Consider the following 123,787-nt stretch of genomic DNA (forward strand, 5'->3'; position numbering starts at 1 on the left):
AAAAAAAGACAGGGTCTCTCTGTCATCTCAGTGCAGTGGTGAGAACATGGCTCACTGCAGCTTCAACCTCCCCAAGCTCAAGCAATCCTCCCACTTCAGCCTCCGGAGCAGCTGTGACTACAGGTGTGCACTACCACTTAATTTTTGTACCTTTTTTTTTTGATACAGATGGGGTTTTACCATGTTGCTCAGGCTGGTCTCAAACTCCTAGGCTCAAGCGATCTGCCTGTCTCAGCCTCCCAAATTGTTGGGATTACAGGCATAAGCCACCACTGTGATATGTTACTGTTAACTATAGTCACCCTACTCTGCTATTAAACATAAGAACTATTCCTTCTATATAACCGTATATTTGTTAGACCTCTTCATTCCCCACCTACCCACCCATGCACCCTTCTAGGGCTCTGATAACTATTATTCTACTCTCAGCCTCCGTGAGATCATAGTCCATGATCTCTGTATGCCTTTATGTATCCATAGCTTAGCTCCCACTTAAAAGTGAGAACATAATGGCATTTGATTTTTCATTCCTGAGTTATTTCACTTAGAAAAATGGCCTCCAGCTCCGTCCAAGTTGCTGCAAAAGATATTATTTCATTTTTTTTATGGCTAATATTCCATGACAATGGTATAGACACCGCTGCCTAGACCAGTGTCCTGAAGAGTTTTTCCTAGGTTATCTTCTAGAATTTTTTGGTTTCAGGACTTAGATTTAAGTCTTTGATCCACATTGAGTTGAATTTTGAGACGGAGTCTCACTCTGTCGCCCAGGCTAGAATGCAGTGGCATGACCTCGGCTCACTGCAACCTCCACCTGCCAGGTTCAAGCAATTCTCCTGCCTCAGCCTCCCGAGTAGCTGGGACTACAGGCGCACGCCACCATGTCCGGCTTGTTTTTTGTATTTTCAGTAGAGATGGGGTTTCACCATGCTGGTCAGGCTGGTCTTGAACTCCTGACCTTGTGATCCTCCTGCCCTGGCCTCCCAAAGTGTTGGGATTACAGGCGTGAGCCACTGCGCCCAGCCTACTTTTTGTATTTTTAATACAGATGGGTTTTCACCATGTTGGCCAGGCTGGTCTGGAACTCCTTACCTCAAGTGATCCACCTGCCTTGGCCTCCCAAAGTGCTGGGATTACAGGCATGAGCCACTGCGCCTGGCCAAGGATGTGATTTTAATTTTTTTTTTTTTTTTTTTTTTTGAGACAGAGTCTTGCATCTTGCTCTTTCGTCCAGGCTGGAGTGCAGTGGCACGATCTCGGCTCACTGCAACCTCTGCTTCCCGGGTAGCTGGGATTACAGATGTGTGCCACCAGGCCTGGCTAATTTTTGTATTTTTAGTAGAGAAGGGGTTTTACCATGTTGGCCAGGCTCGTCTCGGACTCCTGACCTTAAGTAATCTGCCCACCTCGACCTTCCAAAGTGCTGGGATTACAGGCGTGAGCCACCACATCCAGCCTGATTTTAATGTTTATAGTTTATTGGAGCTTAATTCAGGTCTTGGTGCTTTCAGGGATGAAGGTTCTGTATGAGTTCCTTGGTTGTAGAGAGTCTTTGTGCGCTGGCTTCTCAGTTGCTGGCTGCAGCGGCAATGTGCTCAGTAAGACGGTGATCAAGTTCACCATCTCCTGTGGGGTTGGAATGGCAGAGGTCTTTTGAAGCTTACCTCGTTCCACTGTCGTGTGCACTTTTAAATTAATTTATTTTTTTCCCCAGTATTTTATTCACTGGGTTGAATCATTAAGGCTTCAGGTTAGTGGGGACGTGTCCCTGGGTAGAAAACAGTTGTGGCTGGCCGGTGCGGTGGCTTACGCCTGTAATCGCAGCACTTCGGGAGGCTGAGGCAGGTGGATCACGAGGTCAGGAGATCAAGACCATCCTGGCTAACACAGTGAAACCCCGTCTCTACTAAAAATACAAAAAAACTAGCCAGGCGTGGCGGCGGGCGCCTGTAATCCCAGCTACTCGGGAGGCTGAGGCAGGAGAATGGCGTGAACCCGGGAGGCGGAGCTTGCAGTGAGCCGAGATCACGCCACTGCACTCCAGCCTGGGAGACAGAGCGAGACTCCCTTTCAGAAAAAAGAAAAAAAAAAAAAAAAAAAAAAGAAAAGAGTTGCGGCTAAAGCACTGGGTAAATGCAGTACCCAATGGTGAGCCGAGGCCCCTGCCTTGACAGAGGTGGCTGGGGGAGCTCTTAGTGACATGCGCTGAGGTTTGCTTTTGCTTTTGTTTTTGTTTTTGACAGGATTTCAGTCTATCACCCAGGGTGGAGTACAGTGGTGTGATCACAGATTGCTGCAGACTTGACTTCCCTGGCTCAAGTGCTCCTCTTGCCTCAGTCTCCCAAGTAACTGGGACCACAGGCACATGCCACTGTGCCTGGTAATTTTTATTTTTGTAGAGTTGGGGTTTCCCTATGTTGCCCAGGCTAGTCTCTAACTCCTGGTCTCAAGCGATTCTCCAACCTTGGCCTCTCAAAATGCTGAGATGACAGCTGCAAGCCACCATGCCTGGCCATTTCCTTCCTTGTACTAATTTTAGTTTATTCTTGCTTTTTTGGTTCCTTATTCCTTGGGGTCCTTTTTGTTTTTCGGAGATGCAGTTTCACTTTGTTGCCCAGGCTGGAGTGCAGTGGCACACTTTCAGCTCACTGCAACCTCCACCTCCCGGGTTCAAGCGATTCTCCTGCCTTAGCCTCCTGAGTAGCTGGGATTACAGGTGCGCCACCATACCCAGCTAATTTTTGTATTTTTAGTAGAGATGGGGTTTCATCATGTTGGCCAGGCTGGTCTTGAACCCCTGACCTCAGGTGATCCACCCACCTCGGCCTCCCAAAGTGCCAGGATTACAGGCGTGAGCCACCACGCCTGGCCAGGGGTCCATTGTTATGTCGTGTATTTGAATTCTTCTATTTTTTTTTTTGAAAGAGGCATTTGTTGTTATAAACTTCACTCCCAGCACAGCTTTTGCTGTATCTCACAGGTTTTGGTAGGTTGTATTTCCATCTTCATTTCAATAATTTTTTTTTTTTTTTAGATAGAGTCTCGCTCTTGTCATCCAGGCTAGATTGCAATGGCACCATCTCAGCTCACTGCAACCTCCGCCTCCCAGGTTAAAGTGGTTCTCCTGCCTCAGCCTCTCGAGTAGCTGGGATTACAGATACACGCCACCATGCCCGGCAATTTTTTTTTTTTTTGTATTTTTAGTAGAGACAGGTTTCACCATGTTGGCTAGGCTGGTCTCGAACTCCTGACCTCAGGTGATCTACCCGCCTCAGCCTCCCAAAGTGCTGGGATTACAGGCATGAGCCACTGCGTCTGGCCTACTTTCATCATTTTAAAGTGCACAATTAGCTGGGCATGGTGATGCATGCCTGTAATCCCTGCTACTCAGGAGGCTGAGGCATGAGAACTGCTTGAAACTGGGAGGCAGAGGTTGCAGTGAGCTGAGATCGTGCTACTGCACTCAGCCTGGGTGACAAAGTGAGACTCAAAAAAAAGAAAAAGTGTACATTTCATTGGCACTAAGTACATTCACATTCTTGTGCAACCATCAGCTCCATCTAGTTGCAGAACTTCTCCATCATTGAAAAAAGAAACCAAGTACCCATTAAACAGTCACTTCCCATTCTTCCCTCCCCCCAGGCCCCCAAAATGACAAATCTACTTCCTGTCTCTACATGTGCCTCTTCTGGACATATCAGATGAACAGAATCACGCAATATTGTTTGGTTTCTTTCACTTAGTATAATGTTTTCAGGACCATCTATGCTGTGGCAGGTGTCAGAATGTAATTCTTTTTTAGGGGTGAATAATACTCCATTAAATGAATAAACCACATTTTGTTCATGGAGTTTTAAATTTGCTAGTTAACGTCCAAATCCTCAGCCTTGGGGAATTGGGAGGTGCTGGGGCCCGTGCCCTTGAGTCTGCACAACCCAGACCCCCCTCTATGCCCAGGTGGTAATTGGGGCTGGGCTGAGCCACAAACTACTCTGGGCATCAGGGTGGGGAGGTGATGGAGCTGTGACCCTGTGATGCAAGGTCCAAGTTCCCCAGTGGGGGCTCCATGAACCAATTAGACCTCATTTACAAAACACAGATCAAAAGATAAATTATTAAGAATGTCCAGGGGGCAACCTCAGAGCACTAAACCCCAAGCATGAGGCCCCCTGAGCTCACTGGGGTCTTATGTAATCGCCCCCGTCTCACTGTGGAGCTGGGAGCCTGGTGTAAGCTGCACAGACGTCCCCACGACAGGCAGGGGAGCTCAGTGCCTTTGGGGAGCCCGGGGACCCTGAGTTGACATAAGTGGAGGTGAGGATCCTGTGGGCAGGGATTGGTTGGTCATGTCTTCTTTGCCTCCCCTCACTGCATGGAGTAGATTTTGCCTGGAGAATAAATGAATGAATGAATGAATGAATGAATGAATGAATGGGAATCTGCATCCATCACCTCACCTGCAGCCATGACTCACCTGTGTCCCCTGACAGTCCCCTCCTAGCACTGCCCACCTCCAAGGCTGGCCAGGGTGGCTCCTTCCTGATTTGGGGCTGGTCCTCACGCCCTCTGCCCTGCTGCTTCCCCTGTGAAAGGAGAAGTTGGGAGGGGAGCTTTCAGGACATTGCGGTTCCCGAGGCTCCACCTCTGCAGATGGTCACTGCCCCTCCGCCAGGCTTCCTGCTGGAGGAGTTTCCTTCCCAGCCAGGCCGGCCCAGAAGCCAGATGGTCCCAGGACAGGCCCAGCCCCAGAGCCCAGAGATATTGCTGCTGCCCCTGCTGCTGCCTGTGCTGGGGGCGGGTGAGTGGGTCGGTGGCTGGGGGTCCCAGGCAGGGGCTGGGGCTGCCGCTGAGCCTCTGCATCTCCCCAGGGTCCCTGAACAAGGATCCCAGTTACAGTCTTCAAGTGCAGAGGCAGGTGACGGTGCAGGAAGCCCTGTGTGTCATCGTGCCTTGCAACCTCTCCTACCCCCGGGATGGCTGGGACGAGTCTGCTGCTGCTTATGGCTACTGGTTCAAAGGACGGACCAACCCAAAGACGGGTGCTCCTGTGGCCACAAACAACCAGAGTCGAGAGGTGGAAATGAGCACCCGGGACCGATTCCAGCTCACTGGGGATCCCGGCAAGGGGAGCTGCTCCTTGGTGATCAGAGATGTGCAGAGGGAGGATGAGGCATGGTACTTCTTTCGGGTGGAGAGAGGAAGCCGTGTGAGACATAGTTTCACGAACAATGGGTTCTTTCTAAAAGTAACAGGTATGGAATGGGGTGGGAACCCCTGCCTCTCACACTGGGGAGGGACCCTGGGGACAGGCTATGGGCTGAGCAGAGAGGGCTCTCAGGGACCCCTGCAGCACTAGAACCCTCCCACTCCGGTCTCTGTCCCAGCCCTGACTCAGAAGCCTGATGTCTACATCCCCGAGACCCTGGAGTCCGGGCAGCCGGTGACGGTCATCTGTGTGTTTAACTGGGCTTTCAAGAAATGTCCAACCCCTTCTTTCTCCTGGACGGGGGCTGCCCTCTCCCCCAGAAGAACCAGACCAAGCACCTCCCACTTCTCAGTGCTCAGCTTCACACCCAGCCTCCAGGACCACAACACCGACCTCACCTGCCACGTGGACTTCTCCAGAAAGGGTGTGAGCGCACAGAGGACCGTCCGACTCCGCGTGGCCTGTGAGTGTGGCCTGGGAGGGTGGGGCGTGCAGACAGACCCGGTGGGTGGGGAGGTGGAGGAGCCCAGCGGGGCAGTGAGCGGCTCCCAGCTCAGGAGCATCCAGGGAGAGGAAGCTGTGGGGTCCCAGGATGCCGGCTCAGCCCTGGGAGGGGGATGGGAGTGGCTTCTGATCCTCTGTCCACATGTGTGAGCCCCGGCGCTGGTTGTCACTTGTCCATCCTGGGATGTTCCCACTTTCTTTTCCCTGAGGGAGTTTTTTCCAGGTGTGAGGAACAAATTACCCCTCCCTGACGCCAACTCACAATCTTGTTGCAGACGCCCCCAAAGACCTTATTATCAGCATTTCACGTGACAACACGTCAGGTACTGAGGGCCTTTGGGCTGGGGCTGGGCCAGTCCTCTTTAGGGATGAAAAGGCTTCAGGGGGGTGAGGGGATGTGGTCCTCTTTGCAGCCCCCCCCACCCCCACTCATTCTCTCTCTCCACCCCCACCCTCTCTCTCTCCCTGTCTTCAGCCATGGAACTCCAGGGAAACATCATATATCTGGAACTTCAGAAAGGCCAGTTCCTGCGACTCCTCTGTGCTGCTGACAGCCAGCCCCCTGCCACACTGAGCTGGGTCCTGCAGGACAGAGTCCTCTCCTCGTCCCACCCCTGGGGCCCCAGAACCCTGGGGCTGGAGCTGCCTGGGGTAAAGGCCGGGGATTCAGGGCGCTACACCTGCAGAGCGAACAGGCTTGGCTCCCAGCAGCGAGCCCTGGACCTCTCTGTGCAGTGTGAGTGTGCCCAGCAGGGGCCTGGAGTCCATTGGGAGGGCAGAGGGATACAGGGGCTGGGCTCAGGGTCCCAGAGCTGAGGGGACCTAAAGCCCCAGGTCTCAGGGACTGATATTCCTACCTGTGTAGACCTTCATGCAGTTTGTGTCTGGGACTCAGTGGGTGATTCTGCACTGCCCTTCTATCCCACCCACTTCCCCCACCTCAGTCTCCAGGATGCTTCCCTTTACCCAGAGGGAAGCCCCTGGTCCGTCTAGAGCCGGTCCCGTCTCCATTTCAGATCCTCCAGAGAACCTGAGAGTGATGGTTTCCCAAGCAAACAGGACAGGTAGAACGGAGACAGAGGAGCCAGGGCCTCTTGGTGCCAAATTGGGGGCCCAGGTGTCTGGAGGGTCCCCACGCAGGAGGGTCCCTGAGCCCTGAGCTGCACATCAATTCTGCCTCTTCCTTCCCTAGTCCTGGAAAACCTTAGGAACGGCACATCCCTCCGGGTCCTGGAGGGCCAAAGCCTGCGCCTGGTCTGTGTCACCCACAGCAGCCCCCCAGCCAGGCTGAGCTGGACCGGGGGGGGAGGATTGTGGGCCCCTCTCAGCCCTCAGACCCCGGGGTCCTGGAGCTGCCACGCATTCAAATGGAGCATGAAGGAGAGCTCACCTGCCAGGCTCGGCACCCGCTGGGCTCCCAGCACGTCTGTCTCAGCCTCTCCGTGCACTGTGAGTGGGGAAATGGGACACCTAGGTCCCAGGAAGGGGCCCCTGCTGAGTCCTGTCCTCCTTTCCCTCAGACCCCCCACAGCTGCTGGGCCCCTCCTGCACCTGGGAGGCTGAGGGTCTGCACTGCAGTTGCTCCTCCCAAAGCAGCCCGGCTGTGTCTCTGCGCTGGTGGATTGGTGGGGAGCTGCGGAGGGGAACAGCAGCCAGAACTACTTCAAGGTCACCCCCAGCTCAGCCAGGCCCTGGTCCAACAGCTCCCTGAGCCTCCAAGGTGGGGCTTGGCTCCAACCTCAGGCTCACCTTCGAGGCCCAGAACATCCATGGGGCCCAGAGACGTTTCCTCTGGACAGTCAGGGCTAGGGTGGGGAGGCCTGGGCTCACCAGGTCCTGCATCCATGGATGTAGGAAGGGCCTGGAGAACCCAGATTGAAGTTGCAACAAGAGAGGAAGGACTCGGGACTGGTTTAGCAGGTGAATGGGCCTCATCCCACTTTTCCAGGCAAATCAGGGCCCATGACAGGGGTGGTTCTGGTAGCTGTCGGGGAGGTGGCTATGAAGATCCTGCTTCTCTGCCTCTGTGTCATCCTCCTCAGGTGAGCCCTGCCCCAGGGACCAAGGGGAGGGGCGGAGAGGGTAGAGGATACATCACTGAATCCCAGAATCTCAATCCTGGGGGTACTTGGACAGTTTAAGAGGCCTGCGGCCAGGCAGAGGCTGAGTTGATCTTGATGATTCCACATGGGCCAGTGTTGTCAGTCCTCAACTTGGGACCAATGTCCAGGCTGGGGAGGTTCCTGCTGTTATCAGGGAGGTCCTGGGGGCTGGGCCTGCTCTCTCTGCCTCAGTCCCCTCCAGCCCCTTAGCAGGGCACAGGGAGGTGAGTCTGCTGCCCTCTTCACCCCGATCCAGCCACACTCACAGGCCCTGGTCTCTTCACCCAGAGTGAGGTCCTGCAGGAGGAAGGCAGCAAGGGCAGCACCAGGCATGGAGGCGGCAGACGCTGTCACTGACTAATCTCCAGGTGAGTGTCGTGGGCCTCTTACCCTCCAACATCTCGCTGGACACCTCCCCCTCGATGGCCCCAAGGATTGCTCCCCTCAACTTGGCCATAACTGACTTGTCACCTCCCTTTCCAAGCCCACTTCTCCTGTTGAGAGCCCCATCCCTCTGATGACATTGTAGCCCCATCTCTAACGTCAGAACCCGGGTGTGGGTGTCCACCTTGACCTCCCTCCCTCCTCCAGACCCCATAAATCACTAGCGCTTGTCCCTCCTCCTAAGTACAGGTCACCTTGGAGCCCTTTTCTCCATCCTGGCCCTGGTCATGCCTGGGCCTCACCTCTTCCCTGGTCGCTGAACCCTCCTCACCTCTTGCCTCCATCTCTCCCAACAGACTCCAGACTGCTTCCAGACGCCTCCTCATCCAGTTCCTCCACAGTCTGAGCGGCCGTGTTTCCTCTGCAGGCCTTGCATGGTCTGTCCCCTGCTGGACTCTCCTGATCCCTCCTCTCCCTGCAACACCCAACATCTCCCCAAACCCTCCGGGCCAAGGACTCTGTGGCTCTGACACTTTGCATGTGTAGTTTCTTCTCCTGAAACACCCTTCCCTCCTGCCAAACCATGTCCGGATCCTCCTTCAGGTTCACTTTTTTTTTTTTTTTTTTTTTTTTGAGACACAGTCTCACTTTGTCACCCAGGCTGGAGTGCAGTGGCACGATCTTGGCTCACTGCAACCTCTGCCTCCCAGGTTCAAACGATTCTCATGTCTCAGCCTCCTAAGTAGCTGGGATTATAGGCGCCCACCACCACGCCTGACTAATTTTTGTATTTTTGGTAGAGACAGGGTTTCACCATGTCGGCCAGGCTGGTCTTGAACTCCCGACTTCAGGTGATCCGCCAGCCTTGGCCTCTCAAAGTGGTGGGGTTACATGCGTGAGCCACCATGCCCGGCCAGCTGTGTCTTCTTTTTGCAGGATTCACTTATAAAATTCCTTGCAGCTGTAGTCTGCGTTCCACTCACATCCTAATATGGTGTTTGCGGTGGTCACATCCAACTTCTTTCCTCCTCCTTCCACGGAACATGCATTAGGGAGGAACCACAGGCACCACATGCAAGATGAGCCAGTTCCCTGAACGGCCGGCCACGGCGTTAACCGCACTGCTCTGGGCTCTGCGCGTCTCATCTGCTGAGGTGCATTACTGCATCTTTCACGCAGAACTTGCTTTCCATGCCTCACATCCCCATGTGTGGGGATATGTCCTGAGAAATGCATGGTTAGGTGATTCTGTCGTGTGAGCATCCTTGAATGTGCTTACACAGTCGTAAACGGTACAGCCTACCACACGCTGAGGCTATACGGTATAGCCCATTGCTCCTAGGCTATACACCTGCACAGCATGTTCCTGTAGTGAAAGCTGTAGGCAATTATAACGCAATGAATAGTTAAAAATAGAGTTTTAGTAAAAATATGGCATAATAGGTCAGGCGTGGTGGCTCATGCCTGTAATTCCAGCACTTTGGGAGGCCAAGGCAGGCGGATTACAAGGTCAGGAGTTTGAGACCAGCCTGACCAATATGGTGAAACCCAGTCTCTACTAAAAATACAAAAATTAGCTGGGCGTGGTGGTGGGCGCCTGTAATCCCAGCTACTCGGGAGGCTGAGGCAGAAGAATCGCTTGAACCAGGAGGTGGAGGTTGCAGTGAGCCGAGATCGCACCAATGCACTCCAGCCTGGGCGACAGAGCGAGACTGTCTCAAAAACTAAAACAAAAAAACACCACCACCACCAATGTCTGATTAAATCTAAGCCAGGGTTCCATTTTGGGGCAAGGGGCAGGGTGTGGGTGTGGTGGACAGAGAACGGGCTCCAGCCACCACCAGCTGCATGTCCTGGTAGCACCTGAGCCATTCTGTCTCCTGTGCTGGGGGATCATCATCTAATCCTGATGACAACGCCCTCCTCTCAGAGCTCGGGGGATGAGCTGCCAAAACCCACGGAGGTTCAAAACCTGGGCTCTGGAGACAGAAGACACTGGGCTCAGAGACATGGGGCCACTGTCCAGGCTTTCCCTGGGCCTGGACCTGGGCTCCTTCCATTGTCTGAACAGGGTCAGCCTGGGCTGGCTGTGCCGGTTCAAGAGATGAGGGAGGAGGACACAGGGGTTGCCAGGACCCTGAGGCACTGGACTGGGCACTGCCCCAAGGGGCAGAGGATGGAGCCCGGTGTTGATATTGTGATGCTGATCCGTCTGCTCACCTGATTTGGGTGCTGAAGGGCAACTGACCCCCCTAATCTTTTATAGACTTGTGAAACGAAAATAAATAAAAGTCAAGCTGGGAACAGCTTAGGGCAAACCTGCCTCCCATTCTATTCAAAGCCACCCCTCTGCTCACTGAGATAGATGCATGTCTGATCGCCTCAGTTTGGAAAGGCTAATCAGAAACTCCAAAGAATGCATCTGTTCATCTCTCACCCATCTGTGACCTGGAAGTCCCCTCCCCACTTCGAGTCTTCCTGCCTTTGCTTCAAGTTGTCCCCCTTCCCAAATGGAACCAAAGTACTTCTTACATACAGTGACTCATGTCTCAAGTCTCCCTAAAATGTATAAAACTAAGCTGTGCCCCAACCATGCTGACCACGTTATCAGCACCTCCTGAGGCTGTGTCACAGCCTGTGTCCTCAACCTTGGCAAAGTAAACTTTCTAAATTAACTGGACCTGTCTCAAATTTTCGGGGTTCACAGACTCATGTGCAACAAGGGGTCTAAGCAGGACAGGTTCGGGGGGGTTTCCTGTTGTTAGCAGATGTCCCCTTCTGGAAAGGGGTGCAAACACCCACTTTCAGCCAGGAGATGGTAAGCGGTTCCCTGATCCCACCCGCTTCTCCTGAGCAGGGTTTATCAGTACAGGAGAGTCAGGGCATCTGAGAGCACTTCCTTCCTTACCTGGCCTCGGATTCTCCACACTCCAAAGTATGATGCATGATCTGAGTTACTGAAGACAAAATTCAGGGAGGCGGGTTTAGCTTCTCTCTTCCTTTTTTTTCTTGAGACAGGGTCTTACTCTGTCGCCCAGGCTAGAGTGCAGTGGTGCAATCATGGCTCACTGCAGCCTCGACCTGCTGGGCTCAAGTAATCCTCCTGCTTTAGCCTCCCAAGTAGCTGGGACTACAGGCGTCCACCACCACGCCTAGCTGATTTTTGTATTTTTTGTAGAGATGGGTTTCACCCTGTTGCCCAGGCTGGTCTCAAACTCATGGGCTTAAGTGATCCTCCTGTCTTGGCCTCCCAAAGTGCTGGGATTACAGGCATGAGCCACAGCACCTAGGCCCCAAAAGAACTTTTGCAGATACACTGACTCCTCAAGCTCTGGTAAAACAATTTATTACCAAAGCACAGAGGTGTCAAGGGTAGGAGGTGTCCCCCCTGCGGGCCGGCCAACCCCATCCAGCTTTGCTAGGACACTGGCTGAAGGGCAGGCCACCGAGATGGGGTACTTCACATTCACTGGAGGGAAACTGGGGCCCTCCGGGAGGCTAATCAGGACTGATGAGTATCCTGAAACCAGTGGCAGGAATGCACATTCCAGGGCTTATTCTAGAAGCTTATCTGTGATTAAACAGCAGGCCTTGAGTCACATTGCTTCATTTTTTTTTTCTGTTGCACACTGCAAATGGAAAGTTCTGGAAGACAATAAAAATGCTGTTAGTGTCTCATTCATTCAAGGAACACCCTCTAAGCCTTCACTTCATGCCAGGCACCTTCTAGGTTCTGGGGATGTCATCTTCTAGGTACTGGGGATGTCATCATGACCATATGGGATGAGGAGCCCCTGCTGGGCTTAGGATGAGGAGGAGTGGGGTGGAGACTACACTAAACACACGCTTCCCTCCAGATGGGAACAAGGGCTGTGTGGAAAACAGGTGACATGATGAGCAAGTGGGTAGGGAGGCAGTGAGGATGCCTCATGGAGGATGGGGAAGGCCTCGGGTCTTGAGAAGCAGCAGGTACATAAAACCAGGATGAGGGGAGCTTTCCAGAACTCAGGATGGCAAGTGCAAAGGCTCCAGGGTGGGGTCCAGCTTGGCCTGGTCTAGAATCGGAGGGGCGGGGGTGTGGCTGGTGCATCGTGCATGGGGGAGGAAGGGAGCTCGGCCTCGGGCCAAGGCAAGGAGCTGCTGTGGAGCAGAGGTAAGATGACCAAGGTGCTCGAAGATCACCGGGCTCCTTAAATGCCATCTCCTCGTTATGTTCCCAACCAAGGGGCTGAGCGAGTGGCCTCCAGGGAGTGCGTGGGTGTGAGACGGTGGAGACCCTGGGAGGCTGTCAGGTGTCGGGTTCTAAATGTCCTTTGCCCTGGGTGAGGAAGGCACTGTGAGACACGGTGGCACTGATGACGGCAAGCCTGGGCTCGCTCCATTGATAAACAGGATGAAGCCTCTGCCCCATGCCATGCCAGAAAAGCAGAGATGACAGAGTCAGACGTGACCCTGCCCTGGAGGAACTGGCTGCCAGCAGGAGACTGTGACAAGTGACCCCGTGGTCAGTCTCACCCGGGACCGAAGGTTTGGAGGAGGCTGCTGAGGGAGCAAGGGTGTTGGGGAGGACCCCGAGCTCTCTGGCCTGGATAACTGGGTGCATGGAGGAGGAGCTGTGTATTGAGCTGGAAAGGTGGGGGAAAGTGGGAGATTGGCACAGGTCATGACTTTACTCTCGGCACCTCTGGTTGAGGCAGAGAGCCTGCTACTCCACCAGAGAAAAGAGCCCCCACCCCTCACCACTGGCCCACTCTGTGCGCAGGTGCTCCGCGAATCGCTTGACACACACGTGTCAGCTCATGCTTCAGCCTCAGATGTAAGGAAAGGTTGTGGGAATGTAGAAGCACTTGTAATCCAAGCGCCAAGAAGAACGTCGCTGCACAGGGAGACAGGCCGCCAAAAGGAGATGCTGTTCAAGATGCCCCGCGACTAGGATCTCACAATCGCGGTGCTGCTGACCATTGGGGCCAGGGGATTCTTTGTGGGGTGGGGGGGTAGAGGTGGGGACCGTGTTGCATGTTGCAGGATGTCAGGCAGCATCCCGGCCTCCACCGTCCCGCATCCTGACAACCAAGTGTCTCCAGACACTGCCAAATGCCCCCAGGGTGGTGCCGAGTTAGACAAAGCACTGAGCTTTGGTTCCAGCCAACCCCGATGAGAGAAATGACTACTCTGAGGAGAGAAAAGGAGCCTGGAGAAGCTCCTCTTCTGCATACATCTCTGCACCCTTGCCAAAATTTACTGTGTAGTCTGTCTTCGACCTTGCAAAAATTCCTGCACATTTACACAAAGTGCTGATGGAAGTAAAGCCATCTTGTCAGCACTGTCAAGTTGATACCTCCATCCACAGACAGCGTGTGCCAGCAGCCGGGCTGTGCACACAGGCAGCACTGTTTGTAAAATAAAAATCTGGGAAACTAAGCAAACGCCCAGCTGCTGGCTGTGAGGAGTGTCCGTCATCCACAGGAAGGGGTAGTGCGCACTATGAACAAGACCCGAAGGCATGCAGCAGCTACCTTTTGTGTATGGAGGTGCCAAGGAGGCCAGACCAAAGGAAAGTAGAGACTATAGGTGGCCGGGTGGAAGGACACAGGGAGGCATGGATGCAAGAAGGGACAGAAGATGGTGAGAGACAGACAACGTCCTGATGCTATTTTTGAGGCCCTGAATCCCGTTGTGCCTGAAGCTCCACCTTATAATTTTCTAGCTACAACAGCCAATCAACCCCCCTTTTCTTAAAGCCAAGTTGAGCCGGGTTTCTGCTACTTGCCATTCCTGGAGGTTGGGAAGTTCAAGGACCCTGTGGAAAAACCCAGCGTCTCCCTGGGAAGCTGGGCCCTGGTATGAACGTGGAACAGCCTCTGGGAAGCGTCTCCTGGAGCCTGGGGCAGGGCTGGGGCGAGGGCAAGGGGTGAGAGGGCTTAAGACTCACAAGCTCTTCCCACCTGGATTCCACCTAGGGCACCATCGGGAGGCCAATGGGGTCATATGGAGACACACGCAGATCCTGCAGCAGAGCTTCTAGGTTGTTCCTCAGCATGGCGTACGGCGGCTTCTCCTCATACTTGAGGGCCATCACCACCTTCAGGTACCTCTGCAGGGTCTCTGTGGTCAAGACAACCCCCAGTAAGGGAGAACCTGAGAGGTGTCCCCCAACCCCGATCCTGGGGGTCTGCGCCCAAGGGTGGAGGAGTGGGGGACTGAGGGGCACGAAGGTCTCAGCAAAAGTGCCCATTTTCTTGTTGCCTGGCATTGCCAGAGGACTTCAATTGTTTTTCAGTTTTGGAAAATGTCATACACAGGCACCAGTAGAAGGGCATGAACACCCAAGTACCCATCACTCAGTTTCAACAAGGATCACCTCACAGCCAATCTCGTTTCATCAAGACCTCTCCCCTGGCCTGCAGTGTTTTAAAGCAAATCCCAGCTAGCAATGCAGTCTACCTGCATATAAATATTTAGCATGTATCTTTAAAGAGGGTGGGCCCTGCCTCACCTCCACCTCCAACCTCTGGTTGACCAGCTTAAAATCCTCGAGGCCCAAGGTTCACAGAGGTAGAACTGGAGGGGAATGTCACTTGGGCAGCTGAGCCATGATCTGAACCCAGGGATTTAAAGTAACTCAAAAATGAGCCTTAGAGAGCCAGAGGGGACAAGCTATCCGTTTCTGTCTGTCCATTTCTGCCTCCAGCTTGGAGAAAAGCATCAAAGCTCTTCAGGAGGGACACAAAGACAACAGGAACAACAAACACCCCCGACACCCAAACAAGACAGTGCAAATGCCCAGTAACAAGGATTGGCTTTACAAGTTACAGTGCGGACAAACCATGACCATTGTGCAGCTGTCAATAAAAGCTGTGGTGCATCTATAAGGAAGGGCATGAAGGACGGCCCCAGGGTTAAGTGAAAAAAGCAAGAAGTAGAACGAGATGTATGTAGGGTGAGCCTATTTTTTGTTCATAAAAATGGCCGAGCATGGTGGCTCTTGCCTGTAATCCCAGCACTTTGGGAGGCCGAGGTGGGTAGACCAGTTGAGGCCAGGGGTTTGAGACCAGCCTGGGCAACATGGTGAAACCCCGTCTCTACTAAAAATACAAAAAACTAGCCAGGTATGGTGATGCACGCCTGTAATCCCAGCTACTTGGGAGGCTGAGGCACGAGAATCGCTTGAACCTGGAAGGCAGAGATTGCAGTGAGCTGAGATCATACCACCGCACTCCAGCCTGGGTGACAGAGCTAGACCCTGTCTTAAAAAAAAAAAAAAAAAAAAGGCCAGGCGCGGTGGCTCACGCTTGTAATCCCAGCACTTTGGGAGGCCGAGGCGGGTGGATCACGAGGTCAGGAGATCGAGACCACGGTGAAACTCCGTCTCTACTAAAAATACAAAAAATTAGCTGGGCATGGTGGCAGGCGCCTGTAGTCCCAGCTACTCGGGAGGCTGAGGCAGGAGAATGGCGTGAACCCGGGAGGCGGAGCTTGCAGTGAGCCGAGATCGTGCCACTGCACTCCAGCGTGGGCGACAGAGCGAGACTCTGTCTCAAAAAAAAAAAAAAAAAATTACCCTGTCTTCAAAAAAGAGTTGTGTGTTTTTGTTTTGTTGTTTTTCAGAGGCACTTGTGAATTTTTTGACAATTTTGTCTTTCTGCAATGGGTACATATTACAAAAGCAAATTGGAAAACTAAAAAAACTGAAGAGGTGTAAGGAGAAGCCACCCCAAGATGGATCTGAGCCACCAGGTCCCGCCCAGGTCCCCACCTGTTCCTGCTCCCTTCAGGACGTACCTGAGGGCCTGATCCAGTGACCGCAGGGTACCACAAAGGGCCCCGGCTTATCAACAAACCTGAAGGGACAGAAACACATGTGAAAGGTCTTTTAGGGAAAGGAGAGCAACTTTTTAAAGCAGAATGCCTAAGATGTATACACGGTCCCCTCTGCCATCCAGGGAAGTTACGTTCTTAAAGTCGCTGTGAACACTGAATCAACCAATCCACTACCACTGCTCCAAGGGAAACAGCACTGGCTTCCTGCAAGCCTCTGGCCACATGATTTTCCCCGATCAATACACCTTGTTTTGGCCGGGCACAGTGGCTCACGCCTGTAATCCCAGCACTTTGGGAGGCCGAGGGGGGTGGATCACGAGGTCAGGAGATCGAGACCATCCTGGCTAACACGGTGAAACCCCGTCCCTACTAAAAATACAAAAAACTAGCCGGGTGTGGTGACGGGCGTCTGTGGTCCCAACTACTCAGGAGGCTGAGGCAGGAGAATGGCGTGAATCTGGGAGGCAGAGCTTGCAGTGAGCCTAGATCGCGCCACTGCACTCCAGCCTGGGCGACAGAGCGAGACTCCGTCTCAAAAACAAAAAACAAAACAAAACAAAACAAAACAATACACCTTGTTTTATGTATGTTTCTGTTGAAAGACATCTTATGTAATAAGCATTGTTGATTCATTAGCGTTGAACTCTTCTAATCTGGGATCCTTAAGACGGAGAGGATCCCTTCGATGATGAGGAAAGATCCAAGATGGAAATAAAGATTTTATTACTTACAGGTCCTGGGGGCACACGGCACACGGCACACCCAAAGGTGACCTCCCCACCTGCCCCATGCACACACACAGACACACACACATACGCACACTGGTCAGGGAGTTCGTGGCTGTGTGAGGGGCCAATGGGCCAGTATCCAAACATTTTGAGGGGATTTTAACTGGTGGGTTCAAAGCAAGCAGGCTCGACTTCCAGGAGGTCATGCTCTGCCTGAGAGGGGGTCACTGTGGCATCCTCACAGTTCAGTGGGATGTGGGGGCCAGCGGGGTCGTCAAGTAGGCTGTCTGTGGCTGACCCATAGGGAGGGAGGTGCTCCCCCGGAGGCGGCTGCGTAAGGGAGGTATCTGGGTCAACCACACGGAGGAACTGGGAGGAGGTGGAAAACTGGAAACTGTGCTGAGAGTGACCGAGCCTTGTTTCTGGCATGACAAAGTCCAACTTACATTCAAATGAATCCCAAGGCAACCTGAAATGATAAGAATTCCCCACAAACTCATGGCCAACAGCACTGTAGCTCATGCCTGAACAAAGCTGATAAAACACACGAATTATTAACCATCTCAGGCTTCGGGACATCAGACAGCACTTCAGCATTATGCTAGGTGGCTGTTTGATTTTTTATGGAGATGTTGCCCAGGCTGGTCTGATCCTCCTGTCTCGGCCTCCCAAAGTGCTGGGATTACAGATGCGAGCCACCACTCCTGGCTGAGGGCATTTTAAATGGCATAACCACTGACAAAAAAGCATAAAAACAGGAAAAAATGTAGCATTAACTAAACAGTGAAAAGGACACCAGTGTATATAGTGTGGGGGCTGAAATAGGGAGGCAGAATGCTGTCTGGCTCCACCCTAGGCTGGGAACATGTGTGTCAGATGATTAAAATTTTTCTCCACACTGTGTCTGTAAGTGGCCATGAAAGGACAGCAAGAATTGATTTGGGGTTACAACTACTTTTAGTAAGAGAATTCACACATATGGACTCTGAATAATCAGGACTGACTGTATATGTACATACACACACACACATATATGTAAAACACACACACGTGCATGCACGTGCACCCCTCTTTGGCTGTTCAGGAAAAATCCTGATTCGCCCACTGCCTTTGCTCCATCCTCCAGGCCCAGCCCCTCCACTTCTCTGCCTGGCCCATTGGGCCACCTCCCACCATCTGCCCAGTCACTGGTCTCTGACCCTGCCTTCGCCATCCCCCAGCCCCACCCTCCTGCTTCTCAACCCTCTCTGCCCCGTGGATCTGGGCCCAGCTCAGCCCTCATCCTTTCTCCCTGGACCTCAACTCCTCCCTGGCCTCCTGTGTATCCCCATGTGGCCCCAGAGGGTCTCTTTACACCTGTCCCTGACCCTCCCTGCTCACAGCCCACCCTCCCTCCCGTGACTTCCCAGCACACACTGGCCACCCTCTGGCTCCGTCTCCCTACTCCTTCCTCCCATTGCATGCCCCAGCCACACCAAAGGACTCATAGTCCCACCAGGCCACACATCCACGCACATCTGCCTCTGCACATATCACTCTTGCTGCCTGGGCGGTCTTCCCCACCCTGAGCTCTGGCAGGTGGCTGTTCTCCCTTTGAGACACAGCTCGAGGGCTTGGCCTCCTAGGAAGTCTTCCCCAGACCCCTCCAGGCAGAGGAACTCCATCCCTCCTGGGCCTGTGCGTAGGTCCGTGGATGTCCCACGGCGGCCATCGACATACATGCGCAGGAAGGCCCGGTTGTGCCATCAACAGGACATTATACGCTGCACAGCAACGCCACTGCCACCGCCTGCCATGGGCTCTCCCTGACCAGCTGGGCAGCCCTAACAGTGGGTCCAAAGCTGGCTCTCATTTGTGCTTTGCCCAGCAAGCGGCCTTGAATGCCAGAAAGCCTCGGGGACTTAAATGGCCTCTCCTTCTTTTACTCATTCTGTCTGTCGTGAACTATAATGTGCAAAAAATGAGTATCTGTTGAATGAATGGAAAAAGGCCATGTATACCAGTAAACCGTCCTAGCGCAGGGCACCTTAGGGTGCCAGGAAATGAGCATGTAGCAATATTGCCCCCTTGTGGTCCCCTTGGTTATTGTCTGGGCTAACAGACGATGGGCTGGGGGTGAGGAGGCGCGTCTGGGGGACAGTGTCAACATCGCCAGCTACTCTCTAGAGAACGTTTTTGTGCGCCTGGTCCTCTATGGTGGTGGTCTGGAGCTGGGGCTGTGGAATTACTGTTATCCATGCTGCTATCATTGATAGGAGATGATTACCATGACCTGTCTTACTCACCCTCCACCATGTTGGCAAGTGCAGACCCTCTCTGTGAACCAGTCACATTCATCAAGTCTCTTTCGGTGGGGGGATGTGAAAAGGGCGATATGACCGCTCTTAGGAGTTAGTAAGTGAAGTGGGGAGAAGACTCAACCCAGGGGAGCCTCGGGGACCAGTTTCCCTGACAAGATCGGAGTGCAGAGGCACCGTGGGCTGATTCTAACCTGGGTGGCCAGCACAGCCACTGGCCTCAGGAACCTGGCACTGAATGCATGAGTGGAGAGGGTTCAGAGCTGTGCCGTCCTGTCTGCCTAGGAATCTTGCCTCCCCCTTGCCCACCTGGAAGGCTCTTGTGTTCTCTACAGACCAGGTCAGGCATCTCCCAGGTGAGGGTTTCCAGGAGCCGGTGGCGGGGTCCTGTGCCTCCCCTCTGCTCCCACAGCGCCGGGCTACCTCCACCCTCACCTGCAGCTCCTGCTTCCTGTCCGTGTCTCCTCCCAGCCCCGGAACCCCCGACACTGGGGCTGCATCTGCCCGACCTCTGTATCCACACTGAAGCCTGGGCGGGCTCAGCATTCACTCCTTAGTTGTTCTTCATTCCACTACGATTTTTCTTTCCTTTTTTTTTTTTTTGAGACAGGGTCTCACTCTGTTGCCCAGGCTGGAGTGCAGTGACACAATCACAGCTCACTGCAGCCTCCACCTCCTTGGACTCAAGTGATCCTTCCACCTCAGCCTCCTGAGTAGCTGAGTACAGGCACGTGCCACCACACCTGGCTACTTTTTTTGTAGAGATGGGGTCTCATCATGTTGCCCAGGCTGGTCTCAAACTCCTGGGCTCAAGCAATCTGCCCACCTAAGCTTCCAAACTGCTGGGATTACAGGCGTGAGTCACCGTGCCAGATCTGCTTCTATTTCTTGGGCAACAACAATGTGTGCTCTCTGTTGTATCCAGAGAAGGATGTGTGTGTGTGTCACAGGGAATTGAGGCCCCCCTACTGCCCTCAATCTCCCGCGTTGGGACTGTTAGGGAGAGAAATGAACCCTCCCTCATGGAAGCTGCAGTGTTTTGGGGTCTCCTTGTGAGAGCAGCTCAGCCTTGTCCTGAACTCACCCATCAGAGTGTGTGAGGGAGCATTTCACTACCTTCACTCACACAGGGGCTCCAGCGGGCCGCTCATTCTCTGACTCATCGTTTTCACCTGCCTTCATTTCAACAGAAACCTGTCTCACTACTGTGAGCAGAAAACCCCAGCACCATCTGTTAAAGCTAGAGAGTAAGTGTAAAAATAAGCTCCAAGAAAATGGGGCAATGGACTTGTGGTCTAGCGAGTTCTGAGGCTGGCTTCCCATGCAGAGGTTGCCTGCGGAAGTCTGGGGGCTGAAGGCCTGTCTGTCTCTCCCTCTTTCTGCAGGGATGTTGGGGCAAATTAGCATCAAACTGTGACATCCTTCTTGCCAGTTTAAAGTTTCATGGTCCTTCAGGGGGCATTTTACCTGTTACCACTGCTGTGAGACCTGCCCCTGACATTAGACCTACAAGTGTGCTGCACACCCCCACCAACAGTCCCACCAGTGGACACCCAGGACCTGGCCTCATGACCCTCATCAGTCTGACCTCTGACACACCGTGTGTTTCACCCTTTAGCTCCTGTCTCCCGCAATAGGATGTGAGCTCCCTGAGGGCAGGGACTTTTGTCTTACTCATTCCTGTATCCCCAGGGCCTAGAACAGAGTCTAGCACATGGCAAGGGTTCAGTATTTGTTGAGTGAAGGTAGGCTGGGTCCAGGCACCACCAGTTCACCTCACAAGCCTCCTCCACTTGGGAAGCAGCACGTAGGTGACACGGGCTGTCTCTGGAGTTGAATGGCCCAGGTTTGAGCCCAGGAGCCCCTGCTTAGTAGCTGTGTGGCCTGCACTGATTACCTAAGCTCTCTGTGCCACAGAGCATGAGAGCACGCAGCTCAGAGCAGTTGTGAGGATGCAGGGGAAGCACCAGGGGCAGTGCCTGGCACAGATAAGTGTATAATAAATGTTAGCTTTGAACAGTTAGTAAAAGGAAGTCAAAATGACGACACACATCCCCTCGTCTGAAGGAGGATGAAATTCTGGGCATGGTGCCACTTATGCCAATTAAACACACACTCAAGAATGTCATAGAGTTTTTAAGGACACAGATGCATCTAAACTAACACATTTAGGAGTATTCAGAAGTAGTGAACTAGGTGTGTAGTTAAAGTTAAAAACATAACATTGAGAGAAAGAAGGCAAGAAACAGCATGAGGTTTAGAGCATAGTACCATTTATACAAGTTAACACACAGTACCACCATATATAGTTTAAGGACACAGACATGTCCATAGAAAACTGATTTAGAAGCAGGAGTCAGAAGCAGTGAACTCAGTCCACACGTAGGGATAGGGTTAAAGCTGAAGAGAGCCAGAGACAGATGAGATGCAGAGTGGAACATCACTTATGCAAATCACACACAGCACCACGACCAGCATGTGATTTTGAGGGTACAAATACATCTAAGTGAACATATCAGCAGAACACATGTTAAGTGTGCTTGAGCAGCTGTCTATGGTTGAGAGAAGGAAGTTGGGAGACACGAAGGGAGTAAAATAGAACGAGAAAGCCTTCATGTGAGGGAAGGACTGGGAAGGACTTCACGACACACTAAGGACAGGGAAGCATGAGGGACTCAATGCCATTTACTGGAGGGTTCACCCTCTTCCCACTCTATATGTTTTCTCAGATAATCTCATCCTCTCCTGGGGCTTCAGCTGATGGCTCCGGAGATATTCCCAGGGTCTGAGTCTCCCTTTAGACTTCACTCCTACACTTCAGACATAGATGGCCAGCTGCCTCCCAGGTGGCTTGGGCAACAAGTCTGAGACAGAGTCTTGCTTTGTCACCCAGGCTGGAATGCAGCAGTGTGAGCTCGGCTCACTGCAACCTCCACCTCCCGGGTTCAAGCAATTCTCCTGCCTCAGCTGGGATTACAGGTGCCCACCACTGCGTTGGCTAATTTTTGTTATTTTCACTAGAGACAGAGTTTCACTATGTTGGCCAGGCTGGTCTTGAACTGCTGACCTCGCGATCCACCCGCTTTGGCCCCCCAAAGTGCTGGGATTAAGGCGTGAACCACTGTGCCCGGCCTGGGCAACTGATATTCATGTCTGAAGTGCATGCCTAGCATGCCCGCTAGGATCAGCTGCCCACTGTCCTTGGTGCTGAATCCATACTCCTGGCGCTTCCAGTTTGTGCTCCGCTGTCCCTGGTGCTGAACCCACATCCCTAGCATTTCCCTTTTGTGTCCCGCTGCCTGCTGTCCTTGGTGCTGAACACACACCTTAGTGCCTCCCTTTTGTGCCCAGCTGCCTGCTGTCCCTAGTGCTGAACCCATACCCCCAGTGCTCCCCCTTTGTGTCCAGCTGCTCAATGCCTTTAGTGTTCAATCTCACCCCAGAACTTCCTCATATGTTCCGCTGTCCACTGGCTTTGGTGCCGAATGTTTAAACCAGCACTGGTAAGACTGGTGGTTTATACACAGAGGTGAAGGCACTGATCTGGCAGTGTGGACACTGGATGGGTGGTGCTACCAGTGCTGAGGCAGGGCCTGGGCCTATCCTGCTCAGGTTGCCTGCATGTTTGTGATGAATGAGTTATAGTTTCCCACACACAATGAACTTTTTTTTTTTTTTTGAGATGGAGTCTCGCTCTGTCGCCCAGGCTGGAGTGCAGTGGCACAATCTCGGCTCACTGCAAGCTCCGCCTCCCGGGTTCATGCCATTCTCCTGCCTCAGCCTCCCGAGTAGCTGGGACTACAGGCACCTGCCACCATGCCCGGCTAATTTTTTGTATTTTTAGTAGAGACAGGGTTTCACCATGTTAGCCAGGATGGTCTTGATCTCCTGACCTCATGATCTGCCTGCCTCTGTCTCCCAAAGTGCTGGGATTACAGGCATGAGCCACCGCGCCCGGCCACAATGAGCATTTTCTATGAGCCAGGCCCTGTGCTAAGTGCTGTGTGTACCCGACTTCCCTGAACGCTTTGCAGTCCCATAAGGTGGGAGCTAGTAGGAGACCAACTCATGGAGCAGGACACTGAGGCTCGCAGACGTTAACACCCCACAGTGGTGGTGCCAGAGTCTGAGCCCAAGGAGTGTGGCTCCGGAACCCCTGCCTCGCCTGCTGTGTGGACATTGCAGCACATGTCTGTGCGGCTCAGAGGACTTGGGCTCTGCTGGATGCCACTTCCCCTTCCCTCCTGCTCCCAGTTGGGCTCTGGGCTTCTGACCACCTGCAGGGGTTCTGCTGACCCCCAGACTCACTTCTGTTTTTGCTTCATGATGTCCTCAGTGTTGGGAAGGCAATTTGTCCATGGCAGAAACCCGTAGAGCCACTTCAGCATGCAGTAGCCCAGGCTCTGGAGGTCGCTGCGGCGGGAGGGCCCTGGGGAGGGAGGGGTAGAGGTGGCAGCTCAAGTCTGGATGCTCCACTCACTGGTGGGTCCACCCCCCTTCCTTCCCTTCTCTCTCTCACTGACTCAATCACACACTCATGCAGTCAGCCTTCCAGCCATATGGGCTGTCTCTTCCGCTCATTCACTTTCATGAGTAGGCAGAAGCTGACTCCTTCTCTCACTTACTCTCACTCAACCATTCTCTCAGCCCCTTTTACCAGGTCACCCTCATCCACTTTTCTTTCATTCATGCACTCATTCAAGGCTCAGCACCCGTGTGCCAGGCCCAGCTCACTTCTGAAAACCCAGACCAGGATCTTGTCAGGTCCCAGCCCGTGACAGCCTAGTGGGGAGACAGCTATAGCATGGGACTACCTGAGTGACAAAGGACACAGAACACACGGGAGCCCAGAAGGATGGGTACTAAACCCAGCCTCAGTGGGGGAGGGCAGGGGAGGCTCTGACGGTTTATTTTTCTTATGCTTCCTGACCATAAGACAACGCTTAATTTAGACAACGCTTTGTGTAAGCACTTGACAAGCACTACTTGTCCGTGCTGGCCTTCCACCACCCGATGCTGGGGGCAGGGGTGCCATCCCTGCCCTGGGGGAGCTCAGTCTGGTGGGAGGATGTGGCAGGCATGTGGATAGCCATGATATAAAGGGATGTGAGAAAGAGGGGCTCAAGAAACCTGCCCTGGGCCCTCTTTCCAGTCTGTACACTTTCCCTGGATGATCCCATCCTCTCCCAGGGCTTTGGCTGATAACTTCTGAGATACTGCAGAGCCTCTGCCCAGATTTCCCTCCCACACTCCAGACGTGGTGGCCAACTACCTCCTCAACAGCCCCTCCTGGATGACTCCTAGGCAATTACCATCTTCCAAGTCTACACCAGATCCTGAATCCCAACCTCTGGAACTCAGGCTCCCCATTGCCCAGCCTCCCACTATCCTTAGTGCTGAACCGCTACCCCACCCATCTCCCTTGCAGTCGCGACGCTGTCTGTGGTTCCAATCCCTGTCCTGGTGCCCTTAATGCCTCTCCTGTCTGGCCACCTGCTGTCTCTGGCTGTGAACTCCTAGAGCTGCCCTTGTATAAGAAGCATGTCTCTATGGTCCCAAACCCATCCCTGGCCTCGTACCGCATCCCTTGTGCAGGTCCATGCTAATGAACTCAAGGTCCCCCTCGTGAGGGCTCCTGCTGCCTTCCACGTAGGCCACGTGTTTGCCACTTGGGCAATAGCGGAAGGCGAAGCCATAGCCTGCCAAAGTCACCTGTGGACACAGGGAAAAGCCATACAGATGGGAGGTTAGGAGCGCAGTAAGTCAGAGATTTCCACCGTGGGTGCAAGTGAAAACAAACATTCCACCAAAGATGACATTTTTCACTTACAAAACTAAGCCACGCCCACAGTAAAAATGATGTGAAGTAAAAAGAACCCAAACCAGCCATCCATATTTCCTCCCAGCCCCTAAAACCCACCACCCAGAAATAACCACTAGTAACAGTTTCTTATGCATCATTCCAAATTGTTTTTTTTATTTTTATTTTTTTTAAATAACCAGGTAAACATATGTGGATGGGGAGGGGGCTCTTGTTTTCCACAGAAGCCTCAAACCAGACCTCCTGTTGGGCACCAGCACTTTACACTTTAATATGGTTCTGGGCATTAACTCTGGGGCCAGATGGCCTGGGTTCAAATGCCAGCTCAGTCCACTGGTGGCAGTACAACCTTGGGCAAGCTATACCAGTTCTCTCGGCTATGATTTCTCCATTTGCAAAATGATGATGATAATAGTCCCCACCTCAAAGGGTTCTTATGAGGCTTAACTGAGTTTAAAACAAAAGTTAAATGCTTTCTGCCTGATACATAAAGTTAACCAAATCTTCTTTCAAAAATATTTACTTATTTATTTTGAGATGGGGTTTCACTCTGTCACCCAGGCTGGAGTGCAGTGGCGCGATCACGGCTCACTGCAGCCTCCTAGGCTCCAGTGATCCTCCCACCTCAGCCTCCTGAGTAGCTGGGACTACAGGCACGCACCACCATGCCCAGCTGATTTTTTGTAAATATGGAGTTTTGCCCTGTTGCCCAGGCTGGTCTTGAACCCCTGGGCTCAAGTGATCCTCCTGCCTTGGCCTCCCAAAGCGCTGGGATTACAGGTGTGAGCCACTGTGCCCAGTCCATGTCTTCTTTTCAATGGCTGCATCTTATTCCATCATATGCATAGTGGACAACTGTTGGTTTTGTCTATGTAAGACCTATACACTTCCCCTGCTCCCTGTTTTTCTGTTCAGTTTGTGGTGTTCATTAAAAAAATAATTTTTTTTTAAAGTTTTGAGACAGGGTCTCACTTGGTCACGCAGGTTGGAGTGCAGTGGCATGATCATGGCTCACTGCAGCCTCAATCTCCTGGGCTCAGGTGATCCTTCTACCTCAGCCTCCCGAGTAGCTGGAACCACATGTGTATGCCACTACACCTAGACAGGTTATTATTTTTTATTTTGTAGAGACGAGGTTCCCTGTGTTTCCCAGGCTGGTCTCGAACTCCTGGGCTCAAGCGATCCGATCCTTCCACTTTGGCCTCCCAAAGTGCTGGAATTACAGGCATGAGCCACTGGGCCCGGCCAAGATGGTCATTTTTATGTGGCAACTTGACTGGGCCAAGGGGTGCCCAGACATTTGGCCAAACCCTATTCTGGGAGTGTCTATGAGGGTGTTCTGGATGAGATGAACATTGGGGTTTGTAGACTGAGTAAGGCAGATTATTCTCCTTAATGTGGGTGGGTCTCATTCAATCAACTCAAGATGTGAACAGAATAAAAAGCTAAGTAACCAGAAGCTCCTCCTCCCTGACTGCTTGAGCTAGAACATTGGTCTTTTCCTGCCTTTGGACTCGAACTGAAACAATCCCTCTTCTTGGGTCTCAGGCCTGCTGGCCTTTGGACTGGAACTTACATCATTGGCTCTCCTAGGTCTCCAGATTGCAAACTGAAGAATCTCAGGACTGCTTAGTTTCCATTATCAATAAGCCAATTCCTTATAATAAATCTCTACACACACACACACACACACACACACACACACACACACACACACACACTTACATCATTGGCTCTCCTAGGTCTCCAGATTGCAAACTGAAGAATCTCAGGACTGCTTAGTTTCCATTATCAATAAGCCAATTCCTTATAATAAATCTCTACACACACACACACACACACACACACACACACACACACACACACACACACACACACTTACATCATTGGCTCTCCTAGGTCTCCAGATTGCAAACTGAAGAATCTCAGGACTGCTTAGTTTCCATTATCAATAAGCCAATTCCTTATAATAAATCTCTACACACACACACACACACACACACACACACACACACACACACACACACACACACACACACACACACACACACACACACACACACACACACACACACACACACACACACACACACACACACACACACACACACACACACACACATCCCCTGCCAGTTCTGTTTCTCTGAAGATTCCTAATGCTTAGTTCCAGCATTTTCATCTGGGATTGCCTTTCCCCAGTTCTCAGTCCATGCAGTTCAGGTCTGTTTCTGCCAGGGCTGCTAAGCTTTGGGGATTTAAGCCTAATTTGCTGGTGGCAATTTTGTCACCATGAGGAACAAGTCTGCCTGACAATGAGCAGTGCAGAAGCATGAGGAGTCCAGAGATGGGAGAGCCGGCTTCCCAATGACAGGGCTTGAGCTCCTGGATCCTGCCATGCCCAAGACAGTGCAGTCCTGGATTGCTCCATTCCGTGGACTAATACACTGCACACACTCCCTTTTGGTTTTTGGCTTAAGGCATGTAAAGTTGGGTTTCTGTCATTTGTAATTGTAAGGGCAATTAGAAGTTACTTTAAAATACTATTTAGTCAGTATCCTGTTTAAGGTGTTTCCCATTTCACTATTACAATCAATGTTGCCCAGAACATCTTGTACACTTATCTTTGAACAATCCTATGAATATATAGATAGGACACCTTCCTAAGACAGAAACTTGTGGATCAAAAAACGAGTGCATTTTGGCCAGGCGCGGTGGCTCAGGCCTGTAATCCCAGCACTTTGGGAGGCAAAGGCAGGTGGATCACCTGAGGTCAGGAGTTCGAGGCCAGCCTGACCAACATGGAGAAACCCCATCTCTACTAAAAATTCAAAATTACCCAGGCGTGGTGGCGCATGCCTGTGATCCCAGCTACTCAGGAGACTGATACAGGAGAATCGCTTGAACCCAGGAGGTGGAGGTTGCGATGAGCCAAGATCGTGCCATTGCACTCCAGCCTGGGCAACAAGAGTGAAACTCCATCTCAAAACAAAAACAAAAACGAAAAACAGGTGCATTTAAAATTGTGACTGTTATTGCCAAACTGCCTTCCAAAAGGGTTTCCCAATTCATGCTTCCAACAGTATATGAAGAATTCCTACTTCCTTATATCCTTATCAGCAATGAATATTATTATCATTCTTAATTTTGTTCAAAGGGTGAAAATAGCATCTTGTTTTAAGTTACATCTCTATAGTTACTAAGGAGGTTGAATATCTTTCCATATTATTTAGCTAGCCTGTGGATTTCTTTTTTTAAGAATTGCTTTTCTTATCCTTTGTCCATTTTCCTACTAAGTTGCTTATCTTTTCTTATTTATTTGAAGGAGCTCTTTATATACGATGGACAGCAATCCTTTGTCTGTAATAAGCACTGTGAAATAAATAGAGATTTGGAGACAGATGGGAACCTGAGCCCAGAGATCTTCCAGAGTGGGCAGGGGCTGGCTCTTACCTGACTCCGGTCCTCTGGATCCACAAAGATATTTTCAGCTGTCACATTTCCATGAACATACTCATTCTCATGGAGGAACTCCAGGGCATCCAGCTGGGGGAAGAAGCAAGTCAGTGTCTGCATGAGCAGTACGACTAACACAGAGAGGCTCTGGTGCAGACCAGGACGGGGAGCCCCACTATTAAGGCCTGGGGTCATCCGACACTGTGACTGGGGGTTAAACCTGACTAAATCTGGGGCAGCATGAGGAGCCCGCTGTGACAGCACACTGAGCACGCCTCTAATCAGGCTCTCAGGGAGCTCACCAGTTGAGCTAAAGCATGGCTTCCCATCTACTCCTGTATTTCTCTCTTAGCTGATGACAAACTCAGGAGAGGGAAAAGGGGTTAATGTCTCTCTGCAAAAATGACTTAGCACCTGTGGATATCAGAGAGCTCTTCTCACCTGTCCTAGAGAGCAGAAATAAATCTTGTTAAGCAATTTATATCTTGATCTCCAGCTCCAGCTGCCCCTCTGAGTTCCAGACTCTTTTTCTGCTGTGTGTATATATATATATTTTGAGACAGGGTCTCACTCCTGTTGCCCAGGCTGGAGTGCAGTGGTACAATCACTGCTCACTGTAGCCTTGATTTCCCCAGCTCAGGTGATCCTCCCACCTCAGCCTCACAAGTAGCTGGGACTACAGGTGCACACCACCACACCCGGCTAATTTTTTGTATTTTTATTAGAGAGGGCATTTTGCCATGTTGCCCAGGCTGGTCTTGAACTCCTGAGCTCAAGTGATCCACCTGCCTCGTCCTCCCAAAGTGCTGGGATTACCGGCATGAGCTGCTGCGCCTGGCCAATTCTTTGACTGTGTCTGCTGCCCGAGTGTCAGCTACATTCTGATCATATCCCCAACCCTCTTTGACCCCAGGGCTCAACCGTCCACCAAGTGCTGCTCGTTCTCCTTCTATAGATTCTCCACCCCCGGGGCCCGGGACCCTCCTCAGCCTTGTCCTCTCCCGCATGGACCCTCACTCAGATTCTTCTCCCCATTCCAGTCCCTCCCCATATGGCCCCTGAGGGCCTTTCTGTACCCAGAGCTGACGCTGCCCTCCCCTAATCCCAGCACTCTTGTGGCTCTCCAGTGCCCTCAAGACATATCCCACCCCCTCAGCCTGCTGTGCGAGGCCCTGTGTGATGTGGTCACCGCTGACCTCTCCAGACCAACTCCATCTCTTCCCACTGCAGTGCCATACTGCAGATACTGAACATAAAGACCTTAGGACTCAGCATGTCGCTCCCTTGGTATGTCCATCCCTCCAGCGATGCAAACTGGGCCCTCTTAACTCTCCATCACAGCAGGGGCCGCTTCTATTCAGAGCACTTGTCATAGTTTGTGCAACTGTTTGATTTACTATTGGCGTCTCCCACTAGACTGTGAGCTCCAAGACACAGAAACCATGTTTGTGCTGCTCCCTGCTCTGCACCCAGCCCCAGGGACAGCGTCTGGCACCCAGCAAGTGCCTGATGAATATTTAATGAGGATGAATGAATGAATTAATGAACAAATGCCATATGCTCTCCCTTCCACACAAGCCTTGCCCCAGCTGTATCCTTGGCCGGACCATCCTCTCCTCATCTATCCTCTGCCTCTTCCACCCAGCACCTTGCTATTTCCACTCATCCTGAGAGTCTTGGCTTAGAAACATCCTCCACCAGGAAGCCTAATCTAAGCCTTCAGTTTGAGGCTGGGGCTCCTTCCTCCAATGCTCATGGCCCCCCAAGGGCCCTCCACAGGACTGACCACCCATCATCCCGGCTCTAACCGCCTGCCACGGCAGTCAGTGAGCCAACCCCCAGTGTGCAGTGGAGGGAGGTGGGGGCCAGATGTGTCAATGACTAAAGAGCCTGCTTAACTAGGATGTGATGCGCCCCGCCCACCGACGCAGCAGCTGAGCAACTTCTGGGTACGCACCAGCCGGCAGGCCACCTGCAGCACAGACCTCTCTGACAGCACATGCTTTGGACTGACATCCAGGGCTGACTGAAGGCTCCTCCCCAGGCTGGGTAACACCAAGAACCTGGAAGACACAAGCACCCCAGGAGGTGGGAGATGAGCAGGGAAGAGAGGAGTACCGGCCACCAAGGCTGGGTAACACCAAGAACCTGGAAGACACAAGCACCCCAGGAGGTGGGAGATGAGCAGGGGAGAGAGGAGTACCGGCCGCCAAGGCTGGGTAACACCAAGAACCTGGAAGACACAAGTACCCCAGGAGGTGGGAGATGAGCAGGGGAGAGAGGAGTACCAGCCACCAAAGATGCACTGTTGCGTGGGCTGTGAAGTCATGGTCCCAGGTGAGATGAAAGGTTCTGACTGGCTGGGCAGCAAACTAGGTCAAAACTATGAGAAGGCAGGAAGCAAAGACCTGGCCCACGGCTTCGGGGTCCCAGCCATGCCTGGAATCACAACAGGAAGAGGAGGAAAGAGGCCGGTGAGGCAAGCAGAGAGCAGAGCAGCTCACCTGTATTTGTCCTGGTGAACGCCAAAACCCATGCAGGTAGGGATGGCCAGTAGCGGGGTCGAGTACAGCTTCTTCCACTTGTTGACTGTGGAAAGCAGGGGCTTGAGGTTAGAACCCACCCAGTCTCAAGCCCATGGCAGTAAGAGCTAGTTCTCAGAGCAGAAGCACAGAGTGCCCAGACCGCCTCTAAGTCTCCTCGTTGGAGGTGACAACATTGTGGGTGGGTGATGGTGGGAAGGGGCTGGTGATGGGGCAGGCATGGGTGACCATGAAAGTCTGTGATCCAGGTCTGCAGGTGATGGGGTGGCCATGGTGGCTCTGGAGGAAGCATATACAAGGCTGGAGTGCAGAGATGGGATGATGACAGGGTTACTTCTGAATTCACACATACAGCTAACAAGACCAACACGTGTCTAACCTAGCCATGGCATCACCGGAATGTGCCTCTGCCTGTCTTCCAGATCTCAGTGGGGTGGACCAGAACCAATGGCAAGCTGATGCTAGTTTAACAGCTGGCTGTCCAGGGAAGGCAGTCCTGATGGGTAGCATTTGCCAATTTCTTTTTTCCTTTTTTTTGAGATGAAGTTTTGCTCTGTCGCCCTGGCTAGAGTAAAATGGCGCGATCTTGGCTCACTGCAACCTCCGCCTCCTGGTTTTAAGCAATTCTCCTGCCTCAGCCTCCCGAGTAGCTGGGACTGCAGGCGTCTGCCATCAGGCCCAGCTAATTTTTTAAAATTTTTTATTTTTTTTGAGACGGAGTCTTCGTCTGTCACCAGGCTGGAGTGCAGTGGCATGATCTCGGCTCACTGCAACCTCCACCTCCCAGGTTCAAGTGATTCTCCTGCCTCAGCTTCCCGAGTAGCTAGGATCACAGGAACGTGCCACCACATCCAACTAATTCTTGTATTTTTAGTAGAGATGGAGTTTCACCATGTTGGCCAGGATGGTCTCGATCTCCTGACCTCACGATCTGCCCGCCTCGGCCTCCCAAAGTGCTGGGATTACAGTTGTCAGCCACCATGCCCGGACTTTTTTTTTTTTTTTTTGTATTTTCAGTAGAGATGGGTTTTGCCATGTTGGCCAGGCTGGTCTCGAACTCTTGACCTCAGGTGATCCACCGGCCTCCCCCTCCAAAAGTGTGGGAATTACAGGCATGAGCCACTGCGCCTGACTGCATTTGCTAATTTCTGCAGTGTAAATAAATACTCCTGCTATGGCCAACTCCAAGCTACCAACATGACATGACTGGAGGTGGGGTGGGAGAGATGTACAGGGGAGGCCATCATGCAGCATTCTCACCACACAGAGACAACAGTGCACACAACCTCACTGGTGGAGATCACAGGACATGTAGAAAATAATTAGGAAGTGATGAATTTCTGAGGGTTCATTATCTTTGTTTTGAATATAATTTATTTGTAAAATTATATAACTTATTTATTTTATCTATTTTTTGAGACTAAGTCTCACTGTATCGCCCAGACTGGAGTGCAGTGGCATGATCTCGGCTCACTGCAACCTCCACCTTCCAGGTTTGAGTGATTCTCCTGCCTCAGCCTCCCACGTAGCTGAGATTACAGGCACACGCCACCACGCCTGGCTAATTTTTGTATTTTTAGTAGAGATGGGGTTTCACCATGTTGGCCAGGCTACTCTCGAACTCCTGACCTCAGATGATCCACCCACCTCGGCCTCCCAAAGTGCTAGGATTACAGGCATGAGCCACCACGCCTGGCCTATATAATTTAATTGCTAATACTGGCTGTGTGTAACAACCAGCTTGCCATCTTCCTGAAAATTTAATTGTTTTTTTTTGGAGACAGGGTCTGGCTCTGTTGCTCAGGCTGGAGTGCGGTGGCACAATCACAGCTCACTGCAACCTTTGCCTCCTGGGCTCAAGCAATCCTCCCAGCTCAGCCTCTTGAGTAGCTGGGATCACAGGCGCATGCCATTACACCCGGCTAATTTTTGTATTTTCAGTAGAGATAAGGTTTTGTCACATTGCCCAGGCTGGTCTCAAACTCCTGGCCTCAATTGATCTGCCCGCCTCAGCCTCCCAAAGTGCTGGGAGTATAGGCGTCAACCCACGCCCAGCCTGAAAATTTAATACTTGGCTTCCAAGAGCCGGTGTGAGCCAGCCACAACACACACTGAGGCCTGAGGGGTGACAGGAGTCAGGTTATGGGCACAGATGGAAGAAAACCTGGGCCTTTAATCTAAACCCACCCTTCTCACGCCTGCAGGTAGAAGTCAGGTGCTGTGACCAAGTCGGCGCCCCCCTCACTCTCCTCTCCCTGCCCAGTTCCCTGTTAGGTACCTTGCAGAGGCTTGGCGGCCCGCTGGAAGAAGTTCTGCTCATTGAACAAGCGCCCATCCTTGGCATCCTGGTGGGGGACACGAGGGGCAGAAAGCTGTCACACTGAAGTCTCAGATAAGGGCCCCCAGTCCCCACTGGCAATTTATTACTCCCTCGATGACCAGGCTCCTCAAGTCCCCACATCGGAGCCAAATTCCTCAGGTACTGCACACAAACACACATCAGAGACTGTGAGCTACCTCCCCGTACCCAGGTTCCTTTTCTTTCTTTCATGATAAGAGCCAAAGTGTTCCCTAGAATGTTGCCTTCAGCTTAAAAACTACGTTTCCCAGCCTTCTTTGCAGTGAGGAATGACCACATGACCAAGTTCTGGCCAATGAGGATGTGAGAAGAAATGTAGGCAACTTCCATGTTATGCCCTTAGAGGGCTGGGACAGGCTCTACCTTTCCTCTTCTGTTCCAGCTGGCTGCAATGCAGATGTGATGGTGGAAGCTAAAGCAGCCACTATAGCCCAAGAGAAGCAGGTTATGCATTGAAAATGTTGGTGCAAAAAGAGAGAAGGAAACAGGGCCCCTTGTTTATAAAACCATCATATCAGCTCTGGAAAACTGCCCCTGACTTTTAAATGAAAAAGCAATAAAATATCATCTTGGTTAAGCCACTATTAATATTGGGTATTTGTTAAAATAACACTAAATGGCCAGGTGTGGTGGCTCACGCCTGTAATCCCAGCACTTTGGGAGGCCAAGGCAGGTGGATCACTTGAGGTTAGGAGTTCTAGACTAGCCTCGCCAACATGGTGAAACCCCCCCTCTACTAAAAATACAAAAATTAGCCAGGCGTGGTGGTGTGTGCCTGTAATCCCAGCTACTCGGGAGGCTGAGGCAGGAGAATTGCTTGAACCTGGGAGGCAGAGGTTGCAGTGAGCCAAGACTGCACCTCCAGCCTGGGTGACAGAGCGAGACTTTGTCGCCAAAAAAAAAAAAAAAAAAAAAAAAGCACCAAATATTTTAATTAAACACGACTCATGCAGCTGAGTTCTTAAGAGTATAGCGTCAAACAGATCTAGGTTCAAACCCCAGCTCTGCCATTCATTCATTCATTCTTCCTACAAAGCCTCCATTATATGCTGAGTATTATTCTGGGCATTGGGGATATAGCTGTGAACAAAGCAACCTGCATGCTGGGTGCACCTGGGCAAGCGACTGAGTCTCCATTTCCTCACCTGTTAAACAGGAACATGGAAGCCATCCCAGAGGCTTGTTGAAAGAATTCAATGACATAGTAAACACACATACACACACACGCACACGCACACACAAAACCCCAAAGAAAACCAAAAGGCTGGGTGCAGTGGCTCATGCCTATAATCCCAGCACTTTGGGAGGTGAAGGTGGGAGGATCGCTTGAGCCCAGGAGTTCCAGACCAACCTGGGCAACATAGGAAGACCCCATCTCTACCAGAAAAAAAAGAAAAAAAAATAGCTGGACATGGTGGTACATGATTGTGGTCCCAGCTGCTTGGGAGGCTGAAGTGGAAGGATCACTTGAACCTAGGAGGCCGAGGCTGCAGTGAGCCTTGATTGCACCACTGCACTCCAGCCTGGGTGACAGAGAGAGACCCTGTCTCAAAACAAACAAAAACCCAAAAGAATTAAATGACATAATGCTTGTGACACTCAGCCCAGGGACTGTCACATAATAGGTTCTCAATAAGCAGGTGCTGCTACTGGTCATTAGTGAGCCTGGCTCCCTGCCCCAGCTTCTCTTCTTCTTGTCCTTCCTTTTCCCTTTTTGCGTCCTGGAGTCCTCCCCACGATGCTGGTGAAGACCATAGTGACTGACGCGAGCAACGTGGGCACAGCCATGTAGGCCCTGAGCAATCTCACGTGGGGTATTCACGCCCGCCTCACTCCCCCAAGGAGGCAGCTCCTTCAGGGCAGGAATTGGGTCTGACCCATCTCTGCAGATGTCCCCAGCACTCAGTTCACAGGAGGCTGCAGGAAAGGCTTGGTGAACGAATGAATAAATGGATGGATGAACACCACTGGGCATTCAGCCCCTGACCTTTTGAATGCTTCAGAACAGAGCTGCCTTCCCAGTGGATGGCGAGGGTGAATGTCTTCTGGTTGGCCTGATGCCCTGTGCTCCCCTCCCAGCCCATCCCTCTTCCTGATGAGACTGGGACATGGCATGGCCCCTGCCAGACTGGGAGCTTCTCCAGGGCTGGGCCTGGGGCCAACTCATCGTCAGTGAGTTTTGAGCCTCAGGAAATGTTGATGAGGTCAGATGCACGAACAGAGAGCAAGGCTGTATTTCTAGGATGATGAGCGTAATTACAGTAGTAATAACAGGAACAGCTCAGGTTGATGGGGTGCCTACTGTGCCAGACACACCTGAACCATGCAGAGAAGCGTTAAATGGGACACGGTAGCTGCCCCACTGGGAGGATTCAATGAAGCAGTGCTTGTGAAACACAGCCCGGCTCAGGCAATGCCAGGCTCTCAAAGCAGGTGCTACCCACCACTAATGAGCCCCGCTCCACAGCCACGCTCTGACCCACTCTCATGGCCTCCAACTAGCGCGGAGGTAGGGCAACCGACCCAGCCGTCCCCGGTTTTCTGGGGTGTGAGACAATTCTGATAAAAAGAAAATAAGGGTCACCCGTAATCCCAGCACCCAGGGATGATGGCGGGGTTATGAACCACAATGATGCCCTTTTGTTAGGCTCCTCCTCTGTGTGGAAGGCGTGATTCACCCTTGTGGCCACTCTCCCTTTCTCTGTTTGTTTCCTTTTAGCCCCACCCTCGAGTGCACACGTCTTGTCTGCTGAAACCCATGTTCAGCACCCGATGTGTGATTTCACTGAATCCTCAGCACGGGGACCCCATCTGCTGGGTTCTCTGTTGGACCCCACACCCAGCACGGTGATACACAGTAGGTGCTCGATACGAGCACGCTGCGAGGCTGGCGGTAGGGGGCAGATGGGCCACACCCTGTGGGTATTAGTGGCTCCATTTCACAGAGGAAACTGAGCTCTGAGGGGGATGGGCTTGCCCAGGTCACACAGCCAGGAAGCATCAGAACCAGACTTGGGTGGATCCAACTGTGGGTTTCCAACACCCTGGGATGATGGAGAACTGGGCGCCTGCCCCGCCCACGGTCTTATTGCTCCTTGCAGGTGGGGACCCTGGCTCCCGGCCGAGCTCTCCCAGCTGACAGAGGGGCTCAGAAGTCAAGGATGTGTTTGTGAAAGTCCCTCCCCTCCGAACTGCCCCCCACCTGCAGGGTTAGTTACCAGTTTGAGCGAGAACTTTTGCTTCTGGGGTCCTGAGTCACAGGCGAGGGCGGAGGTGGGTGCAGCTGTGGGGAACAAACAAGGAAGCGAGGTTATAACCACAGGGAAAGTCAGGGTCATCATCCCCAAACTTCCCAGCAATGAGAAGCGGCTCTGGCGCCCTGGTTCCAACAAGGTCAAGCGCACTCTTGGCTCTCACGACCTGCGGCTTCCTAGTTTTAAATAAGCTTCTTCTCTCTCTTTCTCTCTGTCACTATCCAGCCATGCAGGAAGGGCTAATGCAGCAGGCCTGAGACGGCTCTCCTGGCAAGGTCTGGGACCCTGGATTCCGGGAGGGCTCCCAGAATCCCCTAAGTGAGTGGGGCTCGCTGAGCCTAAACTGCTTGTGCAATCACTGTGGTTTCTGTGCAACACCTGCTTTCCTCTGGGGAACCTGGGATGCGGATACATGTCAGACAGAGGGGGCCACATGACTGCTCCCCAATAACAGCCCCGGGTACTGAGCCTCTGAGGAGCTTCCTGGTGGACAGTTCCCATGTACTGTCACAGCCTGTGGCTGGGGAATTAGGTGCGTCCTAGGCAGAGTGACTTCATCCAAGGCCACATCCCAGGGTGACCCAGGTCCAATGACTGATTGAGGTGGACATAAAGGCCCAGCCTCTCCTGGCCCAACACGGACCCACGATGAAGGACCACTTTTGCTCCAGAGCCCTGCAGGGTCGGCTGAGGCCATCACTGGGCTGCATCACAGCCCCACCTCCCGCTCCTTACCCGCTTCCTGGGTTCTGATCCCTGAGGCAGCTCCCCATAAGCACCCTGCATGCTTGTCCCCCAACAGAGCCTGCTCCAGGAGCCCTTACTGTTCATTTACAGACCTCACCACGTCTCTGGCCCTGTGCTGAGTGTGGGCTTCACATGCATTGTCCCATCTGACAGATGAGAAGAGAGAGGCTAAGAAATGCCAGGCTGACCAGGGTTCAAATCCCAGCTCCTCCATTCGCTCTGTGTGACTCTGGGCCTCCATTTGCATGTCTGTAAGATGGGAGCAATAAGGTCTACCCCAAGACTGGCTGCAAGGACTCAACAGGCTGGCAGGAGTAACAGCAGCACCAGCGATGTGTGCAGTAAAAGTCTGCGTCCCCCTTCACGCACACTGCTCAGTGAACCTACTCAGCCCAGAGCCCAGCATGGAGCCTGGCACATCAGGATTGCTCCACAGGTGGCAGCCTTAAAATATCCCCATAACACCAGGGCTCCGCAGCTGGGGAGTGGCAGAGCTGGCTCAACCTGGGTCTAGCTAATCCCAAAGCCCATGAGTTGAGCTCTTGTCGCCCGCGCACCTGACTCACGCTGGTGTCCCTCCTTCCTCTGCTCTCATCGTTCCCACCCTCCCTTCATCATCGAGGCTGGTATCGTCTAAGACACTGAGCTGAGGGATGGGGGGTGACAAAGTCACCCAGAAGCCATCCTTGCCCTCAAGAAGCTCCAGCTGGAACAGGGTTGGGAGCCAGCTCTACACGTTCAAGGCCAAGGGTGCTCTGAGCCCAGGGGAAGAGAGGGAGATGTATGCAGGACCTGCATCTCGGGGAAAGAAAAATCCTTTCCAGCTGTGGGGACAGCACTGGGGGGATCATGCTGGAGCGGGCTGTGACATCATGAGCAAGCATCCGCCCCTCTCTGGAACCCAGGCATAGTAACAGTGCCTGTCTCTCAGAGGCACCATGAGGTTAATGACAATGTGTACGTGCCCGGTACTCAGAGGCAGGCAGGAAAAGCTGGCAGTTTGATACAATTTTATAATCTGCTTTGCGGATTATAAAAAGCTTTTCTCTTTCACTTTTCTAACTGGCCCTGCAGCCAACAGCCTGGAAAGCTAGCTGGGCAATTTTCATTGTAGAGGGAGCCAAGGGAGGCCAGAAGGGAAAAGGGGCTTGGCCAAGGGCCCCAGCAGAGACAGGCCACAAGCCCAGGGCTCTAGACTCTGTGATCTAGGGTGGCAGATCCAGGTTTCTGCTTGCCAGAAACCTGACACATGGAAAATCTCTACGTGTGCCAAATGAAGACCAGAGCGTGGCAGGCAGGCAGGCGAGCGCCTCCCCTTGCCAAAGGCCAGCAGGTCCTGAACTTGGAGCAGGTGCACTGTTCTGGGACCCATCCTGACCCTAACACCAGGAAGCACATACATGGCGCTGGCTGTTTTCCCGGCATCACTCTACTCATTTCACTCTCCTGACTGCAGCCCTGAGGGCAGTAGCATTACCATCTCCCCTCTGCAGATGAGGAAACTGAGGCACAGGGTCATGCTGTCATTTGAAAGGTCAAGCGACAAGTGGCCAGCAGAGGCAGCCCAGCCCACCGCTGAGCTCCAGGGTGCCCCGTGCCTTCCACGTCCCCAGGCCCCGCTGGGGACCCTGACTGACTTCTCCCCTCCGGCCTCCAGAAGGAACCAGCAGAGCCAACACCTAAACTTCATACCCAGTGATTTTGGACTTCTGGCCTCCAGAGCTGTAGGAGAATAAGCATGTGCTGTGTTAAACCACTCACTGTGGTAACTTGTTACAGCGGCCACAGGAAACTAACACAAGCCCCACCTTCCATCGGCAAAGGCAGAAGCTGCGGAGGGCAGCGTGGGCCTGACCCTGAGCTGCTGCTCACGGGCAGCTCTCCCAAGTGCACCGCAGTGAGCAGCCGCAGGGATTCATGTGACTGATGACGGATGGTGGCTCTCCCATATAGCTCAGGAGGCCCGGGATATATGACATTATCATTCAGTACTGGACAGAGAGACAAGAGTTAATAAAGTGCTTAGAGCATGGCGCAGAGAGTGGGGTAAAAGTGTCCACTGCTTGAATAACCATAACGATTCAGCTTGTTCTTGTTGTTTTACTGTTATTGCTTTAAATTACGGGACATACAACTCCACCATCTCTTCTCGACTGGTGCAAACTGGCAGAAGAAAAGGGCGATTTGCTCTGGGGTGATGCCACCCAATGGTGGTGTGTCCCCAAATGCAAGCTCTGCATCAGCAGGGCCTTCGCCAGCCCTGCTCCCCTGCACTGTCTGTGCCGGCACTGCGGCCAGGCACATGAAATGGTAGGTGCTGCTTAAGGATCCGCTGAGCAGCCGGGTGCAGTGCTCACGCCTATAATCCCAACACTTTGGGAGGCCAAGGCAGGAGGATGGCTTGAGGCCAGGAGTTTGAGACCAGCCTGGCCAACATAGTGAGATCGTCTCTACTTTAAAAAATAAATAAGGACTGCTGAAGGAATGGATGGCTCAGGCAGGCTGGGCGCTGGGGTTTGCTATTTTTATCAAACAACCTGAGTCATAAAAGGCAAAACCAAAACCACACTGGCCCAGAGTAGCTCCTTCCTGTGCTTCCACTGTGGGTTTCTGGGGAGGGCAAGTGTGGTTTCTTCTCTCAGGAGCTCCTGGCCCTGTGTGTTTTCCTCTCCTTCTCCTTCTTCCTTCCCCGCCCTCCTGCCCTCTCCTCATCCTGCTCTCTCAACTCAATCTCTTTCTCACTGTTGGTTTTCATCCCTCTCCCCTTCTCCTCCCTCTGTGCTCCTCGGCCTCTCATTCCTTCTCATCATGATTCCTACTCACTCTTTCTCCCCGCCCTCTCCTTCTCCTTTCTCTCCCTTTCTTGGGAGAAGCCAGAGTGCCTGCGTTCAAATCCCAGCTCTACTACTTCCAGGCTGTGTGCCCTTGGGCAAGTAGCTTCCCCTCTCTGTACCCCAGTTGCAGGATGGGGTAATATTGGGGCCTATCTCACAGTGTGGCTGACAGCATTATGTGGGTAAGACACAGAGAGTTCCCAAAGTGTCTGGCATGGGATCCTGCCTGTAACCCCAGCACTTTAGGAGGCTGAGGCGGGAGGATCGCTTGAGCCCAGGAGTTTGGGACCAGCCTGGGCAACACAGCAAGACTGTCTCTATTTAAAAAAAATTAAAAAAATTAGCCCAGTGTGGTGGCACATGCCTGCAGTCCAAGCTACTCGGGAGGCTGAGAGGGGAGAATCACTTGAGCCTGGGAGATTGAGGCTGCAGTGAGCCGTGATTGCACAACCGCACTCCAGCCTGGGTGATGGAGCAAGACTCCATCTCTTAAAAATAAAAGTGCTGGCACAGGTGAGTGCTCCCTCAGTGTCAGCCATGGCCCTCTTTCTCTTGCTCCTGCTTGGTCTTGGTCACACTCTTTCCCCTCTCTCACCTTTCCTGGCCCTGCCTATCTGTCCCCGTTAGTAACACTGCCTATCTCTGCCTGGGAAGGACCCTGTACAGTTTTCCAAGCGCTTGGCCTCCACCTCCTATCATCATTTGAGCCAACAGCCCCAGGAGACAGGGGGCAAGGCGTCATCTCACTTTTCCAGTGGAGGACATCAAGGCACAGAGTGCCTGGGCTGTTTGCTGGGGCTCCCTCAGCGTGTCGGAGCCAAGTCAGGACTCAGATTTGGGGCTGTCTGAAACACCAGCTGTCCTGCCTGCCTGCCCAGACTTCAAGGCAGGGATGGCCAATGGAATGCTCAAAATTGCCCACATGCTTGTCTGGCCAGCAGGCACTTCCAATTCAAAGATTTCCTATTGAAATCTAGGTTTCAAGCTTTTCCTGGAAAACGTGGAAGATTCTGGAGCCCAGAGCCTAATAGTTCACACCTCTGGGATCCATGTTCCTCATGTATAAAATGGGAATAGGGATAGTACTGACATCCTAAGGCTGTGGTGAGAAGTTAGCAAACCTCTGTCCATCACATAACTTGTAAGCAAATATTCACGGCAGTGTTACTCATAACAGCCCAAAGTGGAAACAACCCAAATGCCCATCAGCTGCTAAGTGGCTAAGCCACACGGGGTGTTCCCATTCAGCAGAGTATCACGCAGCCGAAAAAGGAGCGCGGCAGTGATGCTAAACGGCACGGATGCACCTTGAGCACACGCTGCTGAGTGAGGGATGCCAGACGCAAGAGGCTACACAGCGCAGGACTCCGCTTCTGTGAACACCCAGAAGGGGCAAATCCACACAGGGAGAAAGGCGGTTAGTGGCTGCCAGTGGATTGGGAGAAGAATGGGAGTGATGGCTCAAAACTACTGGGTTTCTTTTTGGGGTGACAGAAACGTCCTGGAATTAGATAGCGATGATGGTTGCACAACACTGTGAATATCCTGAAGGCCACTCAGTTACACCCTTTAAAAGAATGAATTTTTGTGGTGGCTCACGCCTGTAATCCCAGCACTTTGGGAGGCTGAGGTAGGTGGATCACTTGAGGTCAGCAGTTTGAGACCAGCCTGGCCAACATGGTAACACCCTGTCTCTACTAAAAATACAACAACAACAAAAAATTTAGCCGGGTGTGGTGGCACGCGCTTGTTATCTCAGCTACTTGAGAGGCTGAGGCAGGAGAATCGCTTGAACCTAGGAGGTGGAGATTGTAATAAGCCAAGATCGTGCCACTGCACTCCAGCCTGGGCAACAGAGCAAGACTCCCTCTCAAAAAAATAAAAAATAAAAAATAATAATAATAAAAGAATAACTTTTTTTTTTAGATGGAGTCTCACTGAATAACTTTTTTTTTTTGAGACGGAGTCTTGCTCTGTCACCCAGGCTGGAGTGCAGTGGCGCAACCTTGGCTCACTGCAAGCTCCGCCTCCCTCGTTCACGCCATTCTCCTGCCTCAGCCTCCTGAGTAGCTAGGACTACAGGCGCCCGCCACCACGCCCAGCTAATTTTTTGTATTTTTAGTAGAGATGGGGTTTCACAGCATTAGCCAGGATGGTCTCAACCTCCTGACCTCGTGATCTGCCTGTCTCGGCCTCCCAAAGTGCTGGGATTACAGGCGTGAGCCACCGCGCCTGGCCAATAAAAAAATAACTTTTATGTGTTTTATCTCAATTAAAAAGCTCCAAAAAGAAAAGAAAGGAAAAGAAAAACCCATGTAAAGTGCTTAGAACAGGCCTGGCTTTGCAGAAGCACTCCATATTTATTACAGTTAATACTAATACTACTGCCATAATTATTTTCCTCATTGTAACAGAGTCTGAGCTTTTCAGCCTTGTGCCTCCCTCCTCCCCTTCCATCCCACACCTGGGTGAGCAGATGAGCAAGCCTGGGTGCTCCCTCCTTTGGGGTCTGCATCCACAAGACTCAAACCATGCGTGTTGTTGGCCCCTGTGCAGAAACCCTGAGCCCAGCCCCACCCCCCAAGCATGATGAAACACCTGGCCAGTCTCCTTTCCTCACTCTCGAGGCATCTCAGATCTGTGTGGGAGGCCTGCCTGCTCTCCGCAGAGCCCCCCATTATGTAAGCAATAAACCTCTCACATCCTCTTGGTGTGTGTGTGACATCATTAGTCTTGATGTTTGAACCAAATTTTAGGTGGGGATCCATCCTCTCTCTGCACACTGGCCAGAACAATCAGCCCTAACATGCAGCCCCTGGGCCTGCACTCCCACACGACAACAGCAGGTGCGGTGAGGAGGGGCACACTTCACACAGGGCACATGCCTTCCAACTGGCCACAGTCCCCACCACTCCCAACTGCCTTACTCCAGCCTGCTGCACTCGTTCCCACTATTGCCCGGCCCTGCAGATGGGTAGGCGCAGAGTCCTAGGTATAAGAGAAAGTTGCCTAGTGACAGGTCTGCAGCTAGGGATGTGGCTTCCATTCCCATTCTCAGAAAGGGGTCCCCTCCCACTGCCCTGGTGCTGAGACGACCCAGTCCCTGGCTGCCCATAGACAGAGTGTACCTTCATAGAGAATGCCCTGGTTGTCCCTGGTCTGGAGGGACTTCAGCTTCCACTGTCGCCCACTCTTGTCTGTCAGCACTGTCCCTGTGGGCAAAGCTTCAAGTGAGGTGGTCATTCGGCTCCGCTTCAGTGTCTGAGGGCTCTGCCTGGTCTTCTGAGGGCTGCAGCTGGTCTTCTGAGGACTGCCCCTGGTCACCTGAGGGCTCCTGCTGGTCTTCTGAGGGCTGCAGCTGGTCTTCTGAGGGCTCTGCCTGGTCTTCTGAGGGCTGCAGCTGGTCTTCTGAGGACTGCCCCTGGTCACCTGAGGGCTCTTGCTGGTCTTCTGAGGGCTGCTTTTGGGGGTTGGGGGTCTGCTCCCGGCACCTGCAGGAGGATGGAAAGAATAAAGCAAAAGCACCATTCAGGAGAGAAAAGTTAGATGGGGAGTGAATCAGCACGTAAAATACTGTTCCTTTATGAATTTGTTCATTCAACAAACATTTCCTGGGACCTTCTATGAGTCAGGCCTTTGTGTGATGACGCTGGGGCACCAGATAGGAGTCGGACCTGCATCCTTCCCTCAGGAGTGCCCAGTTTGGTGGGCAAGTCAGCTCTAGACACAGCTAGTCAGATGCAGGTCTGAAACAGGGCAGTACAGACAGATACTAGGGCCCAAAAGAGAAAGAGATCCTTCCTGGAGAAGTCAGGGTAGGCTTCCTGGAGGAAGGGATGTTAGAGTTGGGTCTTCTTGGATGAGTAGAAGTTTGACAGGGAAAAAAGGACATTCTAGACATTTACCCAAAAACATCCTGAAAAAGGACTCAGTCCTGAGATAGAAAAGGGCCAAAAAATTTGTTAGATCAAAGCCCTGCCCTAGAAGGGCTCCTAGCCTGGCAAGAGAATGGAGCGGGTGTGGTGGGAGACACACTTGGACACAGGAAAAGACATCACTTACTCTGTTCCTCCCACCCACCATCCCCTAAAGGCAAGTGATGGCAAGAGGCCTCTGGACCCAGAGGATAATGAGGAGCAAAGGGGACGCCTCACACTGCCACTGTGGGTGTGGCTTCAGATCCAGGGGCTCAGTGAACAGAAGGAACATAGTCTTCAGGCCTCCCGTGTCCTGGGCACTGGCTGGGCACAGGGTATATACACAAGTTGTGCTGGGTCCCTACCTGCAAAGGGCCCCCAGCACAGGAAGTGAGGCCGAAAGGGATGTGGAGCCTAGAGTGACATGTGCTCCAATGAAGGCCGCAGCAGGCACAGGGGGCGCCAAAGAGACTGGAAAGAGGCTCTGGCGGACGATGAAGAGGTCTGGATGCGAGCCTGTGGCACTCAAGAGAAGCTTCCTAGAGACCAGACCGGCTGAGTGGCAGTACACAAGGCCAAGAAGGAAGGTGAGAGTGCCCTGGGCTGAGGGAACAGGCTTAGCAAAGACCAAGGTTAATCCCCAAAAGTGTTTTCTGGGCAAAGACTGTGTTGAGCGCTAAAGCAGGAACCAGGCCACACAAATGCCAGACTGAAGAGCTTGGTCTGAGGGTGCCAGGCACAGTAGGGGTCTGTGTGCAGGGAGGGGCCGGGGCAGCTCTGGGTGCTGAAAGACCCATCTGGGGCCATATAGAGGCAGACTGGAGGGGGAGATGGGAGGCTGGGGAAGGTGCTGGAGTCAGAGTCCAGGCAGGGATGGATGATGTTTGAGCCGGGGCTGTGGCAGTTTTGTCCCAAAGATCATCAGATGACCCAACTTTGCTCCACTTGGAGTCAGGCCAGATGGACCTTAACTCTTACCTTTGGATCTCTCAGAGGAACTCAGAGTATCTTCAGACTCAGAACTGTCACCATCTGAGAAGAGGGATAACTGGGGAGAGGTGACGGTGCTGGACCATCTCACTTTCTTAGGAGAGGTTTCAAAACTGGAGTTCAGCCCTCTCTTTGAGCCTAAAGAAAGGCAGACAAAATGCAGACTAGAGTTACAAAGGCCCCTTTGCAGGCACCATTGGACTGCGAGCCCTGAGGTTATACTCAGCTATGCTGTTCTCTTTGGCCCTCAACACCAATTCTTGCTTCTTCTATTATGTAAATATCTAAGCAAACTGTTCCTTTTAGTTGTTCTCTCCTTCTTAGGTCTTTGCTTCTCTTGTATCTTCCAGCACTTTGCCACTCTGTGTCCTTTCCACATAATTTCTTTATATGTAGGTATATTTGAGATGGAGTTTCACTCTGTTGCCCAGGCTGGAGTGCAGTGGTGCGATCTTGGCTCACTACAACCTCTGCCTCCTGGGTTCAAGCAATTCTCCTGCCTCAGCCTCCCAAGTAGCTGGGATTACAGGCACGCACCAACATGCCTGTAATGTTGCTAATTTTTATAGTTTTAGTAGAGACAGGGTTTCACCATGTTGGCCAGACTGGTCTTGAACTCCTGACCTCAAGCGATCCGCCAGCCTCAGCCTTCCAAAGTGCTGGGATTACAGGCATGAGCCACCATGCCCGGCCTCTTCCATGTAATTTCTTAAAATCTATCTTCCAGTTAACTAATTCTCCCAGCTATGTCTAGTCTGCTGTTTAAACCACCCACTGAGTTTCTGATTACAATGATTATTATATATATATATACACACACACACACATATATACACACAATGATTGTGTGTGTATATATATATACACATACATATATATACATATATAGACACACATATATACATATATACACATACAATCATTAGAGTTTTTATTTGGTTCCTTCTCTTATTTGCCTGTGTAACTTTAACCTATTCCTTCATTGTACTTTCAATTTGTTATTTTATTTATTTAAATGTATTAAGCATGCTTTGTAAACATTCTCATCTGTTAATTCTAAGGTCTGTGGTCTTGGCAGGTCTGATTCTATAGTTTGTTGTTTCTGCTGACTCTCAGGCTAGCTTATTTCCTGGTGTCTTTGTAAATCAACAGAGACTGATCCTTGGACGTTGACCTGTGGTAATTCCCTGAGGTTTGTCTTTAAAGGATGTTTTCCAAGAGAAGATTTGTTTATATCAGGCACGGAGTGGTACCCACATCTCACCACTTTAAGTTAAATGTTCAGCTTGCATTTTGGGGGACCACACAGATCAGTGTGAATTCTGGCCCCAAACTGGTGAGAATGTGAATTCTTGGTTAGGAATTCTCAAAGAAGGCTGGGCGTGGTGGCTTATGCCTGTAATCCCAGCACTTTGGGAGGCCAGGGCAGGTGGATCGCCTGAGGTCAGGAGTTTGAGGCCAGCCTGTCCAACATGGTGAAACCCTGTCTCTATTAAAAATATAAAAATTAGCTGGGTGTGATGGCAGGTGCCTGTAAACCCAGCTACTTGAGAAGCTGAGGCAGGAGAATTGCTTGAACATGGGAGGTGGAGGTTGCAGTGGGCCAAGATTACACCATTGCACTCTAGCCTGGATGACATAGTGAGACTATGTCTCAAAAAAAAAAAAAGGAATTCTCAAAGAAGACTTTCCTGCTTTATTTACCCACCATCAAGGCTGACAAATGTCTCCACCAATTTTCTCTGGGGAACAATTACTTTTGCTGTAGTTCACCCACTGAGGAGCCCCAGATTTAAGAGGAGGTTTCCAATTGCAACTCCTGTACTGCTAAGGCCCTAAGCTTTGTCTCCTGCACTCCGATAAAACACAGGCTCAAGGCCATCAGCAAACAGCCCCAGGACAAATAACACCTATGTGACACTTGCTTAGCCCTGTGGTCTCTGTTTTCCTGCTGTTTCTTATCTCCATGGTCTCCCCTTACTTTCCTACCACTTAGCTCTATATTTTAAAAGGACATTTTAATGTTTTATTCCACATATTTGGGCACACTGAACTATAAGGAGTTTTTATTATCATCTGGTCTGCCATATTGCTAAAAACAAATGTCCTTTCTTTTTAGTTGACACTGACTAACTCAGCCAGCATAGTTGCTCCCTGGGCTACTGGAATGGCCTCCTAACTGGTTTCCATGGCTTGAATCCATTTTCCACACAGAGAAGCCACAGAAATCTTTCCAAAATGCAAAGCCTATTGTGTTGCCTACTTGGTAGAAGCTCTTCCGCAGCTCTCCACGTCACCAACAGTTAAAACCCAACTCCTTCAAGTGGCCCTGCCTCTCTTTCCCCAGGCGGAAATGTTCCTTACTCCTCCAGTGTGCCTGGCTCCCCTCACCTCACATCTGCTCCCCATACCATGTCCCAGTGCCTGGAACATATGTGCTAACTCCCACCTTGTTCATTCCTTTTTTTTTTTTTTGAGACGGAGTTTTGCTCTTGTTGCCCAGGCTGGAGTGCAATGGCGCAATCTTGGCTCACCGCAACCTCTCCCTCCGGGGTTCAAGTGATTCTCCGGCCTCAGCCTCCCGAGTAGCTGGCATTACAGGCATGCGCCACCACGCCCGGCTAATTTTTTATTTTTAGTAGAGATAGGGTTTCTCCATGTTGATTAGGCTGGTCTCAAAACTCCTGACCTCAGGTGATCAGGCTGCCTCAGCCTCCCAAAGCGCTGGGATTACAGGCGTGAGCCACTGTGCCCGGCCCATTCTTCTTCATCCCTAGCTCAACTCAAACTTTACCCACTTAGGGAGGTTTTCCCTGATTCCCCGAAAAACATGTTCCCTTATATGTGTTCCAGGGTCCATTCAGTTCCCCTCTGTTATCATGCAACCTGCTGATAATCATTTATTCAATGTCTGTTGCCTTACTGAGCTGTAAAAACTCTGAGAGACCAGAAACCAGGGCTGTCTCATTTCTTACTATAATCCTCAGGACAAATACAGCTCCTCAGGACAAATACAGCACCTCAGCACATGGTAGGTTACCCATACATATTTGCCATCTGATGACTGAGGGAGTGAATAATGAACTGGACTCTAGGTTAGCATTAGGAAAGGCAGGGGTTGGGTTAAGAACTGACTCTGGCCGGGTGCAGTGGCTCATGCCTGTAATCCCAACACTTTGGGAGGCCAGGAGTTTAAGACCAGCCTGGCCAACATGGGGAAAGCTGGTCTCTACTAAAAATACAAAAATTAGCCAGGTGTGGCGTTGTGCGGCTGTAATACCAGCTACTAGGGAGGCTGAGGCAGGAGAATTGCTTGAACCTGGGAGGCAGAGGTTGCAGTGAGCCGAGACCGTGCCACTGCACTCCAGCCTGGGCGACAGAACAAGACTCTGTCTTAAAAAAACAAAGGATGGGCGCGGTGGCTCACGCCTATAATCCCAGCACTTTGGGAGGCCAAGGCGGGCGGATCACGAGGTCAGGAGATGGAGACCATCCTGGCTAACACGGTGAAATCCCGTCTCTACTAAAAATACAAAAAAAATTGCCAGGCGTGGTGGTGAGCGCCTCTAGTCCCAGGTACTCGGGAGGCTGAGGCAGGAGAATGGAGAGAACTTGGGAGGTGGAGCTTGCAGTGAGCCGAGATCGCACCACTGCACTCCAGCCTGGGCTACAGAGCAAGACTCCATCTCAAAAACAAAACAAAACAAAACAAAAACCACTCTGACTCTCAAGTTGGGCCAAGGCAAACGCTGTTCACATTTGCCTGGAACTGCGGAGATGAAGAAGTCAACTTGAGACCTCAAGGCAGTAAGCATGGGAACAAAAGCCATATGCTAAGGATGGCTCAGTGCAAAGACAGAGGAGCCTGGGTCCCTTAGGGCATCATGGGGACACCATCCCAATACTCACTGTCCCTTTTTAGTAAGAAAAATATTGCTCTACATACTTGCCAGTGAAAGAAAAGAAAAAATAAACCTAATCATTTGTTTAAACCCTTGTCATAGCGTTTTCTGTTATCTGCAGCTAAACACACTCCCAAATGATAAAATGAATGTCACTCAACTCCCCGCCATGTATGCTGACTGCCTTCTGCACAACTGTCCGATGGATAAACCTTCTTTGATTTACCAATATAGTATCTGAGCTTGGGCCTTCCAGTGAGCAAGATCTACTACTGATATTTAATTAATTCATTCAACCAGTCAGTAAGATTTCTCAGCACCCAATACCATGCCAGGCACAGACCCAGGTCCTGTGCAAGCAGCAGGTTACAAAACCACAATCAACACAGGTTACAGAAACACAAAAAGTTTCTGTCCTTATGGAACTTACAGAAGAAGCAATATAAGCAAAATAATGTATTTAATAGGGTTGAGACAAGTACCAAAAAGAAATACACAGCAAGGAAGGGGGACAGGATCATTGCATAGAGGGAAGATGCAACTTTAATTAGTAGTGGCAGGGAAAGTGTCTCTGAGAAAGTAACAATTGAATAAATATCTGAAGGCATGACTGGGTGCAGTGGCTCATGACTGTAATCCCAACACTTTGGGGAGCTGAGGCTGGTAGATCACTTGAGGCCAGGAGTTCAAGACCAGCCTGGCCAACGTGGTGAAACCCCATCTCTACTGAAAATATAAAAATCAGCCAGGCGTGGTGGTACATACCTGTAATCCCAACTACTCGGGAGACTGAGGCACAAGAATCACTTGAACTCAGGAGGCGGAGATTGCAGTGAGCTGAGATTGGGGCCACTGCACTCCAGCCTGGGTGACAGAGTGAGACTCTGTTTAAAAAAAAACAAGGCTGGGCGTGGTGGCTCATGTCTGTAATCCCAGTACTTTGGGAGGCCGAGGCGGGTGGATCATTTGAGGTCAGGAATTTGAGACCAGCCAGCCAACATGGTGTAACCCTGTCTCTACTAAAAATACAAAAATTAACTGGGCATGGTGGCAGGCGCCTGTAATCCCAGCTACTTGGGAGGCTGAGGCAGGAGAATTGCTTGAACCTGGGAGACGGAGGTTGCAGTGAGCCAAGATGTTGCAGTGAGCCAAGATTGCGCCACTGCACCCCAGCCTGGGCGACAGAGCAAGACTCAGTCTCAAAAACAAAAACAAGAACAACAAAAAACAAAACCTGAAGGCAGTGAAAGAGGGGGCATGCAGGCCCATAAGGGAAGAGGCGTTCAGGAGGGAGCGGCAAGCGCACAGGCTGAGGCCCAGGCATGCTGAGGCGTGGAGGGGCAGCCAGGAGGCCAGTGTGGCTGGAATAGCAGAGGCAACAGCAGGAGGGTCGGGAGGTGGGGTCTGAGGGGAAACGGGGATCTGGTCCCATCGCCTCACGTGGGAAAGTATGAGCAGAGGAATGATGGGCTCTGACGGCATTCACAGGATCTCTCGGGCGGCCGCATGAAGACGACTACAGGGACAAGAGAGGGGAGCAGAGGGCAAGAATGCTTCTGCATAAGAGAGGTGAGGACCAGGGATGTGGGAGGTGCGGAGAAGGAAGTGGGCTGATACTGCACTGATTGTAAAGGGGGAGCCAACAAAATTTGCTGAAAGGGTGGGTGTGTCACGGGGTGCGAGACAAAGAGAACTCAAGGATGATCCCCAGGGTCCGGCCTGGGAAAGTGGATGAATGGAGTGCTATTCACGGCAATGGGGAAGTCTATGGCAGGGCAGGCGGCAGGAACACCAGGAGCTCAGGTGAAGGCATGTTCAGACTGAGATGTGACCAGGACATCCAACACAGGCTGAGCATCCCAAATCCGGAAATCTGAAATGCAAAATGCTCCAAAATCTGAAACTTTGAGTGCCAACAGGATGCTCAAGGGAAATTTCACTGGACTACTGTGGATTTCAGATTTTTTTTTTTTTTTTTTTGACATCGAGTCTCACTCTGTTGCCCAGGCTGCAGTGCAGTGGCACAATCTCGGCTCACTGCGACCTCTGCCTCCTGGGTTCAAGCAATTCTCCTGCTTCAGACTCCCAAGTAGGTGGGATTACAGGCATGCGCCACTATGCCCAGCTAATTTTTGTATTTTTAGTAGAGATGGGATTTCAGGATGTTGGCCAGGCTGGTCTTGAACTCCTGACCTCAAGTGCTCTGCCTGCCTCAGCCTCCCAAAGTGCTAGGATTACAGGCATGAGCCACTGTGCCCAGTCAGATTTCAGATTTTTGAATCAGGATGCTCAACCAGTAAGTATAATGCAAATATTCCAAATCTGAAAAAATCCAAAATCAGAACACTTCCGGTCCTCATTATTTCGGATAAGGGATACTCAACCTGCAGGTGCCAAGCTGGCAGGCTGCACATCTATCTCCTCCAAGCAGGGGAGTCCAGGCTGGCTGGAGATAGAAATGAAGGAGTTGTTAACATGGAGACAGTGTTCAAAGCCATGAGGCCAATAAGAGGCCAAGGGACTGAGGGTAGACAGAGGGGTCCAGTCCTGGGGCCTGGGCTTCTCCAGTGTCAGGACAGGGTCAGACAGGCTGCAAAGGCATCCTCCCTCCGCAGACACACATGTGCATGCACCTCATCCCCACCGCAGAAATAGGCTCAATGCTCTGGTTCTTACCTTGGAAGGATAACACATGTGGATTGACAAAGGTCTGGGACCCTGCATGCTCCTCTATAGGCAAAGAATTTCCACAGTAGGGGCAGAATTTGAATGCTGCTTGGATACTTTTGCCACAGTCTGGACAGAAGGAGATCATGCTACAAAACAGAATGAACAAACACAAAGTGAAACGGGCCAGCTGAAGGTCAGTGGAAGTATTGTTGGAGAACTGCTCTTAATCACAGGGTGAGTGGCAGGAGGCACAACCAGGGTCTTCAACTATGTTTGTGATGTTCACTTCTTAAAACACGCAATGGGAATGGGAGTGACAGTCAATGTTCCCCAAATATCGATATGCTCCCCTATACTTCCCAGGTTCCCCTGCAGCAAGGTAGAGGCCACATGACTAATTCTGGCCAATGGGGTGTGAGTAGAGTCATCTCATGGCCGAGGCAGTTAGGAGTCTGAATACCTCCTCTGCCTCCCCCTCCACCTGCAGGGATGGCCCTGGAGGCCATGGCTCCCAACTGACATAGCAACAAGATGAAGGAGGGCTGCCTGGTCCACACTGGAATCTCATGATCAACAAATACACTTCTGCTGTATTGAGCCACCAAGATTTCAGGGTTTACTTGTCACGGCAGCACAGCCTATTCTATCCTGACTAATTTAGTAGAATGATGAGTGTTCACTAAATTACTCTCTATGCTTTGCATCTCTCTGAGCTAACTCCTGATACTTTTTAAAAGTCCAAATTACATACTGAGCCTATGACAAATGAGGATATAGAAGAGTTTTAAGTCAGTTAAGTGAAGAAGGGAAATTAACAAGGATGAAGTACAACAGGCAGTTTGTATTGCCCTTCATTATGGCAGTGCTATTTGTAATGAGCATCTAACAAAGAGCAGCAATAGGCCGGGCACGGTGGCTCAAGCCTGTAACCTCAGCACTTTGGGAGGCCATCACAGGCAGATCACCTGAGGTCGGGAGTTTGAGACCAGTCTGTCCAACATGGTGAAACCCTGTCTGTACTAAAAATACAAAAAAAATTAGCCAGGTGTGGCGGTGTGCACCTGTAATCCCAGCTACTCAGGAGGCTGAGGCAGGAAAGTCGCTTGAACCCGGGAGGTGGAGGTTGCAGTGAACCAAGATCATGCCATTGCACTCCAGCCTGGACAACAAGAGTGAAAACTCCGTCTCAAACAAACAAACAAAACAAACAGCAGCAACAAAAAAGGGCCATTTATTTGTTCTTATAGTCTCAGGCTTAGTGTACATTAGCAATTAAAAGTGAAACTATTGGCCGGGCACGGTGGCTCATGCCTGTAATCCCAGCACTTTGGAAGGTCGAGGTGGGCAGATCACCTGAGGTCAGGAGTCCAAGACCAACCTGACTAACATGGAGAAACCCCGTCTCTACTAAAAATACAAAATTAGCCAGGCGTGGTGGTGCATGCCTGTAATCTCAGCTACTCAGGAGGCTGAGGCAGGAGAATCACTTGAACCCGGGAGGCGGAGGTTGCGGTGAGCCGAGATCTCGCCATCGCACTGCAGCCTGGGCAACAAGAGTGAAACTCTGCTTCAAAAAAAAAAAAAAAAAGTGAAACTATTGAAATAGAAATTTCACCTTGAAAGAGAATATTCATTTTTAAATTTTTTTAGAGATAGGGTCTTACTCTGTCACCAGGGAGGAATGCAGTGGCATAATCATGGCTCACTGCAGCCTCAAACTCCTGGGCTCAAGCAATCTTCCCAGGTAGCTGGAACTATAGGTGTGTGCCACCACAACTGAGTAATTTTTTAAGACTTTTTTTGTAGAGACAGTGTCTCACTATGTTCCCAGGCTGGTCTGGAACTCCTGGCCTCCAGCAATCCTCCGGCCTCAGCCTCCCAAAGTGCTGGGATTACAGGCATGAGCTACCATCCTGGCTTCTAGAGACCATTCTGATCAAACCCTTTTCCTTTATTCACTGTAAAGGCTGGCTTCTGTTGCAAATGCAAACAGTGGAGTCCTTAAAATCACAGGTTTGGCCCCAGGCTGCCAGATTTCAATCCCAGATCCGCTACATGCTGGGCAAGCTACTTAACTTCTCTGTGTCACAGTCCACCCCACTGTAAAATGCGGCTTCTCCCAGCTCCTATCTGATAGAATGGTCGATGAGGTCTAAATGAATACATTTATATGAGGTGCTGAGAACAGGGCCTGGCCCATAGAAAGCCTTTTATGTTAGTGCTTGCTGTGACCATGCCTTGCACCCAAGTTACTATATTCCAGTCATTAATGTTTCTATTCTTCCCTTTCTTCTTTGATAGGAAGTTCTGAGCTCCTCAGGCCTGTCTATTTCCTCTAGGCACTGACTTTTGAAATTCTAGAGCTTGTCCTTAAAAACCACAGGCCATCCCATCAGCTGGTGAAAGAAATCTCAGCCACATGAGGAGAGAAGGGGTCCTGGATTCCTCTTCCTCAGGCTGCAGAAGAGCAGAAACACTCTGTGGCATAAATCTGCCCTTCTGTTTTTTCAAACAAAGGAGTCATGTAAGACATCTGGACTGCAAAGGCTGTCGGTCAAGTATCTTTTACTCTCTAGAAAGCCAGTCATTCTAACTTAAGTTAGCCAGACTAACTTAGTGATTTGTTGTCCTGCTAGTAATATGTAAAAGAACATCTCTTTCTCAAAGGCATAAATACTAGTGAGCATTTTTGTTAAGCTAGAGGTCTCACTGCCTCTTCCCTCTCCGCCAGGCAAACCTGGGTGTTGACACTGGTGTCACAAGACCAAATTGCCTAGATGTACCCAATAAATATATACACCTAATATGTACCCAGGTAAATTAAAAATTAAAAAAAAGGCCGGGCGCGGTGGCTCACGCCTGTAATCCCAGCACTTTGGGAGGCCGAGGCGGGCAGATCATGAGGTCAGGAGATCGAGACCATCTTGGCTAACACGATGAAACCCCATCTCTACTAAAAATACAAAAAATTAGCCGGGCGCGGTGGCAGGCGCCTGGAGTCCCAGCTACTTGTGAGGCTGAGGCAGGAGAATGGCATGAACCCAGGAGGCAGAGCTTGCAGTGAGCCAAGATAGCGCCACTGCAGTCTGGCCTGGGCGAAAGAGCGAGACTCCGTCTCTAAAAAAAAAAAAAAAAAATTAGTCTCGCTCTGTCACCCAGGCTGGAGTGCAGTCGCGTGATCTCAGCTCACTGCAACCTCCGCCTCTAGGGTTCAAGCGATTCTCCTGCCTCAGTCTCCCGAATAGCTAGGATTACAGGCGTGGGCCACTGTGCCTGGCTAATTAAAAATATATGTATTTTTAAACTGCATAGAGGCTGGTGCCTGGAGAGTTGTATTAGCGAGAAATAATGTGTCATTATGTTAAACCACTAAGATTTAGAAGTTGCTTGTTACTGAAGCCTAGCTTAGCCAGACTCTATACTTCTTTTTTATTTTTTAGCAACAGGGTCCCACCCTGTCACTCAGGCTGGAGTGCAATGGCATGATCATGGCTCACTGCAGCCTCGAGCTCTTGGGCTCAAGCCATCCTCTCACCTCAGTCTCCCAAGTATCTGGGACTACAGGCATGTGCCACCATGCTTGGTTTTTTTTTTTTTTTTTTTTTACTTTTTGTAGAGATGGGGTCTTGCTATGTCGCCCTGGTCTTGAACTCCTAAGCTCAAGCTCAATCTTCCTGCCTTGGCCTCCCAAAGTGCTGGGATTATAGGTGTGGGCCACCATGCCTGGTCTAGATTTCTTATGTGAACAAAGGGTTTGTTTAGAAATCGGTGATGGTTTTATTTATTTATTTTGAGACAGAGTTTCACTCTGTCACCCAGGCTGGAGTGCAGTGGCACGATCTTGGCTCACTGCAACCTCCGTTGCAGTTCCTAGGTTCAAGCAGTTTTCTGTTTCCTAGGTTCAAGCGATTTTCCTGTCAGTGTCCTGTGTAGCTGGGACTACAGGTATGCACTACCACACCCAGCTAATTTTTTTTTTTTTTTTGAGATAGACTTTTGCTCTTGTTGCCCAGGCTGGAGTGTAGTGGTGCAATCTCGGCTCACTGCAACCTCTGCCTCCCAGGTTCAAGCAATTCTCCTGCCTCAGCATACTGAGTAGCTGGGACTACAGGTAGGTGCCACCACACCTGGCTAATTTTTATATTTTTAGTAGAGATGGGGTTTCACCATGTTGGCCAGGCTGGTCTCGAACTCCTGACCTCAAGTGATCCACCTGCCTCAGCCTCCCAAAGTGCTGGAATTATAGGCATGAGCCTCCACACCTGGCAGAAATCTGTGATGGTTTTACATGGCTTCATGTTAAGTAGAATTTCCCCAGATGCTGGCTGCCCTCCAATAAAGGTGCCTCCAGGATGCAGCAAGTGCCTAACCAGGTAATCCCTGCCATACCCATGACAACATTCCTTCTGGGAGTAAAGCTGGCCAGCAGCAACCCAGAGGAGACAAGCAGGAGCCAGCTGCTGGTGGGAAAAAGATCTTGAGAGGCTGTGCCCAAGGGATAATACCTTTATGAGGTCACGGTCTGGTCCTTGGATTTACTGGGTTGGAAACTCCATCTTGACAGCGACCTGTAAGTGAACAAAAGTGGAGAGGCTGACTCATGCTTTCACATAGAAATGAAAGATAATGGCTAATGTTTACTGAGCACTGGCCATGTCACCAGCATGTGCCAAATCCATTCGTTTATTCATTCACTCTATAACTATTCACCGAGTTTCCTGTTCATGCCACCACTGGGGAAACAGCAACAAAGGAAACAACACAGCCCCTGTCTTCAGGATGCGCACGTTCTGGTGGGGGAAGAGACACTAACAAACAAATGAGCAAGGAACCGCTGAACAGGTCAGATGGAGAAAGGGCTATGGAGGACAATAAAGTACCATAGAAGAAAACAGGATGCCACAGAGGTTGGTGGGTCAGTATTCACACAGAGTGGCCAAGGAGGGCCTCGCCCAGAGGGAGGCATCTGAGCAAAGACCCAAAGGAAACCAGGGAGCGAGCTGTCAATATCTGGGAAGGAGTCCTCAGGCAAACAACTTTCTATGCATTATCCTGTTTAGTCTATACAACAGCCCAGGATGCAGGTTCCAGGATTATCATCACTTCGTAGGAGAGTGTGGCATTTGTATTTTCCAAAGCAGGTCACATGAATATTTCTGGTCCTGTGTGCTCTTTGGAACCTTGTAACCCCTCCTCCCAGGGGTCAGGGTCTCTGTTCCTCCCCCTTTGGATCTGGGCAGAGCTGTGACTGCTCCTACCAATAGAGGACTGGCAGCAGTAAGGCCATGAGACTTCCCAGGCTGGGTCATAAAAAACAACTTGCACCTGGCTGGCTCGCTCAGGATGCTCACCCATGGAAGCCAGTTTCCACGGCATGAGGCAGTCTAAAGTAGCCCAGGCAGAGAAACCACATGGAGAGGCTCAGGTGGAGAGGAACTGAGGCCTCTGGCCAACAGCCAGCATCAGCTGCTGGGTGAGTGGGCAAGTCCTCAGACCACTTAAACCCCAGCCTTCAAGTCTTCCTGCTAAGGCACAGGCACTTGGGAGCAGAAACAGGCCACCCTACTGTGCTCACTCTGAATTCCTGGCCCATAGGATCCATGGGCACAAGAAATGGCAGTTCTACACCAGCGAATTGTGGGACGATTTGTTCTCTAGACATAGTAACCGGAACAGGGAGTCCCTGCTGCACAGAGAGGTCAAGTCACTCACTTAAGACGGTTCTCATTTCATGACAGTTCAGTATGCGCAGACCACTGTGCTAAGTTCTCGGCAGGTATTAAACCTTCCCAATCACCCTTTTCAAGGTTAGAATGATTTCCCCTTTGGGAAGATGAGAATCAGAGGCTCAGAGAGAAAATGACTTGCCCAGGGCCACATAGCTCTTAAGCGGCAAGCCAGACACATGATTTTGTTTAATCTTTCCCTCCACTCTATGAGGTAGCGATGATCATCCCATCTTTGAAACCTACAAAATGATGCTCAAAGGGTGACAATTCTCCTTCCCCCAGACCTGACTCTACTCACCTAGAAAACAGTGGAGACACAGCTGAAATCCAGAACCCAAAAGCCCATGTTCTTCACCTGGTGCCGATTTATACAACGAAAATGCAAAACCGGACTGGGTTCTTCGGGCAGCAGGTCAGAACATTCTTGCAGATTTAAATCTGGAAGCTGATGTTGGGTGTGGAACCAGGGCAAGAGAGTCTTTTAACCATGTGCCACCCCCGGTTCTGACACCGTCACCAGCCTGGTCTAGGCCACCATCTCTCCCTTGTGCTATACTGCAGCAGCCTCCTAACTAGACTTTCGGCTTCTACGCTTGTCCCAACCCAGTAGCTAGAGGGATCCATTTAAAATCTAAGTCAGACCCTGTCCCTGTCCCTGCCCTGGCATATATGGTGGGTCGGACACGGTGGCTCACGCCTGTGATCCCAGCACTTTGGGAGGCCGAGGTGGGTGGAACACATGAGGTCAGGAGTTCCAGACCAGCCTGGACAACATGGTGAAACCCCGTCTCTACTAAAAAAGTACCAAAAAAAAAAAAAAAAAAAAAAAAGTCAGCCGGGCGTGGTGGCGGGCGCTTGTAATCCCAGCTACTTGGGGAGGCTGAGGCACAAGAGTCGCTTGAACCTGGGAGGCGGAGGTTGCAATGAGCCAAGATTGCACCGCTGCACTCCAGCCTGGGCGACAGAGCGAGACTCAGTCTCATAAATAAACAAATAAATAAATAAAACGTAAGTCAGACCCTGTCCCTCCTCTACTCAAAACCGTATGGTGGATTTCATTTTAGACAGAATAAATGCCAAAATTCCTACCATGGCCCAGGAGCTCGTGTGATCTGCCACTTCCCTGTTCCCTTCTGACCTCTCCCACCGTCTCCTCTTGCTCGCCCTGAGTCAGCCACGCCGGCTTGGGTGCTTTTCCCCAATTGTGACAAGAACGTTTCTTCCCCAAGACCCTTGTACCTGCTCTCCCATCTGCCTGGAACGCTGTCCCTCCAAGAGTGCACACAGTTCACTTCCTCATCACATTCTTTAGCTCTCTGTTCAAATGTTCAAATGTCACCTTCTCAGAGACCTTCTTGGACACGATTTTACTGTGTTTTTTCTTTTTTTTTGAGATGGAGTTTCACTCTTTTCGCCCAGGCTGGAGTGCAATGGCGCGATCTCGGCTCACTGCAACCTCCGCCTCCCGAGTTCAAGTGATTCTGCTGCCTCAGCCTCCCATGTAGCTGGGATTACAGGTGCGTGTCACCATGCCTGGCTAACTTTATATTTTTAGTAGAGATGGGGTTTCACCATGTTGGCCAGGCTGGTCTTGAACTCCTGACCTCAGGTGATCCCCCTCAGCCTCCCAAAGTCCTGCGATTACAGGCTCGAGCCACTGCGCCTGGCCCTGGACACCATTTTACTAATAGCATGTTTTATCCTCCTTACCTTGCTTTATTTTTCTTCACAGTGCTTGTCACTACCTGACATACTCTGACTTACCAGAATGTAAGCTTCGTGATGGCGGGGACTTTTCCCTGCCTTGTTTGCCACAGTGTGCCCAGAGCCTCAAACAGGCCTGGCACAGAGCAAATGCTGGGTCTACGTTTGCTGAGTGAATAAATCATTGTCTCCTTTGCAAAAGAAAACGTGCCAAGAAGGCAGTGGGGGGCGGCGGGGGGGGTCCCCAGCTGTGTCAGCACACATTCATCTCTCAGGCAAGTCTAGACATCCAGCCAGAGACTCAAAGCTCCAGGGCCGGAATTATCTAGCTGGATGGTCCTTAAAAAAGACCTGCCACTTAGAAGCAGATCAGTACAGGGGTTAAGAGGATAAACTTGGGACATAATCTGCCTCGGTTTGGATCTTGCTTCTGCCATGTATCGCATGATGGTGGGCAAAAAAAAATAATTTTTTTTTCCCTTTGGGACAGAGTTTTGCTATGTCACCCAGGTTGGAGAGCAGTGGCACGACCTCAGCTCACTTGCAACCTCCACTTCCTGGGTTCAAGCGATTCTCCCTGCCTCAACCTCCCGAGTAGCTGGGATTACAGGTGCATGCCACCATGCCTGGCTAATTTTTTTATTTTTAGTAGAGATGGGGTTTCACCATGTTGGCCAGGCTGGTCTCGAACTCCTGACCCCAGGTGATCCACCCGCCTCGGTCTCCTAAAGTGCTGGGACTACAAGCGGGAGCCACCGTGCCCAGCCACATTTTTTGGATTTTAGAACCTATTACATATTACAACACCGGCGAGATCCAGGGGCAACTCTCCATAAGCAAGTAGATGATTTGCACAACAAAATCTTTAAAACTTCTAAATAGTCACACATCAGTTCAGAGTGGGTATCGCCAGCAGACAAGTTCAAAGCCAGGTGAGGTTGGCCTACCAAGTAAGTTGCAAAACAGAGAAAAAGACCTTTTAGTTTTTAGGACGTTTTGGATTTTAAAGTTATAGATAAGGGATTGCAGACCTGTAAATATTCTTTAACATTTCTTTTTTAGTGTCTGGCATCCCCAACCACCCTGAGAATGTGAATTAGGTGGGCAGGATTTTTGTTTTAGACACTGCTATAATAACCTGGGCTTGAACAGTGCCTATTAGACTAGCACCGTTCAAGCCCAGGTTATAGTAGTGTAATATCGGTTGCACGGAGCCTTCCATATAGTAAACGCTCAATAAAAGTGGATGTGCTGAAGTCACCTACGCAATGGCCAGGTCAGGACTTGAAACCCTAAGACTCCAACCCTCAGGCCAGTCTTTATCTTAATTTATTTGACGTATTCAACAAATGTTCAGGGAACAGCTGCTATGTGTCAACTACTGTATAGTGTTCCTCCTACAAAGTTCAGGAAACAGCACAGCAAAAAGGCTAAAAGTCAGACCCCACCCCAGCGCAGGTGGGGCGATTGCCTAGGCGACAGAGCCTCCCTTCGGCCGCACCTCCATAGAAACCACGGGATGACTTAGACGTCAAGTTTCACAGCGGAGGAGCTGTCAAACTTCCCACAAGTTCCGCCCATCTCCGCCTTGGCCATGCCCAACACGGAGCCCAAGGTGGCTTGGGAAGCTCAAGAGGAAGCCAGTGAACCCCGCGACCCGGAGCCGCTCTCATTCCGGACCCCGACCGCAGGGGCCTCCGCCTCCCACAAAGGGTCGTGCTGACGTCACGGACACCCCAGCCGAACTGAGGCTAGGGGATCGGGGGACGTCCCCTCGTTCCGCCTCGCTTCCCCTCACCTCTGTACTTGGGGACTGGTGTGGGATTCTGGGCTTCTGCAGCCTGACCCTCGGATCCCCCGCAGTTACCTGGACTCACCTTCTCAGCTGCCCAGCGAAAACTTCCGCCCGCTGGGCGGAGAGCGCTGCGCGCGCATCCTGAGTCTGAGGCGCCCGCGCAGGCGCCGCTGACCTTCCGACAGCCCCTGGGCTTCGCCTACCTGGGAACTCCGTTTCCCAGATGCCTCCGCGGCAGGCCCGCCCTCTGATTCCAGACGGAATGGGAATTATTACCTCATTGCTCATCCACCTCCCCTCCGTTCTAGTCTCTTTGGAACGCCTTCTGGTTCTATTGCGCATGTGTCAGTGTGAGACCAATCGGAATGCACCGTGAGGCACCTCTCCACCAATCAGAGGTCACATTACCACTTCTCCCTCCTTAACTCCGCCCCTTACTTCCGCGCGTTTTCTCAGAAATCCCGTCACAACGCGTTTCCATGGCAACCTACCGCTAGATCTTCGGCAAAAGGGAAGACTCCCAGTCTTCTAGTAAAGGCAAGAAGCTAATTAGATGATTCTTTAACAAGGTAAAAATCTGGGCTACAAACCCTGATGCCGCCTGGTCCTGATTCTGTTTCTACTCTACTCCCAGAGTGCTAAGGCTGAACCTCGGGAGCAGATGGGAAGGCGAACTAAGTCGCCCGCACAGCCCTCTGGGAAATAGAGTCCTGGCGCTGGCGCGGAGGATCCTGGGTGCAGCAGCTCAGAGAAGCTTCTCGCGCACAGGAAGTCGCTGCGAGGAGGCGCGTGTGCGGGGAGTTGAATCGCCCGCTCCCTCGAGGTTGGGGTTGCGTCTGTTGATGCGGCCGACTACAATCCCGAGGTACGGAGACACTGGGGCTGAGGGACTTGCGGGCTCGGTCCTTCCTGAGAGGTGACGGAATGCAAGTGGGGACGACTTCGGCAAAGGGTGCGTCGCCTTGGGCGGCAGTTGTCAGGGTGAAGGTGTGAACCGTCTTTCACAGTCTGTTATGAAAACCTCTCAAGGTATGGGCACGGTGGATAACGCTTGTAATCCCAGCACTTTGGGAAGCCTTGGCGGGGGGATCACTTGCAGCTTGGAGTTCCTCGAACCCCCAGTCTCTACTAAAAACACAAAAATTAGCTGAGCGTGGTGGCGGGGGCCTGTAATCCCAGCTGCTCGGGACGCTGAGGCAGGAGAATCGCTTGAACCCAGGAGGCAGAGGTTGCAGTGAGCCGAGATCGCGCCATTGCACTCCAGCCTGGGTGACAGAGTGAGACTACATCTTAAAAAAAAAAAAAAAGAAGGGAAGAAAACCACCTTGGGAGGCTGAGGTGGGCAGATTGCTTGAGCCCAGGATTTCGAGGCTAGCCTGGGCCACATGGTGAAGCCCTGTCTCCACAAAAGATGAAAAAAATACAAAAATTAGCCGGGCGTGGTGGCGCGCCCCTGTAGTCCTAGCTAATTGGGAGGCCGAGGTGGGGGGATTGCTTCAACCCGGGAGGCAGAGGTTGCAGTGAGCCGAGAAAGAAAAGAAAAGAAAAAAAAAAACCGCTAAAGGGGTTTCCAGCCCTTCCTGACGGCCCTAAGAGGAGTGGTTCTGTTTTATTTTGGTTTTGGTTGGGGAAGGAGGGGAATGAGTTACCTGAAGTTGGCAGATTTAGGCAGAATCTTGCTGGACGATGGATGGGAATTCTTCGGGAAGTTGAAGTACTTAACATTTACAGTATTTGAGCGCTTTCTGTGTGCCAGGTGCCCTGCTGGAGTTGCATTTCCTCTTCTGATCCCCGCAGTAGCACTGAGACATAAATGCAGGGCCCCTTGGCACCAAGGCAATCTCGGGAATCAGAATTTTTCAGATTTTAGAAAGCTAATAGTGTGCATATTTTATAATTAGGCAGCACCGCCCCCACCCCGAGGAATCTGGGCCAGTTTTTGGTCATAAAATGTTTCTGTGGGGCAAGGTGTGAATATTCACACTTATGGGAATATTAAGACCCTGCATGGCCTGTGGCAATCCAGGTGAAGTTTTGCGGTCAGTTTATAAATCAAGTTCTGGTTTTTGGAGCATTTAAAGGACCTTAGATCTGTTGTATTTGTTCCATTTGGTACATGTGGAAACTAAGGCTTAGAGAAGGTAAATGGTCTGGAAGGAGGGGCAAGACTCTTGGGCCCAAGGTCTTTCAGCCCGATAATTGTTTGGCTTAAGTCACTCTGGGCTGGATGACCTTCTCCACCTCTGGGCCCTCGTTTCTTTCCTCCCAGAGCTGGGAGTATATGAGATATGGGCAGAATGTGATTTGGTAACTGCAGACAGGGATCTGAAGCTCAGCTGTCTGTGAGGCCAGGCAGATAACATACAGGAAAGAAGAGAACTGGTCCAGGTGAGGCTGTGGGGCCTTGGGGAGCACTTGCCTCATCTGAAGGGGAGAATTGTGTTTGTTTGTTTGTTTGTTTTTGGAGACAGAGTCTCGCTCTGTCACCCAGGCTGGAGTTTGGTCTCACTGGAACCTCCACCTCCCTGGTTGAAGCGATTCTCCTGCCTCAGCCTCCCAAGTAGCTGGAATTACAGGCGTGCGCCACCATGCCCCGCTAGTTTCTGTATTTTTGGTAGAGACGGGGGTTTCACCATGTTGATCAGGCTGGTCTTGGACTCCAAACTTCAGGTGATCCACCTGCCTCGGCCTCCCAAAGTGCTGGAATTACAGGCATGAGCCACTGCACCCACCTGCTTTTTAAACTTAAATTTAATGTTTTTTTGGAGGTGGGATCTTTCCCTGATGTCCAGGCTGGAGTACAGTGACACAATCATAGCTCACTGCAGCCTTGAACTCCTGGGCTCAAGCGATCCTCCTACCTCAGCCTCCCAAGTAGTTGGGACTACAGGCACGCGCCACCACAACTTGCTTATTTTTAATTTTTTTTTAAGAGACAAGGTCTTGTTACGTTGCCCAGGCTGGTCTCGAACCCCTTTCAGCCTCCCAAAGTGCTGGGATTATAAGCATCCCCCACTTGCCTAGCCCTGGTTGGGGAGCTTTAGATGGGCACCAGTGAACTAACTTCGTGGGATGTAGACCCAATGTTGCCAAATCCTAGGATGTTTCAGAAGTTGGAAACATAATTTTTAGGTGAAATTTCCCAGTTTTCAAGTTTGAGACTAGTGAGCCATGCTTGAATTTTCTTTCAAAACATTCTGTCTGCCAACAAACATTATGGGCCAAATATCTGTCAACTGAGTTATACTCGTAGGTTGAGGCTTAACCTCTGACATGTAGAAAAACTCATTGTTCAGTAGAATTAGCATTTATTGTAGGTCTACCATATTCCCATATTTGTAGTCTCAAAAATCTGGAAAACTCAGAACAACAAATATTTTTTTCATAAATTGTGTCTGTGCCTTACCTGAACTACTACAGGGTATTTTTAAAATATAACTTTATTCTACCTAGAATGAATGATGATACCTTTCTCTAGAAATGGTAAAGTGTTCAATTATGAAATGCAGCCTGATCCACACTGCGCTGCGACTTTGTTTTGTTTTGTTTTTGTTTTTGTTTTTGAGACGGAGTCTCGTTCTGTCACCCAGGCTGGAGTGCAGTAGCGCCATCTCGGCTCACTGCAAGCTCCACCTCCTGGGTTCACAACATTCTCTTGCCTCAGCCTCCTGAGTAACTGGGACTACAGGTGCCCACCACCATGCCTGGCTAATTTTGTTGTATTTTCAGTAGAGGCGGGGTTTCACCATGTTATCCAGGATGGTCTCGATCTCCTGACTTCGTGATCCGCCCGCCTCGGCCTCCCAAAGTGCTGGGATTACAGGCGTGAGCCACTGCGGCTGGCCCTGCACTGGGATTTTAATGAAATATGCCATATATATGCCATATCACCTTTTTAAAATAGAAGTTGAATTTCAAAGCACATCTGGCCTTGGAGGTGGAAGAATTTGTGGACCTGTGTCATTGTTAAGTGATCCGTGCTGCTTTGTGATATGAAATGCTTTCAGCACTCTGCAGATATGTGCTACTTGGTCCACGCAGTGGATACAAATGGGTAAAAATGTCTGTGGTACAGTTTTGCGTATTATGGGTCATGAAAATAACTAGGTGGGCAGTGACTATGTTTTGTTTTTTTTTTTTAATGAAGTAGAATAAAAGAGACTAGAATAGAAAATATCCCACTACATCTTACATTGCAGGCTAAGTATTGCTTCATGAAGCTTTTGTTTAGTTACACTGTGTGTTTGAGTAGTCATGATACTTTTTTTTTTTTCTTTTTTGAGATGGAGTCTCACTGTGTTGCCCAGGCTGCAGTGCAGTGGCACCATCTCAGTTCACTGCAGCCTCCGCCTCCCGGGTTCAAGTGATTCTTTGCCTCAGCCTTCCAAGTAGCTGGGATCACAGGCACACGCCACCAAGCCCAGCTAATTTTTGTATTCTTAGTACAGACGAGGTTTCAGCATATTGGCCAGGCTGGTCTTGAACTCCTGACCTCAAGTAATCTGCCCACCTCGGCCTCCCAAAGTACTGAGATTACAGGCATGAGCCACGGTGCCTGGCCTATACTACATATTGGTGTTGTTACCGTGGGTCATGGTTAAAACAAAAGTTGAAATATTTCTGTTGTAGAGATAGCAGCCAGGTGCGGTGGCTCACAACTGTAATCCCAGCACTTTGGGTGGCCCACGAGGGCGGCTTACTTGAGGTCAGGAGTTTGAGAACAACCTGGGCAACAAGTGAGATCCTGTCCCTACAAAAAGTGAGAAAGATTAGCTGGATGTTGTGGCACGTGCTTGTAGTCCCAGCTACTTGAGAGGCTGAGGTTGGAGGATTGCTTAAGCCCAGGAGATTACAGCTGCAGTGAGCCATGATTGTGCCGCTGTAGTACTCCAGCCTGGCAACAGAGCAAGACGTCTCAAAAAAAAAAAAGTAACAGTTTCGGAGACCAATTTACTTGAACTCAAATTCCAGAGATGATAATCAGAATTCCCAGAAGCATTGTTCCATTGGTTCTTTAGACACCTTCATTCTGTCAACAACTGTAGGTACTTTTACACCTACTATTAAAGCACCTGCTGTGTACTAGGCACCATGCTGGTGCCTAAGACACAGCAGTGAGCAAGATAGAAGCTCCCACTGTGGCCATAGACTTTCATCACCAAATCTCCTAAACATGTGTTGACTGACTGTTAGGTGGTAACAATGGTGGCAAAGCTGTTCTATAGGTTCTGAAGCACAGTGGAAATGTGGGGCTGAGGTGGCTTCAGTAAATATAGTTGTTATTGTCCCCTGCAGGGAGACTCACATTGGGACTTGTCCTCCTCCTCCTGGACATTTTGGGGGCTCGTCAGCATGGACAGCGAGTCAGCCATGGGCGGAAGGGAGGCTTTCTCACAGCTCCCTTGTGCTTCCCACAGCCCTGCCAGCCGGGAACATGGAGGGGAAGGAGGAGGAGCTTAAAAGAGGCTACTGAACCCCAGTTGGCCATGGCTGAGGTGAGTTGAAGGTTGCTCTGTCTTAATCGGTCACACCCAAAGGCAGAAAAGTTGGCCTTCCTTTGTGGCCGAGGTGAGTTGAAGGTTGCTCTGTGTTGATTGGTCACCCCCGTGGCAGGAAAGCTGGCCTTCCTTTGTTTTGGCCTCCCTGTCCCATGGGGGCTCCCAGGCAATCTTTTTTAAAGGAAAGCTCGCATGCTGTTCTTTTCTGCTTGTACTCTTCTGGGAACCCCTATTGCTTATAGGATAAATTCTAGGTTTTTCAGCCTTCCTGTGTGTTCTGGGTTCTACCCCCTTTGCACCATCTTCTGTCATTTCTCTAGATAACCAGTACTTCCTTTGGCCTAGTAGTAAAAGTTGATTCTGTACTTTCCAGCAGCTTCCCTGCCTTTGCTCAGGTTGGGCCCTCTGCTGGAATTCCCTGCCCCTTTTCCATGTGGTAATGTCTCACACAGCCTTTAAGACCCGGCTCAGTTCCCCCACCCTTCCCTAGGCAGTCAGCACTTTCCTGCTCTAGCTTTCCGTATCACCCCCTGCTGCCTCCACTGTAGCACAGATCCACCTAGATATGGGTGTTCCTGCCCATATCTGTCAGCCCCACCAGACTAGATGCTCCTTGGGGACAGGAACTGATGGGGATTCATCTCTGGGTACCCAGGGCCCAGCACAGGCCAGGCACACAGGAAGCCTCATGAGGTGTTAGTTGAATGAATGAATGAATCAATGAATGATGCATGAAACCATCTCTCTATCTGGTAAATATCTGTTCATCCTTAGTGATCCAACTTGAATGACCTTCCCTCCAGGAAGCTTTCCCTGACCTCAAGGCAATGGCCTCCCTCTCTCCATTGGCCCACGCAGCCCCCGATACCTCCCTGTGCCACAGTCCTGCCTCCCTCATGTCTCTCCATCAGACCATGAGCTCCATGAGGCCAGGAAACAGGTCTGACACACGTCCATGTCCCCAGTGCCCACAGTGTGGTGTAGCACACAGGGTAAATGATTGCCAAATATGTGCTCTGACCTTGTCACTTACCTGTGGCTCCCCAGTGCCTCAAGGATCAAGTCTGCCCCTGTCTTCCCATCCTCCATCACTGTGACCAGGGGCCTTGTCCAGTGCAGTCTGGGAGTGTGAGGAAAGGAAGCCCCTCAGAGGTCCTCTTTGATCTGGCTCCTGCTTGGCTGGTACTCTTGACAGGATATAGACAGCAACAGTTTCTGTTATAAGTATCAGAAAATGACTTACGCAGTCAGGAGACTATTAATTATATAACCAAAAGTCCAGAGGTAGGGCTGTCATGATCTGCAAGTGTGATTGGGACTCAGTTTATTGTCCCCATCTTGAACCTCACTTAGTGTGGGTTCCATCCTTCGTGAGCTCCTTCCCTTGTCCCAAAACAGCTATCAGGACCATGTGCTGCTTTGCCTCATTCAACAAGTGTTTACTCTGTGCCTGCCATGTGTGGGCTTTGTTCTAAGTCTGGACTAGGGAAACGGTTTAGGTGGTTCCTGCCCTCATGAAGCTTACATTATTGCGGGTGACAGTGTATGAGCTTGCTAGGGCTGCTGTAACAAAGTACCACACACTGGGTGGCTGAAAACAACAGAAATTGATGATCTCCCAGTCTTGGAGGCCAGAATTCTGAGATCAGGGTGTTGGCAGGGCTGGATCCTTCTGAGGCTGTGAGCCAGGCCTCTTCCCCTGTCTTCTGGCAGATGGTGGCCAGCTTTGGTGTTCCTTGGCCTGGAGAGGCATCACCTCAATCTCTGCCTTCATCTTCACAGGATGTTCTCCCCGTATCTTCACATTGTCTTCCCTCAGCCTGTGTTTGTCTTTGTGTCCCCATTTCTTCTTTTTATAACAACTTCAGTCGTGTTGGATTAGGACCCACCCTGATGACCTCATCTCAGCTTGATCACCTCTGTAAAGACCCCATTTCCAAATAAGGGCAAATTCTGAGGTACTGGGGGTTAGAACTTCATTGTATCTTTTTGGAGGGTTACAGTTCAACCCATACCACACAGTAAAATGCATTAAGTAAATCCCATAGAATGCAGGCAGTATTAAGGATTATGGAGGAAAGGGATAGGGAGGCCCGGGGTAGATTTGCTGTTTTATACAGAGGGGTGGGAGAAGGCCTCATGGAGAAGAGGCATTTCAGCAGAGAACTGAGGGACACAATCTTGGCTCTAAGATGGGGTCTGGCAGGTGTGTTCAGGCAGCTGCAAGGAAGCTGGTGTGGCTGGAGCAGTGGATGAGTGGGAAAGGGGGAGAAGGTGAGCCCTGAGTGGTAGCTGGGGCCAGATCTTTAGGGCCCTGGAGATCATTGTATGGTCTCTGTCTTTAAATATGGTGAATCCGGAGGCCATTGGAGGGTTTGGAGCAGAGGAGGGACAGGATTTGTTGTAAGCAGAAACAGGATCCCCCTGGCTCGTCCACCCAATTCCTGCTTAGCATCACCATTGGGACGACTGTTTCAGGGTCTTACTGCTACTGTAACAAATAATACAAACTTGGGGGCTTAAAAACAACACAAATTTATTCTTTTACAGTTCTTCAGGTCTGAATCCTAAAATGATCTTACGGGGCTCAAACCAAGGTGGCAGCAGGGTGCGTTCCTTCTGGAGGCCCTAGGGAAGAATTCAGTCCTTGCCTCTCCCAGCTTCTGGAGGCTGCCTATATTCATTGGCTCCTGGCCACATCACTCTAATCTCTGCTTCTGTCATGGCATCACCTCTTGTCTCCTGTGATTCGTTGTCTCCCTCTTATTAGGATCCTTGTGATGACATTTAGGGCCAACCCAGATAATCTAGGATAATCTCCCTGTTTCCAGATTCTTAATCACAGCTGCAAAGTCCCTTTCGCCATGTAAGATAACATTCATGGGTTCTGGGAATTAAGACAGGGACATCTTTGTGTGGGGTGGCAGCATTATTCAGCTATGACAATCTACGGGATATCTCAAACTTTACATGTCCCAAACCAAACTCAGACTCTGCCCTGAAAGCTGCTGCTTCTATGTCTCAGTAAGTGGCAACTTTGTCCTTCCAGCTGTTCAGGCTAAAAACGTAGCGCCATCCCAGGGTGTTGTGTCTTTCGCACCCTCCATGTTATTCGTCAGGAAATCTTGTCAGCACCGTTATCTGAATATCTGGAATCTCACCACTTCTCACCCCCTCCATTTCTGCCACCATTTCTCACCTGGATTATCAAACTGGCCTTTTTCCTTTGACTCCCTGCTTCTGCCCTTGCCACCTTCCATCTTTTCCCACGAAGCAGCAAGAGGAGGATGCTGTTTAATATATGCCTAATTTTTAAAATATTTTTTATTGTAAAATCACAGGTGCAGAAATGCACACACATCAAATGCATGACTTAATGAAGGCAAACACCACCTAGATCAAGACTGAGGATTTTTTTTGCCATCCACCCCAGAAGTCCTTCGTGGGCTCTGTCATAGCCCTCTTGCATCCCCAATAAGTAACCTGATTTTTATGATTACCACTTGCTTTATTACTCAAATGCACAATCCCTTGCCCCTTCTTGTCTTTTAATATCTTCTGTGTCTCTTAATATTTGGGCTCCTCCTCCATCCCCTTCTGTTCTCAACTGTTAGAGAACAGTTAGTCACTCCTTTGAGGAACTGGCATGGTTCGACCTGTAGAATTCCTCAGTCTGTTTTCTCTGGTTCCATCCTTGTGGTGCAGTTCAGTTTATTCCCAGTTGGCAGCTAGGTCCGGAGGCTTGATTAGACTCATGGTCAATCCTTTTACCAAGAATCTCTTGTGCCCCCTGTTTGTGATCCTGGCAGATATTGATGCTTTCTGCCTTATCACCTGTTCATTCATCAGGGCTGGCAAAATGGTGCTATCATTTCTTTTCATTTATTAGTTGGAATACTTTACAAGACATCCTTTGGCTGGGCATGGTGGCTCACGCCTGTAATCCCAGAACTTTGGAGGGCTGAGGTGGGCAAATTGCTTGAGCTGAGGAGTTCAAGATCAGCCTGGGCAATGTGGTGAAACTCCATCTCTACAAAAAATTTAAAAATTAGCCAGGTGTGGTGGTGTGCACCTGTAGTCCCAGCTACTCTAGGAGGCTGAGGTGAGAGTATCACAGGAGCCCAAGAAGGTTGAGGCTACAGTGAGCTGTGATAGCACCACTGCACTCCAGCCTGGGTGACAGTGAGACCCTGTCTCAAAAAAAAAAAAAAATTTTATCTACTATTTGTCTAGTCGACGGTAGAGTTCATATAGGACAGGTAGGGTAAATGCTTGACTCTCCTTTTACTTGCTATTTTTCACTATAAGGAATTGGTTTCCTTCTGTCATGTCATCCTTCAAAGGTGACCAGTTCTTTTATACACACACGTGTGTGTGTGTGTGTGTGTGTGTGTGTGTGTGTGTGTGTGTGGTTGGCTGTTCTTAAGAGTTTTACAAAGCATTTTCATTGTAATTCAATGTAACACACCCAGGTTAAATCTCATAAGGACAGGAACTGGCTGCCCCCTTTTCTCCTGTACCTAGCACAGGGGCTGCTCATAGTAGGTGCTTGGTCATTATTGGACAGATAAGTAGACAACAAGCACCACTTATTTAGCAGCTTCTTAGTGAGTTGGGTCTCTGCTGAGCCCTGTGTAGGCATCAGCTCACTTCATCCTATAGCAGCCTTATTTTAGAGGAGGTAGGCTGAGCATTAGAGAGGTGGACTAACAAGGTCCCACAGTTAATAGTAAAACTAGAATTTGAACTGGGACCTGTCTGACTCTAAAGCTGAGCCTCTAACAGGTCAGCCTCCTGGGGATTGTGTAGCAGATTGGAGCTTGTGCCACCCCACCACCTACTCACTGTGTGCTGTGGTTGGAATGTTTGTCCCCTTTGAAACTCTTTTTTTTTTTTTTGAGAGGGAGACTCTTGTTTTCTAGGCTGGAGTGCAGTGGTGTGATCTTGGCTCATGGAACCTCCATCTCCTGGGCTCAAGTGATCCTCCTACCTCAGCCTCCCGAGTAGCTGGGACTGCAGGTGTGTGCTACCACGCCCAGCTAATCTTTTTGTGTTTTTGGTAGAGATGGGGGTTTTACCATGTTGCCCAGGCTCATCTCGAACTCCTGAGCTCAAGCAATCTGCCTGCCTCAGCCTCCCAAAGTGCTGGAATTACAGGCGTGAGCCACCATGCCCCACCAATTAAAACTCCTTGAAATTTAATCCCTAATGTAGCTATATTAAGAGGTGAGGCCTTTTGTTTGTTTGTTTTTTGAGACGGAGTCTCACTCTGTCGCCCAGGCTGGAGTGCAGTGGCGCAATCCCGGCTCACTGCAAGCTCCGCTTCCCAGGTTCATGCCATTCTCCTGCCTCAGCCTCCCGAGTAGCTGGGACTACAGGCACCTGCCACCACGCCCAGCTAATTTTTTTTTTTTTGCATTTTTAGTAGAGGTGGGGTTTCACCGTGTTAGCCAGGATGGTCTTGATCTCCTGACCTCAAGATCTGCCTGCCTTGGCCTCCCAAAGTGCTGGGATTACAGGTGTGAGCCACCGCGCCCGGCCAAGGTGGGGCCTTTAAGAGATGATTAGATCATGAAGGCTCTGCCTGTGTGAGTGAATTCATTTATTCATGGAATAATGGGTTATCATGAGAGTGGGTCTGTTATAAAAGCCAGCTTGATATTGCTTCAGTTCCCTCACCATGTTATGCGTTGTGCCATTTTAGGGCTCTGCAGAGTCTCCACCAGCAGGAGGACCCTCTCCAGAGGCAGTCTGTTGGCCTTGGACTTCCCAGCTTCGAGAACTATAGGAAGCAAATTTCTTTTCTTTATAAATTACCCAGTTATAGCAACAGAAGATGGACTAATATACTGTGTAACTTGGAGAAAGTGACTGTTTGGGCCTTGATTTTGTTTTCTATAAATTGGGGATAATCCTGCCTCAAAGAGGAGTCAGGGAGTTCAGTGACTCACTGCACCTAAAGCATTGAACCATTGCCGGCATGCAGAAAGCTCTTGGCCAAAGAAGGGCTTTTGCAGTCAGATGCCTGAAGGGTTGGGATGGGCAGTGTAAGCCAGAGTGGAATTGCCCCTTTGTCGAACTCTTCCTGTGTGCTAAGTAGTATGCAGTCACCTCCCAGCAGTATTTCATTTGCTTCTTGTAGCAGCTCTGATGAGATGGAACTCGTTGGTCCCATTTCACTAGGGGAGCAGGAATTGGGGTCACAAGAGACATGCAGCTTACTTGCCAATAGTCACTCATAAAGTGAAGGTAATAGGGCCATACCTCAGACCCAAACTAAAGAGAGGTGGTTTTCATTCTTTCTTAAAATGTGCCTGTGCCCACACTGTTGGAGATTTGGAAGAGACACACCAGTCATGGTTTCACCTAGAGATGGGGTGTGTGGGGGCAGGCTTTCACGTTTTATTGTTGGTACTTCTCAAGTATTTGAATTTTTATCCTAAACATCCATTAACTGGCCAGGTACAGTGGCTCATGCCTGTAATCCCAACACTTCAGGAGGCAGGGGCAGGAGGATCACTTGAGGCCAAGAGTTCGAGACCAGCCTGGGCAACATGGCAAGACTCCTACTCTACCAAAAAAAATTAGCTGGGTCTGGTGGCACACGCCTGTAGTCCTAGCGACTTGGAGGCTGAGGCAAGAGGATTGCTTGAGCCCAGGAGGTGGAGGCTATGATCGTGGCACTGCACTCCAGCCTGGGCAACAGAGTGAGACACTCTCTATCTCTCTCGCTCGCTCTCTCTGTCTCTCTCTATATATAATATATATAATTTAAAATTACCAGATTTATAAATTACCGTAACTTAACAAACAACAGAAGGAAACCAATTCCTTATAGTGAAAACTGGCAAATAAAAGGAGAGTCAAGCATTTACCCTACCTGTCCTATACAAACTCTACCGCTGACTAGCCAAATAGTAGAAAATTTTTTTTTTTTTTTGAGACAGGGTCTCACTGTCCCCCAGGCTGGAGTGCAGTGGTGCAATCACAGCTCACTGTAGCCTCGACCTCCTTGGGCTCCTGTGATACTCTCACCTCAGCCTCCTGAGTAGCTGGGACTACAGGTGCATATATAAATTATAATTTATAAATTTATAAATTATATAAATACATATAATTATATATAAAATAAAATTTTATATAATATATACATGCACACATACACACACATAAATAATAATAAACACTTATTAACTAGGAAAGTTTTAAAATGAAAGATGGCATCACTAAAAGTTGGACAACCAGATAGGAGCCTTAGGTAATCATGGGGCCTAAAGCGGACCTGGTACCACCTATGAGTGGGTCTTTCCCCCAGAAGCTGTACTGACTCCAGTCTGGCCTCTGCTGTCCTGACCAGCTCACAGGAAATGCGTGGCCAGGGGAGCAGCCAGGTGACACTGCATGGAAGCAGCTTGCCACACTCAGAACATGGGACCTCAAATCAGGAGCATGGAGGATGTAGAAGGCAGAGGGGTACAGCTGTAGATTTAAAAACCTCAGAGCCACATCAGTTACACACAGGGTATGGGCCCCCTGGATTCTGATTGAGACGAGCTAGCTATAAAGACACACCACTGAGACATCAGACTAATCTGTATACAGATTTTGAATGTGGTCTAGGTGTTCAGTGATTAAGGAGTTACTGTTCATACTGAAGTATTCACAGGTGAAATCAGATGACCCGTGGGTGATGGGTTCACGGGTGTTAATTACATACATCTCTCTACTTGTATGTATGTTTGAAAGTTTACAAAATAAGTCTTGAATGAACACTTAAAGCAAAACCGTGAAATAGATTTTTAGGATCAGGCAGACCTGGGTTCAGTCCCACCTGTGTTAACTTCGGTTGACATCCTGTTCCCCGGTCAAAGTCAAGGTCCTTTTCTTTGCCTGCAAAATACAGGGGTTTCTAATCTCTTACATCTCAAGATTCTTGTGAGGCTGAGGATGGGATGGTTTTTGCCAAAGGCCTGGCAGATTGAGGGCTGGGAGTGCCCTGAGTGAGCTGTTGGGCTCCTCCCTGACCCCAGCCTCTGAGTGACCAATAGTGTATTGTGTTTCAGGAATTTGTGACCCTCAAGGATGTCGGCATGGACTTCACCTTGGGAGACTGGGAGCAGCTCGGGCTGGAACAGGGGGACATGTTCTGGGACACAGCGTTGGACAGTTGCCAGGACCTCTTCCTGCTGAGTGAGTGTTGCCTGTCCCCAGGGGCCTACTCACTGCCCTGCTTGGTGATCACCCATGCTCTCCACCACCCACAGGGTGAAATCCTGGCTCCTGGGCTTCTCAGAATCAGCATGACCTAGCCCAGCAGTTCTCAGCTGGCCAAGGAGACATTGGCAATGTGTGGAGACATTTTGGATTGTTACTCCTTGGGCCAGCAGCATGCTGCTAGCATCTAGCTGATGGAACCAAGGGAGGCTGCCACACATCCTACAGTGCACAGGACAGCCCCAAAACCAAGGATTGGCCCATGCCAGTGTCAGTAGTGCTAAGCCTGGGAAACCCTGCTCTGGCCCCTATCTGCCTCCCCAGCCTTGTCTTCACCACTTTCCTACTTGTAGTCAGTCATTCTTCAAGCCGATACTTCAGGGTCTTCCAGTTGCCCTGCCCTCTGCTTAAGCGGCTCTCAGGGCTTGCCTTTTTAAAGTGTAACCTGGGACCCTGTTAGAACTCCATACCTCCTCTCCTGCTCATCTTGTCTGTCGCCCCCTCACATTCTAACTACCATTGTGTCATTCAGAGCGGGAGCTGTGTGAGGACAGGGCGTGTCCCCAGTATTTGGAACAAACAGTACCTGCTGTAGGGCCCAGCAGACAGCTCTAAATTAATGAATGATTGAGTAGCAGCTCTTAGTACTTGCTTGTTCAATCCTCCAGTCACCCCATGAAGAAGCTGGGTTGTCCCTCTTTTGCCGATTGGTCTGAAACTGAGGTTAAAAGAGTGGCAGTCACCTTCCCAGCTGTGTCAGTATCCCCAGGAACACCCACAGATTCAGTGATTGACTGGGATTCCCAGGACTCATCCTGTAGTCAGACTCATGGCTATGACTTACTACAGTGAAAAGATTCAGAGCACAGTCAGCAAAGGGAGGAGGTACATGGGGCAAAGTCCAAGGAAGCCAGGCACAAGCTTCCAGAATTCTCTTTCAGGGGAGTCACATGGGACATGCTTAATCCCCCCAGCAATATTGTAGAATGTGATATCGCGTGTGAAATGCTGTCCACCAGGGAAGCTCATCAGAGACTCAGTGCCAGGGTTTTTACTGGGGGCTGGTCACGTGGGCTCCTCTGCCTGGCACATTCCAAAATTCCAGACCCCCAGAAGGAAAGCAGGTGTAAGCCTGCTTAGTTTAGGTCCAGGGAGCGTGTCTCTTCAGTTCTGGAGACACAGGGTACCCTCCTGAAATCAGCCTTGCCAGCAGGCTTTTCCCAGGAGAGCAGCCAGCCTGCTGTGTCGCCCTCTTCTGCACACCAGTGTCACACAGTGAGAGAGCAGCAGGGCTCAGACTCCAGCTAAGGTCTGTGCAGCTCCAAGGCCACATCACCCCAGCTCCCCATCAGTGTCACCTGATTAACTCATTTTCCCTCTCTGTTGCCTCAGTTCTTTCTTTTTGAAGAACCAGAAAAATAATTTACTCCAAAAGATGAAAGAAGTAAAAGATAACACACTGTGGAAACTATCATTTGATACAATCTCATCACATTGGGGCAGACTTTCTCCAGACTGGCCAGTGTGTGCTAAGAAGCATCTAATGGGAGGTCCTACCTCAGTGTCTTTTTGAATTTTTAAACTACAGCCCACAGTAAGAAGTGTGTTTACCTCGACTGCCCCTTCACCCATTTGTGTGTATGTATGAGTAGTGTATCCGTTTCCTATTGCTGCTGTTACACATACCACAAACACAGTGGCTTCCACCAGCACACTTTTATTATGTTACAGTCCTGGAGGCCAGGAGTTCCAAATGCATGTGGCTGGGCTGGAGGCGAGGTGTTGGCAGGGCCACCGTGTTCCTTCTGGAGGCTCCAGCACATAGATAGTCTTTCCTGGCCTGTTGCCAGCTTCTGGAGGTCACCTGTATTGCTTGACTCATGGCTTCTCAGTCTTCAAAGACAGTAGTGGCGTCTTCTCCGCTGTGGCCTGTATCCCTCCTGGATGATGACTCTGTTCCCTTCCTTGGGGAAGCTTGTGGAGGGTACGGCTCAGGACTGCTTGGGCTCTGGGACCCTGACATCTTCTGTCCCTGGCCCATGGAGGCCTCAGGCAATGTGTGGCCCACGGGTCAGTGAATGAATCATGAATGGCTAAGGAAGTACGTGCCTCCCCACCTGGCAGATCCTGCCCGTTAAAGAGCTGTCACAAGTCCTTTGTGTCCCCAGCCCCAGCTGTCACAGCTTTGATCACCCTGGATTGTGATTGTTTGGCTCCCTCTCCATCACTGGACTGGGAACCCTACAGGACAGGCATCCCCAGAGTCGCCCAGTGCAGCACCTGGCCCACACACAGGAGCTATGTGCAGGATAAAGCATAGAAAAGTCAGGAGAGCCAGGAGGTTCTCACTGAGTGTCTGGATGGTCCTCCATGTCCTGGTTGGATGACAATGCTGTTCTCTCCCTGCAGACCCCCCAAGACCCAACCTGACCTCCCACCCAGATGGCGATGAAGATCTGGAGCCTCTGGCTGGAGGAAGCCCAGAAGCAACAGGCCCTGGTGAGTGGATGGAGAGGGGCCCCTTGTGTACCTTCTGTCTTCCAGACCTCCATCCTGAGGCTGCAGCCAGCTTTCCCACAGGTCTACCCAGACATTACAACGCTCAGCTTCAGGACTTCACTCTGCTTCTCGCTGGTTTCCATCCCCTTGTCCTGGGAGCTGGGGGGATCAGGACATTTTTATAGACCCTCACTCTAGTGTCTCTCTACCTTGCCCTTCAGCACAGGGTTATCCTGGTGCCTCTCCACAGGTCCTCCTCTTTCCTTCCAGACTCAACAAGGGTACGCCTTCCACTCTCTCAGTTGGTCTCTCTACTTTCCTGCCTTGTGCTCCCTGAGTGTGTTGACCCTCATTCTACTTCTTTTACCTCCTTTCCTTCAGGCCCATTTTTCCTTCCTATCCCTGGGGCATAGCAGATGGCCACATCAGGGAGTAACTTAAGCCCAGGCCTGAATGCTGCCAAGAGCATCTGCCTTGCCATCTCCCAAGCCGGGGTTCCTCCAGGTGGATCAGGTTAGGTGGTGAGGATTCCTGGGGTATTACCCATGGTAGAGATGTCCCCAGCATGAGAAGCAGGGCCCTGAACCAGAGACCACAGGAGTCTCAGGCTGTACCCCACCCAGTCAGTGTGCAGCTCCCTTCTTGGCTCACCACGCTCAGGCTGGTATACGTGAGGCCTCTGCAGCCTTCTCTTCAGCACATCAGTGTCCCTCATAGGTGACTAACTCATGCACAGGCTCTCACAGCTTCTGCTTTCTGTTTCTGTCACCTCAGCATATTGGCTGTTTCCAAGCATAGGTAGCCATGCCTTTACTAACAAATACACCTCCAGATCCTCTAGTAGTGACACTTGAGTTGCATAGTTACCACATAAGCGTCTTTCCCCTTTAACGGCATGCCTCTCTTAGAAGCAGGGCTTAGCTGATTCACCCTGTATTCCCAGCTCCTGACATCATGCTTGGCACATAAGGGGTGCCTATTACATGTCTGTCAGTGCATTTGAGGCAGAGGGAACAACATGAGCACAGGTGTGGTGAGGAGAGTGAGCTGGATATCTGTGGGAGAGATGAGCAGAGGCAAAGGTGACAATTCAGAACAAGATGTGTCAGAAGGCTTTCATTTGCAAGTTTTAATTCCAGGCAGAGAGACTTTAAGCAGTCTCATAGATACTCAGATGGTGAGCCAAGAACTGCAGAAGGGACAGGCTGGAAAAGGTATGATGATGGAGGAGAGGAGAGATGGGGAGACTGGAGGCATACAGCAGAGCAGTGACATTCATGTTTTGTGAAGGATCCCAGAGAGCATACAGCTTGGTAGTTAAGAATATGGGCCAGGCGTGGTGGCTCATACCTGTAATCCCAGCACTTTGGGAGGGCGAGGCAGGCTGGTCACTTGAGGTCAGGAGTTCGAGACCAGCCTGGCCAACGTGCTGAAACTCTGTCTCTACTAAAAATACAAAAATTAGCTGGGCATGGTGGAGGGCACCTGCAGTCCCAGCTACTTGGGAGGCTGAAGCAGGAAAATCACTTGAACCCAGGAGGCAGAGGTTGTATTGAGCTGAGATCATGCAGTACTTCAGCCTGGACAACAGGGCAAGACTCAGTCTCCAAAAAAAAAATATATATATATATACATATATATATATATATATATGGGGTCAGAGGGGTTCAAATCCTCACTCTGATGCTCACTTAGCTGTAAGAAAGCAGACATGTGCCTACCTTACAGGAGGCTGTCGAGTGTAACAGAGTGCCTGAGGCACTCCTGCCTGTGAGCAAGCATGCCATGAATGGGAATTACTCTGTCCTGTGAATCTTTCCCGTGGCCGCCTCTGTGGCAGTGGATGGATGGGCAGTGGAAGGTCCCCATTAAAGAGCTTACCTTCTGGTGAGGGTCAGGGGTCAGACCCTTTCATAACCTGTTATGGTAGAGGATGGTAAGGGCTCAGCTGGTTTTCAGAGAATACAGGGCAGGGGACTTAAAGCAGAATGGGGATGGGGTTGTCAGGGAAGCCTTTCAGAGGAGGGTGATACTCAAGCTGGGTATTAAAAGACTTAGAGGAGTTAGTCCAGGAAGTGCCATCCAGCATGAGGGACCATTAAAGGCACAGAGGAGAAAGTCTGGTGGATTTAGGGAACCGCGAGAGTTCTATGAGGTCAGCACAAAGAACACTGGGTTAACACACTCATTTCTCTTCTCCAGGCAGGAAGTCATGGAAGGGTTTAATCAGAAGAGTGATATAGTCAGATCCATTTACTACAAAGCCCTTTAGGGCTAGTGTGGAAGACTAGAGAGAGAGAGAGACAGACAGAAACAGGAGACCAATGAGCAGCCTGAGGTCAGATGCTGAGTCAGTGATAGAGGAGAGGAGAGGAAGGGAGTTGAGACATTTCGATAGAGACCAAATGAAAATAGTGCCAAGTTGAGGGAGGTAGGGAGGAGGTTGACTCCTAGGATTCTAGTGTGGAGAACTGGATGGATGGTGGTGTGGGGAGAGCAGGGTGTCGTCTGGGATAGAGGATGCAGGATATGAGGAGGAAGATTTTGGTGACAGTGCAGGATAGAGGGGAGAGTAGAAGCAGGTGAGTCCAGGCGACTTTTTAGGGAACTTGGTCAGTCACTTAGGTGTGAAGGTAATGGTAGAATCTCCCTCCTCGTTGAACCCTATGATTTCGCAGCTCCCTTCTTGGCCCTCCTGGGAATGGGCTCTGTCTGTTTTCTGTGATGCCAGTTCCACGTGGGTCACCCCTTTGGGTCCCTTGATGGATAGGCTGGACTCAAGATCTGTCACCCCTACTTACTTTTGTCTGTGTTCTCACCCTTAGTGAACAGGAGACATTTGCACTTGCTCTTTCAGATGTGACTGAGACCAAGAACTCTCCTCTGATGGAGGATTTCTTTGAAGAAGGATTCTCCCAGGAGATTAGAGAGATGTTATCCAAGGATGGCTTCTGGAACTCCAATTTCGGAGAAGCCTGTATAGAGGACACCTGGTTAGATAGTTTGCTAGGCGATCCAGAAAGTCTTCTGAGGTCTGATATTGCCACCAACGGGGAAAGTCCCACGGAATGCAAGAGTCATGAATTAAAGAGAGGACTCAGTCCTGTGTCCACTGTTTCCACGGGAGAAGATTCCATGGTGCATAATGTTTCTGAAAAGACCCTCACACCAGCTGAGTCTAAGGAATATAGGGGTGAGTTTGGCTCCTACTCGGACCACAGCCAGCAGGATTCTGTTCAGGAAGGGGAGAAACCATATCAATGGAGTGAATGTGGGAAAAGCTTCAGTGGGAGTTACCATCTTACCCAGCACTGGATCACTCATACTAGGGAGAAACCCACTGTCTATCAAGGGTGTGAGCAAGGTTTTGACCAGAATGCTTCCCTTTCTGTGTATCCGAAAACTCACACGGGCTACAAATTCTATGTGTGTAATGATTTTAGTCAGAGTACATACCTGTGGCATCAGAAAACTCACACTGGAGAAAAACCGTGTAAGAGTCAAGACAGTGACCACCCACCCAGTCATGACACACAGCCTGGTGAGCATCAGAAAACTCACACAGATAGTAAGTCCTACAACTGTAACGAATGCGGCAAGGCTTTCACCCGGATCTTCCACCTTACTCGGCACCAGAAGACCCACACTCGGAAACGCTATGAATGTTCCAAGTGCCAGGCGACCTTCAACTTGAGAAAACACCTCATCCAACATCAGAAAACTCACGCTGCAAAAACTACCTCTGAGTGTCAGGAGTGTGGGAAGATTTTTAGGCACAGTTCGCTGCTCATTGAACACCAGGCTCTTCATGCTGGAGAGGAGCCTTATAAGTGTAACGAACGTGGGAAATCCTTCAGGCATAACTCTACCCTAAAGATCCATCAGAGGGTTCACAGTGGAGAGAAGCCTTACAAATGCAGTGAGTGTGGGAAGGCCTTCTGCCGGCACACTCACCTTAATGAACATCGGCGAATTCATACAGGCTACAGACCCCACAAATGTCAGGAATGCGTCAGGAGTTTCAGCCGGCCATCACATCTGATGCGACATCAGGCCATTCACACCGCAGAAAAGCCCTATAGCTGTGCTGAATGCAAGGAGACTTTCAGCGATAACAGTCACCTTGTGCAACACCAGAAAATGCACACCGTCAAAACCCCATATGAATGTCAGGAGTGCGGAGAACGCTTCATTTGCGGCTCAACCCTGAAGTGCCACCAGAGTGTTCACGCCAGAGAAAAACAAGGATATGTTGTGAGTGGGAAGATCTTGGATCAGAACCCAGAACAGAAAGAGAAGTGCTTTAAGTGTAACAAATGTGAGAAAACCTTTAGCTGCAGCAAATACCTAACTCAGCACGAGAGGATTCACACCAGGGGGGTGAAGCCCTTTGAATGTGACCAGTGTGGGAAAGCCTTTGGCCAAAGTACTCGGCTCATTCACCATCAAAGAATCCACTCTAGAGTGAGGCTGTATAAATGGGGTGATCAAGGGAAAGCCATCAGCAGTGCCTCCCTTATCAAATTTCAGTCCTCCCACACAAAGGAGCACCCTTTTAAATGTAACGAATGCGGAAAGACCTTCAGCCACAGTGCATGCCTCTCAAAACATCAGTTAATTCACGCTGGAGAGAATCCCTTTAAATGTAGTAAGTGTGACAGAGTCTTCACCCAGAGAAACTACCTTGTTCAGCATGAGCGAACTCATGCCAGAAAGAAGCCGTTGGTGTGTAACGAATGCGGGAAAACGTTCCGTCAGAGCTCATGCCTTTCTAAGCATCAGAGAATTCACTCAGGTGAGAAGCCCTATGTATGTGACTACTGCGGGAAGGCCTTTGGCCTGAATGCTGAGCTTGTCCGCCACCAGAGAATTCACACTGGAGAAAAGCCTTATGTTTGTCAGGAATGTGGGAAAGCCTTCACCCAGAGCTCATGCCTTTCTATTCACCGGAGAGTTCACACTGGGGAGAAGCCCTACAGATGCGGTGAATGTGGGAAAGCCTTTGCCCAGAAAGCAAATCTAACACAGCACCAGAGAATTCACACGGGGGAGAAGCCTTACTCCTGTAATGTGTGTGGCAAAGCTTTTGTCCTCAGTGCCCATCTCAACCAGCACCTGAGAGTTCACACCCAGGAGACACTTTATCAGTGTCAACGTTGCCACAAAGCCTTTCGGTGCCACTCGAGCCTCACCCGCCATCAGCGTGTACACAACAAGCAGCAATACTGCCTGTAGCCATTGGGTGGCAGCAGAGTCCCAGAATATGAGACCGTTACTCAGATGTCGAAAGTTGGAAACCATCCCATTGCAAGTTTCTCTCCAAATAAATGCATCTAAAGATTGATTAGAAAGTTTGTGCACATGTTTTTCATTATAACAATGAAAACACAAAAATGGAGAAGCTGTACAACGTCAGGATTCAGAGGTAGGCTCTGGAGCCAGTCTACCTTGAGTTAAATCCCACCTCTGCCATCTACTACCTAAGTGACCTTGGGAAAGTCAGAAAAATCTCTCAGGGCCTCGGTGTCCTTATCTGTAAAATGGGCATCACCTACCTCAGAGGGCTTTTCTGAGGATTAAATAAATAAATGTGAAGCACTTAGAACTGATGGCCAGCACATGAGGGCTCACCAAGTGTAAGCCACAAATACACATCAGCTATAGCACAAATATACTTGTGTTACAAGAAAGGAATTAGTAATCTCTGTGTTTACTGTAGTTAATGTTCTTATAATGTATCACTTTTAATTTAAGTTTTCCTTTTTTAAAGTTTTTCTCCAGCACTTTACTCTTCTTAAGTGCCTGGCCTTTTTTGTCCCTTTATCTCTCTTTCCTGGTTTTTTTCTTAACCCCCAGAAAGCCAAAAAGAACATGTAAACTCCTAACCTCAACTAGCTATAACCTTCCACTCCTACCTCCCAAGCCTCTCACTCAGAGGACTCCCTATCCCACAAACACCTGCTCCCTCTTCGCATGGCCTTCCTCCATTTGAGTGTTGGTTATGCAACAAGACACCCACCTTTTCATGGGAGTTGACACCAAAACACAGCTGGATTCCACCAGGAAAGCTGCATCGATCAGGGTGTTAACCGCATATGAAACACAACCCGTATGGAAGACATGCTTGGGGGTCAAAGCTGTGGTGTGTGGAAGTGACCGCTGGGATGTCATCATTCACCATTTATCCAGGATGGTCGCTCACCAGGCAATTTGCTAGGCTCAGGGGCGGGTAGTATCAATACACTATGCACTACTGCTCTGAAGCTTCTGGAATCAGAAAGAAATGAACCCATTTTCATAGATGATTGCTGTGAGTTGACAAGTGACATCTTAAAAATGCCACATTCCCTCACGTCACAGGAAGTTCTGGGATCACCAAGGATTGTTGGAGAGTCCAGTGAGATGGAACCACACGACCAGTTCCTTACCAGTGTCTTGTCAGCTCTGGGCGTTTGTTCCCTGCCACTAAGTGGCTCAGTCACACATTTGCTGAAACACAGTAGTCTTATGAAAAGCACTGGACACATACTTTGAATACCTTTCATATTTTAGGTGCTGAAAATGGTGAGGGGGTGAGTGCTCTGCACCCTTGGGCTTTTCAACTCTTCCACCTGGAGTTCTGCTGGTTAAGTTTGTTAAACTTAGTTGAAACTGGGAACCTGTTGGCTAACCATTGGGCGCTTACACTGTTTTTCAAATGGCTGCAACATTTAACTTCTCACACATGGTTCCCGTCCTCTGGAGCTCTGTCTTGTCTGGGAGATGGGCACGTTGTATACCAAAAGAGTACAAAGTGTTGCAGGGCTGGAACACAATGGGGACTCTATGGAAAACTGGCAGCCATTGGGGGTGGGGGACAGTCTGTAAATCAGTCACCTGTGTTGCTGCAGGCCAGGGTAGAAACGCCCTCCATGTGTGCATATTTGTTGGTTCTCTGATTAAAGTTTTGAGTCTAAAAGCGTTGGTTCCTTCTCTCAGCCTGCTGCCATGCAGCCACGCATCAGTCCCTGCCTGCCAGGCCTCATGTCTTTGTGGGGGAGGGCCTCTGGTGGCGATCATTGCCCAGTAAAAGGGAGCAGCTCAGTTTTCCCACTGTCTGGGCGGGGCACGCGCCACTGAGGAGGCACACAAGTTCAGCTGGTCCTCAGATGCACCATCAAACAACACTTCAGTCTGTGTGTGGGCCTAAGTGACCAAGGAGAGAGCACAGGCAGCCTGCAGTTGACTCTTCACGGACAAGTCAGGCCCCAGGCTTGGGGAGTGTTTCTAATTGGCATCCAGTAATACATATAACTTTGTTTAGTACTTTAATTTTTGTCCCCACCTTTTTCCTTTAGTGACAAGTGACAAGAGATACTAGTTACCTGCTCATGGTAGTAATAGAAAGTTTTTTTGTTTTTTGTTTTTATATAAAGTGAGCTGATAGGGCCGAGTGTGGTGGTTCATGCCTGTAATCCCATCACTTTGGGAGGCCTAGGTGGGAAGATGACTTGAGCCCAGGAGTTCAAGACCAGCCTGAACAACGTGATGAAACCCTGTCTCTACAAAAGAAATAGGCAAATTAGCTGGGTGGTGGACACTGATCACTTAAAAATGATTAAAATGGCAAATTTTATGTATATTTTTACAATTTAAAAACATTTAGATAAAGTTTAAATTTAGATAAAAGTTTAAATAAATTTAGATAAATTTAAAACATTTTAAAGTTTGTGTGACAGGCTGGGTGTGGTGGCTCATGCCTGTAATCCCAGCACTTTGGGAGGCTGAGGTGGGTGGAGTGCTTGAGCTCAGGAGTTTGAGACCAGCCTGGGCAGCATGGTGAAATCCTGTGTCTGCAAAGAATACAGACAGCGGGTGTGGTGGTACACGCCTGCAGTCAGGCTACTAGGGAGGCTGAAGTGGGAGAATCGTGAGCCTGGGAGGTTGAGGCTACAGTAGGCTGTGATCACGCCACTGCACTCCAGCTTGGGCGACAGAACAAGACCATGTCTCTGAATAAAGGAAAAAAATGTGATTGGAAAAAGAAATGAGCTACAGGAGCCTAAACCAAGCAAGGCTAAGATGGCAAAACCCAACACCTCTGAGGCTGATGCGAAGACAAGCTCAAACGAGGTCAAGGTATAAAGCAGCAGCAAAGTCTTCTCTAGGGCCAAGGTCTCCCCCAACATTTCAGAGGTGGGGACCCCTTGTCGGAACTGATAGCCCAGCTAAATTCCAGCTTGACCTCTGGAAGGGCTGGAGACTAAGGTCAGTCAGGGTGATCAGCCCTGTCAACATAATCAACCTCATAACCCTGGGTACCACGGTGTGGGTGAGCTTCTCTGGCAACAGTTTGTGTGTTGTCACACATCATTGTTGAGTGCGTTAAGTGCTCTCCATATGACTCTACTGGCAGAGGACACCTGGAAGCTCACGCTTGGACTCCATTCTTTGCACCTTTTCCCATTGCTGGTTTTAATCTCTATTCTTTAGCTGTAGTAAATGCAATCAAGTATAACAGCTTTGCTGAGTTTTGTGAGCCCTTCTAATGAATTACGGAACTTAAGGGTCCACTGCCCTCTCTGAGCCTCAGTTTCTCCAGTGGACTCAAGAATGATACTCAATGTAAGGATTCTCAAAACGAGCATCAGCGGGTTCTGCCCACGCCGGCCTCATGGGTTCAGTTCTCTAATAACCACCTCCCTTCCCCGCCTACTCCAGCCAATCCTTGTGCTGACTCGGCTCCTGGCCACGCCCTAACCCCACCCCCGATGCCCCACCCCTGCAGCCTCATAGGCTGCCGTCAGATTCTCGAGCCCCCACTATTCCTCTCGGTGGCCTAAATCCCCGACTGCTCGGGGCCACTCTTCAGGCCAAAATGGGCCCAAAATGGGGAGGGCAAGTGATGAATGTCACTAGACAGCCGGGCCCTCAAGGACCTGGCAAATGTGGGCTTGGACCTCGGGTCGGCCTCCCACGCGAAGCTTGCTCCCCACCACCATCCCCACGTTGGTGGCGACGCTGCCCCGGTCCCACGGATACTTCCGCGCCTGTCAGACTCCCTGATGAACTACTCTTCCCAGAGTACCGCGGGAGCTCGGGCTCCTTAGGGCGACGGTCCTCTGATGGCAGATGCGGGAGAAACTCCTTCGTGGGGCACACGAAGTCGTGGCTTATTTTGGCTTCAGTATGTCGGGTGGAGAAGGCGATCCACGCGGTTGCGTCTATTTCCTGTGGATCAATCGCAGAATACATTCTGTAAGCCCCGCCCCCACTGCGTGCGGGCGGCTTTTGTCTCCACGGTAACCGTCAACTCTGGAAACACCTGTCTTTCTCCATGGCAACTGTCTACGCCGCAGGCTGGGGCCGCCCATTACCGGAGCCTTTAAGCAGTATGGGTGCTGGACAAACAGCGTGATCGGGTCGTAAAACTTGGTGGAAAACGAATATTAGAGCACAAGGAAGGAAAAACCGGGCTGGGCGGGACTGAAGTAATTGATGTGAGGGAAGATTTCTCAAAGGAGGGAGACTATTTTTTTGTTGTTTGTTTTTTACTTTTATTTTTTCAAGACGGGGTCTCGCTCTGTTGCCCAAGCTGGAGCACAGTGGCAAGATCTCGGCTCACTGCAACCTCCGCCTCCCTAATTCAAGCGATTCTCTTGCCTCAGCCTCCCGAGTGGCTGGGATTACAGGCGCCTGCCACCACGCCTGGATAATCTTTTGTATTTTTAGTAGTGTGAGAAATGGGAAAGCTCTTTTTCAAAGATTATAAAAAGTCACAATTTCTTACTATAAGATTGCTATCCACTATTATATATTCCAAATCAGCTGTCCTAGCTTGTTCCTGCATGCCTGGACAGAACTAGACAAGCCCCAGCCCATAGTGCATCGTTAAGGAAGCATCCTTAACTAGTCCTGGGCAACTTCCTTTTCTTTCTTTGTTTTCTTCCCTTTACCCAATTAAAAAAGTTTTAAACTAATAGCCAATCGGGTAAAGTGTAAAACGTGAGGTCCTATTCCAGCCAATGGAAACTGGACACAGCAGTAGGGTAGACGCGTCATCAGGTTATAAATAACTCTGTCTCCTTTGTTTGGTGGGGTCTCCTGGTTGGACAGCTATTGAGTAGCACCCTTTCTGCAGAAAGTAAAGCTTGCCTTGCTGAGAGATCATTTGTTCCCGCATTCTTTTTTTTTTTTTTGACACAAATACATAAAAAGATAATCTCACAACCAAGAGGACATTTTTACCTATCAGATTAAAATTGCTTTAAAAAATGACTAATACCAAGTATTTGGGAAGGAAGTAAAGGAACAGAGAAATAGGCACTCATATACACTTCCAGGAGTTGTGCAAATTGTTTCAACCCTTTTGGAGGACTATTTAGAAATAACTATGAAAAATTTAAATGTAGGTGTTCTGTGATCCCACAAGTATACTTGCAGGAATTCATTCTGTACATATGTCAAATAATAAATATCCAATGATGGAAAAGAAAATGAAAACAACTTAAATATCCATTAATAGGGATTGGTTAAACAAATTAAAGAAACCCTAGCATGAAATATTACGCAGCTGTGAAAAATGAAGATACCTATGTATGTATATATTTTTGTGTAATATGTACAATATGTATATATTTTGCATTATCATGGGAAAGTATGCACAATATATCAAGTGAGAAAAGTAACTTCTTAAAATTATGTTTGCATGTGGTTATGCCATATATACCATACATATGTGAATATATATACATATAAAATCAGTTTCATAAAAACAGAAAGGGAGATTTCATATTTATAGAAAAAGTATGAGATCTTTGGAATGAAGTTTTTTTTTTTTGAGATGGATTTCACTCTTGTTGCCCAGGCTGGCGTGCAATGGTGCAATCTCAGCTCACTGCAACCTCTGTCTCCCGGGTTCAAGTGATTCTCCTGCCTCAGCCTCCCAAGTAGCTGAGATTACAGGTATGCACCACCACACCCAGCTAATTTTTTATTTTTATTTTTAGTAGAGACAGAGTTTCACCATGTTTATCAGGCTGGTCTCGAACTCCTGACCTCAGGTAATCCACATGCCTCAGCCTCCCAAAGTGCTGGGATTACAGGCATAAGCAACCACACTCGGCCTGGAACAAAGATTTACAGGGCACTAAATATTTCTTCATTTTTGCATCATCTGAATTATTCACAATGAATATTACTTCAATCATGAGAGAAGCCACAAAAGATTAAGAGAAATACCTGGGCAATGACTTTAAAATACGATAATAGCACAGAAGAAGGCTAGTGAGACACAGCCCCATATATTGACAGAAGTTCCAGCTGATACAGAACTTCTGGCAACCCACTGGCAACATACTCGAGGTCACAGAAATCCTCTCCCTATGACCCCATAACCTCACTGCCAGGATTTCACCTGGGAAATGGTTAGGCACTCATCCCTTTCATAAAAGGGATGTTCCATACGATGTATATATATGAAAGTCAAAAGCAGCCAGGTGTGGTGGCTCACGCCTGTAATCCCAGCACTTTGAGAGGCCGAGGCAGGTGGATCACGAGGTCAGGAGATCAAGACCATCCTGGTTAACAGAGTGAAACCCCGTCTCTACTAAAAATATAAAAATTAGCCGGGCGTGGTGGTGGGCGCCTGTAGTCCCAGCTACTCAGGAGGCTGAGGCAGGAGAATGGTGTGAACCCGGGAGGTGGAGCTTGCAGTGAGCCGAGACTGGCCACTGCACTCCAGCCTGGGTGACAGAGTGAAACTCCTTCCCCCCCAAAAAAAAACTCAAAAGCTAGAAACAACCAAAATGTCCAACAAGGGACTGGATAATATGTTGGCTGAATATACATAAGCTACGTGAAACTGCAAAACATCAGGTTGTTAAAGGTGACTTAATGATATGTTAAATAGCTGACACTCATTGCTATAAAAACATAGTGCATCCATGGTCCGCATGCCCAGCCGTGGCAGGCAGGTTAAGTTCAGCCCTTTGGAAAGCAGTGTGGCAACTTGTGTGAGTAATCAGGAAAATGGCTGGAACCTTGGTTCCCATCATTGCCACTGTGGGAATTTTACTTTGAGGAATAATCACCCCAAAGGGAGAGAGGAAGTGAGCACGGACATGTTCATTATAATATTATTTGTAATTGGGATAACTGGTGAACAACCCATGTCAGTCAAAAGCTTAAAGAAGAATCTACGTGGAGAATGGATTTGTAAATTACACCTTCTCATTGGCATATCATTATCCTTAATAATGATAAAAGTGTATGGGACAATGACAATGCTCATGGCATAATGACGGCAAAAACAGTCTCTGCATTGTGATTACAATGAAATAAACTTATATTTGTTTAAAAGATTTGAAAGGAAATATAAACAATAAAAACAATATGACTTCTAAGGATGGCCAAATTGTCAGCGATGGCTTTTATGTTTTCGACTCAAAATTTCTGACAACTAAACCTATGGATATGGGATATAGATTAAAAAAACCATACAGAGGCCGGGTGCGGTGGCTCACGCCTGTAATCCCAACATTTTGGGAGGCCAAGGCGGGTGGATCACGCAGGAGTTCAAGACCAGCCTGGCCAGGATGGTGAAACCCCATCTCTACTAAACCTACAAAAATTAGCCAGGTGTGATGGCAGGTGCCTATAATCCCAGCTACTTGGGAGGCTGAGGCAGGAAAATCACTTGAACCTGGGTGGCAGAGGTTGCAGTGAGCCGAGATCACACCACCTGGGCGACAGAGTGAGACTTTGTCTCAAAAAACAAAAAAATAAAAAACATAAAGAAACACACCCAAGAATGACTGGCGAGTCTCTCTGAGCTGCAGAATTACAGGGAATTTGTCTTTTATTTCATACTTCTTTACACTTTCCAAATTATCCTTTATGATGAGCATATGGTATTTCACTAAAATTTTTTCTGTTATAAAAATATATGGACGGGCACGGTGGCTCATGCCTGTAAATCCCAGCACTTTGGGAGACTGAGGTGGGCGGATCACGAGGTCAGGAGTTCAAGACCAGCTTGGCCAATATGGTGAAACCCCATCTCTACTAAAAATACAAAAATTAGCTGGGCATGGTGGTGCACACCTGTAGTCCCATCTACTCGGGAGGCTGAGGCAGAAGAATTGCTTGAACCTGGGAGGCGGAGGTTGCAGTGAGCCGAGATCTTGCCATTACACTCCAGCCTGGGTGACAGAGCAAGACTCTGTCTCAAAAAAAAAAAAAAAAAAAATATATATATATATATATATTTATTAAATGAAAAATAATACTATGTTTTAAAAATATGATTAAAAGTCCCCCCTTGGGAGGCAGGGCTTGCAGTGAGCCAAGGTCACGCCACTGCACTCCAGCCTGGGTGACAGATCGAGACTCTGTCTCAAAAAAATAATAACAAAATAAAAAATCTTCCCTTGGGCATGAATAAACAGTGATGCTTAAGAACATGACACTTAATAAAACAATCACTTTGTAGGCCGGGCACAGGAGCTCACACCTGTAATCCCAACACTTTGGGAGGCCGATGGAGGAGGATCACATGAGGCCAGGTGTTTGAGACCAGCCTGGCCAACATGGTGTAACCCCACCTTTACTAAAAATAACAAAAATTAGCTGGGAGTGGTGGCAGGTGCCTGTAATCCCAGCTTCTTGGGAGGCTAATATAGGAGAATCGCTTGAACCCAGGAGGTGGAGGTTGCAGTGAGCTGAGATCATGCCACTGCATTCCAGCCTGGTAACACAGCAATATTCTGTCTTAAAAATAAATAAATAAATAAATAAATAAACAAACAAACAGAACAATAGCTTTGTAAAGCATAGATCCTGGAAACATAATAAACAGAAACAATAGGACATTAAAAATGTCTATAAATATGTGAAACATTTATATTTATATTCATATTTATATGAAACATATTTATTGTTTAAGCCAACTGCAGATTCTGATATTTGTAGCTTAAAGTTTTAAAGGAAACTAAAAATGTTACTTTAAAGGGTTAATCTTTACAGCTGACTTCCCCCATTGAATATTCAGTCTCCAGTTTAAATTTCTTTCTTTTTTTTTTTTTGAGACAGATTCTTGCTCTGTTGCCCAGGCTGGAGTGCAGTGGCACAATCTCAGTTCACTGCAAGCTCCGCCTCCTGGGTTCATGCCATTCTCCTGCCTCAGCCTCCCGAGTAGCTGGGACTACAAGCTATTTTTTGTATTTTTAGTAGAGAAGGGGTTTCACCTTGTTAGCCAGGATGGTCTCAATCTCCTGACCTCGTGATCCACCCACCTTGACCTCCCAAAGTGCTGGGATTACAGGTGTGAGCCACCGCACCCGGCTCAGGCTCCAGTTTAAGGAAGGATGAATCAGTTGAAGAAGCTTGGAGAGAGCTGTTGTTGGTGAAGGTCCCAGATGAAATGGCATCCCTTTTGGACCACCCTCTAACTATACCACAATCTAGGGACATGGCAGGGTGGAGGAAATATGCAAGGGAAGCCCCCAGAATGATCAGAACCTGTCCCAGTTAGTGAAAAACTGTGCCACCTTCCCTCTAGGGAACAAAAGAACAAACCATCTCAACATATGGCGGCAGCATCCTTCTCTGGGGAGTTCCTAGTGTTGATGAAGAGCAGATTGCTGAAAGGCCATTTATGCACCTGGATCCATCTGTTCCTGAAGGCAAAATTTTTCCTAGGGTTCCTAGTGTTGATGAAGGTGGGATGGAACCTAACAGCAGGACAGCCAGCTCATTATACACTCAGGTTGTCTAATCAGCATGAGTTCTCTGATGATCAGCAAGCTGTGTGCCCCAAGCAAAGGCTTTCTCAAAATTATCACAGATGTAGGCATCCTGGCCAGTGTGAAGCCTCCGGTGTTCAGTCAGGTGCGAACTCCAGCTGAAACCCTCTCCACACTCCTCACATGCGTAGCGTTTGCTGCCAGTGTGGACCTTCTGATGTTGGAGAAGGTGTGAGATCTGGGTATAGGTTCTCCCACAGTCGCTACACTTGTAAGGCTTCTCTCCAGTGTGAATCCTTTGGTGTTGGATTAAGTGGATGCTCTGGTTGAAGGCCTTCCCACATTCCTTGCAGGCGTAGGGCTTCTCGCCGGTGTGAATCCTCTGATGTTGAGTGAGGGAGGAGTTGTGACTGAAGGTTTTCCCACACTCCTTACACTTATAGGGCTTCTCGCCAGTGTGGATCTTCTGGTGCTCAATGAGGTGCGTGCTCCGGCTGAAGGCTTTCCCACACTCGCTGCACTCGTAGGGCCTCTCTCCAGTGTGAATTCTCTGGTGTTGAATGAGGTGGGAGATCTGGGTATAGGCTTTCCCACACACTTTACATTCATAGGGTTTCTCCCCTGTGTGAATCCTCTGGTGGCGTGTGAGGGAGGAGTTCTGGCTGAAGGTTTTCCCACACTCGGTACATTTGTAGGGCTTCTCACCAGTGTGGATGGTCTGGTGCTGAGTAAAGGATGAGGTGTGGCTGAAAGCCTTCCCACATTCATTGCATACGTAGGGCTTTTCCCCCACGTGAGTGCTCTGGTGCCTCATGAGGTGGGAAATCTGCGTGTAAGCCTTCCCACACTCGTGACACGCGTAGGGCTTCTCGCCAGTGTGAATTCGCTGATGCTGAGTCAGGGACGAGCTGTGGCTGAAGGCTTTGCCACAATCAGTGCACTCATAGGGTTTTTCTCCAGTGTGGACTCGCTGGTGCTGAGTCAGGGATGAGCTGTGGCTGAACGTTTTCCCACACTCGTTACATTTGTAGGGTTTCTCCCCAGTGTGGATGGTCTGGTGTTGGGTCAGGGAGGAGGTGTGACAGAAGGCCTTGCCACACTCTCCACATTGGTAGGGCTTCTCCCCCGTGTGGATTTTCTGGTGGCGGGTGAGGTGGGAGACCTGCGAGTAGAACTTCCCACACTGGCCGCATTTGTAGGGCTTCTCCCCGGTGTGGCACCGCTGGTGTTTGATGAGGGATGAGCTCTGTGTGAAGGCCTTCCCGCAGTCCTTGCATTTGTAGGGCTTCTCTCCGGTGTGAATCCTCTGATGCTCGGTAAGCGAAGAGCTCTGAGTGAAGGTCTTGCCACACGCGTGGCAGGCATAGGGCTTCTCGCCTGTGTGGATGATGTGGTGCTGAATGAAATACGAGCTGTTGCTGAACGCCTTCCCGCAGTCATGGCACTTGTAGGGCTTCTCCCCCGTGTGAATTCGCTGATGGAGAATATAGTCCGAATGGTAAATGAAGGCTTTCCCGCATTCCATGCAGTTAAATGGATTCTTCTCCATGAACGTCCTTTGGCGTTTCAAGCTCTTCCAGGGCCTGCCCCACTTCCGGGGCCTGTCTCCATGGGGCACCCGTTGCTTCAGGATGAGGGTTGAGGCCTGCCAGAGGCTTCTCCCAAGCTCGTTACACCCAAGGCCTCTCTCCCTTGAGGTGTCTCCCTTGGGAGTAGCAAATAAACACCTCAAATGCCTCTCCTGCTTTCTTGCATCCTCCGATTGATAGTGACATGCCAAGGGTTTCCCCACCTGGGCATCTCCAAGCATAGCCCTTAAAGGTCCCTCTACTGGGGAAGCTGAATCTTCAGAAATGCTCTTTTTTCGAGGTGTCTCTCGAATAGTCACAGAGCTCGTCTCCAAGTCTGAAAGAAATGGAAAATACCAATACCATCTGTCCCAGGAAAAAGCAAGCTGATTACTTGGAAGTGGCAGTGTAAACCTAAAAAAAAAAAAAAAAAATTCAAACTTGATGTTGCTATTTTGTTTGTTTCTTTTTTCTTTTCTTTTTTTTTTTTTTTTTTTTTTTGAGACAGAGTCTTGTTCTGTTGCCTAGGCCGGAGTGCAGTGGCGCCATCTCCACCTCCTGGATTCAAGCAATTCTCTTGCCTCGGCCTCCTGAATTGCTGGGACCACAGGTGCCCACCACCACACCTGGCTAATTTTTTTGTATTTTTAGTAGAGATGAGGTTTCACCATATTGGCCAAGCTGGTCTCAAGCTCCTGACCTCGTGATCCACCAGCCTCGGCCTCCCAAAGTGCTGGGATTACAGGCATGAGCCACCACGCCCAGCCGATGTTGCTATTTTGAAAGGCATGGTGTACGTAGATAGATTCATGTTCTAACATGGAAGGATAGTCTCAATACACTCTAAAAATGAAGACAACCAAGTTGTAAACAGTTTATATACATAGAGTTGAGTAGCTATGCTATAGAGTACATTTTTTTTACAAATCAATAAGAAAAATGATAGAAAAAAATCTAAGAAAATAGAGAGGCAAGAATATAAGTAGACAATTCACAGAAGAAAAATAAGAGGCTGATAAATACATGTAAAGATGCTGAACATCAGCAATAGTTAAAATAACCAAATCATTAGGATGCTATTTTACCCATTTTAGATTGGAAAATATTAAAGATATCCAGTGTTGCCAAGGGAGCATGGCACAGACCTTCTCACACTATGTTTGTGGGAATGTGCAAGGAAAGAGTGAACAGAAGGTCCATCTCAGTTTTTTTTTTTGTTTTTTGTTTTTTGTTTTTGAGACAGAGTCTCGCTCTGTCACCCAGGCTGGAGTGCAATGGCACGATCTCAGCTCACTGCAACCTCCATCTCCCGGGTTCAAGCCATTCTCCTGCCTCAGCCTCCCAGGTAGCTGGGAGTACAGGCATGCGCCACCACGCCTGGCTAATTTTTTTTTTTTTGTATTTTTAGTAGAGATGGGGTTTCACCATGCTGGCCAGGCTGGTCTCAAACTCCTGACCTCAAGTCATCCACCTGCCTCGGCCTCCCAAAGTGCTGGGATTATAGACATGAGCCACAGCGCACAGCCCATCTCACTCAGTTTTTGTTTGTCTCTGCAGACATGGCAATGACCCTTGGCCAGTCTCTGGGAATCTCCTGGGATGTTTACACAGGTTCTGGGTAAGATGTTCTTCCATATGCTCAAGACCACAGGTCAAGATGTACTAGGCTGTCAGCATTGTTGACTGTAAATATGAATGCATGATGGGCACCTGGTACCTGGATTGGGGTTCTCACTGTGGCTGTTCATGTAGCAGGTATGTGCATACGTGACCAGCTCTCTTCAAGAACTTTGGACTATAAGACTCCAAGTGGGCTTCCCGGGGTGGAGACACCTCATACATGTGTCTGTGGTTTTGCATTAGTAGAAAAATGCACGTCCTTGTGACCCACACAGGGAAAGGGAGGGCTGGAAACCTGTGTATGACCTCTCTTGCCTTTGTTAGTTCCTACTGTTCCTGTGTTGCAAACTTTGCTGTAAACTGTCAGTACAACTCACCAAGTCATGTGACTCCTTCCAGAAAATCGCCAAACCAGTGGGTGGTTGTGGGACCCCCAAAACAGAGACATGACAACTAAATGCTAAATGAGATTCCTGAAATTATCCTTCTGTCATTGGGTTAGGCAATGGTATCTTAGACATGTGTCAAAATCACAAAGCAACACAAGCAAAATAGATAAACTGGACACTGTCAAAATTAAAACCTAGGCTGGGCACATTGGCTTACACCTGTAATCCCAGCACTTTGCGAGGCCAAGGTGGGTGGGTCACTTGAGCTCAGGAGTTCATGAACAGCCTGGGTAACATGGCTGAACCCTGTCTCTACCAAACATACAAGAATTAGGTAGTGATGGCACACGCCTGTGGTCCCAGCTACTTGGAAGGCTGAGGTGGGAGGAGCAACAAAGTCCTGGAAGTTGAGGCTGCAGTGAGCCATGATTGCGCCACTGCACTCCAGCCTGGGTGAGACCCTGTCTCAAAAATAATAATAATTAAAAATTTAAACCTTTGTGCTTCAAAGACACTAGTAAGAAGCAAAAAGACAACTAATAGAATGGGAGAAAATTTTTTCCAATCATATGTCTGATAAAGAACTTGTTTCTAGAATATATAAAGCATACTTACAACTCAGTATTTTTTTTTGAGACGGAGTCTCGCTCTGTTGCCCAAGCTGGAGTGCAGTGGCACGATCCCGGGTCACTGCAACATCCGCCTCCTGGGTTCAAGTGATTCTCCTGCCTCAACCTCCCAAGTAGCTGGGACTACAGGCACGTGCCACCACACCCAGCTAACTTTTGTATTTTTAGTAGAGACGGGGTTTCACCATGTTGACCAGGATGGTCTCCATCTCTTGACCTCATTATCCGCCCGCTTCAGTCTCCCAAAGTGCTGGGATTACAGGTGTGAGCTACCACACCCGGCCACAACTCAATATTTTTAAAAGCTCAATTAAAAAGGGCAAAGTTCTCAATAGTCATTTCTTTAAAGATATACAAATGGCCAATAAGTACATGAAAAGATACTCAACATCATTAGACATCAAGGAAAATAAAATGAAAATCATGAGATTCCACTTCACATTCACTAGTTACATAATAAAAAAAGACAGATAGTAACAAGCATTGGTGATGATGTGGAGAAATCAGAGCCCTCACACACTGCTGGTGGGAATGTAACATGGTACAGCCACTTTGGAAAATAGTCTGGCAGTTTCTCAAAAGGTTAAACACAGAATTACCCTATGATTCAACAATTCCACTCCTAGGTATCTACCCGATACCTAGCCACCATGGTGAAATTCTACCTCCACTAAAAATACAAAAATTAGCCAGGTGCGGTGGCGGGCACCCATAATCCCAGCTACTTGGGAGGCTGAGGCAGGAGAGTCACTTGAACCCGGGAGGCGCAGGTTGCAGTGAGCCGAGATAGCGCCACTGCACTCCAGCCTAGGCGACAGAGTGAGACTCTGTCCCCCCAAGAAAAAAAAATATATATATATATATATATATGAAAAAGGAAAGAACATACTTGAAGGAACTCCGTTGAAATGTCAAAAGTTGGGCCAGGCGTGGTGGCTCATGCCTGTAATCCCAGCACTTTGGGAGGCCGAGTCGGGCAGATCATGAGGTCAGGAGATCGAGACCATCCTGGGTAACACAGTGAATCCCCGTCTCTACTAAAAATACAAAAAATTAGCCGGGCGTGGTGGCGGGTGCCTGTAGTCCCAGCTACTTGGGAGGCTGAGGCAGGAGAATGGCGTGAACCCGGGAGGCGGAGCTTGCAGTGAGCCGAGATCGCGCCACTGCACTCCAGCCTGGGCGACAGAGTGAGACTCCGTCTCAAAAAAAAAAAAAAAAAAAAAGTAAAGATAAAAATAAAAATATATGAATAAAAAGAAATGATGAGCAGAAAGCAAAACCATTTGGAATTTGTGGAGGGAATGGATTTCTTTTTGGAGCTAGTGGGTTTGTTCGTGGAATGTCCATTAATTACATATGTGCCAACCACAGTGCTGTGAGTGGGTGACCTTTTGCTAAACAAGATATCTGGTTCTTGTCCTCAGAGAGGGCGGAGGGGCAGGCTTGTATTCAGACATTTTGGACATATCCTACTTATCTCTTTAGCATCCCTGTCTTTGAACCACCACTGCTCCCCTTTTCCTATAGTCTCAGTGGGTCTGTTACATATCTCCCCAACCCCCACCTCAGCAATGGACATCAGACTTCAGACTGGCCAATCATAATACCCCATTCCTCGGGCCATAATAATTGGTTCATCATCCAAAGGGAGCTAGTCAGAGTCTTCCCTGAGATGAATATATGGGGTTATTAGGCAGAATATAAGTTTGAGACTGTGGGTAGCCATGTTGACTGCTACTTGGAAAGGCCTGTAGATAGAATGAAGCTAGAAACAGACAGAATCAACACATGTGGAAAGGGAAGCGGGGGGGTTGTAGGGAGAGAGAGAGAGAGAACAAGTAAGCCCTCACAATACCATTTAAGGCCTTAGATTCATCTATGCTGAAAGTCTTGCACTGCAATACTTCCTAGTTGTATGGGTCAAAAAAAATCTAATTTTTCTTAAGCTATTTTGATTCTTTACATGCGAGAGTCCTGATATATCAGATAATAACAATCATTATTATTGCAATAGAGAACATTCATTAAATGCTTACTGCGTGCCAGATACTGTTCTGAGCTTGTTCTGTGTATTAAGTAATTTCATCATCCAAACATTTCAATGAGGTGGGTACTATTATTCTCCCTATTTAATAGGTAAGGACGGCCGGGCGCGGTGGCTCACGTCTGTAATCCCAGCACTTCGGGAGGCTGAGGCGGGTGGATCATGAGGTCAGGAGTTCGAGACCAGCCTGGCCAACATGGTGAAACCCTGTCTCTACTAAAAATACAAAAAATTGGCCAGGCACGGTGGTGGGCACCTATAATCCCAGCTACTCGGGAGGCTGAGACAGGAGAATCACTTGAACCCAAGAGGCAGAGGTTGCAGTGAGTCCAGGTCGCACCACTGTACTCTAGCCTGGGCGACAGAGCAAGACTCCATCTCAAAAAAAAAAAAAAAATGGTAAGGAAATGGAGGCACCAATAGGTTAAGTCACTTGCCCACAGTCACGCAGTGGGAGAAAGGGGATTTGAACTCAGAGTCTACATTCTTAAGTACAACATGCACAAGTGCAGTAATAGCACCTCGAGCAAGGAGCTGTGAAAACGCTGAGAAGTGGTGGCCTAGTTATCACGGAAGGCCACTTGGAGGAGGTGACCTATAAGCTTCATCTTGAAACACATGAAGGTGTTCGCTAGGCAGAAAAAGCAGGGAAGGGTATTCCAGACAGAGGGAACAGCATGTGTGAAGGCCCAAAGGTGGCAACACACATTCAGGTTCAGGTACGGACAGGTGCTTCAGTGAGGTCAGGGCATAGGGTACAGTCAGGGGTGGATGGTGAAGATGAGGCCAGAGAAAGCACACGCTGAGTGACACAGGGCGCTGAGTGACACAGGGCACTGAGTGCCAGGCTGAGGGGCTGGGACTTCATCTTGGGGGTACTGGGGAAGCAGGGGAGGGTGTGAGCAGGGGAGGGAGGGGGTTAGCTCTCAGTATGGAAGGATCCCCTGGGGCAGTGTCGACTGGAGGGGTAAGCCTGGGGGCCAGGAGGCTGGGGTGAGGGTCCAGGGGAGAGAAGCGGAGGCCTGGCCAGGGGCAGGAGGGACAAGGCTGGGGACTGATGCGCTGTGACGGGACAAGGGGAGGGTGGGGTGAGAATTATAACGATGACAGCCATTGAAGCCACTACCGACTCTGTGCCAAGCTCTGGGCTCTGCTCTGTATCTGTGAATTCACTTATTCCTCCCAATCCTAGACACTCATGTCACCTCCTTTTCACAGATGAAAAAATCAAAGCACAGAGAGGCTAAGTGACTTGCCCAAGGCCACACAGCCAGGAAGCAATCAGCTGGGATTTGGACCCACACAACCCGACTCCCGAGCCCACGGTGATCACCCGTGTGTTCCACTGTCTCACCCCTGAGTGAACCTCACTGGCCATGAGAGATGGGATAGGAAGAGGGCTCACACCTCCTGGATATTCTCACCCACCTGGACAGGTAACTCGCCGGGCCTCTCTCTCCTCCTGCCTCGGCTCTTCCCCTCGCTCCAGACGGGAGATCACATCGGGTTTGGACCCAGGCAGCCCTGCCCCTGGGGAAAGATACAAGAGTTGGCTGTGGGTGCCAGAATCACAGGGAGGTCTGCAGGGAAGGTGCATGCATTGAGCGCCTAATAATTAGAAGTACAAATGGCCAACACAAGACTTATTGGTTGTGTGCTTAGCACACTGCAGAGAGGCTGAGCCAACTTATTTGTTGAGTGCTTAGCACACTGCAGAGAGGCTGAGCTCTGACAAAGCTGTTTAAGGCTCCGGGTCTGTGCTGTTCGAGTTAACTGCACTGTGACAGTGTAAAAAACACTGTCTTCTGTGTTTCGAAGACTTACTGAAGAAAAAAACAGTAAAATCTCTCAATCATTTGTTAATCGATTATTATTTCAGTGTGTCAAGATGATACGATTTTAGATAGCTTGAGGTGAATAAAATGTATTATTAAAATTAATTTCATTTGTTTCTTATTTTTTTTAACGTGACCATCAAAAAATGTAAAATTACCTAAGTGGGTTGCATCTTATTTCTGATGGACAACTCTGTTTTAGATTCATTGATGCCCAAAGCGTCCATCTCAAGACTTCTAAATACGTAAGTTAAAACATTCACTTTTTTTTTTTTTGAGACAGGGTCTTGCTCTGTTGCCCAGGCCGAAGTGCAGTGGCACAATCATGGCTCACTGCAGCCTTGACCTCCTGGGCTCAAGTGATCCTCCCACCTCAGCCTCCTGAATAGCTGGGACTACAGGCATGCACCACCATGCCTGGCTAATTTTCAAATTTTTTGTAGAGATGGGGTCTCGCTATGTTGCCCAGGCTGATCTCGAATTCTTGGGCTCAAGTGATCCACCCACCCTGAACGTTTCCTTTTTTCTTTCTTAGATGGAGTTTCACTCTTGTTGCCCAGGCTGGAGTGCAATGGTGTGGTCTCGGCTCACTGCAACTTCCGTCTCCTGGGTTGAAGCAATTCTCCTGCCTCAGCCTCCCAAGTAGCTGGGATTACAGGTGCCCGCCACCATGCTCGGCTAATTTTTTTGTATTTTTAGTAGAAACGGGTTTCACCATGTTGGCCAGGCTGGTCTCAAACTCCTGACCTCAGGTGATCCACCCGCCTTGGCCTCCCAAAGTGCTGAGATTGCAGGCATGAGCCACTGCACCCAGCCCAAACATTTTCGTTTTGATGAAACTGTCTTGAATCACTGTAGACAAACATACCATCCCTGATTAAAACATGAGATAATTACAATAGTCAGGGTGATACTAAAAAGCGAATGTCTATTAAGCGCAGATTACATGCCAGGCATGTTTCTAAGCTGGTTAAATGTATTACCTCATTTTCACCCTTCAGGCAGGAAACCGAGGCACAGTCTAGTGTTGTGTGAGCAGGAATGGAAGAAACACACAACACTGCAGGAAGTCACAGAGGGTGGAGAAATCAAAGGAAACTTCCTGGAGGAGGTGAGCCAAGAGGTGACTAGACTAGGGGTGAGGAGGAGACGAATTTTGTTTCAACAAACATGCCTGGCCAGGCACAGTGGCTCACGCCTGTAATCCCAGCACTTTAGGAGGCCAAGGTGGGTGGATCACGAGGTCAGGAGTTCAAGACCAGCCTTGCCAAGATGGTGAAACCCTGTCTCTACTAAAAATACAAAAATTACCCGGGCGTGGTGGCAAGCACCTGTAATCCTGGCTACTCAGGAAGCTGAGGCAGAGAATTGCTTGAACCTGGGAGGTGGAGGTTGCAATGAGCCGAGATCGCGCCACTGCACTCTGGCCTGGGTGACAGAGCAAGACTCTGTCTAAACAACAAACAAACAAACAAAAAAACATGCTCAAGGGCCTCCCGGTCTCCCTGTGCCAGTCCCTGGCACTGCTGGAGATACAGAAATGATCTGGACACTCCCCTGTGCTTGAGGGGGTCTCAGGCTGAAGGGGGAGGCAGACCTGGACACAGTTACAATCCAGGGTGACTCCGGGATTCCTCTCATACAAGGATCCCGTCCTCCCTCTGTCTTAGGTGCCCAGGCCTATGGTCACAGCCTTCATCTCTGATGACACAAATCTCCACATCTTGGTGTCAGACACCCCCTCCCACATCCCAGCCTCCCAGGGACTTTCTCCACTATACTTTATCTTATTATTTTAATTTTATTTTTTGAGACAGGATCTTGCTCTGTTGCCCAGGCTGGAGTGAAGTTGCACAATCACAACCCACTGCAGACTTGATCTCCTGGGCTCAAGCCATCCTCCCACCTCAGCCTCCCGAGTGGCTGGGACTACAGGTGCACGCTGCCACATCCCACTAATTTTTACGTTTTTTGTAGAGACAAGGTCTTGCTATGTTGCCCAGGCTGGTCTCGAACTCCTGACCTCAAGCAATCCTCCCACCTCAGCCTCACCATGTGCTGGGATTACAGGCATGAGCCACTGTGCCTGACCTTTCTCCAATTCTTGACTCCAGCTATCCTTCCGTGGAAAAGGAGGGTGCCCTAGAGCGTGGCTTGGTGGCTGGGTGAACCACGGGGTCTGTCTCTAACTGCTGCAACCAGGGGATAGAGGAGCAGGGACCCAGGACAGCTAATCCTCTGATACTGCAGCCCCCTCACCATGCATTGCCTCCCATGATTTCACATTCCACTCCCCAGCCTGGCATTTACCACCCATCCCTGTAACCACTCCCCTGCCTGCACCTCTACCTGCCCTGTCCCTCTTGGCCTGCACTGAGCTCACCAGGTAACAGCCCCGCTGTGGTTAGAGCCAAACAGCCTCTGACCTGGGTGCTGGTGCCCAAGAAGGCATTGCCACTAAGGTCTTTTTTTTTTTTTTTTTTGGAGACAGTCTCGCTCTGTTCCCAGGCTGGAGTGCAGTGGCATGATCTCAGCTCACTGCAACCTCTGCCTCCCTAGATGAGATCGTGCCACTGCACTCCAGCCTGGGCAACAGAGCAAGACTCCGTCTCAAAAAAAAAAAAAAAAAAATAGAAGAAGAAGAGGATACACAGACACGGAGGGAAGAGGCCACATGACACAGAGGCAGAGAAAGAAGGGAGGCGGCTACCAGCCAAGAAATGCCAGGAGGCACCAGGTGCTGGAAAAGGTGAGGAAGGACCCTCCCCTGGAGCCTTTGGAGGCAGCGTGGCCCAGCTGTCACCTTGGTTTTAGACTCTGGTCCAGAATCATGAAAGAACTGATGGCTGTTGTCATAAGCCACCACGTTTGTGGTTGTGTATTGTGGCAGCAGCAGGATACACTCCCCCATGCCCCTACTGCTCCTGCCCGTGAGCAGACACATGTGCTGTCACAGATGCCACCTTAAAGACAACCTTCTGGCGAGGCGCCGTGGCTCACACCTGTAAGCCCAGCACTTTTCAAGGCCGAAGCCAGTGGATCACTTGAGATCAGGAGTTCGAGACCAGCCTGACCAACACGGTGAAACCCTGTCTCTACTAAAAATTACAAGAATTACCCGGGTGTGGTGGCATGCGCCTGTAATCCCAGCTACTTGGGAGGCTGAGGCAGGAGAGTCACTTGAACCTGGGAAGTGGAGGCTGCAGTGAGCTGAGATTGCACCACTGTACTCCAGCCTGGGCAACAGTGAGACTGTCTCAAAAAAAAGGAAAAAAAGACAAGGTCAGGCGTGGTGGCTCATGCCTGTAATCCCAGCACTTTGGGAGGCCAAGGTGGGCGGATCTCTGAGGTTGGGAGTTCGAGACCAGCCTGACCAACATGGAGAAACCCTGTCTCTACTAAAAATACAAAATTAGCCGGATGTGGTGGCACATGCCTGTAATCCCAGCTACTCGGGAGGCTGAGGCAGGAGAATCGCTTGAACCCAGGAGGTGGAGGTTGTGGTGAGCTGAGATCGCGCCACTGCACTCCAGCCTGGGCAACAAGAGCAAAACTTCATCTCAAAAAAAAAGACAACCTTCCTCTGATCAGCACAGAGGCAGTAGGGGAACAGAAAGTGGTGACACTGGGGAGGGTGTCAGGGCCAGGACACATACGGGTACGAAAGAGACGGTAAAGACAGTGCCCTGGGCTGGGTGTGGTGGCTCATACCTGGAACGCCAGCACTTTGGGAGGCTGAGGTGGGCGGATCACTTGAGGTCAGGAGTTCGAGACCAGCCTGGCCAACATGGTGAAACCCCGTCTCTACTAAAAATACAAAAATTAGCTGGGTGTGGTGGTGCATGCCTGTAATCCCAGCTTCTCAGAAGGCTGAGGCAGGAGAATCACTTGAACCCAGGAGGCAGAGGTTGCAGTGAGCTGAGATCGTGCTACTACACTCCAGCCTGGGAGACAGAGCGAGACTCCGTCTCAAAAACAAAAAAAAACAAAAAAAGTCAGTGCCCTGGCCTGGCCTGGTCCCTGGGTGGGCAGGAGTCTGTCTCTGAGATGGGAGACCTGAAGGAGGAGTGAGTTTGGGGGTGACATGACCTGCTCAGGGGAGACAGGGAGTGTGGGGTCCTGAGCCTTCCCCACGGTGGTATTCTGGAGGCCACGAGCTACACAAGGTTGAAACTCATGGGACACATTGAAGGGACACCATTGTGGATGTGTGGAAAAGGGTGAACACAGCCAGCCTGAGATGCTCCCTTTGGAAAGGCCTGCTAGCCAGGTAGGCCCTAGGCTGAGGTCCAGCAACCTGGACTTTAGGAGGGTTCCCAGAATTTCCTAACTGATGTGGAGCTCACTAGAGCCTCAGCTGCTTGTGGTTTTAATTTTTATTTTAATTTTTTTTAGAGATGGGGGTCTCACTATGTTGCCCAGGCTGGCCTCGTAATCCTGGGCTCAAGCGATCCTCCTCTCTTGGCCTCCCAAAGTGCTAGGATTACAGGTGTGAGCCACTGTGCCCAGCCCTAAACTGTTTGTGCAAACACCATGGTTTACGTTGAACACCTGCTTTTTTCCCAGGAGTCTAAAATTTGGGTACATTTTCCTAGAGGGGGCTGTGTGACCAACCCCCAGGAAAAACCCTGAGCACAGCCGGGCACAATGGCTCACGCTTGTAATCCCAGCTCGTAGGGAGGCAGAGGCTGGAGGATAGCTTGAGCCCAGGAGTTCAAGACCTGCCTGGGCAATATAGAGAGATCCTGTTAAAAAAAAAAAAAAATGCTGAGCATTGAGTCTCTGGTGAGCTTCTCTGGTGATAGCATTTCACATGTGTTGTCACATCTTGTTGCAGGGAGAATTAAACGCATCCTATGTGGCTCCACTGGGAGAAGGTTCTGGAAGCTTGCGTTTGGTTTCTCCTGGATGTCGCCCCGGGTGCCCTTCCCCTTTGCCAGCTGTGCTGTCTCCTTTCTCTGTAATAAACCATCACTGAGCGTTTAACTAAGGGCTGAGTCCCTGGCATCCACTAACGAATCACTCACCTGTGGTGGTCTTGGGGACCCTGATGGAGAAGTTTAGGCCACGTTTTTAATGAGACCACTTTTTTTTTTTTTTTTGAGCCAGAGTCTCACTCTGTTGCCCAGGCTGGAGTGCAGTGGTGCAATCTCGGCTCACTGCAACCTCCGCCTCCCAGGTTCAAGTGATTCTCCTGCCTCAGCCTCCCAAGTAGCTGGGATTACAGGCGCCCGCCACCATGCCCGGCTAATGTTTGTATTTTTAGTAGAGATGGGGTTTCACCATGTTGTCTAGGCTAGTCTCAAACTCCTGACCTCAAATGATCCAGCCGCGTCGGCCTCTCAAAGTGCTGGGATTACAGGCGTGAGCCACTGTGTCCAGCCTAAGCCACATTTTTGGTGAGTTTGTCCAGAGAAAGTGTGTGAGTGAGGAGGGCTGAGGATGGAGATGTCACATCACCACAGCTACGTACAGGGGAACATAGAGATGGAGAATGAGAGGCCCAGGAAGGAGGGAACTGAAACCAGCAAGCGGGCTGTGCTGATGTGCAGGGGTGAGACGAGGCCTGGGCAGGGCTGGGGCTGTGGGGACGGTAAGGAGGGGTTAGGAGGGGCAGGGCTGTGGCCTGAGGGGTCCCCTGGACAAGGGGAAGTAGATGTTATGAGCAGAATTGCTGGTGTCCCCCTAAAATGCATAAGTTGAAACCTAATCCCAGGTGATGGTGTTAGGAGCTGGGGCCTTTTGGAGGCCATTAGGTCATGGGGGTGGAGCTCTCGTGGTGGGGATTAGTGCCCTTACAAAAGACACTCCAGAGAGCTCTCTTGCTCCACCCTGTGAGGCTATAGACAGCAGCCTCTGTCGGCCGGGTATGGTGGCTCATGCCTGTAAATCTCAGCACTTTGGGAGGCCAAGGTGGGTGGATCACTGAAGTCAGGAGTTCAAGACCAGCCTGGCCAACATGGTGAAACCCCCTCTCTACTAAAAAATACCAAAAAAATTAGCTGGGTGTGGTGGTGGGCACCAGTAGTCCCAGCTATCTGGGGAGGCTGAGGCAGAAGAATCGCTTGAACCTGGGAGGTGGAAGGTGCAGTGAGCCAAGATTGCGCCACTGCACTCCAGCCTGGGTGACAGAGTGAGACTCTGTCTCAATAAAAAAAACAGAAAGAAAGAAAAAAAAAGAGAGAAGGCGCCGTCTATGAACCAGAAAGCGTCCTCACCAGACACCGAGTCTGCTGTCGCCTTCATCTTTGACTTCCCAGCCTCCAAAACTCTGACATAAAGTTCTTTTTTTTTTTTTCTTGAGACGGAGTCTCGCTCTGTCGCCCAGGCTGGAGTGCAGTGGCGCAATCTCGGCTCACTGCAAGCTCCGCCTCCTGGGTTCACACCATTCTCCTGCCTCAGCTCCCGAGTAGTTGGGACTACAGGCACCCACCACCATGCCCGGCTAATTTTTTGTATTTTTAGTAGAGATGGGGTTTCACCGTGTTAGCCAAGATGGTCTAGATCTCCTGACCTCGTGATCCACCCGCCTTGGCCTCCCAAAGTGTTGGGATTACAGGCATGAGCCACCGCGCCCGGCCAACTCTGACATAAATTTCTGCTGTTAGAAGCTACCCAGTTTACAGCATTTTGTTAGAGCAGCTCAAACTAAGCAAGACAGGGCCGAGGATGGTGCCCGGGGGTCTGGTCTGGAGACCAGGGGGGATGTGGGGCCAACCAGAGGTGGGGACCTGGAGGAAGAGAAGCAGGACAGTGGGTGAAATGAGCCCAGCATGGGGTGAATGTGAGGGGCGTGAGGTGGGGAGGGCTATGCCTGGAGGCAGGAAGGTGAGCAAGTGCAGGATCTTGGAGACACGCTAGGGGACAGAGTTTATATGCTCCGGGGGAAGATGCTCAGGTCAGATTGGGACCTGTTGATGGGGAACATGTCCAGGAGGCACTTGGAGCCTGAGATTCTGGATCGGGCGTTGCAGTGTGGAGCCTGAAGTCTGGGGACAGGGAGGTCACCATATGTGGAAGGGAAAGCATTAGAAGCAGCTGGATGACCGCATGGTCGCTGATGCCTGTAATCCCAGCACTTTGGGAGGCCGAGGTGGGCCGATCACCTGAGGTCAGGAGTTCCAGACCAGCCTGGCCAATACAGCGAACCCCTGTCTCTACTAAAAATACAAAAATTAGCCGGCATGGTGGTGCGTGCCTGTAATTCCAGCTACTCAGGAGGCTGAGACAGGGGAATTGCTTGAACCCAGGAGATGGAGATTACAGTGAGCTGAGATCGCGCCACTGCCCTCCAGCCTGGTGACAGTGAGACTCCATCTCAAAAAAAAAAAAAAAAAAAAAAGAAGAAGAAGCAGCAGCAGCTGGGGACACAGGCTGAAGAGTGTGTGGGATTCGTATTTTACAGGACAGGCCAAGGGACTCGGGCCCTCCTGGCTGCTGGGACTCCAAGACTGGCCGGCAGAAAGAGACAAAGGGAGAGGCCAGGCGTGAGGGACCAGTGAGAGGAGCACAGAGGCCCCCAGATGGCAGGGGATGGACATGAATGAGAAGAGGGTGCCAGGGGGCATCAGAGAGAGTGCTAGGGGGCATCAGAGAGGGTGCCAGGGGGCATCAGGCCTCCCCCGGGGGAGGGCAGACGGAGGGGCCTCACCCAGGGAGAGAAGGTTCCGGTAGTTCTCCAGCATCACGTCTCGGTACAGCTCCCTCTGGCCAGGCTCCAGCCAGCCCCACTCCTCCAGGGTGAAGTCCACAGCCACATCCTTGAAGGTCAATGATTCCTGCAAGGGCCAGTTTCACTCTGTGGAGGGGCACATCCTTCTGGAACTCGGGGGCAGAAGTGTCAGGGGTCAAGAGCCCACAACAGCCCCCTGGGCTGGAACATTCTGATTGTGCAGAATTGGGATGCCTGAATCCAGCTGGCCTATGGGAACCTATCTAAGGCAGAAAGTCGTCCATAGGCACCTTGGTAGATAGTAGAACAAGGAGCCCTTTCACTTGCCATCTGTTGGGAAGTCATTGTAATATACCAGTTAATTTAGTATATGACAGTTTACCAAACTGCCTGCAAACTGCCACCAATATATGAGGTATAAGCTAGGAGTCCTGCCCGGGATGAGGCACGCTTGTGCAGTGCATAACCCGCACAGCTCTAAGTGACAGCCCTAAGAAATACTTAAAGAAAAAACTGTCAAGCTCTTGTGTGCAGGAGATATTCACAAGTCCCATTCTATCCCAGACCCCATCCCTGATCCTGACCCCCATTCCTGACTCCAGGGATGAGGCTCAGGGATGAAGCAAAACCATCCACTGTCCACTTTGCCTCGTAACCGAAAGGCTGCAGTGTTAGATGCAAAATGTTTAGACTGCGTGACACGGTCCCAGCTCAGAGCATTCTGCCTCTGCCCCCTGCCCCTCTGCACTGCCCAGCTCCCGTCTCCTCATACCCCCTTTCCCAGTATTGGAAGAGTCAGGACACCTTGAGATCATGCACAGGGATGAAGAGGGCCCACTGGAGTCCACAAAGTCACCTTGGGGAAGAGGAAGCCCAGACTCACCTGGCCCTCAGCCATCAGGGTCCCGTTGGCCATTGCTGGGTCCTGGGCATGTGCCTGTGGGAGAAGGGTCCACGCCAGGGCCTGAAGAGCTGGAGGAGGAGACCACAGCAGAAAAAGGGTCATTTGTGACCCTGACAGACAGATGCTTTCCCCAAGACTCCTGGTCACAAAAGGGGCCATGGTCCCTTAAGAGTCAAAGCAAAGTCCCAGGACAGGCCACCTGAGGCCCCCATTCCATACCAGTGACAACAGCCAACAACCATGAGGCTGTCTCACCTCCCCGACACAACAGCTCTCGGACATGGGAACTATGGTTATCCCTAGATGAGGACATTGAGGCACAAGAGGTCAAGACTTGCTTAAGTTCACGGAGACAAAAAGTTTCAGAGAAGTCTAGCCACAGGGCCACCCCATCTCTTATCTTTTTTTTTTTTTTTTTTTTTTTTTTTTTAGATGGAGTCTCGCTCAGTGTCCCAGGCTGGCTGGAGTGCAGTGGTGCCATCTCGGCTCACTGCAACCTCTGCCTCCCAGGATCAAGCAATTCTCTTGCCTCAGCTTCCTGAATAGCTGGGATTACAAGCACCTGCCACCATGCCTGGCTAATGTTTACATTTTTAGTAGAGATGGGGTTTCACCATGTTGGCAAGGCTGGCCTCGAACTCCTGACCTCAGGTGATCCACCCACCTCGGGCTCCAAAATTGCTGGGATTTTAGGCCTGAGCCACTGCGCCTGGGCCAGGGGTTATTATTTATTTATATAATTTATTATTTTTTAATAATACAGACAGGGTCTCTCTATGTTGCCCAGGCTGGTCGCATACTCCTGGGCTCAAGCAATCCTCCCACCTCGGCCTCCCGAAGTGCTGAGATTACGGGCATGAGCCACCACACCCAGCCTTGGCAAAGATTCTTAAAACTTTATTCCATAAACTGGGACTTCCTGCCTGGTGGGGTAGATAGGCTGTATAACAGCCCCCAAAGATATCCTTGGAACCTACAAATCTTATCTTATAGGGAAAAGAGACTTTGCAGAAGGGATTAAGTGAAGGATCTTTAGATGGGGGGAATTATCCTGGATTATCTGGGCGGGCCCTAAATGCCTTCACAAGTGTCCTTATAAGAGGGGGCAGAGAAGAATCTGACACGGGGCAGAGGAGAGTCTGGCACAGGGCAGAAGAAGGCCACGTGCCAGAAGCAGAGAGCAGCAGAGGCAGAGAGGATACTACGCTGCTGGCTTTGACGACAGAGGAAAGGGCTACAAGCCAAGGAAAGCAGGGCCCTGGAAACTGGCAACGAGGCAGCGAAACAGATACGTCCTTGGAGCCTCTGGAGGGAGCATGGCTGTGCTGACCCCTTGATCCCTTTGAATCCCGCTTCCGACTTCTGGCCTCCAGGATTGTAATATAATAAAATTGTGTCATTTTAAGTGTGTGGCAATTTGTTACAGCGCCATGGGAAACTAATACAGTCCACAAAATGAAAAGATGCAGCACCTCACACACATTTCCCAGGCAAGGAGCCACACACATCCCCGGCTACACAGAACACACACACCTGAATGCTGAAACTAGTGCACGAGGTGTTTTGGTTTTTTTTTTTGAGACAGAGTCTCTATCTGTCACCCAGGCTGGAGTGCAGTGGCGTGATCTCGGCTCATTGCAAGCTCCACCTCCCAGGTTCACGCCATTCTCCTGCCTCAGCCTCCTGAGTAGCTGGGACTACAGGCACCTGCCATCACTCCTGGCTAATTTTTTTTTTTTTTTTTTTAGTAGAGACAGGGTTTCACCATGTTAGCCAGAATGGTCTCAATCTCCTGACCTCATGATTCGCCCGCTTCAGCCTCCCAAAGTGCTGGGATTACAGGTGTGAGCCACCACACCTGGCCTAGTGCACGAGGTTTTGATGAGAAAATGAGGAAGAGAGTCTTAACTTTATCCCCATGAATCGCTTGTTAATTACAAAAAGAACAGGGTAACTTTTTAATCTTATTTAAATAATTAATTTATTAATTTGGAGACAGAGTTTCGCTCTTTTTGCCCAGGCTGGAGTGCAGTGACTCAATCTCAGCTCACTGCAACCTCCGCCTCCTGGGTTCACACAATTCTCCTGCCTCAGCCTCTCGAGTAGCTGGGATTACAGGTATCCACCACGACACGTGGCTAATTTTTTGTATTTTTAGTAGAGATGGGGTTTCACCATGTTGGCCAGACTGGTCTCGAACTCCTGACCTCAGGTGATCCACCCGCCTCAGCCTCCCAAAGTGCTGGGATTACAGGCGTGAGCCACCACACCTGGCCTTATTTTATTTTTGAGACAGAGTCTCGCTCTGTCACCCAGGCTGGAGTGCAGTGAGGCAATCTTGGTTCACTGAAACTTCTACCTCCTGGGTTTCAAGTGATTCTCAGGCCTCAGCTTCCTGAGTAGCTGGGGTTACAGGAGCCCGCCACCAAGCTCAGCTAATTTTTGTATTATTATTATTATTATTATTATTATTTTATTATTTGAGATGGAGTCTCGCTCTGCCGCCTAGGCTGGAGTGCAGTGGCATGATCTCGGCTCACTGCAACCTCCACCTCCCAGCTTCAAGCGATTCTCCTGCCTCAGCCTCCCGAGTAGCTGGGATTACAGGTGTGTGCCACCACACCAGGCTAATTTTTTTGTATTTTTAGTAGAGATGGGGTTTCACCATGTTGGCCAGGCTGGTCTCGAACTCCTGACCTCGGGTTATCCACCCCCCTTGGCCTCCCAAAGTGCTGGGATTACAGGTGTGAGCCACCGTGCCCAGACCAGGGAAACTTTAGAGAGGAGAAATTTGGCAGATGCCACCTTACCCATGTGAGTGAGGCTGATGTGGTGTGTGGTGGGACAAGCCGAGCCCAGAGTCCCCAGTCTGATGAGGAGACAGCATCACTTCTAGGGCATCCCTGCCAAAAGCGTGTGACCTAAATCTAACTATGAAGAAGCACCAGACAAACCCAGACTGAGGGACATGCAAGTACATGGTCTGTAATCTTCGGAACTTCCAAAAGAAGACTGAAAACCGGTTCCAGACTGAAGGAGACGCAACAATGCGAGCAATGTGTGACCTAGGATTTCCTTCGGCCATTAAGGACATTATTGGAGCCAGCCATAATCCCAGCACTTTGGGAGGCTGAGGTGGGAGGATCGCTTGAGCCCAAGAGTTTGAGACCAGCCCAGGCAACATAGTGAGACCCCGTTTCTACAAAAAAAATTTTTTTTAAATTAGCCGGGCATGGTGGCATGTGCTTGTAATCCCGACTACTCAGAAGACTGAAGTGGGAGGATCTCTTGAGCCCAGGAGGTCGAGGCTGCAGTGAGCTATGATTGTGCCACTGCACTCCAGCCTGGGTGACAGAGCAAGACTTTGTCTCCAAAAAAAGAAAAAGAAAAAGAAAAAGAAAAAAAAAAGACAAAAAGACATTATTGGAAGAATAATCAAAAATTTGAATAAAGTCTATAGATTAGCTATTAGTATTACATCAATATTAATTTCCTCATTGTGATCGTGGTGCTATGGTTATGTAAGAAAATGACCTTGTCTTTGGAAAACAGAGATTCGCTAGAAGGGCTGGGGAGTGGGAGGGCGCAGAGACCGAGAGAGGGCGACAGAGACCCACAGAGAGGGGGAGAGACACGCAGAGAGAGGGGGGACAGAGACCCAGCGAGACGGGGACAGGACCTGGGGCGGCGAGGGTGAGGGGAAGATCAAAGAGAGATGGGAGACCCAGAGAGGGAAGAACAGATGCTCAGGATAAGGGGAGCCGAGACCGAGTCTGTGCCCGTGCAGTGCTGCTCTCGGGTTCTGGGGTCAGAATCTGGGTTGCAGCTCTACCAGCCTGAGAGAAATCGCAGTCTCCCCGAGTCTCAGGTTTTTCAACTGCAAAGTGAGGAAAGGTAGGTTCCCCTTCCTAGGGATCGCAGCAGTCCCACGCTCCGCCGGACTCCTGGCAAACAGCAGGCGCCCAATTCCTGCGCGCCAAGGCGTCTGAGCCGCGCTGATACTAGGTGGGACTCAGGGAGTGACAAGCGGGGGGTGGCGCGTCACCCACAGCGCCCTCCCCACTCCCACCCAGACCCAACTCGGGCCCGCCCCCGGAGCTTCTGCTAGCCTGTCTGGCCCGGCCTGCACCCACCTGCTCCGGTCGGGTCCGCGAGGTCCGTGCGTCCAGGTGGATTCCGCTGGACAGCCAGGCCTTCCCTTCCTCCGCCGGGTCCCGGAACGCGCCTGCGCGGTCCCTGTCTCGGAACCGTAAGTCCCGGTACTTTAAACTCGGCATCGCAGCTGGACTACATTTCCCAGAAACCATTGAGGCTCATGCTCCTCCCGGCCTAAGGGCTCTGACTGCGAGGGAAAGCTGGGAAATGGAGTCTGGGAGCAGGATGCAGGGCAGGAGTAAGACTGTATTTAGATACATACACAACAGCTTTTGGAGGAAAACTGGTATTTGGAACATGCCTGACTGTACTGGCACGCGAATATCCCTGTTTTAGGTAGAGGCGATGCCATTGTCCATTTAATCCAAATTTCTCATACCATGGCTGAAGTCTTCAGGACAGATAAAAGTTGGCCCTGTGTAAACTGATGGTGAATGAATTGAACCACTGTTACTCAATTTCCCTGGGCATCTGCCTTCCTGTTTGCCTCAGTTTCACCCATCACTTCTTAAAGGGCAGTGTGGTAAAGGCAATGGAGCCTATTCTGGGAGCTGGGAGATGTGTGTTCAGGAGTGTAAGGATGGTTTGATATTAGGACATTACGCAATTTATCTTTTGACCTTTCTGAATATATCAATATGCAACCATATCTATAGATACACTAAAAAGACTTTTAATAACATTCAGTAACCCTAGATGCTGAGAAAGCTTACAAAAAAAAATTCTGTAACCAGTCATTTCTAGATAAGCTTAATAAATTAAGCATATATTCATATTGAACAACAATAGCGACAATGTTAAAGAATTACTGGCTTCTTACTGTGTTTATGTATGTCCATATAATCAAAACCTCATATGAGGCTTAATCGTAAAACACTAAAAGTATTGCCAGGCTGGGTGCAGTGGTTCACACCTGAAATCCCAGCACTTTGGGATTTCAAAGAGGGAAGCTAAAGATGGAGGATCACTTGCACTCAGAAGTTTGAGACCAGCAGGCAACATAGCGAGACCCCCATCTCTACAGAAAATATAAAAGTTAGCCAAGCATAGTGGTGAGCACCTGTAGACCCAGCTACTCGGGAGGCTAAGGTAGGATCAGTTGAGCCTAGGAGGGCAATGCTGCAGTGAGCTGTGATGGTGCCAGCCTGGGCAAGAGAGCAAGACCCTCTCTCAAAAAAAAAAAAAAAAAAAGTGTAAACCATATATGTGCTCATGAGCAAAAGCTAGATGGCTCATTGCCAGAATGAAATAATAATAGGTGTTACTTATTGACAACATGTTGTGAGCTTTACTAGTTGACTGAGCTGACACCACCACCCTATGAAGAAGGCATTGCTCTCCCTATTTTACAGACAAGGACACTGAGATAGAGGATTTATGTCATCCCCCCAAGCTCCCAGAGCTAGTCGAGGACAGAGGCAGGACTTGAATCCAGGTCCAGCTCATATTTGCAACCACTTCATTTTACCGCTGCCAAGTTTGCTCCTTTTTCCTTATGTCCCGATAACCAAATGCTCCAAGCACAGGTTGTACTGTCAGCTGAGGCTCTAGAGTCAGGGTGGCATGGAGCAGAGCCTCAGCTAATCTATAATAGGCATGTCACACTGTGGAGACAAAGGTGACTCCATCTTGGATGGTAATCCGCCATGTTGACTTCTGATTAATCCCAGTCCTGGGAATTCCTTCTGATTTCTACTTTACTTACTGTCCCTAGTGTAAGAACATGTCAACCTTGATGCTGTCACACAAATTATAGGCTATGACACAAACAGCATTCTTGCCTGTTCTGGAGGGTTAATTGTCTTAACCCTTAATTGTCTTGCTAAAGTAAGTATTCCCCTTCCCTATGTGAGATAAGCCTTAGGATTAGGGAGTAACTGTGTGGAGATAGACCTGTCTTGCTGCCACCCAAGACCATGCTTCCCTTTGTAAGTTCCCCAAATAAATCACCCCTTACCAATGAACTGTGTTTGTCTCCCTCTTTTTTGGTTTATTGTCTCCTTCCACATTTGGGGGTTATTTTGCATAAAGTCCTTATATGGAACACACATGAACAAGGAGTAAGTCTTCATTGCTATAAGCCATGAAGGAGGTTGGGGGGGTGTTTGTTACTGAAGCATAACTACTTATCCTGGCTGATATAATTGTCTCCAAAGGTTTTGAGGAAGCTGAAATTTGATATTAAATACAAGTTATTATCAGAGCTTTGCAAGTCATTAACCTCTCTGTGCCTCAGTTTCCTCATTGTACATGGGGTGATAATAAGTACATGGGGCAATAATAAGTACTCTATCAGGTTATGAGATTTGAATAGGTAGATAGAAGTAAAGCCATTAGAACAGTATGTGACAGATAGAAAACACCATATAAGTGTTTGCTATTATTAAAAAATGTGTTAGGCCAGGCACGGTGGCTCATGCCTATAATCCCAGCACTTTGGGAGGCCAAGGCAGTTGGATCACTTGAGGTCAGGAGTTCAAAACCAGCCTGGCCAATATGGTGAAACCCTGTGTCTACTAACAATACAAAAAAATTAGCCGGACATGGTGGCTGGGGCTTGTAATCTCAGCTACTCGGGAGGCTGAGGCAGGAGAATCACTTGACCCGAGAGGCAGAGGTTGTAGTGAGCCAAAATCGCACCACTGCACTCCAGCCTGGGCAACAGACCGAGACTCCGTCTCAAAAAATAAAAAATAAAAAACGTGTTAATAGTTCCCGCCGGTGACTTATATTTTTTACTTATTTATTTATTTTTTGAGACGGAGTCTCACTCTGTTGCCAGGCTGGAGTGCAGTGGCACGATCTCGACTCACTGCAACCTCTGCCTCCCGGGTTCAAGCGATTTTCCTGCCTCAGCCTCCCGAGTAGCTGAGACTACAGGCGCGTGCCACCACACCCAGCTAATTTTTGTATTTTTAGTAGAGACGGGGTTTCACCGTGTTGGCCAGGATGGTCTCGATCTCTTGACCTCGTGATCCTCCCGCCTCGGCCTCCCAAAGTGCTGGGATTACAGGCGTAAGCCACCGCAACTGGCCCCAACTGTGACTTGCTATTTGCTCTTCCTTCTACCTTTTCCCCACTACTGCTTTCAGAAAACACCTACTTTTCTTGCAAGAACAAGTTCTTAAAGCCTCTCCTGCAGTAAACGTTCTCCGATTTCCACCGAGCTGAGCCGGAGCTGGCAATTCGCTCTGTTGGGTTCCCACAGGAACATCCCAGTATCTTATAGGGCTATGTGCTAACCGCTGTGTTGTAATTCTTTGTAACTGTCTGTTTCTCTCGCTTCAGTCTCATCACACTATAATTTATGTACGACTTAATTATGTTTATTCTGCATTTCTCCCAGGAAATTTCCATGAAGTTGAGGAAGTGTCTGGACCTGCAGCATTAAGACGTTAAAAAAAACAAACCCCGGCCGGGTGCGGTGGCTCACGCCTGTAATCTCAGCACTTTGGGAGGCCGAGGCGGGCGGATCACGAGGTCAAGAGATCGAGACCATCCTGACCAACATGGTGAAACCCCGTCTCTACTAAAAAAAACAAAAATTAGCTGGGTGTGGTGGTGCGCACCTGTAGTCCTAGCTACTTGGGAGGCTGAAGCAGGAGAATCGCTTGAACTCGTGAGGTAGAGGTTGAAGCAAGCCGAGATCGCACTACTGCACTTCAGCCTGGGTGACAAGCGAGACTCCGTCTCAAAAAAAACAAACAGAAAAACCCCCAAACCAAACCCATAACACTGCTCACTACTGGCCAAGCAAAAAGCATTTTGGGACCACTAGTTTGCGACCCTCAAACCTGAGTTTTTCCCAGGTGCTGCAGTCCGGCTACCAGCTTCAGAGGTGCGCGTGAAGTCAAGCATCTCTGACGCATCTGCTGTAGCCACGTCCCCGGCCAGCGCACAGCTGACGGCGACGTAGCGCGCACCAGGAGGAGAGTCGCCATGGCAACCAGCGTTCCGTCGCCCGGCCACGTCCTCAGGAGACTGGAGCCGGCTCCCAGCGGAGGCGCGGAGTAAAAAGAGGAGGGAGAAAAAGAGGAGGGAACAGTTCTCAGCTATAGAGAGGCCCAGACATTACAGCCTCGTTCCCGCGGACTTTCAGCGCGGAATAAGTAAGCGCCAATGCCGCGTAGGACAGTCAGCCTGCGCAGGCTGAGGCCGTAAACTACCATTCCCAGAATCCTTCTGGTTGCAGCCAGATCAATTTCAGAGGTTGGCACCAGTGCTACACCTCTTCAAAACTGCTCATTTAAGGCGCAGCGTACTACGCATGTGCTAAATATGGTATCTTGGCAACGGATGGGGCTAGACCAAAGAAGTCAAGGTTTCGACCAATCAGAAGTCACGCTCGGCCGGGCGCGGTAGCTCACGCCTGTAATCCCAGCACTTTGAGAGGCTGAAGCGGGCGGATCACTTGAGGTCAGGAGTTCGAGACCAGACTGGCCAACATGGTGAAATCCCGTCTCTACTAAAAATACAAAAATTAGGCCGGGCGCGGTGGCTCACGCCTGTAATCCCAGCACTTTGGGAGGCCGAGACGGGCGGATCACAAGGTCAGGAGATCGAGACCATCCTGGCTAATACGGTGAAACCCCGTCTCTACTAAAAATACAAAAAATTAGCTGGGCGCGGTGGCGGGCGCCTGTAGTCCCAGCTACTCGGGAGGCTGAGGCAGGAGAATGGCGTGAACCTGGGAGGCGGAGCTTGCAGTGAGCCCAGATAGCGCCACTGCAAGTCCGGCCTGGGCGAAAGAGCAAGACTCCGTCTCAAAAAAAAAAAAAAAAAAAAAAAAAAAAAAAAAATTAGCTGGGCATGGTGGCGCACACCTGTAATCCCAGCTACTTAGGAGGCTAAGGCAGAAGAATCGCTTGAAACCAGGAGGCAGAGTTTGCAGTGAGCTGAGATCATGGCACTGCACTCCAACCTGGGCGACAGAGCAGGGCTCCGTCTCAAAAAAAAGAAAAAGAAAAGAAAGAAAATGTATTCGAATCTAGTATTCAGGTGCACAGAGGGTGAAGAATTGTAGTTCAGATAGAGAAGAAAACCTGCACCTTCCACGTTGACCACTGCTCTTCCTCTATTTAACCATCCTCGAGGGTTGCACTGAGTCATGTCCTTTCGGATGCATTTCCTTCCCAGAGGATAAGTGGTTGTCGCTTCACACCCTTACAATATGCTGTCCATCCTTTTTGAAGGTCCAAGTCACTTCTACCTTGAATTAGGTTAATGGGTGTCTACAGATGAGTGGGATGTGGTCCCAGCCTTTGAGGAGCACCCAGTCAGGTAGAGAAATAGAGCTGGACACCAACTAGGGGGAGGGTCCCCAGGAAATGGACAGAGACATTGATGGATTTGTCACCAATTTCATTAAATTTATTTTCCTTTCTCCTTACCCCCAAACCACCGTCCTACTGCAGCAGGAGTTTTCGGTTTTGTTTGTATGTACAAGCCCTGGTCAGAGAGAAAAAGCCTGTAGATTAGAATGAGAATTTCAGGCTCTTCCAGATCAAGGGACCCATAACTTCCCTCCCTATAACTTTCCTCCAATCTTTGGCCTGATTTGGCTCATCCAGTGACGTCATGGGTATCTGGGCAGATTTTCAGGGTTCTCTGCCAATCGGAGTTGGTGAGGAGAGAGGAGAGAAGAGTTGGGACCAGGGGTGATGGTAAAACGTGGGAACAGAAAGAGTCCAAAAAGACAAGAGGAGACACAGGCAGAAATGGAGAGAGATAAGGTAGAGACAGGGTATAGTGGAAGCAGGTATAGTGGGTTACGCTGTGTCCCCCATCCCAAAGACATATCCAAGTCCCAACTCCTAGGACCTGGGAATGTGACCTTAATTGGAAACACGGTCTTTGCAGATGTAATTAAGTTAAGGTGACATGAGATTTAGGATGAGCCCTACATCTAAAGACAGGTGTCCTTAGAAGAGAAAGGAGAGGGAGATTTGAGATGGACACACAGGAAACAAAACCATGTGAAGACAGAGGCAGGGATTAGAAGGGAGCTAAGGAATGCCAGCAGCCACCAGCAGCTAGGACACAGGCATGGGGTGGATTCACTCTCAGAGGCTCCAAAAGGAACCAACTTTGCCAACCCCTTGATTTCAGACTTCTGCCTTCAGAACCCAGAGAATACATTTCTTTTGCTTTAAGTCACCCAATTTGTGGTGATGTTACAGCAGCAATAGGATATGAATACACAGGGAGACAGAGAAATGAGGAGAGAGAGTTGGAAGAGAGGCTGAGCAAGTTCACAGTGAGAGGTAGCCTGCACGGAGCACTCCCCACGCGCTAAGTGTTATTAACAGCATTCACTGGCCGGGCGTGGTGACTCATGACTGTAATCCCAGCACTTTGGGAGGACGAGGCAGGTGGATCACCTGAGGTCAGGAGTTTGAGACCAGCCTGGCCAACATGGCAAAATCCCGTCTCTAATGAAAATACAACAATTAGCCAGGCTTGGTGGTGGGCACCTGTAGTCCCAGCTACTCAGGAGGCTGAGGCAGAAGAATCGCTTGAACCTGGGAGGCGGCGGTTGCAAGATCGCGCCACTGCACTCCAGCTTGGGCCACAGAGCAAGACTCCGTCTCAAGAAAAAAAAAAAAAAAAAAAAAAGGCGTTCACTGATTCAGTGATCACCACACCCCCCAGTGGGAGGTGATGGCATCACTCCCTTTTTGCATATGAAGAAACTGAGGCGTTAGGGAAAGGAGATTAATTGGGCACTTGGAGGAGGCAGAGAGAGAGAGAGAGAGAAATTGAGACGGAGAGGGGAAGAGAGGGGCCGGAGAAGGGGCTGGGGGGGTGCACAAGCAGAAAGAGGCAGCGAGATAAGCTTAGAGGGGGAGAGGAAGGTGAGGGCCACTTCCTCCCTAGGCACAGGGCCTGGGGTCCATGGAAATGTTTTCACTGTAGTATCTTTAAAAGCCAGAAGAAGATAAATGAATATAGCAACAGTAATTGTGATGATGCATAGAGCATAATGAAGCCAACTTGGATGATATTTGTCTTTCTACCAATGCATCCACAAAATATAACTTTTAGGGTTTTTTTTGTTTTTTTGTTTTAATGTAAGAAGAGGCCCACAAAGGCAAAAGTGCTGAGGACCCGGGAAAGTTGTAATGTGGCCCAGAGGTGGAGAAAAAGGAAAGTGAGAAAGAAAGACAGACAGAAATACAGATGAGAGAAAGGTACGGGGGCAGGGGGCGGGAGGGAGAAGAGAGAGGAGAGAGACAGAGAGAGAAAAAGAGAGACAGAGACTAAAGTGACTGAAGAGGAGACTCCCAAAGTACACAGTGAACCATCCAGGGAGTCGCCATTTTTGAGGGGCCCAGTGGGTTCCACGGGGGACTGAGGAGGGGATAAGGATGACTCACGAGACCACGATGACCACGAAGACAAAGATAGCCAGAGACACAGAAATGAGGATGCCCAACAGCGCCTGGTTCCTCGGGTATTTGCTGTCCACTTGGTACTGCAGGGCCACGCGCGGTTGCCGGTCGACTGGGGTGGGTGGGGAAACAGCCCGGACCTCCAAGTCACCACCTTAGCCTCCTACCCACCCCACCTGTTCATTCAGCAGCCTGGGGCAGGGGTGGGGGTGGGGCGCTCTCTCTTCTTCCTGCTTGTTCCCTGCCCTCTCCTGCGGTCTGAATCTCCATTTATCCATTTCTCTAATGCTCTGTTTCAGGCACCATTCTAGGCATTTGGGATACAGCCAGGAACCAAACTGGCAAACTGGCCTCATGGAGTTGACAGTCCACCCCGCATATCACAGTTATCACAGTTACAGTGAGGAGCTAGTTCTAAAAGCATTTCATTTGATGGGATGGGGTGGGGTGAGGAGGACTTGGGAAGTTTGACTCAAAACCAAAAGATACAGATACAATGGCCAGGCATAGTGAGCTCGCGCCTATAATCCCAGTACTTTGGGAGGCTGAGGCAGGGGGTTCACTTGAGCCCAAGAGTTCAAGTCAGCATGGGCTGTGAGATCCTATCTCTACCAAAAAAAAAAAAAAAAAAAATTAGCTAGGTATGGTGGCACGAGCCTGTAGTCCTAGCAACTCAGGAGGCTGAGGTGGGAGGATTGCTTGAGCACAGGAGGTTGAGGCTGCAGTGAGCCATGACTGTGCCACTGCACCCCAGCCTGGGGGACGGAGCAAGACCCTGTCTCAGAAAACAAAACAAAACAAAACAAAAACAAAACAAAAACCAGAGACACCATGCACATGAGAGGGAAGTGCAAAATGAGAACAGTTTCACAAGATGAAAGTCTTAGTTGCTACATCTTAGCTATTGACCCTGAAGGTGGCCTTGGGAGTTGCTTTCTGCATCTTCCACTTGCCTCCCACCACCAACTCTTTCCTTCTATCAGCAAAGCCTCTTGGCTTGACCTTCAAACTGTAGGCAGAATCCAATCCACCTCCACGGCTACCAAGCGGGTCCAACCCCAGCCCACTGCTTCTCTTAGGGGGCTCCCTTGACTCCTCCTCTCACAGTTCCTCACATGGCCTCCGGGAGGCGCTGTTAAAACCTAAGTCAGCTCCCTCTGCTCAGTGTCTTCCTGCTACTCCATGGCCCCCCATCTCAGAATGAAAGCTCAAGTTCTCACCATGCTTTTGCAAGCCCTGCACCATCTGGTTCCCACGTGACCCGGCCATTGTTCTAGCCACCCTACTATTCTCTTTCATTCACTCGGCTCTGGCCACACTGGCCTTCTCCTCCCTGTTGCTTAATCATGTTGGATCTTTGCATGTGCTGTTCCCTCTGTCATTGACACTGTTCCCATCACTCACTTCCCTCAGCTTTCAAAAGTCACCTCTTTAGAGGGGCCCTACATCCATATTTTCTAAAGTAGCAGCCTCCCCCAGGCACTATCTACCAAACCATTCTATTTTCATTAGAACACCATTGCCATCTGGATCAAGCTTGTTTATTTGTTCATGCAATTACCATCTAACCTAGTGGTTCTCAATCTGGGATAATTTTGTCACTCAAGGGACATTTGGAAATGTCTGGGGACATTTCTGATTGTCATAATGGGGAGGGAGATGCTACTGGCATCTGGTGGATCGAAGCTAGGGATGTTGCTAAACATCCTACAATAACCAGGACAGCCTCCCTAACAAAGAATGATCCAGCTCTAAATCTCAACAGTGCTGAGGTTGAGAAACCCTAGTCTAACCTCTGGCCCCATTAAAATGTGGGCTCCATGAGGGCAGGAACTACATCTGTCTCCCATTCCACTGTTCCTCAGTTTGGGACATCGTAGGGTGCTCGAAATATTTGGTGCCACCAAATACCAGCCAAAGGAAGCAAACAGGCAAATCCAAAAGTGGGACACTCTATAGGACACACTGCCTTCTTTTTCAATGCCAATGTCATGGAGGGAAAAATAAAAAAACCGAAAACTGGTAAGAGAAACTGTTCTAGGCCGGGTGCAGTGACTCACACCTGTAATCCCAGCACTTTGGGAGGCCGAGGTGGGCGAATCATTTGAGCCCAGGAGTTCAAGACCAGCCTGGCCAACATGGCAAGAACCAGTCTAAAAAACAAAACAAAAAAAAATTGTTCTAGATTTTAAAAAGAAGAGAAAAACCTAACAATTGAATGATATAAGAAGTCCTTTCATTGGACCCTTGTTTGAACAAATCAACTGTGAAAAATATTCTGGGGACAATTAAAGAAGTTGACAGTAGGATCTGGAATTATTTGACATTGAGGAATCATTGCTAGGTTTGGTGGGTGTGGGAACGACATTGTGGCTACTTAGGAAAATGTCATTATTTTTAGAGGTACATGCTATGTATGGGGCATGGTGTCTGTGATTTCTTTTAAGATACTATGGCAAAGAATAAAGTAGGTGAAATAAATATGGAAGAATGTTAATTGTTAACATAATTTGATAGTAAGTGCTACTTTTGAGATTATGATCAGAGAGGCCTGTCTGAGGAAGTGACCTTTGAGACCCAAATGAAGTGAAGGAGTGATTGGAACAGTGTGACAGAGAGAGGGAACAGCATGTGAAAAGATCCAGCATGACTATTCAACCCGGATAGATATATGTGGATTCATTATACATTTTTTTTTTTTTTGAGTTGGAGTCTCGCATTGTCACCCAAGCTGGAGTGCAATGGTGTGATCTTGGCTCACTGCAGCCTCCACCTCCTACATTCAAGCGATTCTCCTGCCCCAGCCTCCTGAGTAGCTGGGATTACAGGTGCCTGCCACACGCTAGGGTAGTTTTTTGTATTTTTAGTAGAGACGGGGTTTCACTATGTTGGCCAGGCTGGTCTCGAACTCCTGACCTTGTGATCTGCCTGCCTCGGACTCCCAAAGTGCTGGGATTACAGGCGTGAGCCACTGCATGTTTGGCCTCATTGTACTGTTCTTTCTGCTATGAGAATATGTTTTTTAGGCTGGGCATGGTGGCTCACGCCTGTAATCCCAGCACTTTGGGAGGATGAGTGGATCACCTGAGGTCAGGAGTTTGAGACCAGCCTGGCCAACATGGTCAAATCCCATTTCTACTAAAAATACAAAAATTAGCCGGGTATGGTGGTGCACACTTGTAGTCCCAGCTACTTGGGAGGCTGAGGCAGGAGAATTACTTGAACCTGGGAGGTGGATGTTGCAGTGAGCCAAGATCTTGCCATTGTACTCCAGCCTGGGCGAGACTCCATCTCAAAAAAAAAAAAAAAAAAAAAAAAAAAAAAAAAAAAAAGAATGTATGTTTTTTAGCTTTATGAATGAATGAATGAGTGAATTCAGCACATCCTTCCAAATTCCCCAGGTACAGCAATGGCTAATAAAATCTTTTTCTAGCACCTGCCATTCTGGTGCTAGGGGCATTCTAAAGTTCCAGGGAGTCTTTCCATTTAACAGATGGAGGAAAGTGAATTTCAGAATACAGAAGCAACTTCTGGGCCACACTCTAAGCAAATGGTTAGGGCAGGATTCGAGGCTACATGTGGGAGCCTCAAAACCCATATCTAGTGGGTCATGGCTGTCTTAATCTCTTGCATGCCTGTCCCATGTCTTCCCCCACCCCCAGAAGCTTACCAAAGCAGTACTTTTTGTGGATACACTTGGGACTAATCCTCTGGCAATGTAAACAGTCCAACACCTCTTCTTTTAGCAAGCCTAGGCAAGGGGAAAGGGAGAAGTAAGACAAGGGCAGATATCAGAGGACCGGCAAGGGTGGGAAGGAAGAAGGAGAAAGAGGAGATGGGGTCCCTTGGCTTCTCCTAAATTTCATAGGTCCCACTGCCCAGCAGA

General features: G+C 49.9%; 5 protein-coding genes and 1 long non-coding RNA gene across 24 annotated transcripts in view; 2 read left to right on the forward strand and 4 right to left on the reverse strand.

Annotated features, from left to right (window-relative positions):
• The first annotated feature begins 1,513 nt into the window (after nucleotides 1–1,513).
• LOC100449949 (sialic acid-binding Ig-like lectin 16) lies at nucleotides 1,514–10,420 on the forward strand. The gene is made up of 12 exons (XM_063719795.1): nucleotides 1,514–1,633; nucleotides 4,651–4,798; nucleotides 4,869–5,252; nucleotides 5,385–5,669; nucleotides 5,986–6,033; nucleotides 6,186–6,446; nucleotides 6,727–6,827; nucleotides 6,982–7,159; nucleotides 7,659–7,752; nucleotides 8,553–8,633; nucleotides 9,480–9,576; nucleotides 10,127–10,420. The coding sequence occupies exons 1-12, from the start codon at nucleotides 1,514–1,516 to the stop codon at nucleotides 10,418–10,420; spliced, it is 2,091 nt and encodes a 696-aa protein (XP_063575865.1).
• Nucleotides 10,421–11,526: 1,106 nt separating this feature from the next.
• Nucleotides 11,527–61,499, reverse strand: VRK3 (VRK serine/threonine kinase 3). Of its 7 annotated transcripts, none has more exons than XM_063720222.1 (15): nucleotides 61,351–61,499; nucleotides 56,038–56,100; nucleotides 51,539–51,678; nucleotides 44,949–45,098; nucleotides 43,182–43,544; nucleotides 36,437–36,501; nucleotides 33,138–33,204; nucleotides 30,821–30,905; nucleotides 30,274–30,379; nucleotides 28,314–28,406; nucleotides 24,622–24,754; nucleotides 23,351–23,471; nucleotides 15,979–16,037; nucleotides 14,142–14,301; nucleotides 11,527–11,841 (listed from the first exon to the last, which is right to left on the reverse strand). In XM_063720222.1, exons 3-14 carry the CDS (start codon nucleotides 51,675–51,677, stop codon nucleotides 14,153–14,155), a joined length of 1,530 nt encoding a protein of 509 aa, XP_063576292.1. In that variant the 5' UTR covers nucleotide 51,678; nucleotides 56,038–56,100; nucleotides 61,351–61,499; the 3' UTR covers nucleotides 11,527–11,841; nucleotides 14,142–14,152. The 7 variants fall into 7 exon arrangements, with proteins under 7 accessions (XP_063576292.1, XP_054397021.1, XP_063576293.1 ...); XM_054541046.2 differs by having other exon boundaries at nucleotides 61,252–61,488; XM_063720223.1 differs by having other exon boundaries at nucleotides 14,129–14,301; nucleotides 61,252–61,452.
• ZNF473 (zinc finger protein 473) lies at nucleotides 60,482–83,929 on the forward strand. Of its 4 annotated transcripts, none has more exons than XM_009232927.4 (6): nucleotides 60,482–61,297; nucleotides 61,395–61,625; nucleotides 66,056–66,255; nucleotides 74,322–74,448; nucleotides 76,882–76,971; nucleotides 79,829–83,929. In XM_009232927.4, exons 3-6 carry the CDS (start codon nucleotides 66,247–66,249, stop codon nucleotides 82,204–82,206), a joined length of 2,604 nt encoding a protein of 867 aa, XP_009231202.4. In that variant the 5' UTR covers nucleotides 60,482–61,297; nucleotides 61,395–61,625; nucleotides 66,056–66,246; the 3' UTR covers nucleotides 82,207–83,929. The 4 variants fall into 4 exon arrangements, with proteins under 4 accessions (XP_009231202.4, XP_002829645.4, XP_054397016.2 ...); XM_054541041.2 differs by having other exon boundaries at nucleotides 61,231–61,297; nucleotides 66,178–66,255; XM_002829599.5 differs by having other exon boundaries at nucleotides 61,222–61,625; nucleotides 66,178–66,255.
• LOC129052019 (uncharacterized) lies at nucleotides 76,174–77,877 on the reverse strand. Its single transcript, XR_008516687.2, has 2 exons — nucleotides 77,623–77,877; nucleotides 76,174–77,130 (listed from the first exon to the last, which is right to left on the reverse strand). It is a non-coding gene; the product is annotated as an uncharacterized LOC129052019 (long non-coding RNA).
• Nucleotides 83,930–90,864: 6,935 nt separating the features above from the next.
• LOC100452928 (zinc finger protein 883) lies at nucleotides 90,865–115,073 on the reverse strand. Of its 3 annotated transcripts, XM_024236667.3 has the most exons (5): nucleotides 112,489–115,073; nucleotides 108,335–108,423; nucleotides 107,431–107,557; nucleotides 99,373–99,474; nucleotides 90,865–93,599 (listed from the first exon to the last, which is right to left on the reverse strand). In XM_024236667.3, the coding sequence occupies exons 2-5, from the start codon at nucleotides 108,365–108,367 to the stop codon at nucleotides 91,723–91,725; spliced, it is 2,139 nt and encodes a 712-aa protein (XP_024092435.3). In that variant the 5' UTR covers nucleotides 108,368–108,423; nucleotides 112,489–115,073; the 3' UTR covers nucleotides 90,865–91,722. The 3 variants fall into 3 exon arrangements, with proteins under 3 accessions (XP_024092435.3, XP_024092436.3, XP_024092438.3); XM_024236668.3 differs by lacking the exon at nucleotides 112,489–115,073 and having other exon boundaries at nucleotides 107,431–107,577; XM_024236670.3 differs by lacking the exons at nucleotides 107,431–107,557; nucleotides 108,335–108,423; nucleotides 112,489–115,073 and having other exon boundaries at nucleotides 90,865–93,676; nucleotides 99,373–99,458.
• A 2,781-nt stretch (nucleotides 115,074–117,854) lies between these two features.
• The window catches only part of IZUMO2 (IZUMO family member 2), a 10,723-nt gene continuing 4,790 nt past the window's right edge, over nucleotides 117,855–123,787 (reverse strand). For 3 of the 8 annotated variants that reach the window (XM_002829602.5, XM_024237609.3, XM_054541052.2), the window contains 3 exons: nucleotides 123,572–123,652; nucleotides 119,887–120,013; nucleotides 117,855–117,958 (listed from right to left, as the gene is read on the reverse strand). In XM_002829602.5, coding sequence (XP_002829648.4) covers nucleotides 117,916–117,958; nucleotides 119,887–120,013; nucleotides 123,572–123,652 — 251 coding nt within the window. In that variant the 3' untranslated portion in view covers nucleotides 117,855–117,915. The other 5 variants (XM_054541048.2, XM_054541050.2, XM_054541049.2 and 2 more) reach the window with 3 other exon arrangements.

Source organism: Pongo abelii, chromosome 20 (assembly GCF_028885655.2).
Source record: "Pongo abelii isolate AG06213 chromosome 20, NHGRI_mPonAbe1-v2.0_pri, whole genome shotgun sequence".
In the NCBI taxonomy this organism is placed as follows: domain Eukaryota; kingdom Metazoa; phylum Chordata; class Mammalia; order Primates; family Hominidae; genus Pongo; species Pongo abelii.

Excerpts from the sequence above, each read along its gene's own strand:
- LOC100449949 (XM_063719795.1), top strand. The coding sequence starts at position 1,514 with ATGAAGGTTCTGTATGAGTTCCTTGGTTGTAGAGAGTCTTTGTGCGCT. Across the intron at positions 4,799-4,868 it reads GCTGCCTGTGCTGGGGGCGG|GGTCCCTGAACAAGGATCCC; the intron begins GTGAGTGGGTCG and ends GCATCTCCCCAG. Across the intron at positions 5,670-5,985 it reads CGTCCGACTCCGCGTGGCCT|ACGCCCCCAAAGACCTTATT; the intron begins GTGAGTGTGGCC and ends ATCTTGTTGCAG.
- VRK3 (XM_063720222.1), bottom strand. The coding sequence starts at position 51,677 with ATGATCTCCTTCTGTCCAGACTGTGGCAAAAGTATCCAAGCAGCATTC. Across the intron at positions 33,205-36,436 it reads AAAAGTTCTCGCTCAAACTG|GATGCCAAGGATGGGCGCTT; the intron begins GTAACTAACCCT and ends GTCCCCCACCAG. Across the intron at positions 24,755-28,313 it reads ATCCAGAGGACCGGAGTCAG|GTGACTTTGGCAGGCTATGG; the intron begins GTAAGAGCCAGC and ends CTGTGTCCACAG.
- ZNF473 (XM_009232927.4), top strand. Across the intron at positions 74,449-76,881 it reads CCAGGACCTCTTCCTGCTGA|ACCCCCCAAGACCCAACCTG; the intron begins GTGAGTGTTGCC and ends CTCTCCCTGCAG. Across the intron at positions 76,972-79,828 it reads CCCAGAAGCAACAGGCCCTG|ATGTGACTGAGACCAAGAAC; the intron begins GTGAGTGGATGG and ends TTGCTCTTTCAG.
- LOC100452928 (XM_024236667.3), bottom strand. The coding sequence starts at position 108,367 with ATGGCCAACGGGACCCTGATGGCTGAGGGCCAG. Across the intron at positions 107,558-108,334 it reads CCCTGATGGCTGAGGGCCAG|GAATCATTGACCTTCAAGGA; the intron begins GTGAGTCTGGGC and ends TGGCCCTTGCAG. Across the intron at positions 99,475-107,430 it reads CCGGAACCTTCTCTCCCTGG|GGGCAGGGCTGCCTGGGTCC; the intron begins GTGAGGCCCCTC and ends ATCTTTCCCCAG.